Genomic DNA, 128,617 nt, shown 5'->3' with positions numbered 1-128,617 from the left:
TAATGCTTAGAACTGATAGTACACGTATAGGAGTGGATTACATATTTACAGCTCAGGATTTGCAGTAGCAGCTTCAGTGAGTTATCTATATAGCTAGTTGCGTACCTGTATAGCTTTGCAGGTTTTCTGAACAAATTAATCAGTGAGCAAGTAGTTAGCAAGTAAGATACTTATTTAACATTTTGAATAGTAATTTTCCAGCATTAATATTAATATTTATGATGTTAGCAGATAACTAATCAAAGATTCACTGCCTTGAGTCTATTGTATGTCCTTTTAAAATTACATATACAGGTACATGTACCTACTGTAACAGTCACAATCGAAGCATTAAACTATCTGAATTTTGTTGACAAGGCCAAAAAGCATATGCAATGAGATACTTATTAGTTTCTCATCCACCCATGGTGAAAACATTAATGTGGGCAGGTGGTTATTTGTCTAACTTTTAATTAACTAGATAGTTGAATTAGATACGTATCTCCAAATTATGCAATGCCTCATTCTGCTCTAGTTACTAAGTTTCAAAAGGCTGTTAAGAGCTACATTCAGTCACTGGTACAAAAAATACTAGGGAAACAGTAATGTTGGTGTGGTGGGCATAATAAACTAATATTTAAGTTTATGTGGCCTTATTAAGAAAAATTGTACCCAAGAAATGGCAAAAATATGGGCTAGAATAAATGCTCCATCTTTTGACCACCCAGCCCCAAATCTAGAATTTAAACTTTAGTCTTACCTCCTATAGTGCTTTATATGGTTCAAATGGCAAAATGAGGGGTGGTTCTGGTGTGTGTGTCAATATGATTGCCTATCAAAGTGAATTGGTGGCTGGACTCAGTAAAAAATAACCCATGCATTAGTGAGGTCAGTGCTCTGTAATTCTGAATGTATAATGGAGCAATGCATGTAGATGTTGCATGGTGCTCTTTGTATGAAACCCTGCATACATGGCAGCTTATTGTGTAGAACTCATCCAAAGATGAAAATGTGAAAACTGAAATATGGAAGAGGTTCAGAATCATTTAACTGTATTACCCAGTAAGTTACTTGTCTTCCCTTGGAGTACATCTGATTGCTTTATTAGAGTAAGTCTGCTACACTATACTTTTTCTATAATTTGTTCAGTCAAACTTTGATATTCATTTCTGTAATTAATTAGTTTCAAGATAAGTTTCCTGAGCCTTAAAAATCCAGTTTTTGCAAACATAGATTATAACATAATATGGCCTCAAGGTTTACAATTGCATCTGGTATCACATGAAAATTTCAACTCAAAATTTATTTCATTAATTTACAATGGTGGCCCTTCTTTCTCTTTGGTAGGTCTATATCTACCTACAAATTGTTGCTTTTCCTGGTGTTGTATGTAGGTTTGAATTTTACAGTATATACAATGCATGGAGTCTCACTTATCCGATAATTTATTGTTTGAGAGTGTGCATCATGTGGATGTGTGCTACATAAGCAATGTGAAATATTCCAATGGAACATTCAGTCAAACTATTATATATAGTATATATATATATATATTTGTATATATTGAATATACATTAGGGCTGAAACAAAATACTACAAATACTTGAGTACTCGTTAAGGATTTTGATACTTGGGTAGTAAAATTGGTACTTGAGTACTTGTTAAGATCACATGACCTCATGCATTTGCTGTCAGAAAGTACACAATAAAGGCTAAAGAGTTTGATTGGCATAATTTCTTGTAAGGAACACTAACATTGTGGTTACTTGAAAAAGCTGTAAACTGCTTGAAGTCAGTATAAAACATGTCTTATGGGTATGACTACAAGTAGCTAGCATTCGTGAGTACTCAATCATTAACTCTAGAGAGTATATACTTGAAAACTATGATTGTGTCAGCCCTAATAACTTTGGTGTTCAGCTTACCAAAAAGTCAGATAGCTATCAGTAATCACTGCTGTTACACGATGTTGTGTCAGAAATGGATATGTGGCACTTTAAGTTAGGATATATATATAAATTTGTAAATTTGTGTTTGATAGCTCAATTGTATAGCATTATCAGTATTACTTTTTATGACACGCACAGTGAAAACCACTGTACATGTACTGTATGTTCAGAGTGGCAGAGCACAGTGACAGAGGTGTACTGGTTAAGTTCTCAGGTTACTCTTCAATAAGGCAAGTGTCTGGTTGGCTAGCTTGTGGAAGTAACTAACTAGATGTGTTTACCCAATGCCACTTTAGGTTACTGTGAATTGTATTAAATACCTAACTGGCTATTGTACAAGAGTTGTAAAGGATTTTATATTCTGTAGCTACTATGGAACAGTTACTTTATATTGTGGGATCACTAAAGCATCTCATCAACCGTATATCTATTGCAATTCACACATAACTATATATACAATCACTTGTGCTGCTAAAAAGGGTATCCTAAATATTACATTATTATATTATACATTCATAACTAAATACAAATTGACAGACACTTGATTTTTGTTGTAAGTAGTAGATTAATAAATACATAGATATAGATGTGGTTGAACAATGAACCCTATACCACAAGTGACAGTTGTCACAATATCTGTATGGCTTTGATGACATTGTGTATATATATATAAGGTTTGTGCTACGCACGTATATATGTCATGTATATAGAGTTCAAAGAAGGAGAGAAGCCACAGGTAAGCTGCAGTCCCATGTGAGTACAGTTCTATTGAAACATCCAACTGGTCTGTTTACATGCTTTGCAAATTAAACTAATCATAGTCAGTAGCTAATTGTAAAGAATTCAGAAAATGTTTGAAAAACAATTCAGTTTTTATCATAAAATAACCCTAGTATATGTGGCGGTATTTGTGTGCCTGTGTCTGTGCGTGTGTCTGTGCGTGCATGTGCGCGTGCGTGCGTGTGTGCGTGCGTGCGTGCGTGCGTGTGCGTGCGTACGTGCGTGTGCGTGAGTGTGTGTGTGCGTGCGTGCGTGTGTGTGCGTGCGTGCATGTGTGTGCGTGTGTGCGTGCGTGCATGTGTGCGCATGGGAGCATGTGTGTGTGACAATGTGTGTGTGTGTGTGTGTATGTGTGTGTGTGTGTGTGCAGTGTACGGTGTGCAGCAGGACCTTCCGTAGGGAACAGGATAAGGCAAGGCATAAATGTATTGAAGAAAGACTGAAGCCAGTGCACCAACAACAGGGTGCACTGCAATGTGCTGTTTGTGAAAGATGGTTTAGGAGTAAGGGTGGTCTTGCTGTACATAATTGTAATCCCATCAAGCACAATATATTTGAACATGCACTAATTCCAGCAGTGGAGAATAGAATACAATGTTCTATATGTGAAAGATCTTTTAGCCGGTCTAGTGATCTGAAGCGACACAAATGTCTGGCAGAGAGATCACTGCCAATTGAACTTCAACATGGAGCTATTCAGTGCTCATTATGTCACCGTTGGTTTCGTAGCAGAGGAGGACTAACTGTACACAAGTGTCGACCAGCTGAGTAGATATCTTAAGCTTCTTCATGCAACCGTATGAAGACCACGTGACCTTTATGGTAGTGGAGAGGAGGAGGAGGAGGAGGAGGAGGAGGTGGGCATGCATGCATGTGTGTGTGTGTGTGTGCATGCGTGCGTGCGTGTGTGTGTGCGTGGGTGTGTGTGTGTGTGCGTGCGTGTGTGTGTGTGTGTCTATATGTTTGTGGATGTGTGCGTGCGTGTGTGTGCGTGCGTACGTGCATGTGTGTGCATGGGAGCATGTGTGTGTGTGCGTGTGCATGTACAAGTGTGTGTGTGTGTGCGTGTGTGCATGTGTGTGTGTGTGTGTGCGTGCATGTGTGTGTGTGTGTGTGCGTGCGTGCATGTGTGTGTGTGCGTGTGTGTGTGTCTATGTTTGTGGATGTGTGCGTACGTGCGTGTGTGTGCGTGCATGCGTGCGTGCATGTGTGTGCATGGGAGCATGTGTGTGTGTGCGTGCGTGCTTGTGTGTGTGTGTGTGCGCGTGCGTCTGTCTGTCTCTGTGTGTGCATGTGCATGTCTGTCTGTGTGTGTGTGTTCATGGGTGTATGTGTGTGTGCATGGGTGCATGTGTGTGTGTTTGTGTGTACGTGTGCGTGTGCGTGTATGTGTGTGTGTATGTGTGTGTGTGTGTGTGTGTGTGTGTGTGTGTGTGTGTGTGTGTGTGTGTGTGTGTGTGTGTGTGTGTGTGTGTGTGTGTGTGTGAGTATGCTTATGTGTTACTCTATCAAGATCAAGACATACAAGATCAGAGGAAGTTGGTCACACAATATCAAGTATCTGGTCAGGATCAAGACACACAAGATCAGAGGAGGTTGAGCTTAATATTAATGTGCAAACTGTACCTAGTTTCAGCTATCCCACACAATGCATGGTTTTTTTAGATGAAGTAAAAGTGACAAGTAATTTACACAAATGCAATGCATGTATTGGTAGCTATGTATCAACACTGAACTTGAATCTGGAATATTTTTGTGGACAGCTAGACAATTAACTTAAAAGATAATATTGATGTGTTATTATTGGTTTAGGTTTGTGGTGCATATGTATGTATTGCTGCACTTCCTGACCAGTGAAATAGCTACACTTACAACAATTTTGTTACCCTTGCCTCTCAGGACTGTTGACAAGGTTCTCCTATGTACACCTGTCTACTTTCAATATGTCCAGTATAGCTTATTCACTATCTCAGGCATTGTTTACTATGAAAAGTATTGAAAAAATTAGGTGGGCTTGTCTCTGTGTATGTATATCAGGCGTCTGTAAAGCAAAATTTTTAAGTTCCTTTTTAGTCATGTGCAAGTACACACTAATGCTGCTGTTGGTATATTCATTGCCCTCCATTGTAATGGGAGATTATGTCACCTTACATAAGCCTGAAATGAATAAACCCACATACTGTACAATCTGTTTATAACCAATTCTTTAGTAAGCTTATAACTCCCACCATTTTGTGTGTGTAGTAGAAATGTGTAGCATCATGAATATCAGACTTAATTAAATACTTGGAAATTTCTTTATGTCAAGAGTACAGTGTTCAGAATTTCAGAATTTCAGAATTACTGCCTTATAATGTGGAGGTAATGTATTAGTGCTACAGGATTAGAGATTAGATTTTACTATGGTACATACATTTGTACATAACTAGCTATGTGTAAAGAATGTGACAAATTCAAATTGTGACCGAAACTGCGAAAAGGGGTCTTATAGCCTTTCCAATTGCATGTACTTGGAAATTCATAACTGATCTGTGAGTATGGCACCAGCCTGAAATTTGGTCACTTTACACTCCTAACATAGCACTATTTCTAGATATTATTTTAAGACAATAGCTTAAACACATGATGAGTTATGACTCATCAAATGTGGAAATTTGGCTATATAACCCCTTTTTGCATCATAGTCCGTACATTCACACAAGAAGCTTTCCTAGCCCCAGTCACTTAAGAATGGAAAATGTTAAGTGCTGATACTTGATAGTTATTCTTTAATACTTATATAAGATGAGATCTTCCATGTGTGACAAGCACTATCCTGAAAACTAATGAATGTCCAGTGTACTATAGCTACTTTCACACATATGGACAAATGTACATATGGTGAATTGTTTTTGACAATAGAAACACTCATATAGTATTTAATTCCTGTATTTGGTATTTCACGTATGGTTTATGTACCAAGTGTTGTTGAGACAACTGGAGCATGTCTTTGGCTAACTACACACCAATGAAACTTGATATGAACCTAATGTTTATAATAAGTGAAGATGAATAAAGTAGTTTAGCTTCTTGTTGTTTTCAAAGTGGTGCATAGTATTTAGAGAATTTGTTATTGAATTTCTGTTTTTTAACGGACTTGTTTTGCTTTCCAAATAACATGAATGACTGAAATTTTCTGCACATGCAGGGGTGACCATGTATGTACGTACATACGTATATGTACAAAATGTATGAGAAAAAAATGAAATGATGGTTGAGATTGTAGAAGGCTACAGGATATACTAAAGGTAATGTTAACATTAATTATATGGTCAAAGTTTATCATCAGTCACCATTTCCTGAAGGAAGGCCATCAACATCCTTTAAAGGAATCCATACATTTTACCACAATGTAGACACTAATTTCTTGTAGAAATGGATCACTAAAGCTATGTCACATAGTTACCATGGGGATTGAGATGGGCTTGGTATTGGGGTGACCCCTGATTGTAAGATAGACACACAACTGCAGGTTCAATGTGGATCACTTCATCAAGAGAATAGCAATTGCTGTCCATTTCAATAACTATACTGCACTTTAGTATTTTACAACCTAGAAGCCATAACAAAAAAGCTCTAATATGGCACATATCAGAATATACAAGCAAAAACTGAGATAGATCCTTCACTGAAAAACCGTATGGCTAACAGCAACTCATTTACATGCGTAGCTTTTGGGAACATACATGTAATAGAAGTAAGAACATAATGCATTAGTTACTACGGGGACTCTTTGTCAGATGCACACTTTATTTAACAGTATCATATTGTACTGTAGTAATAAAACCATCTGCCTTGTAAGATTTTAAAGTATCATTACATTTTATTGCACACCACTGTGTATAAGAAATCATAATTGTGGTAATCATCCATTTAAATAATGTAGATGGAATTAATGCATGCACATGTTCACAAAATAATGCACAATATCATCATGATTTAATTGTGATAATTGAGTACGGCATACATACGCGATGCTACCAAGAGTTCGGGAATAGTGTAATGTAGTCCATGCTATACATACAATATAATGAACTCTTGATCAGATGCTGTAACAAATAAGTTCATAGAAAGAGGTCTGAGCAGGTGGAATTAGTATAGACTTATGTGGAACCAGATCAAGTGGCTATCAAACTTCAATTAGCTACTATAATATAAGATAGGATTACTAATTACCCCCACAACTCAAAATTAGGGACTAGATTTTTTCATAAAATCTACAGCATTGAATTAAGATATGTATGTATGTACTTTCTAAAGTCATACACTTTCTTGGGACAAGGTACACTGTGCTGTCTATATACATACATCAAGTGCAGCAGTCACCTATGGACACCAGGATAGCTACTATACAATCATTTCTTGGAAGAGTTTCAGGTTTACTGTGTGATAGTTTATTTTATAATTGGTCAGCTGTAGATTATGTTCATTTAGTCTGTTGACTTTTGTAGTAATTAAACAGTACATGATTTTCTCGAGTGGCATTGTATTTAAGTGGAACTAACTAAACTGTCAATTTATTAAAAGCAAACACTTGTCAAATTATGGCAATTACTATGTCATGACAGTATAGCAGGCAGTGGTCGAATACATCCAATGATTCTCATGCATACATGACATTGTTACTAGCAAAACTGATTTGATGTGAGACACATCTTGTGTGCAACTCTCATGATTTATATCCCTGTAACTTGAATATCTAACTAGCTATTAGGTTGAAATTTGTATTGCATGTAGACACTAAAATAAATACATAACTAAATTCACAATAATTCTTGTACAAATACAGTATTAAGAAATGTTTCTCAGTTAACAATCGTCACTTGAGTCATCTGAGTCACTTGGCTGTAGTAGCATTATCACTCTTGAAGAACAGAGATACTTACAGTAGTTCAGACTATACTTCTCTTCTATTGTATTGAACCAATCAGATGCAGTTTGTACCAATTCTAATTGTAAATACGAATTAAATGGTACACAATAAAAATTGACAATTATGATGTACCTTTACTTGTGTTGCCAATGTATCTGAAACGTACACCAGCGTATATTTCTGCAAATGTTTGACTTGTGTATGATTCATACTGTACCTCCACTGTATCATTTGACCACACGTACACATCCACATTGGCAATATGTATTGACTCAATGGCAATCTGGTCAATGCGTTCATCGATTGTCTCATATACTTTATAGGCATGGGTGACTACCGAGCAAGGTTTAGTAGTTAATGTTGCTGGTTGCAAAATTGGTGGTGTGTATGTATCATTGCTACCATTGGTATCATCTGTTGTTTCAGTAAATGCTATAGTAAAAAAAAGAAACAAAGGAATGATGCATAGGATTTTAACTATAACTTACTTCTTTTGCATTTTGGACAACAGATGGTAGTTTCTTCTACTGGATCATCAGCTGTACATTCTCTTACTGGAGGACATGACAGTTTCTCACAAACTATACTACCATTCTATGGAAATTAAATGAAATCTGAATATAGTTGAATACAAACTTTGTACCTTGCAGGTACAGTTGGAACACTTTAGAACACCAAACTTGGGAAAGTAAGGATTCCATACATCACCATCTTGGTAGGTGATTCCATTTTGTTCACAAGTTGCTACAAAACGATACAGATATTTAAGTATGTTGATCAGAGACCCAGCTAAATGTTGATTTTGAAATCAGTACCTGATTTAGGGATGACATTGTTGTCTGTAAAGAAACACAAAGAGACTTTACTCTGTACATTAATCATCAATTCCATGCAATACATTATGTGTAATTATACAGTACACAGTGAGCAGCTTGTAGGTTTACCATCTGCACATCTTGGACAGCATTCTTCTTCCTCTACTAAAATCTGATCAAGGTTGCATTTTAGTTGAGGACAGGCTTGGAATATTCCACTGCAAACTACTTCTCCAAGCTAAAATTATACTGTAAAGATTAAAAATTAATTTGGCAGTCTCTTACACAACAATGGCAAACTTCACATGGATCAGAACTATTGGAAGGAACCATGGACAATTCTTCATATGCTTCACCATCAACCAAACATCCAAGAGTAGTCTCTGTTGATAGACACCAATTGGTGAACATGCATGACCGAGGCTTGTCAAGTAATGTAATGGGGTAAGTGGTAGGTATTTCCTTGTCATAAATTGTTAACACAACTGTGAATATTACCCAACGCTCAAGTATACCGTGTCCCTTCAAGAAAATAAAATTTTATAACTTTGCATCATAAAGCAAGAGACTAGCCTTGTAATTTATTTACCTGTTGTATCACAGGTCCAGCAGCAGTCCCCTTCTTTAAGGATAGTCTTTGAACATCTCAACTTAGGGCATGGGACATTTCTGCACTTTGCCTGGATTTCTGCTGTATCATTTTCAAATGGAGTCAGGATATCTTCAACTGGTTGCAGGATAGGAAATGCAGCAGTAAGTGACAGTTGAATGAAGAAAATAGTACACAGTGAGGTCCACATTGTTACAGTTGATCAGTTCTGCTGCTATGAGGCTATTTTCAAGTTGTCCTCTTTTTATACTGATAAAGTGATGTCACTTGTTTCTGTAATGCAATGAATAGTAAATGTATCCCACATCATAACAATAGTTGTATTCAGTCAGATATTCATTACTGCTAGGTTCCCACACACATGCATTCTAGTAGTAGCTGAGAGTTTCAATCGTAGTCATTTTCATCATGTTGTCAAACTTGTCATGCACACCTAAGATGTTATTGTGTTTTGCTACATGTCTCCATGTAGTCGGGGTAGTGTATGTGTTGCATAAATCACTACGCATTTGTGAAAAAAATTGTTTACATAGCTGGTCACTGTGCTACCCAGAAATCTTAGCATAAAACGAAACTGTTCAAGTGATGACAGCTACTATATACTTTGTGTAAAAGCCTTTTGTGCAAACAGAAGCATTGTCTTATATTTTTCACCACTGTACAGAAGGCATGAAAATTATTCTTATCCTTACAAAACAAATGTGACTGATTTAGTGAAAAGGAGACACTCTTCCACACACATACGTACCCTTTATTGTATATTGAGAAATGGTATTGAAGTTTGTGTACAAGTTATAATTAGTTGGAAGGTGTTTTTTTTAGGTTTGCATATTGAAACAAAGTTATGGTCTTAGAAATGAATGGATATAAGGTTGAGCCCTTTTTGCAAATTTAGTAATAAGTGATACATAATTAAGTTTCTCATAATATTCATGCTAGCTTTTAACATTGAATCCATCATGAATCCACCAATCCATCAATGCAGAAAAGAATCAGCCCAACACATACCAACTCAAAAAAGCATACAGCACATTCATTGACAGCTAATTATTAAAATTATGCAGTGAGCTCCAGTAATTGTAGAAAGTCAACTACACTGCTATATAGAAGCTAGGCACATCTATGACACCCAAATTTTAGTCCATTTTATTAAAAACCTTGTCTATGTATAGGTGTACGGGATTAGACTGCTCAGACATTAATACATCAGCTATATCCACAGTCATCAAACTACTATTGGTTGCATTGAGGCTACATACACACACACACTTGTGTATACTTTAGAAGGCAGTGAAAAGAATAGTGAAGTTGAAAACCTCAGCCAGCTGTGTTGTGGTTGATATTACATCAATATAACATCCTCTTTGAGTGTTTATTTAATATTTTGTGTGAGCAGTTCAAAGGAAGTAATTATAGTGTAGTATAGCAATAGTATCATTTATGTGTGTGCATGGATATAATACCATGATTGACATGAAGATATTGATTCAGAGGTGAATTGCAAAGCCACTTAGACAGCAACAGTTTCTCATAATGTCAGCATTGCCATTTTCTTGCCTCACAGCAGATAGAGAGTACAACCACAAAATCTGAGGAAGTACCTATGGCAGTTTCTCAAGGCTGCACATGGCTAGCAGTCTATATACCTATTGCAAATCTTCAAAGCAGTATTGTAATATAGTTCAGGAATAAAATTACTAGCTAAAGCTTGGCATGATGTCACGATTTAATATACAATCAAATTACAGCCTATTTACTAACCTTCAAACTACACAGTATAGCTTTACAATGGATTCAGTGTTCTTCAGCCACTAGAGATAACCTTTGCAACTAAAGAATTTTGGGAATCTGAACATATCACAGGTACAGGGTATTTATACTGTGAAATACAACCCTGAGGGTTGGTATTGTTTGTTTTTACCATGTTTTTGTTACAATGGTATGCAAATAATTCATCTATAGATATTGTGATAGTTTTTCTATTGTAAACCAACAGTTCTCGTCACATGATGTACAGTAGTGTTGTGTTTGGAAGTTACAATAATAATCACTTCCTTTTTCATGTCAAGGACACCCACACATCTGGCTACTAACAAAATAAACACATGACCTTTTTCTATTTGAGTGGTTGAGGCAATGTTTATGAAGTAGCAGGATAAACGATACTGTCTTCAATCATCACAAGATTGCTAAACATGACAATTTAGCTAAGCTTTATTTGGGAACATTTCTCATGAATAGCTACCCACACTTTACGTTTCTGATGATCTTTGTATTAGGTGTTTACATATGTAAGGTAGCTCTTATAGCAAAATCTGTAACACCCCTTAAAAATACAACATGTCCATTTACTACTCACGATACACTTGCAGGTTCCAACACAATGATTTCCCAATTTGCATGCACAACAAGATTCTTTTCATAACATTGATATTATAATTATTACATTCATTCCTAATGTGCTATATATGAATGTACAATAATCAGTCATGCAGTATGTCATTGATCATCATGCCACTCAAATGGCTCAGGAGGTTCTGGCTCCGGTTCCTCATCTTCTTTTCCAGGAATATTTGCTGAGTGAACAAAATCAACAAAGAGTAAAGACCTGTAATCAGCATGAAGACACCTTACAAATAGGACCCGACCTGCCAAAAGACAAAACTATGTTCCTAATGACAAGGTTCCCATGTTATTAGAAACAAGGTCACTATGATAAAATGGTATGTACCTTCACTGCACAAACACGCACGACAGTTCAATCTACATGTACATGCATATACTAACCCTGTAATGGCTCTATTAGTTCTTCAGGTTCATCCTTCTGAGAGTCTACTAGCATGAATATTCCACCAGTTGTTATCTGTAAAAGGCAAAAACAAACACACCAATACACTGGAATAACAAATGAAGGTGCTGTACTGTCTAAATGACACAATAAAACCTGTTGTCATATGATACCAATTAAGAGGAGTATATACACACATCAAGGTGACACATACATATGGTGCATCATCAAGTTAAACAAACACGACTCTGCCTACTTCCTAGAAGTTTAACAGTAATTATCTAGATAAGGAAATATGTTCAAAAATGGAAGTCCATTCATTTGCACAATTGAATGTACAGAAGTAATGATATACTCTAACAGAGCAATCATTTAATTCTGGGGATATTTGGGGTACCACAAAACAACCTCTGGTGTGACAAATTTTAATGTAACTAAATCCACTTTCAATATAAGCTCAGTCTTCATGCAGTTTGGTGTATAGCTACAATGACAAATAATTATAATGCTTTGCAGTAGACCCACCAAAATAACCTACAATATGCAGGACAGTAAGATAATGTAGAGTTGAGTTTAACCTATGTTATGAACTTGTGATCAACAATACACAGCATTTACTGCTGTAGTTGTGAACTAACAACTGCTGCTAATTGTATGGAATTTCATGGTCACCCAGTAACCAAGTGCTAGTTTTGATCAGCAGTACAAATCATAAATCAAATTAATAAACCATATTTTAGGCTTCACCCTTGTTACGTATGTCCAAACAAACTTCATTTTGGTCAGACATGTAGACTATAGCGATTTGTGGGTTTTGGTGATTTAGAAATTTTAGTGTACGAAGATATTCATCACAATGATATTTCAAAATAGTTCAAGCACATCAATTTTGTTTATTTTGACACCTTGGAGAACCACAACAGTTGTGTGGTTACTTGAAGTGCTAGAAGAATGTAAGCAAACACTTGAAAAATAGACTATTTCTTGATTCAAGTGTGCATGTGTTTAAAATTAAGTTGCAAGAACCACACAAATCTTTGTATACAGATGGTGAATTATTGTGTCCAATTGTTTTAATGTAATGTCCGATTGATATATTAGTCTCTGCTACTATTCCTCCCACATATCCCATCATCAAATCGATAATACAAACAATAACTTACTGGCTTTGGTGGTCTATATCTGGCATCAGGTGGAAGTGATACAACCTTCAACTACACAATTTAGCGTAATGTGATCATTGAAAAAAGTTAACACATATACTTGTGCTGGTAGCGCTCTAGCTGGATTCTCCAACATTTCAAACAATGGCTCTTCTTTCTTTTCCTTTTCTTTGTCAGCATCTTCAGTTGTAGACATATCTGCAGCAGGTTTATCTCCTACACTCTTAGCGTCAGTTTTCTCCGCAGATTCATCCGTCTTTTTCTCACTATCAACCTACATAAACAGTGGCAGGCAGGATTAAGAGTGGAGCACAAATTCTAGAGTGAAATTAAACAAATAATGCATACCTCCATAGCTTTAACAGATGCTTCTCCAGATTCTTCTTCTTTCTTTTTAGATTTTGCTTGTTCCTTAACCGTTACCAATAGTATTGCTGTAGATACTTGTTAATATAATTAAATATTGCATATAATTAAGATGTCATATAGACTAGTGCTGAAACGAATAGCAATTTTTATTATTCGAATAGTTGTGAACAAATCAACCAAATATTCGATTATTCTTTAAGCTTATGCTATATTGAATAAGTGCTGAAATCTTTTGTTAAGGAGCAAGGTAAACCCTAAGGGCTACCTCTGTCTTTTCTAAAATAGAATTTTTACAGCATAGATACATCACTTCATTCACAATCTTAAGTTTCAAGCTGGTTTTTCTATCTGAATACAGTGTACAAAGCGCCAACAATTTTTCGAATAGTGTCATACCGACCGAATAGTCAAATAACTGAATAATCATTTCAGCACTAATATAGACACTATCTAGTTACCTCTCCCTTTTCTTTCTCTTTTGCTTCCTTCAGTGGAGATGGGTAGCATACTGTGATGGCTTAATTGGCATGTGAATAAAATTGCATTTTTGGCATCTGAAAGAAAAATTAAAAGATTCTACACTCTTTATTTCATTGATGGCATAAATGGTTCATCAGTGATCTTTACTGACTTCCTATCCACACAATTCACATACACAACAATACAGTGGAACTGCTGCAAAGTAGAGAGTCTTTTATTCAAACACCAAATGAGTGTTTAATTAGAATATTTTGTCAACTTATGACAATTTTGTTCCTCTTGCCTCTTGACAAGTTCTCCAGTCTTGTCTACTTTCAGCATGTCCAGTATAGCTTACACAGTCTCAAGAATTGTTTACTCTGAAAAGTATTGAGACAATTAGGCGGGCCGGCTTGTCTCTGTGTATGTATATCAGGTGTCCACAAAGTAAGTTCCTAGTACTGAGTACACAACTAATGCTGTTCTTAGTGTATTCATTGTCCCTCCTTGTTATGGAAGATTACATCACCTTACATAAGCCTGAAATAAATAAACCCACATTCAATTTGTTTATGACCAATCCTTAAGTGGGCTTATAACTCCCACCATTTTGTGTGCATAGTAGCATCGTGAATATCTGGCTAAATTAAATACTTGGAAATTTCTTTATGCCAAGAGTACAGTGTTTATTAAGCACTCTTATATACAGATCAAAATTAATGCCTTATAATGTGGAGGTAATGTATTAGTCCTACAGGATTAGATTTCATTGTAGTATATACATTTGTACTTAACTATGTGTAATTAACATATGGAAACTTGACAAATTCAATCAAAGAGTACTGTTTAACACATTTGATGATCAGTGCAAGAACTACACATACAGCTATGTGAATTACATACAAATCATTGTATGGAACTCAACTATGAAGTCTGGAACAGTCAAGGATAAATTTGCTGTTGTATATATGTAATTAGAAAAGGAGAAACCATTACTACAGGTGTTGCCTAGAGTACATGCACATAAGAGTGGTTTCTTAGAGTCACTGAAATATGGAAAATTTTATTTTTATTAGTGCTGATACTTGATAGTTATTCTTAAATACTTATATAGCTGCATGTTTGTAGTGACAATTTCATACTAAATCCACTTGATTATTTTGGTAGTAATTCTTTGGTATCAACTACCTGATATTCGATCTAATGGGGGAATTGCAAATTTACACCACCACTTCTATTGATCACTGTATTTAATGCTGTTTCATGATTGTATATGCAAAACTTTCAATGGAAGTAAGTTGTCTTTCTGACAATAATAAAAGTCTTAATATTGTTGATGCTCAACAAATAAATTTAGCTGTATTTATTTATGGTACAAAGTTTAGAGCAGTATTTATTTATGGTACAAAGTTGCAAGGGCTTACTGAAATTTTATCTGCATTACTGAATGTCCAATGTAGCTACTGCTGGTCAAGACTTACACATATATGGACAGATGTACAGTGAATTGTTTTTGACAATAGAAAGACTCGCAAAGTATTTAATTCCTGTATTTGGTATTTCACGTATGGTTTATGTACCAAGTGTTGTTGAGACAACTGGAGCATGTCTTTGGCTAATTACACACCAATGAAACTTGATATGAACCTAATGTTCATAATAAGTGAAGATGAATAAAGTAGTTTAACTTGCTGTAGTTTTCAAAGTGGTGCATAGTATTTAGAGAATTTGTTAGTGAATTTCTGTTTGTTAACGGGCTTGTTTTCACTTTCCAAATAACATGAATAGCTGAAATTTTCTGCACATGCAGGGGTGACCATGTACGTACGTACATACGTATATGCACAAAATGTATGAGAAAAAAGAAATGATGGCTGAGATTGTAGAAGGCTACAGGATATACTAAAGGTAGTGTTAACATTAATTATATGGTCAAAGTTTATCATCAGTCACCATTTCCTGAAGGAAGACCATCAACATCCTTTGAAGGAATCCATACAATTTGCCACACTGTAGACACTAATTTCTTGTAGAAATGGATCACTAAAGCCATGTCACATAGTTACCATGGGGATTGAGATGGGCTTAGTATGGGGTGACCCCTGATTGTAAGATAGACACACAACTGCAGGTTTAATGTGGATCTTCACCAAAAGAATATATCAATGGCTGTCCATTTCAATAGCTATACTGTACTCTAGTATTTTACAACCAAGAAGCCATAACAAAAAAACTCTAATATAGCACATATCAGAATGTACAGGTAAAAACTGAGATAGATCCTTCATTGAAATACCGTATGGTTAACAACAACTCAGTATATATTTACATGTGTAGCTATTAGAAGCCAAACAATATAATAAAGTAAGAACACGATGCATGCAGTTACTACATTAGATTGGGGACCCTTTGTCAGATGTACACATTAATTAACAGTATCATATACCATCTGCCTTGTAAGATTTTAAAGTATCATTACATTTTATTGCACAACATTACAAAACTGTGTATAAGAAATCATCATTGTGGTAATCATAATTTAGATGAATAAATTTAAAATTAATGCATGCACATGTTCACAAAATAATGCACAATATCGTCATGATTTAATTGTGATAATTGAGTGCGACATACATACACCGTGCTACCAAGAGTTCGGGAATAGTGTAATGTAGTCCATGCTATACATACAATATAATGAACTCTTGATCAGATGCTGTAACAAATAAATTCATAGAAAGAGATCTGAGCAGGTGGAGTTAGTATAGACTTATGTGGAACCAGATCAGGTGGTTATCAAACCGCAATTAGGTGCTATATTACGAATTACCCCCACAACATACAATAGAAAGTTAGGGACTAGATTTTTTTTATAAAATCTACAGCATTGAATTAAGATATGTATGTATGTACTTTCTAAAGTCATACACTTTCTTGGGACAGGGTACACTGTGCTGTCTATATACATACATCAAGCACAGCAGTTACATATGGACACCAGGATACTATACAATCATTTCTTGGAAGAGTTTTCAGGTTTACTGTGTAATAGTTTATTCAGCTGTAGATTACATATGTTCATTAGTCTGTTGACTCTTGTAGTAATTAAACAGTACGTGATTTTCTCAAGTGGAATTGTATTTAAGTGGAACTAACCAAACTGTCGATGCATTAAAAGCAAAACACTTGTCAAATTACGGCTATTACTATGTCATGACAGTACAGCAGGCAGTGGTCGAATACATCCAATAATTCTCATGCATACATGACATTGTTACTAGCAAAACTGATTTGATGTGAGACACATCTTGTGTGCAACTCTCACGATTTACATCCTTGTAACTTGTATATCTAACTAGCTATTAGGTTTCAGTGTAGTTACAGAAATTTGTATTGCATGTAAATACTAATAAAAATACATAACTAAATAGACAAAGGTTTTTGTGCAAATACAGTACTAAGAAATGTTTCTCAGTTAACAATCATCACTTGAGTCATCTGAGTCACTTGGCTGTAGTAGCATTATCACTCTTAAAGAACAGAGATACTTACAGTAGTTCAGACTGTACTTCTCTTCTATTGTATTGAACCAATCAGATACAGTTTGTACCAATTCTAATTGTATATATGAATTAAATGGCATACAATAAAATTGACAATGATGTACCTTTGCTTGTGTCGCCAATGTATCTGAAACGTACACCAATGTACATTTCTGCAAATGTTTGACTTGTGTATGACTCATACTGTACCTCCACCGTATCATTTGACCACACGTACACATCCACATTGGCAATATGTATTGACTCAATGGCAATCTGGTCAATGTGTTCATCAATCGTCTCATATACTTTATAGGCATGGGTGACTACCAAACAAGGTTTAGTAGTTAACGTTGCTGGTTGCAAAACTGGTGGTGTGTATGTATCATTGCTAACATTGGTACCATCTGTTGTTTCAGTAAATGCTATAGTAAAAAAAAAGAAACAAAGAAATGATGCATAGGATTTTCACTATAGTTTACTTCTTTTGCATTTTGGACAACAGATGGTAGTTTCTTCTACTGGATCATCAGCTGTACATTCTCTTACTGGAGGACATGACAGCTTCTCACAAGCTATGCTACCATTCTATGCCGGGAAATTAAATGAAGTCTGAATACAAACTTTGTACCTTGCAGGTGCAGTTGGAACACTTCAGAACACCAAACTTAGGAAAGTAAGGATTCCACACATCACCATCTTGGTAGGTGATTCCATTTTGTTCACAAGTTGCTACAAAACGATACAAATATTTAAGCATGTTGATCAGAGACCCAGCTAAATGTTGATTTTGAAATCAGTACCTGATTTAGGGATGACATTGTTGTCTGTAAAGAAACACAAAGAGACTTTACTCTGTACATTAATAGTCAATTCCATGCAACGCATTATGTGTAATTATACAGTACACAGTGAGCAGCTTGTAGGCTTACCATCTGCACATCTTGGACAGCATTCCTCTTTCTCTACTAAAATCTGATCAAGGTTGCACTTTAGTTGAGGACAGGTTTGAAATATTCCACTGCAAACCAATTCTCCAAGCTAAAATTATACTGTAAAGGATAAACATTAATTTGGCAGTCTCTTACACAACAATGGCAGACTTCACATGGATCAGAACTATTGGAAGGAACCATCGACAATTCTTCATATGTTTCACCATCAACCAAACACCCAAGAGTAGTCTCTGTTGAAAGACAACAATAATTAGTGAACCTGCATGACAGAGGTTTGTCAAGTAATGTAATGGGGTAAGTGGTAGGTATTTCCTTGCCATAAATTGTTAAAACTGTTAATATTACTCAATGCTAGAGTGTACCGTGTCCCTTCAAGAAAATAAAATTTTATAACTTTGCATCATAAAGCAAGAGACTAGTCTTTTAATTTATTTACCTGTTGTATCACAGGTCCAGCAGCAGTCCCCTTCTTTAAGTATAGTCTTTGAACATCTCAACTTAGGGCATGGGACATTTCTGCACTTTGCCTGGATTTCTGCTGTATCATTTTCAAATGGAGTCAGGATATCTTCAACTGGTTGCAGGATAGGAAATGCATCAGTAAGCAACAGTTGAATGAAGAGAATAGCGCACAGTGAGGTCCACATTGTTACAGTTGATCAGTTCTGTTGCTATGAGGCTATTTTCAAGTTGTCCTACTTTTATACTGATAAAGTGACGTCACTTGTTTCTGTAATGCAATGAATAGTAAATGTATCCCACATCATAAAATTCAGTCAGATATTCATTACTGCTAGCTTCCCACGCACATGTACCCCACATTCTAGTAGTAGCTGAGAGTTTCATTCGTAAGTATTTTCATCATGTTGTCTTGCATACCTAAGATGTTGTTGCGTTTTGCTACATGCCTCCATCTAGTCGGGGTACAGTGCATGTATGTGTTGCATAAATCACTATGTTTAATAGCTGGTTACCGTGCTACCCAGAAATCTTAGCATAAAACGAAACTGTTCAAGTGATGACAGCTACTATATACTTGTGTAATAACCTTTTGTGCAAACAGAAGCATCGTCTTATATCTTGCACCAAGGTATGAAAATAATTGTTATCCCTACAAAGTAAATGTGACTGATTTGGTGAAAAGGAGACACTCTTCCACACACAGTCATACGTATACCCTTTTTTGTATATTGAGTAATGGTACTGTAACAAAAAGTTTGAGCATAATTATGAGTATAATAGGCAAAATTTTGAGCACTGCAGCATAGCATAATAGGCAAAATTAAAAGCATAATAGGCTGGTGCCTATTAATATTATAAACCTTATCTATGTATAGGTGTACGGGATTAGACTGCTCAGCTACACAGCCATTAAAATACTATTGGTTGCATTGAGGCTACATACACATACACTTGCATATACTTTAGAAGGCAGTGAAAAGAATAGTGAAGTTGAAAACCTCAGCCAGCTCTGTTGTGGTTGACATTACATCAATATGACACCCTCTTTGAGTATTTATTTAATATTTTGTGTGAGCAGCTCAAAGAAAGCAATTATAGTGTAGCCTTTTCTGTAGCAATAGTATTATTTATATGTATGCATGGATATATACCATGATTGTCATGAAGTATTGATTCATAAGTGAATTGCAAATTAAAGCCACTTAAACAGCAGAAGTTTCTCATAATGCCAGCATTGCCATTTTCTTGCCTCACAGCAGATAGAGAGTACAACCGCAAAATCTGAGGAGTCCCTATATGGTAGTTTTCCCAAAGCTGCATATGGCTAGCAGTCTATATACCTATTGCAAATCTTCAAAGCAGTATTATAATATAGTTCAGGAATAAAATTGCTAGCTTAAGTTTGGTATGATGTCACAATTTAACATACAATCAAATTATAGCCTATTTACTAACCTTCAAACTATACAGTATAGCTTTAGTGGATTCAGTGTTCTTCAGCCACTAGAGATAAAGAATTTCTGGAATCTGAACTTATCACAGGTACAGGATTTATACTGTGAAATACAACCCTGAGGGTACAGGCAGTCTGTATACAGTGGCTTTGTTATACCTAATTATATATGGTATTGTTTGTTTTTACCATGTTTTTGTTACAATGGAATGCAAACAATTCATCTATAGATACTGTGATAGTTTTTCTTTTGTAAACCAACAGTTCCCGTCACATGATATGCAGTATAGCGTTGTGTTTGGAAGTTACAATAATAATTTATTTAATCACTTCCTTGCTCATTTCAAGGACACCCACACATCTGGTTACTAACAAAATAAACACATGACCAGTTTCTATTTGAGTGGTTGAGGCAATGTTTATGAAGTAGCAGGATAAATGATACTGTCATCATCACAAGACTGCTAAACATGACAATTAAGCCAAGCTTTATTTGAGAACATTTCTTATGAATAGCTACCCACACTTTACGTTTCTGATGATCTTTGTATTAGGTGTTTACATATGTAGCTCTTATAACAAAATCTGCAGCACCCCTTAAAAATACAACATGTCCATTTACTACTCACAATACACTTGCAGGTTCCAACACAATGACTTCCCAATTTGCATGCACAAGATTCTTTTCATAACATTGATATTATAATTATTACATTCATTCCTAATGTATTATATATGAATGTACAATAATCAGTCATGCAGTATGTCATTGATCATCGTGCCACTCAAATGGCTCAGGAGGTTCTGGCTCCGGCTCCTCATCTTCTTTTCCAGGAATATTTGCTGAGTGAGGGAACAAAATCAACAAAGAGTAAAGACCTGTAATCAACATGAAGAAACCTTACAAATAGGGCCCGACCTGCCAAAAGACAAAACTACGTTCCTAATGACAAGGTTGCCATGTTATTAGAAACAAGGTCACTATAATAAAATTGTACGTAACTACCTTCACTGCACAAACACGCACGACAGTTCAATCTACATGTACGATGCATATAAACCCTGTAATGGCTCTATTAGTTCTTCAGGTTGATCCTTCTGAGAGTCTACTAGCATGAATATTCCACCAGTTGTTATCTGTAAAAGGCAAAAACAAACACATCAATACATATAGGGTTGGCAATGAAAAAATCGACCCCCTTTGTATTAACTTGCTACGTAGGGGATGGAGCCTACCAATGGTCCGATATAGCCTTGTTGTAGATTTTGACGGATTTCGGCTCATAGCTACTCATAAAAATGGGCAGGAACATCTAGAATGTTGTCCAGTACTTTTTGGGGTTATTGGGTGACATGCTATACAAAATACACTTCACTTAAAACTTGTGATTCGCTGTAGTCTTCAATTTTCGCTAAAACGGCGCTTGAAGGGTCTGTAATGAAAAATCGACCCACTGAAACTCACGTAACGAAGTCCAAGATTGTTTTACTAACTCCCAGACACCTTTTTTGGCCTTACTAAGTGGAGCTTTACAATATTTACTTGCCAACGCAAGCTGATGCTCTCGCTCACGATATATGGTTTACAAGCTCGCAGCCTCTGTATCCCAGAGACTACGCATCCGTTTTGGATAGTATGATGACCACCACGTAATGTACCATTCATGGAAACATTGAAGCGCGTTAAACAGCATCGCTGGTGCCCCTTTTTATTAAAAAACTTGAAAAATCGCGAAATTTTAAAATGCGCGCTACAGAGGCGTAGCCAAGGGGGGGGGGGCATTTGCCCCCCATCACCGTAGTGGGTTGTTTTTTTAAACCTCCGTCACAAGCTTACCAATATTAAACTGACACGCAAATGACTATAAATTATGTGCGCTACTACGCGGTACCACCAGGGGTTGCTAGTGAACGCGCACGCAAAACATTTAACTCGCTCGTGAATCCACCGAACGAAAATATTAGAGAGACACATCTATATTTAGCCTAGATTACTCACGTGATAGAGCATTTCGAATCTAAAGAGTGACCTGCTCAAAGGACCTTGCCGCGGCAGAAGTCACCACTCAGAAGTGATAAAGGAGACCAGATGACGCTAAGAACCTACTGCCTATGAGGTCATAAAGTGTTAAATGTAGTCTACCAAGTTTATTTTTTCGAGTCGATCACAGCAGATCTTTGTACGGCAGTGCTGCCAGTGTAGTCGGCCTATTCCAAGAGGGCAGTTCTTCAGAACCCCCTGGCTACGGGCCTGGATCAGTCACAAGCTTACCAGTTCTGCTAGCAAGAAAGACCGGTGGGATTTCATGCAATACGTGGCATTTGAATTTCGCCGAGTGAAGTGAGTGAACATGTCATCCTTTCAGCAGTGTGCTAGGACTGCAACACAAGCTGTGGTTAACGTAAAGTAACTTGTATTAGCACTAAAATATTAACAATATAGCTCTACCCAACTGAGGGTGAATTTGTTGGAGTACAGTTGTGGCACGTGCGATGATGCTCGACGTATGAATCATTGATAAAAGATAAGCAATCAATACTGAAGCAGTTACGTAGCTAGTTGTGTGAGCTGTAATAATACAACACCGTATGTTGGCTAGCCCACCATTGGGTCATTAGCCCTTTTTGCAATCATGAATTATTTTAATGGGGGCATGCCTGCCCCTCCATTACCTGGCGCGCTACAAACACAGCAAGGGGAATCACCGTATTATTACCCTACGGTTTCGATGTAGACTTGGGTAGGATTGATCACCCAGAGTTGGAGGAGAAACTATAGAGGTTGGTTTTTTCGTTGCCACCTACAATAGGTACTGTACTGTCTAAATGACACAATAAAACCTGTTGTCATATGATACCAATTAAGAGGAGTATATACTCACATCAAGGTGACACATACATATGGTGCATCATCAAGTTAAACAAACACAACTCTGCCTACTTCCTAGAAGTTTAACAGCAATTATCCAGATAAGGAAATAGCTATGTTCAAAAATGGGAGTCCATTCATTTGCACAATTGAATGTACAGAGGTAACGATATACTCTAACAGAGCAATCATTTTATTCTGTGGATATTTGGGGTACCACAAAACAACCTCTGGTGTGACAAATTTTAATGTAACTAAATCCACTTTCAATATAAGCTCAGTCTTCATGCAGTTTGGTGTATAACTACAATGACAAATAATTATAATGCTTTGCAGTAGACCCACCAAATTACCTACAATATGCTGGACAGTAAGATAAATAGAGTTGAGTTTAACCTGTTATGAAATTATGATCAACAATACACAGCATGTACTGCTGTAGTTGTGAACTAACAACTGCTGATAATTGTATGGAATTTCATGGTCACCCAGTAACCAAGTGCTAGTTTTGATCAGCAGTACAAATCATAAATCAAATTAATAAACCATATTTTAGGCTTCATCCTTGTTACGTATGTCCAAACAAACTTCATTTTGGTCAGACATGTAGACTATGGAGATTTGTGGGTTTTTGGTGATTTAGAAATTTTAGTGCACAAAGATATTCATCACAATGATGTTTCAAGCACATCAATTTTGTTTATTTTGGCACCTTGGAGAACCACAACAGTTGTGTGGTTACTTGAAATGCTAGAAGAATGTAAGCAAACACTTGAAAAATAGTCTATTTCTTGATTTAAGTGTGCATGTGTTTAAAATTAAGTTGCAAGAACCACACAAATCTTTGTATACAGATGGTGAATTATTGTGTCCGATTGTTTTAATGTAATGTCCAATTGATATATTAGTTTATATCCCTCTTTACTGACTTCCTATCCACACAATTCACACACAAAACAATCCAGTGGAACTCCTGCAAAGTAGAGAGTCTTTTATTCAAACACCAAATGAGTGTTTAATTAGAATATTTTGTCAACTTATAACAATTTTGTTCCTCTTGCCTCTTGACAAGGTTCTCCAGTCCTGTCTACTTTCAGCATGTCCAGTATAGCTAACACAATCTCAAGTATTGTTTACTGTGAAAAGTATTGAGACAATTAGGCGGGCTTGTCTCTGTGTATATATATCAGGCGTCCACAAAGTAAGTTCCTCTTTAGTCATGTACTGAGTACACAACTAATGCTGTTCTTAGTGTATTCATTATCCCTCCTTGTTATGGAAGATTACATCACCTTACATAAGCCTGAAATGAATAAACCCACATACAATCTGTTTATGACCAATCCTTAAGTGGGCTCATAACTCCCACCATTTTGTGTGCATAGTAGCATCGTGAATATCTGGCTAAATTAAATACTTGGAAATTTCTTTATGCCAAGAGTACAGTGTTTATTAAGCACTCTGATAAACAGATCAAAATTAATGCCTTATAATGTGGAGGTAATGTATTAGTCCTACAGAATTAGATTTCATTGTAGTATATACATTTGTACTTAACTATGTGTAATTAACATATGGAAACTTGACAAATTCAATCAAAGAGTACTGTTTAACACATTTGATGATCAGTGCAAGAACTACGCATACAGCTATGTGAATTACATACAAATCATTGTATGGAACTCAACTATGAAGTCTGGAACAGTCAAGGATAAATTTCCTGTTGTATGTACGTAATTAGAAAAGGAGAAACCATTACTACTGGTGTTGCCTATAGTACAGCATATGTGCACATAAGAGTGGTTTCTTAGAGTCACTGAAATATGAAAAATTTTATCTCCTTGAGTGCTGATACTTGATAGTTATTCTTAATATATAGCTGCATGTTTGTAATTTCATACTAAATCCACTTGATCATTTTGGTGGTAATTCTTTGGTATCAACTAGCTATATACTTGATGTTTGGTCTAATGGGGGCATTGAAAATTTACACCACCACTTCCATGCATTGATCACTATATTTGATACTGTTTCATGATTGTACATGCAGAACTTTCAATGAAAGCAAGCTGTCTTTCTGGCAATAATAAATGCTCAAATAACTAAATTTAGCAGTATTTATTTATAGTACAAAGTTTAGAGTTTTGGCACCCTACACAGTGAATATTGCCTGGAATGCATCCAGTTGCAAGGGCATACTGAAATTTATCTGCTTTACTGAATGTCCAGTGTAGCTACTGCTGGACAAGACTTACACATATAGCTACAGTATATGGACAGATGTATACAGTGAATTGTTTTGACAATAGAAAGACTCGTAAAGTATTTAATCCCTGTATTAGGTATTTCACATATAGTTTATGTACCAAGTGTTGTTGAGACAACTGGAGCATGTGTTTGGCTATAACTACATCAATGAAACTTGATACATATGTACCTAATGTTTATAATAAGTGAAGATGAATAAAGTAGTTTAGCTTCTTGTTGTTTTCAAAGTCAGCGGTATGTAGTATTTAGAGAATTTGTTATTGAATTTCTACTTGTTAACGCACTTGTTTTACTTTCCAAATAACATGAATGGCGGACATTTTCTGCACATTCAGGAGTAACCATGTACATACATGTATGCACAAAATGTATGAGAAAAAAGAAAGGATGGCTGAGACTGTGGAAGGCTACAGAATATACTAAAGGTAGTGTGTTAACATTAATAATATGGTCAAAGTTTATCATCAGTCGCCATTTCCTGAAGGAAGGCTATCAAATATGTTGCATCCTTTAAAGGAATCCATACACTTTGCCACACTGTACACTAATTTCTTGTAGAAATGGATCACTAAAGCCATGTCACATAGTTACCATGGGAATTGAGATGGGCTTATTGTTATTGGTATTGAGGTGACCCCTGATTGTAAGATAGACACACAACTGCAGGTTCAATATGGATCTTCATCAAGAGAATAGCAATTGCTGTCCATTTCAATAGCTATACTGCACTTTAGTATTTTACAACCTAGAAGCCATAACAAAAAAGCTCTAATATGGCCTATAAGTTTACGTACACATCAGAATGTTCAACATGTACAAGCAAAAACTGAGATAGAGCCTTCACTGAAATACCGCATGGCTAACAACAACTCAGTATATATTTACATGATTGTGTAGCTATTAGAAGCCAAACAATATAATAAAGTAAGAACATAATGCATGTAGTTACTACATTAGATTGGGGACCCTTTGTCTGATGTATACATTAATTAACAGTATCATATACCATTGCCTTGTAAGATTTTAAAGTATCATTACATCTTATTGCACAACATTAGAAAACTGTGTATAAGAAATCATCATTGTGGTAATCATAATTTAGATGAATAAATTTAAAATTAATACAAGCACATGTTCACAAAATAATGCACAATATAGTCATGATGTAATTGTGATAATTGAGTGCAACATACATACACCATGCTACCAAAAGTTCAGGAATAGTGTAATGTAGTCCATGCTAGCTACCTACGTACAATTATTATGAACTCTTGATCAGATGCTGTAACAAATAAGTTCAGAGAAAGAGATCTGAGCAGGTGGAATCATGTGGAACCAGATCAGGTGGTTATCAAACCTCAATTAGCTGCTATATTAAGAAAGGATTACTAATTACCTCCACAACATACAATACAAAGTTACGGACTAGATTGTTTCATAAAAGCTACAGCATTGAAATAAGATATATATGTATTTTAAAGTCATACTTTCTTGGGACAGGGTACACTGTGCTGTCTATATCTATACATCAAGCATGCACCAGGATACTATACAATCATTTCTTGGAAGAGTTTTCAGGTTTACTGTAATAGTTTATTTTATATAATTGGTCAGCTTTTAGATTACTGTATGTTCATTTAGTCTGTTAACTTAATAAACAGTACGTGATTTTCTCAATTGGCATTGTATTTAAGTGGAACTAACCAAACGCAGTATAGCAGGCAGTGGTCATATTTAAGTATGATTCTCATGCATAGCTACATGACATTGTTACTAACAAAAATGATTTGATGTGAGACATATCTTGTGTGCAACTCTCCCGATTTACATTCCTGTAACTTGTATATCTGACTATGTAGCTATTATGTTTCAGTGTAGTTAATGAAATTTGTATTGCATGTAAACACTAATATAAATGCATAAGGTTAATTCTTGTGTACAAATACAGTACTAAGGAATGTTTTTCAGTTAACAATCGTCACTTGAGTCATCTGAGTCACTTGGATGTAGTAGCATTATCACTCTTGAAGAACAAAGATACTTACAGTAGTTCAGACTGTACTTCTCTTCTATTGTGTTGAACCAATCACTAACAGTTTTTACCAATTCTAATTGTAAATACAAATTAAATGGTATTCAATAAAGTTACAATGATGTACCTTTGCTTGTGTCACCAATGTATCTGAAACGTACACCGACGTACGTTTCTGCAAATGTTTTACTTGTGTATGACTCATATTGTACCTCCACCGTATCGTTTGACCACACATACACATCCACGTTGGCAATATGTATTGACTCAATGGCAATCTGGTCAACATGTTCATCAATTGTCTCATATACTTTATAGGCATGGGTGACTACTGAGCAGGGTTTAGTAGTTAATGTTGCTGGCTGCAAAACTGGTGGTGTGTATGTATCATTGCTAACATTGGTATCATTTGTTGTTTCAGTAAATGCTACAGCAAAAAAAAAACAAAGAAATGATGCATAGGATTTTAACAATAGCTTACCTCTGGTGCATTTTGGGCAACAGATGGTAGTTTCTTCTACTGGATCATCAGCTGTGCATTTTCTTACTGGAGGACATGACAGCTTTTCACAAACTATGCTACCATTCTACATCCAGAAATTAAATGAAGTCTGAATATAGTTGATTGAATACAAACTTTGTACCTTGCAGGTGCAGTTTTGGCATTTTAGAACACCAAACTTGGGAAAATAAGGATTCCATACATCACCATCTTGGTAGGTGATCCCATTCTCTTCACAAGTTGCTACAAAACGATACAAATATTTAAGCATGCTGATCATAGACCAAGTAAATGTTGATTGGGAAATCAGTACCTGATTTAGGGATGACATTGTTGTCTGTAAAGAAACACAAAGAGACTTTACTCTGTACGTTATATATATATATATATATATAATTAATGGCCAATTCCATGCAACACATTATGTGTAATTATACAGTACACAGTGAGCAGCTTGTAGGCTTACCATCTGCACATCTTGGACAGCATTCCTCTTCCTTTACTAAAATCTGATCAAGGTTGCATTTTAGTTGAGGACAGGCTTGAAATATTCCACTGCAAGCTATTTCTCCAAGCTAAAATTATACTGTAAAGATTAAACATTAATTTGGCAGTCTCTTACACAACAATGGCAAACTTCACATGGATCAGAACTATTGGAAAGAACCATCGACAATTCTTCATATGCTTCACCATCAACCAAACATCCAAGAGTAGTCTCTGTTGATAGACACCAATAATATTATTAGTGAACATGCATGACAGAGGTAATGTAATGTGGTAAGTGGTAGGTATTTCTTTGTCATAAATTGTTACAACTGTGAATGTTAGTCAATAGAGTACGTGTACCGTGTCCCTTCAAGATAATAAAATTTTATAACTTTGCATCATAAAACAAGAGGCAAGCAAGCCTTTTAATTTATTTACCTGTTGTATCGCATGTCCAGCAGCAGTCCCCTTCTTTAAGAATAGTCTTTGAACATCTCAACTTTGAGCATGGGACATTTCTGCACTTTTCCTGGATTTCTGCTGTATCATTTTCAAATGGTGTCAGGATGTCTTCAACTGGTTGCAGGATAGGAAATGCAGCAGTAAGCGACAGTTGAATGAAGAGAATAGCACACAGTGAGGTCCACATTGTTACAGTTGATCAGTTCTGTTGCTATGAGGCTATTTTCAAGCTGTCCTATTTTTATACTGATAGAATGATGTCACTTGTTTCTGTAATGCAATGAATAGTAAATGTATCCCACATCATAACAATAGTTGTATATTCATTACTGCTAGCTTCCCACACACGTGTACCCTTGTACATCTTGAGAGTTTCAATCGTAAGTACGTATTTTCATCATGTTGTCTGTCATGCATACCTAAGATGATGTTGTGTTTTGCTGCATGCCTCTGTGTAGTTGGGGTAGTGTATGTGTTGCATAAATCACTACACATTTGTGCAAAAATTGTTTACATAGCTGGTCACCGTGCTACCCAGAAATCTTAGCGTAAAACAAAACCATTCAAGTGATGACAGCTACTATATACTTTGTGTAACAGCCTTTTGTGCAAACAGAAGCATTGTCTTATATCTTGCACCACTGTATAGAAGGCATGAAAATAATTATTATCCTTACAAAGCAAATGTGACTGATTTAGTGAAAGGGAGACACTCTTCCACACACAGTCATACACACCCTTTATTGTATATTGAGAAATGGTATTGAAATTTGTCTACAAGCTATAACATAATTATTATTAACTAGTGAGGTGTTTTTTAGGTTTGCATATTGAAACAAAGTCATGGTCTTAGAAATGAATGGATACAAGGTTGAGCCCTTTTTTTGCAAATTTAGTAATAAATTAAGTTTCTCATAATATTCATGCTAGCTTTTAAGATTGAATCCATCATGAACCCACCAATCGATCAATGAAGTAAAGAATCAGCCCAACATATACCAACTCAATGCATACATGACCACTGTAGCACATTCAGTGGCAACTTATTATTGAAATTATGTAGTGAGCTCCAGTAATTGTAGAAAGTCAACTACACTACTATATAGAAGTTAGGTACATCCAAAACACCCAAATTTTAGCCCATTTTATTAATAAACCTTATCAATGTATAGGTGTACGGGATTAGACTGCTCAGACATTAACATCAGCTACACAGTCATTGGTTGCATTGAGGCTACCTACACATACACTTGCGTATACTTTAGAAGGCAGTGAAAAGAATAGTGAAGTTGAAAACCACAGCCAGCTCTGTTGTGGTTGATATTGCATCATTATAACATCCTCTTTGACTGTTTATTTAATATTTTATGTGAGCAGCTCAAAGGAAGCAATTATAGTGTAGCATTTTCTGTAGCAATAGTATCATTATATATGTGCATGGATAATTACCATGATTGACATGAAGATATCAATTCAGAAGTGAATTGCAAAGCAACAATGTTGTTGTGTACCACTGTGTACTTGACTTATTGTGATCACATAACTGCACAAGTGTGCATGCCTATTGTTGACCACAGCATGGTGTACACTGTCTATAGTTGGATATGTCAGAGTTATACAGTACGAAGTACATTCAATAGTGAGGAAACAATACTCTGGTGTTTGCTAACTCTGATAATGTTAACTGACTACTTATAACAGCTACTGTACATGACTGACTTTGATATACATGTTTAGTACTGTGTAATATCAAGCACGACCAGCACCTCTTATTATCATGTTAGCTATGGATTTATAAAAAGTAAACAAACTAGTGTAAAAGTAATTTAAAAAATTAAAACATGGGAATAGAGATCACTGAAAAAAGTAAAGAAACAAGAGTCAAACAAGCCAGCATGTTAAACACACAGAGATCTCTATTTGGACTCAAATAAACATTTACATAGAAGCATTCTCAGTACTTATCTGCCCCTAATTTATGAAGAAACTACTGTTTTTTCCTTAGTTTCTACCGTATCTATTGAGTTCAAATAGAGATCTCTGTGTGTTTAACATGCTGGCTTGTTTGACTCTTGTTTTTCAGCGATCTCTATTTCCATGTTTAAATTTTTTAAATTACTCTTACACTAGTTGTAATATAGTTCAGGTATTATCCAACAACATAATAAAATTGCTAGCTAAAACTTTTAGATGTTACATATAACAAATTTAATATGCAATCAAATTATAGCCTATTTACTAACCTCCAAACTACACAGTATAGCTTTAGTGGATTCAGTGTTCTTCAGCCACTACAGATAACCTTTGCAGCTAAACAATTTCTGGAATCCAAACATATCACAGGTACAGGGTATTTATACTGTGAATATAACCCTGAGGGTACAAGCAGTCTATACACAGTGGTTTTGTTATACCTAATTATATACTGGTATGGTACTGTTTGCTTTTACCATGTTTTTGTTACAATGGTATGCAAACAATTCATGTATAGATATTGTGATAGTTTTTCTATTGTAAACCAACAGTTCCTGTCACATGATGTGCAGTAGTGTTGTGTTGGAAGTTACAATAATAATTTATTTAATCACTTCCTTGCTCATATTAAGAACACCCACACACATCTGGCTACTAACAAAATAAACACATGACCTTTTTCTATTTGAGTGGTTGAGGCAATGTTTATGAAGTAGTAAGATAAACGATACTGTCATCATTACAAGACTGCTAAACATAACAATTTAGCCAAGCTTTATTTGAGAACATATCTTATGAATAGCTACCCACACTTTATGTTTCTGATGACCCTTGTATTAGGTGATTTACATTCGTAAGGTAGTTTTTATTTGCAAGTCTGCAACAATCCTTAAAAATACAACCAGTTTAGCATGTCCATTCACTACTCACGATACAATTGCAGGTTCCAACACAATAATTTTCATGCACAACAAGATTCTTTCAAACTGCCGGTTTCTTCCATAAAATTGATATTATAATTATTACATTCATTCCTAATGTACTATATATGAATGTACAATAATCAGTCATGCAGTATGTCATTGATCGTCGTGCCACTCAAATGGCTCAGGAGGTTCTGGCTCCGGCTCCTCATCTTCTTTTCCAGGAATATTTGCTGAGTGAGGGAACAAAAGAAACAAAGAGTAAAGACCTGTAATCAGCATGAAGAAACCTTACAAATAGGACACGACCTGCAAAACTATGTTGCTAATGACAAGGTTCCCATAGAAACAAGGTCACTATAAAGAATGGTATGTATCTTCACTGCACAAATACACTGACAGTTCAATCTACATGTACGTATCCTAACCCTGTAATAGCTCTATTAGTTCTTCAGGTTGACCCTTCTGAGAGTCTACTAGCATGAATATTCCACCAGTTGTTATCTGTAAAAGACAAAAACAAACAAACACATCAATACACACAAGAAGCTGCTGTACTGTCTAAATGACACAATAAAACCTGTTGTTATATTATACCAATTAAGAGTAGTATATACACACATCAAGGTGACACATACAGATGGTGGGGCGCATCATCAAGTTAAACAAACACAACTCTGCCTACTTCCTAGACGTTTAACAGCAGTTATCCAGATAAGGAAACATGTTCAAAAATGAAAGTCCATTCATTAGCACAATTGAATGTACAGAGGTAATGATATACTCTAACAAAGCAATCATTATATTCTGGGATATTTTGGGTACCACAAAACAACCTCTGGTGTGACAAATTTTGATGTAACTAAATCCACTTTCAATATAAGCTCAGTCTTCATGCAGTTTGGTGTATAACTACAATGACAAATAATTATAATGCTTTGCAGTAGACCCACTAAAATTACCTACAATATGCAGGACAGTAAGATAATGTATAGAGTTGAGTTTAACCTGTTATGAACTTGTGATCAACAATACACAACATGTACAGTAGTTGTGAACTAACAACTGCTCCTAATTGTATGGAATTTCATGGTCACCCAGTAACCAAGTACTAGTTTTGATCAGCAGTACAAATTATAAATCAAATTAATAAACCATATTTTAGGCTTCATCCTTGTTATGTCCAAACAAACTTCATTATGGTCAGGCATGTAGACTATAGAAATTTGTGGGTTTTTGTGATTTAGAAATTTTAGCACATGAAGATATTCACAATGATGTTTTAAAATAGTTCCAAGCACATCAATTTTACTTATTTTGAGGAGAACCACAACAGTTGTGTGGCTACTTGAAGTGCTAGAAGAGTGTACACAAACACTTGAAAAATAGACTATTTCTTGATTCAAGTGTGCATGTGCTTAAAATTAAGTTGCAAGAACCAAAAAAATCTTTGTATACAGATGGTGAATCATTGTGTCTGATTGTTTTAATGTAATGTCCGATTGATATATTAGTCTCTGCTACTATTCCTCCCACACATCCCATCAACAAATTGGTAATACAAACAATAACTTACCGGCTTTAGTGGTCTATATATATGATTTAGTGTAATGTGTGATCATTGAAAAAAGTTAACACGTACTTGTGCTGGTAGTGCTCTAGCTGGATTCTCCAACATCTCAAACAATGGCTCTTCTTTCTTTTCCTTTTCTTTGTCAGCATCTTCAGTTATAGACTTAACTGCAGCAGGTTTATCTTCTGCAGTCTTAGTGTCAGTTTTCTCTGCAGATTCATCCGTCTTTTTCTCACTATCAACCTACGTAAACAGTGGCAGGCAGGATTAAGAGTGGAGCACAAATTCTGGGAGTGAAATTAAACAAATAATGCATACCTCCATAGCTTCAACAGATGCTGCTCCAGATTCTTCTTCTTTCTTGATTTTGCTTGTGGCTTAGCCATTACCGATAGTATTGCTGTAGATACCTGTTATATTGCATACAATTAAGCAGCTATATGTATAGACATTATCAAGTTACCTTTCCCTTCTCTTTCTCTTTTGCTTCCTTCAGTGAAGATGGGTAGCATAGTGTGATGGCTTGGCATTTGATTTAAATTGCATTTTTGGCATCTGAAAGAAAAATTAAAAGATTCTACACTCTTTATTGCATTGATGGCATAAATGGTTCATCAGTGATCTTTACTGACTTCCTATCCACACAATTCACACACACAACAATACAGTGGAACTCCTGCAAAGTAGAGAGTCATTTATTCAAACACCAAATGAGTGTTTAATTAGACTATTTTGTCAACTTATGACAATTTTGGTTCCCTTGCCTCTTGACAAGTTCTCCAGTCCTGTCTACTTTCAGTATGTCCAGTATAGCTTACACAATCTCAAGTATTGTTTACTGTGAAAAGCATTGAGACAATTAGGCAGGCTTGTCTCTGTGTATGGATATCAGGCGTCCACAAAGTAAGTTCCTCTTTAGTCATGTACTAAGTACACAACTAATGCTGTTCTTGGTGTATTCATTGTCCCTCCTTTGTTATGGAAGATTACATCACCTTACATAAGACTGAAATGAATAAACCCACATACAATCTGTTTATGACCAATCCTTAAGTGGGCTTATAACTCCTACCATTTTGTGTCTGTAGTAGCATCGTGAATATCTGCTTAATTAAATACTTGGAAATTTCTTTAGTCCTACAGAATTAGATTTCATTGTAGTATATACATTTGTACCTAACTATGTGTAATTAACATATGGAAACCTGACAAATTCAATCAAAGAGTACTGTTTAACACATTTGATGATGAGTACAAGAACTACATAATATAGCTGTGTGAATTACATACAAATCATCATATGGAACTCAACTATGAAGTCTGGTACAGTCAAAGATAAATTTGCTGTTGTATATATGTAATTAGAAATGGAGAAACCATTACTACTGGACAGGTGTTGCTTATAGTACAGCGTACGAGCACATAAGAGTGGTTTCTTAGAGTCACTGAAATATGAAATATTTTATCTCCTTGAGTGCTGATACTTGATGGTTATTCTTAAATACTTGTATAGTTGTGTGTTTGTAGTGACAATTTCATACTAAATCCACTTGATTATTTTGGTGGTAATTCTATCAACTACCTGATGCTCAATCTAATGGGTGCATTGAAAGTTTATGCCACCACTTCCATTGATCACTATAATTTATTTGATACTGTTTCATGATTGTACATGCAGAACGTTCAATGGAAGCAAGCTGTCTTTCTGGCAATAATAAATGTTGTTGATGCTCAAAATTAACTTTAGCTAGCAGTATTTATTTACAGTACAAAGTTTAGAGTTTTGGAACCCTACACAGTGAATATTGCCTGGGATGCATTCAGTTGCAAGGGCATACTGAAATTTATCTGCATTACTGAATGTCCAGTGTAGCTACTGCTGGACAAGACTTACACACATATGGACAGATGTACAGTGAATTGTTTTGACAATAGGATGACTCATAAAGTATTTAATTCCTGTATTTGGTATTTCACGTATGGTTTATGTACCAAGTGTTGTTGAGAAAACTGAAGCATAACTTTGGCTAACAATACATCAATGAAACTTGATATGAACCTAATGTTTATAATAAGTAAAGATGAATAATGTAGTTCAGTTTGTTGTTGTTTTCAAAGTCAGTGGTGCATAGTATTTAGAGAATTGTTATTGAATTTCTGTTTGTTAACGTACAAGTTTTGCTTTCAAATAACATGAATGGCTGAAATTTTCTACACATGCAGGGGTAACCGTGTATGTATTGTCGTATATGTACAAAATGTATGAGAAAAAAGAAATGATGGCTGAGATTGTAGAAGGCTACAGGATATACTAAAGGTAGTGTGTTAACAATAATGATATGGTCAAAGTTTATCATCAGTCGCCATTTCCTGCATGAAAGAAGGCCATCAAATACGTATGTTGCATCCTTTAAAGGAATCCATACATTTTGCCACACTATACACTAATTTTTGATCACTAAAGCCATGTCACATAGTTACCATGGGGATTGAGATGGGCTTCTTCTTGTTGGTATCGGGGTGACCCCTGATTGTACGTAAGATAGACACACAACTACAGGTTCAATGTAGATCTCTTCATCAAGAGAATAGTAATGGCTATCCATTTCAATAGCTATACTGTACTTTAGTATTTTACAACCAAGAAGCCATAATAAAAAAGCTCTAATATGGCTTATAAGTACTTATACGTACACATCAGAATGTCCAACATGTACAAGCAAAAACTGAGATAGAGCCTTCACTGAAATACTGTATGGCTAACAACAACTCAGTATATATTTACATGTGTAGCTATTAGAAGCCAAACAATATAATACAGTAAGGTCAAAATGTTACTACATTAGATTGGGGACTCTTTGTTAGATTGTACACTTTAATTAACAGTATCATATACCATTGCCTTGTAAGATTTTAAAGTATCATTACATTTTATTGCATAACATTACAAAACTGTGTATAAGAAATCATCATTGTGGTGGTAATCATCCATTGAAATAATGTAGATTAATAAATTTTAAATTAATGCTTGCACATGTTCACAAAATAATGCACAATATCATCATGATTTAATTGTGATAATTGAGTGCGACATACATACGCGATGCTACCAAGAGTTCGGGAATAGTGTAATGTAGTCCATGCTATACATACAATATAATGAACTCTTGATCAGATGCTGTAACAAATAAGTTCATAGAAAGAGGTCTGAGCAGGTGGAATTAGTATAGACTTATGTGGAACCAGATCAGGTGGTTATCAAACCTCAATTAGCTGCTATATTAAGATAGGATTACTAATTACCCCCACAACATACAATGCAAAGTTAGGGACTAGATTTCTACAGCATTGAATTAAGATATGTATGTATTTACTTTCTAAAATCATACACTTTCTTGGGACAGGGTACACTGTGCTGTCTATATACATACATCAAGCACAGCAGTTACATACGGACGCCAGGATAGCTACTATACAATCATTTCTTGGAAGAGTTTTCAGGTTTACTGTGTGATAGTTTATTCAGCTGCAAAGCCACTTAGACAGCAGCAGTTTCTCATAATGCCAGCATTGCCATTTTCTTGCCTCTCAGCAGATAGAGCACAACCACAAAATCTGAGGAATTCCCTATGGCAGTTTCCCAAGGCTGCACATGGCCAGCAGTCTATATACTTATTGCAAATCTTCAAAGCAGTATTGTAATATAGTTCAGGAATAAAATAGCTATATAGCTAAAGCTTGGCATGATGTCACAATTAATATACAATCAAATTATAGCCTATTTACTAACCTTCAAACTACACAGTATAGCTTTAGTGGATTCAGTGTTCTTCAGCCACTACAGATAACCTTTGCAACTAGAGAATTTCTGGAATCCAAACATCACAGGTACAGGGTATTTATACTGTGAAATACAACCCTGAGGGTACAGGCGGTCTATATACAGTGGCTTTGTTATACCTAATTATATATGGTATTGTTTGCTTTTACCATGTTTTTGTTACAATGGTATGCAAACAATTCATCTATAGATACTGTGATAGTTTTTCTATTGTAAACCAACAGTTCCCGTCACATGATGTGCAGTAGTGTTGTGTTTGGAAGTTACAATAATAATTTGTTTAATCACTTCCTTGCTCATGTCAAGGACACCCACACATCTGGCTACTAACAAAATAAACACGTCATCTTTTTCTATTTGAGTGGTTGAGGCAATGTTTATGAAGTAACAGCACAAACAATACTTCCATCATATCAAAAATAGCCATTGGGATTGCGAATCTAATGAAAATATGGCAAATTTACTGATATTTACAAAATTCCGCATTTCAAATGACATGGCAGTATGCTCAAAACCCACTAAACTGAGGACTAGGAAATACAATTTGTGTTTATAAAGACTTATACTGGACTTATATAATCAAGAACCCAACTGTTACGAACAAAGTCACTCACGCACATGTTTTCCAAAGTGAACTCCCGTATATTTCATCTAAACAGTAAAAAGGCGGTTACTAGACCGGCCACTCTTGGTCCAATTCCTTTGAAATATCAAAGAATAATTCATATATACGGTATTTCTGACTGTTTATTTTAATTAAACTAATTAGTTTAGGGTGAATTCCCATGGTCTTGGCAACTGGTGAGTCCCACAATACATTTCCCGTACATTACGCATTGGGCGAAACGATGAACAAGTGGCAGAATTTGTGAAAAGGCGGTGATATGCAGCTAGAGCCATGAGAACAAGGTGGAGTGTTCCTTAGAGGTATGTGAGTAATAAACAGACCGTTTTTTGTGGGTACCACGTAATGTTGCTGGCATTTCGAAAGTACACGAAAATCACTGTTTTTATGCCATTTTGTGCATTTATTTGAGAACATTTTGTATTAATAGCTTATTTCTGATGACCCTTATATTAGGTGAATTACATACGAAAGGTAGCAAAAATCTGCAACAGCGCTTAAAAACAAGTTGATGTTGTGCTACCTCTAAAAATCCGGTGCCATGCAGCTATTTGGAATTAACCATAGATAGTATATGCTACTATGAATTAACCAACTAAATAAATGTATACTATTTTGCAATAGGGTAGTTTTGGTTGCACAATAATATTATTAGCTAATTCTCGTATTTTGTAATTCATGAAATTTTCGTAATTCGTTCAATTACGTTGCTATGCACTGCTAAGGAAGCGCTTGTTAAACAAACCGCTTTAACCAACATAATTATTACGCACTGAAGTACCTTCTAAACTGTTTTATAGTTTGACTATCGTATTTTTTCCCACAAATTCTCTCGACAAAGCCTCATAGCCAGTGCTCGAATTGAGGGTATACGGGGGTATACGAAGTATACCTTGATAACAATTTTTGTAAATTCGATTAGTAGCTATACCTTGATAGCCTGGCTAAGTATAAGGTAGCTACAGTGTAGCTATATAGTATCCCTCAGCAAAGAACATCCATGAAACATTAGTTACTACATAGTAATACGTATTCTTACGTGATTCTCGAACCAGTTAATCCCCCAAGGAAGCTAATCCCACAATCCTCAAAAATTCCTTTCGTGAAGTGTGCATTAATTAGAATTAAACAAGTGATAGTTAATTTTGTAACTACATTAGCCAGATTTATATGTAGAACGATATTATCTACCCCCTCTACTGTAGACTGCATGTATCTACCAAGGAAGTAATTGGTGATGAATCAGCTGATGAAAGGCAGCAAATTAAAGCAGTGAAGAAGAAGAGTCATATAATGATGGTAGTGTATATACACTGTACAGAGCAAGCTGTACCAACTAACAGTAACACATTTACCTAGTTGGAACCGGAAATGTGGCTGGATAAAAAAAAAATGTTCCCACCTTGGCTTATTTGTCTAAATCATAAATTGGGTTGTAAAGAGTTACTATCTTTAGGTATAGATGCTGCAAAGAGTATTCATTTTCTCGTGAATGGCAGTCAAAATTACCACCAATATCATTCTCAAAAAGTAAACTTGATGTTTCAAAATTTCCTTATAGGCTTTATTATAGTATTCATGCTTCTTGCATTGGATTTTCATAAACATTTATTCAAAATCGCTACCAAATTCAATCTCAAAAGTTGATTTTTCAAAATTTTATTGCAGAAATCTTATACTATGCTAACTAATTCTAGATCTGTTATGTAACTCAGTATGATATAGCGCATTCATACTTCTTCCAGTGTTGAACTCAGCAAATTTTAGTCAAGATTGCCACCAAATAAAATATTGTAGCTAACCTCAGAACGTTAATTTTCAAAATTTCTATGGGGAGCAGCCTAGGTCTTTACACTATAGCTCAGCGGCGGAGGAAGTAGTTGATATGAGGGGGGGCTCCGCTGAGCTGACCCAGACTTATTTCTATAGTTTGGTAAGGTGAGACCAAAAAAAAAAAAAAAAAAAAAGGTCACAACCAACTGACAAGAGCTTTCCACCTCACCAGCTACCATTTCTAGCTGATAAACTACATAAAAATCCTTACATAGCTCGCTACACACTGACTACTTTATTAGAGTGACTGCTCTATTAGAGTATCTCGATCTTTATCACGGTTTTCAGCCCCAATCCAAGAAAGATAATTTCGGTGTGATATCATTCTGAGGGGGGGCTAAGCCCCCCCTCAGCAGACCGAGGGGGGGCTTTAGCCCCCTAGCCCCCCCCTTTCCGCCGCCTATGCTATAGCTAACTTGGCTTTTTAGCTCAATAGCTATACTATTAGCATTCATATATATAATATACAATTCGAGCACTGCTGTTTCGTTCGCGTACGTAAGGGATACGCCCCCTTTCAACTCGAAGCGATAGACTATTCCTGGTAGTGTACAAGGCCTGCATTATTGTTTTTCATTGTTAAACGCCTGAAAGCCTCAAAGGGAAGGTAGTTTACAAAGCCGGAGAAAGGTCACCACACCCGTATTTCAGTCCGCCGAAAAGAAACCACAAAGTTTACCTGTGCAGAAGTTTAATAGACTTCATTTCGCTTTTACTTCTTACCAAGAGTTTATGAGGAGGGTATCCTTCTCTCGTATACCCCTGTAGAAGGGCGTATCGTGAAGTTATGACGTAACGACAAGATGTTGTGGGTTTGTGACGTACGAGCAGCCGTAAAAGTGCAAGAATCGTTAGCACCATTTCGGACTCGCGACGCTCGGGATAGCCGTATTCGCGAATGGCCTAGCAAGAAACGCCTACGAAGCGGTCTTAACCTATGAAGGAACGATTGTAGTTCGGTGAGAAACGCTTAGAGCTGGAATTAATTTGGTTGCTAGCGACGTTGTTAGACACGCGTTCAATTGATACGATGTTCAACTAATCTAATGACATCATTAATTATACAAAGAAAAACGGGCGAACTCATAAGTGTTACATTTTTTTTTTCTTTTATTCCGGCCCTAATGGCACTCCCATCCTCCCCGATCTCTAGCTAGAAGTTAAACCTAATTTAATTTATAAATTACAAAAAGCAGAAGAAGTGTTACATCATAACTTCACGATACGCCGCCACGGCGCTTATCGATTATAAGCGCCTGCTTAGAAAAAGCGGTCTGGCCACGCGAGACTAATATCAGAGTAGGATACTCTCCTTAGTATATACATTATGAACTCTTGTTCTTACGTAAAAGCAAGAGTTCATAATATATATACTAAGGAGAGTATCCTACTCTCATATACCCCTGTAGAAAGGCGTATCGTGAAGTTATGACGTAACGACAAGATGTTGTGGTTTGTGACGTACAGAAAGCCGTAAAAGTGCAAGAATCGTTAGCACCGTTTCACACTTGCGACGCTCAGGATAGCTGTATTCGCGAATGGCCTAGTAAGAAACGCCTACGAAGCGGTCTTAACCCATGAAGGAACGATTGTAGTTGGGTGAGAAACGCTTAGAACTGGAGTTAATTTGGTTGCTAGCGACGTTGGTAGGCACGCGTTCAATCGATACCATGTTCAACTAATGACATCATTAATTATACAAAGAAAAACGGGCGAACTCAGAAGTGTTACATCATAACTTCACGATACGCCTTTCTACAGGGGTATATGAGAGTAGGATACTCTCCTTAGTATATATATTATGAACTCTTGGTAAAAGTTTTTACCATTATTTAGCGATTTTGCTCACGTGGGTGCGTACGGACAAACATATAGGTACACACCTTCAGTGCTGGTCACTGTAAAGCATTAATACAATACAATACACTTTTTACGAAAACAATTTCAGTACGCGCCCACAGTAGGCCTTCGGCCGGCTGTGGGCGCTCGCCTGGTTTAATAAAACCAGTTTAGTATGTCCATTCACTACTCACAATACAATTGCAGGTTCCAACACAACAATTTGCATGCACAAGATTGTTTCAAACTGTCTTTCATAACATTGATATTATAATTATTACATTCATTCCTAATGTACTATATATGAATGTACAATAATCAGTCATGCAGTATGTCATTGATCGTCGTGCCACTCAAATGGCTCAGGAGGTTCTGGCTCCGGCTCCTCATCTTCTTTTCCAGGAATATTTGCTGAGTGAGGGAACAAAAGCAACAAAGAGTAAAGACCTGTAATCAGCATGTAGAAACCTTATAAGTAGGGCCTGACCCACCAAAAGACGAAACTGTTCCTAATGACAAGGTTGCCATGTTATTAGAAACAAGGTCACTAAAACAAAATGGTGCGTATCTTCACTCCACAAATACACTGACAGTTCTATCTACACGTAACACATATACTAACCCTGTAATGGCTCTATTAGTTCTTCAGGTTGATCCTTCTGAGAGTCTACTAGCATGAATATTCCACCAGTTGTTATCTGTAAAAGGTAAAAACAAACAAACACATCAATACACTGGAATAACAAATGAAACTGCTGTACTGTCTAAATGACACAATAAAACCTGTTGTTATATGACACCAATTAAGAGGAGTATATACACACATCAAGGTGACACATACGTATGGTATGGTGCAGTGCTTGAAATAATGGTCGGACATCTGACATTTTCTGACCAAACTTGGTGTTTGTCCGAACATGTTCTATTTTGGTCAGGCATCATGTCCAACCAAAATTGGTATAAAATTTACTTAGACAAATGCATATTCATGGTACAAGTATTCAATGTCTGAACAAGTTTTACAAATGTCTGATCAAAAATAGTTTAGTTTAGGTACTACGTCCTAGTTTTGTCTGCTTATTTCAAGCACTGATGGTGCATCCTCAAGTTAAACAAACACGACTCTGCCTACTTCATAGAAGTTTAACAGCAGTTATCCAGATAAGGAAATACATTCAAAAATGGAAGTCCATTCATTTGCACAATTGAATGTAACAATATACTCTAATAGAGCAATCATTTTATTCTGGGGATATTTGGGGGTACTGCAAAACAACCTCTGGTGTGACAAATTTTGATGTAACTAAATCCACTTTCAATATAAGCTCAGTGTTAGGTAGTCTTCATGTAGCATGGCATACAACTACAAGGACAAATTATAACGTTTTGCAGTAGACCCACCACAATGGCCTACCACCATATGCAGGATAGTAAGATAATGTACGACAAGAGTTGGGTTTAGCATGTTATGAACTTGTGATCAACAATACACAACATGTACTGCTGTAGTTGTGAACTAACAACTGCTGGTAATTGTATGGAATTTCATAGTCACCCAGTAACCAAGTGGTAGTTTTGATTAGCAGTACAAATTATAAATCAAATTAATAAACCATATTTTAGGTTATGTCCAAACAAAGGTCAGGCATGTAGACTATAGTGGAATCTCAGTTATCCAAACCCCAGGGTGGTCCATAAGTCTGAAAAGTCTGTATTTCTGAAACTGTGCATAAATAACCTTAAAATAGCATAAATAAACTATCTGTATTATCAACTATCCTAATAGAACAGTCACTACTCTAATAGAGCAGTCAGCTCCATATAGTTTGGTTAACCGAGAATCTGGATAACTGAGGTTCCACTGTAGAGATTTGTGGTTTTTGTGATTTAGAAATTCTAAGATATTAATCACAATGATGCATCAATTTTGTATATTTTGACACCTTGGAGAACCACAACAGTTGTGTGGTTACTTGAAGTGCTAGAAGAGTGTACGCAAACACTTGAAAAATAGACTATTTCTTGATTCAAGTGTGCATGTGCTTAAAATTAAGTTGCAAGAACCACACAAATCTTTGTATACAGATGGTGAATCATTGTGTCTGATTGTTTTAATGTAATGTCCGATTGATATATTAGTCTCTGCTACTATTCCTCCCACACATCCCATCATCAAATTGGTAATACAAACAATAACTTACCGGCTTTAGTGGTCTATATCTGGCATCAGGTGGAAGTGATACAACCTTCAACTATATGATTTAGTGTAATGTGTGATCATTGAAAAAAGTTAACACGTACTTGTGCTGGTAGCGCTCTAGCTGGATTCTTCAACATTTCAAACAATGGCTCTTCTTTCTTTTCCTTTTCTTTGTCAGCATCTTCAGTTGTAGATTTATCTGCAGCAGGTTTATCTCCTGCACTCTTAGCGTCAGTTTTCTCCGCAGATTCATCCGTCTTTTTCTCACTATCAACCTACATAAACAGTGGCAGGCAGGATAAAGAGTGGAGCACAAATTCTGGGAGTGAAATTAAACAAATAATGCATACCTCCATAGCTTCAACAGATGCTGCTCCAGATTCGTCTTCTTTCTTTTTAGATTTTGCTTGTGCCTTAGCTGTTACGGATAGTATTGCTGTAGATACCTGTTATATTGCATACAATTAAGCAGCTATATGGACTAGTGCTGAAACGAATAGCAATTTTTACTTTTCAAATAGTTGTGAACAAATTGACCGAATATTCAAGTATTCTTTAGCTTATACTTCTATTGAATAAGTACTGAAACCTTTAGTTTGGGAGCAAGGTACGTAAACCCTAAGAGCTATTTTTGTCTTTACCAAAATAGAATTTTATAGCATAGATACATCACTTCATTCACAATCTTAAGTTTCAAGGCTGGCTTTTCCATCTGAATACAGCGTACAAAGTGTAATGATTATTCGAATAGTGTGTTAACAAATCAATTAGTGTCATACCAACTGAATAGTCAAATAACCAAATAATTGTTTCAGCACTAATATAGACATTATCAAGTTACCTTTCCCTTTTCTTTCTCTTTTGCTTCCTTCAGTGGAGATGGGTAGCCATACTGTGATGGCTTGGCATTTGATTTAAATTGCATTTTTGGCATCTGAAAGAAAAATTAAAAGATTCTACACTCTGTATTCCATTGATGGCATAAACGGTTCATCAGTGATCTTTACTGAGTTCCTATCCACACAAATTCACACACACACACAACAATACAGTGGAACTCCTGCAAAGTAGAGAGTCATTTATTCAAACACCAAATGAGTGTTTAATTAGACTATTTTGTCAACAGGTGTAAGTCAAATTAGAGTAATTGAGCAGAGCTCTGATACATAAATAAATGGTTGTTACGTTTCAACTTTACAAAAATCCTCCCCTTGACTCTCTACTGTATTCTGAACACCTTTAGGACCACAATAAAGTGTCCTTATTATATGGTACCGCCCAAATGCAACATCACAAGCAACAATCGCACGCAATAAAAAGCTTACTCGAAAAAGGGGCGTGACAGCCATTTCTTTTGCAAATCTTCATCCCTCAACTGGAAGAATGCACATTCATGAACAAAATAGCTGCTACACCTCTTTTTCAAGAAAGCTTTTTAATAGCACGCAATTAGTGCTTGCGATGTTGTGTTTGGACAGTACTGTAGGTAGATATTCTAGCATAGATTACAATGTATTGCATTCAAGATGTAGTGTATTGTACCTTCAAGTCTGAATTTAGTCCGATAATTGCAGTGGGTACAAATGACAGACACAGGAAGTGACATAACGGGAACCAGAACCAAAACTGGCTAAACACTAGTAACCCAATAACAGATGACATCCGAGTGTGACCAGCACTAGATTTCAGACTAACGGTGACATTTCGACCACCTAAGAGATATTTACTGAAACAATACACACAACTTAATTACTGAAATTAATTACCTGCGTCGATAATGCCCTGGGCCAGTATGGCACCAAATTTGGCTATGCTTTGTTCATGTTTGTCCACAATAACCTTCGCATATTGTTGTCGGTAAAAGGAGACCTAAGAATGAAGATCCAATGGAAAATATAGTAAACAAAAACATGAAACGACCAATTAAATTCTTTAATTTTTGGAGCTAAGTATCATATTTTGTTTTAATGGTAAATACACATACAAGCATCTATTATACAAATAGATGATGGTACCTTAGAATGAGAGGCTTCAGAATGTTGGAGTAGTATCAGTGCTGAAGCAACAAGTACTCCTTGTCTCACAAAGTTAACAGGATCATCCAACATTGGTTCAATAATTGCTAATGCATCCTGTAAAAGTGAGTAAACATTTTCAGTACCATAATTTCACTTGCACCACAGATGGTAAAACCCCACTTAGTAGCTACATGTACCTATTTAAAGAATGCCTCATTACAGTGGCCAAGTCAAGTAGATAAGGTGTACTTTATGACTTAAAAAATAGGACCACATCAGCATAGACGCAATATTTTTTTGTCCTATGGTGGAATTACTAAATAGGGTTTCACGGTAGTTGGGGTTGATACACAGATGATACACATAGAATGGCCTCATGAAAGGGTGCAGATTACAATTTATACAATTTTATTACCCTATTGCCAGTTCCAGCACAAGCTATTCCAAGTGCAAGGGCAGCACCACACCTTACATGAGGATTGTAGCTCTCTGATAATAGTGACACTACAACAGGACACTGCTCTGGAGTACTGTAAGTTAAATAGTAAACATCATCATAACTTACTAGAGCAAACCTTCTAAATTAAAACTATCTTATCACATACTATGAATAACTGCATAGCAACAGTTATGATACATTGATAATCTAAAGACTACTGCTGTCAGAGACAGTGTGTGTACACTTATTTCTTACTGAAACAGTAGGAATCCAATACTGATTACTGCAGCACGTCTCACATCATTATCAACATCAGACACGGCAGTATGGAGTAGTTTACGAATGGCCTTGTTGTTACCACTGCCACAGTAAGCCATCCCTAAGGTGAAAGTGCCAGCACGTCTCAGCAATGGATCCTTATCTAGCATCAGGTCATCAACTAATGCATCAGCTTGTTCCAAACGTCCATACATTATCTGTAGAAAGAAGAACTCTTCTAAACCACATGCAACAGTATACTGCTTATACTATTATTATCCAAACATGACTCATGTGAACCCTTAAACCGACATAATCCAGAAAACTGGATTTAAATTTATTAGCATCTGTCCTATGGCTTTGCATTTTATGTCACTCTACTCATGATGCAACAAGGATTAAAATGATACCTAGGGTTTTATCCTAATGCTGGTAACTTTTTGGTAAGAAAACAAGCAAACCGTTTACATACCTTTATTAAATGATCCACAATTTGATGGTAGTTGCTCCTATCACCTTGCAACAAGTGCCGTTTGATTCACCATTAAATTTTTCATCAGGCCATATATGACTCACATGAGTAAATCCACCATCAAAATTAAACATGTGGCTAGAATTTTGAAACACGGTGATGTGACTCGCTGCAATTCATCACTTCATAACAAGTAAGCCACTGTAGCTACAGTGTTCATTTAACCTTCTTCAAGCAGCTCAGTGAACAGACTTTTAATCAATGTGCAGTTGTTTGGCTATAAGAATCAAGATACCCCACCTAGTGTCACCATGCGTGCCCATATTGTGTAAACATGCGTTTCCCCAAAGTTCTTTGAGGGTTTAATGGTTAACAAATGGTGAACAAAGTGCTCTAATAGAACAGTCAGCAACTGGAATCATATAGTGGCCATAGCAGATGTACATGCGCCAAAATGAATAGTTACTTTACTAAGCCTCCTAAATTACAACTACATTAAACCATTTCAAATTACACACCACACACACCAAGTAGCTTTGTTAAAACATAACCATATACCATACCATTGCTATTCCTAGAGCTAATCCACGTTGTATCTTTTCATGCTGAGTTTCACGAGAATACTAAAACAGAAATAGGACATAAATTATTATGATAATTCATAAAACGCAAATACTCACAGTTAGCAGATCACTAATGGCATTGGCTGATCTTGTCCCAACCATTACTAGGCCCATTGCAATACCTGCAGCTTCACCTGTGTATTTACAGTAAGAAATAGTGAATTAACAAATTACATAGTTTAGTCAATTACCAATTACAGCATCATCTTGAAACAGGTTTTCTTTTAACAGACTGTAAATTTCTAGGAAGCACAAATACAAGTTAATACACAAAATGGGTACTTGGAACATTTAATAGACAGCCAATTAATTACACATACATATTTACCACACACACACACGCTCACATGCACAACACACACACACACACGCACGCACGCACGCACACACACACACACTCACCTTCACTAGCAGTTCCCATTGCTGCTAAACCCAATCCAAGGCAACCACCATGCCTCACTACCTGCAGAGGATTGAGAAATAAACTTGATAATACATTTACAAACATTCACCAACAATACAATAACCAAAATAGTAGGAATCATTTGTAATGATTATTTTTGCAACAAAATTCAGTAACATGAGAGGATCAAGGTCCAACTCCTCTGAACCATCAAGCCTAGCTACATCATGCACTATCAAAACACACAGCCCACATTCATGAGTGCTTGAAAATGTTCAATATGTATTGGGCAACCACACATAGAGTAATTTTAAAGTGCAAGCATGGATGCCTATAAACTAGCTAGTTACTATGTACACTGTTGTCTATGCTAGCTATGTAGTGTGATGTAGTTTATTTTAGTCTTGTGATCCATTTCTCCGATCAGTAAACCAACTTCTCAGGGAACATTTTAACACTGTTATAGATGACACTCTTCTTGCTGGCTACATAATTATGGCATGATCTTGGCTGCTTGTGACCAGAAAAATCTTGCTTCAAAACTGTGCTGCTGGACAGGATTCACACTAATATTTGGTAGCTATTTAGTAGCTACTTCCTTCCACAAAGGTGCTCACGTTAGATACATCTAGTCAGCACACTATCTTCCATGTCCATTATAACAACTTCAACTTTGGGGAATAGTCAAATTCTACTATCACATGCCATTTTCCAAAGTTCTAAAAAAAACTGTGAAGTGTGATATCACGTGTCTACCAACATTATGCCTTTTACGGAAAAGGTGTTCCTTGTGGTTAACATACCAACGTCTTCTATTGTATGGCTTACCATAATATGACCATTTATCAACTATAAGATTCATTGCGGGTTGGACTTTTCAAGCAACTGAAATACTGGAGATTTGGGTGAGTATGCAAGTGTGAGCTGGAGATCTGCCTAAAACACGTGTCACATGACTAATGTACGTGACTTGGCAGATCTGCTATAACTATACGACAAACATGTACCCCCATACTAATTACATGTACTCTATATAGTCAGTGTACTTGACTATGTTCTGCCCATTATACAATGCTAAACATGGAGAACAACATGTCAAGCTACCCTAGAATCTATCTGCTTGCCTTGACTACTGAAGGTAATACCCGTATGGTACAAAAAATGAATTCCGTTGTATTCTTATGTGATTGACAACATGAAGCTATAAACACATTACAGTGGAACCTCAATTATCCAAACACCGATTAATATTTGAACACCGAATCAACTGCTCAGTTAGAGTACTTTGTCAACAAGTGTATGCTTTATTAGAGTAGTTGAGCAAAGCTCTGTATATAAATGTATGGAAGTTCAATTTTACGTACTATTTGATTATACGAACACCCTTTCCCCCCAATTAGTTCGGATAATCGAGGTTCCACTGTACTGCAAATTGACACTTTGTATCATTTGCAAAACGAAATGAGAGACAAAGTTCATGATACATGCATTGTATGTACTGTAGTATGCCAAAAGGCACCGGTCATGCTGAAGTGACTTATAAGTGAAAAAAAAACAAAAAAAAAAACAATCAAGCCCGTAGTCTGAGTTGCACTTGTCTGAAAGCCTTAGGCAGCTAGTAAGATTAAACAGTTAGTAAGACACTAGAAAATACTGGACAAAGTGCTGTGAAGCTATTGTGAGGCTGGTTTCTGTTCAATACTTTTTGTGGCAAAGTGCAAACCTTCATGATCCCTACTATACACTACTACCACAGTGTGATACACGTATAACAACCTTACCTCATTGCTTTGGTTTCTCAATTCCTTGGCAATGTAGTCAGTAATACCCAGACCATGGTTGGCATGAATTAAACCTGATGACAATAGCAATACAAATAAAACTACATACACACAGGGAACTCAAGTTCATAAAACTTGTGATGCAAAATCTCTCAACACACTGGAATAAGAACATTGATTGGAGCAAAATATGGCTTCAATAAAGAAGTTGAACATACAACACGTTCAAGAAATATTTGTGATATGGCAGCTGTAACAAGTTGGCTATATTATTAACAAAGAGGTGGTTGCCAAGTTACAGAATACGGGCAGCTTGAAACCAAGACATCATAATTTTATTACTCTTGTTGGGACCAGTCAATAGTGTTCTGACAGTTTATATGCAAAGGGACACTATGACAACTAAACTACACAAGTGTCTGAAGTACTACGTACACTAAGTAAGTGATATTCTTACCTAGTGCATAGAGGCCTCCACCTTCAGAGTAGACACTGGTTCCTGTTGAGTCTTTTGGCAAGTAGGCACTCATCAAGTTTAAAGCTTCTTTTTCATGGCCCTACAGTTTGTACAGAACCAAACACATAGAGTAAAACAGTTGCATTGTCACAGTTAAGACCCTTTCATTTAAAAATTATGTCTCATAATAAACATCTACTGATAAACATTGAATACTAATCTATGCCGCACAATAAGCTGAACAATTATAATACTAAATGAAATATCTCCTAAAAAGCCAACTTTTTATTGACACCGACAATTACATCATTAGAAATTTCTTATAAGTACTGCATCCCAGCAGTATTAAACCTTTATAAACCCACAAAATAGAAAAGAAAAAAAAAACTGTATCGACTCAATAAACTGATACAGAATCAAAAACAAATCTCTAAAGTGCATCACATCAAAGAAAGCTTGTCACATACCTGATGGATGACTCCCAGGCTTGCAGTGGCGGTGAACTTGGCCCAGTTTGTGGCCCTCTTCAGCCAGTCTAAATTATCTCTAAGGAAACTATCACTGGTGGTACCGCAGTGCATGAAACCATTAGATATTACAACAGCATTGTGACAGATTGAGGTGCGTCCAGCATCCTATAGTAAACATGAACACAATAATAAACAACAACCACAGTGGGGATTTGATTATCAAAATCAGAATTATTATCCAACTAGAGGAGAAGACAAATAAGAGAGCCAAAATGCTGTAAAATATAGAGAGTGAGAATCTTGGCACAAAAACTGTTGAATTTCAGAAACAATCCCAGACCAGTGGTGACCTGATCCTCTTGGTATATAGTACGCACTAAAAGGAGCCACAACAGCTGGGATCTGGAAATTTCTCTTCATTCAACCTGAACTGTAACACACTGAGTTCTTGTCAAAGGTTTTATTTGGGAAGGTTGTTAAACTCTAACATGGACGCTGTTAGATTATTGACTATGATCCTGGGAGTTAGTGTACCACATTAGTGACTTCTTCGTAATATGCAAGATCAAATACTGTTTCTTTACAGGCCAGTTCAAGTAAAATAAGCATCTAGGGAAGCAAAATTTGAGAGGTAGATTTAGAGCTGGATTCAAATACTCCAATAAAATGTACAGTAAATGCACAACATAACATCTCTCCATTTAGGACACTTCCCCAGCTGCCTATAATAAAGGAGTTTTAATGGGTTGAATATCATACAGTACAATAGTACTGTATAGTAGGGACCACAAAGATATAAGCGTGGCCCATGAAAAGTATCACCCAAAAACCAACCTCAGACAACTATGAGGCAGTATTGACCCAAACAAGCCTTCAGATCAACCCGAAACGTTTTCAACATATTGCTATGGAATTTAAAATCAAAATTATTCAACGGAATTTTCTAGTGACTGACTGACTGACTTGAGTAACTGACTGATGCCTTCGAACAAGCGTACCTCGATAACGGCTAAGGCTAGACTTGATTTTTTCACTGTTTGACATCGCTTCGGCCTGTGGTGTCTTTTGGCATACCACAGTACATACAATGCATTCTGCATGGACTTACTAGTGTCCTTCTTTGTGTTGCATTCATCTTTGCAGACAGCAAAAAGTGTTGATTTGGCGGTAGCACATGATGGCTTCCCATCGTAATGGAAATTGTCCGCATTTAGCTACTTTGATTGTAGAGGTGCTTTTCGAACAGTTCTTGATTTGTACTACTGTGTAATGGGTTGAACACAACTGACAACGAAGCGTAATGGATACTTCATCTTTCAGACGATAATTGATGCGTGTGGTGCCATTTCTTTCTTTTGATGCGGTATGCATGGATTGCAGGGGTGCTTTTTGAACAGTTCTTGATTCGTAAGGCAGTGTAACAGGTTTAACATAGTTGACAATGAAGCGTAATGGATATTTCATTTTCAGACAATAATTGATATAGCTAGGGCGCGTGGCACTATTTCCTTCTTTTGGTGTGGTATGCGTAGGTTCACGAGTCAATAATTATTTACAAAAAAAAGTTAACAAACAAGTACACAAAAAAAATTTATGGAATTTTTGACTAGAGTGGGGACCATAGCACATCAATAAAAGTACTGAAACAAGTTGGAGTAGTGCACGACATTAAATCACAGTAAAACAATAAGAAGTGTGATATCCTTACGGTGCACAGTAGGGATATAACACTTCTTATTGTTTTACTGTGATTTAATATCGTACACTACTCTAGCTTGTTCAGTTTATCGATGTGCTATGGTCCCTACTCTAGTTGAAAATTTCAATGTGTATTTGTTTTAGTTATTGCGACAGAGTAATCAATTCTGGTATCTTAATGAGTGTTCTGGTAAGGAATTATACTTGCAATTTTACCTTACTGTTCCTAAGTATCTGAAGATCGGTGTGATTATTCCTAATGATAAACTCTTGATGGGAAGCAATTGTTTTTTCTCCTCCAAGTATTACTAATACTCGCCGTACACTACACACCCACACAGGCTCATCTTCTTCGACAATAACAGCAGCAGCAGAGGATTTCTCTTGGCTACTACTGGCCTCTGTTGTTACTGGTTTGACAGCATCATCCTCTGCTGGAGTAGCTACCTCCATCCTGATGAGTGGAAGAACTTCAACAAATGCCACAGAGTACAAAGTATATTTACTACAAATACCTATAGCATACAGAAAATCCAGTTCCCAAATAAACAAATTCATAAAGTACAAATACAACAGAATCTGTGATATTCAAATCTCCACTACCTACTAAAGTTTTTTTTTTCTGTGCCTAAAAAAATAGTACATGGAATTGATGCAGTATTGTAACAAAAAAAAACACAACAATCATTCATTTTGAGATTTGGTTAAATGGAATTCCAGTGATTGATGTCCCACAGTACACAATCATTCAATTAGGAATATATTGTTCAAGGACACAATATTTACATTTTGCTGAGGTAGCTATGTGGTGTGTCTGGGCGCATAATCTCATTGGTGCCTTTAGAATTAACGTTGAAAGTGATTTTAACAGTTGAATGTACGTGCGCACACGTATGCGCGTGTGTCTGTGTATACATGCTCATGTGTGCTGTGGGTTGTATAAGGTATAGTGTGTGTTTAACTTTCTATCAACACATACTTACTTTTCAGCATCTTCAGTTTCTTCTTTGGATTCTTCCTCTTTTGCTTCATCACCTTTAGGTGTTGTAGTTTCATCACCATCTGTGGCTGGTGTTGGTACGCTCTTCTTCTGAGGCAGTAATGTGTTAAGAGTCTCAATCACCCTAGTAATGAAGTGTTGAGTGGCACTCTCATACAAGTCAAATGCTATCTGACATGCCATCAATGTGTCCTCCTATAAGATGAAGTGAAATACATGTGTGACACATGAATGTATGCAGGTACATTATATGCACACATTTGACTTCCAGTCTGGTGCTCATCTCTGTACCAACCCTACACAAGGTACGCACCTACATTCACCTACCCAAGGGATGCAATTTTGACTTTTATTTACAAGACTTATTTAAGCCAGACAAGAGGGTCCTAAGGAGGATACAGGAATCTAAGTCTGATACCTGTGAGTACCATCACTGAGAAGATGATGATGTATGATAGCTTGAAAGATGAGAGCCCCCTTGACACTTCCTGCTCCCCAACACACTGCACACTTACTTGTTCACACAAGCACACACACCATACCACATGTACTACAAGAAACAGAAAAGCCTTTAGCAAAACATTACATTTTGCTACACACTCAACAGGTACTACTACAGTGTCACTTTAGAAGATATGCAGGCAGATATTCTTAGAGGTAGGATGATAACAAGGGCCACGCACAAGCACACATGTACACTCACACACGCATGCATACACACACACACACCACATACACATTAACTCACCAAATTTCCTTTGGAGAGTTTTTCTAGAATTTCAGCCACTGACTGTGGATCATCAAGGAATATACAACACTACAACAAGTCATACAGTAACAGTGTCACAGTATAGTGAACCAAACCTGAGCAATATTGATGTAATCTGGTACTTCCAAGTTTTGATACAGTCGAACCAAAATTCTTAATACCTAGAACAAGTTAAGCAGTGATTTGACACAAACATTGTGCATACACAGACACTACACACACACAAATGCGTGCACGCACACTACAAACACAATTTATTATTTATTAAGGCTTTACAGCACAAGTGCTGAAGGTCTGTAGGACACCTGGTCCTACAGCCTGTTTAAAATTGTTACAGAAAGTGTGTTTGAAAAGGTGGAGAAAGGAGAAAAAATCCATGACTGGACACAATACACACACTTTTATGGTTACATAAGTAAGAACACATCTCACTCACATCATTTCTAAACTGATGACTATTAACAAAAGTTAAACAAACTTTCAGACAGTAGGAAAGCATCTCTGCCATACTACCCTACAGTGACACAACAATCTCAACTTAACACCAGTATGTGCAGTATCTATGACTTACTGATTCACAGATAGCCTTCTGTAGAATATCATTTCTTCTAGTCTCCAGGGCTATACCGATGGCTTGTTTGTACTGCTGGTCATCAAAGCATCGCTGGAACATACGGTTTACAATGGCCTCTAGTTTTGGGTCAATAAATTCTTTCTCCTCTAGTTTTCCCTCGTATTTCTTTACTCTCAGACTGGTATAATGGTCGATGCATTTTGCTGCATGAAACAAAGCACACACATGGTCACCAATGATTTTACCCTAAAACCTATTCTAAATGGTTGAGATTTCATACTGTAAATAATGTCAAGCTACATCAGTCAATACATGGCATACTATAGAACACTTTACATAGCAATGCTGTAAACATAGTTAAATTGCTTAAGTACAAATCTGTAAGAGAATTATATGTACAAATTGGCAAGCCTGCGACTTCACTAGGTTGTACATATCTCTTTGAGCACACAGGTTAGCACATGCAGCTCTACCAAGTTGGTGTTTACTGCACCTTGAGATGGCTATGCCTATAGTTTTGTCACGCAGTTTTACTAAATCCTGAAATGCCAAGTCAGTGGCGATTCTAGACCTGACCTACAGGGGGGGCCCAGTAGGGAACAGCATAACTATTGTTGTTTGGCTATAGTATAAAGTAGAGTTTTCAGGGGGGGTCTGGGGGTGCAACCCCCAGAAGCTGCAGGATTTTTGCAATTTAAAGGCTTGAAAACAGCCTAAAATTTGTTCTAAAAACATGAAAAATGCTAAAAATAACAATGCCAATCTATACAGCAACTTTTCCCCAAGATTTTTTAAACGTTATTTTTTAACAGGGGGGGGCCATGGCCCCCCCTTAGAATCGCCTATGTGCCAAGTTGTATACCAAAAATCAACATCTCATGATTGGACAAATGGGGAAGCTCAGGACACAACATGTTGAACCACTAAGGTGTCAAATCACTAAAAATCAAGCCTAAAGGTGGAAAGAATTGCAGTGAGAGCCCGGGTGGCTGCTTTTCCATGGCACACAAAGGATGACACAATACACAACTCAGCTATGTCTCATGCAACCCATAGTGTCTGTTCTGTTACCTTAAAATTACTTACAGTGTAAGTCTACATACAGGTGTATATATCATCAAAATCAAATCCCTTGTAGCTGTGGTATATAACCATTACTTATAATAAAATTCCAGAATAAATCAATAACCAGCCATCATACTGACAAATAGTCGTTAGACACACCCTCAGTAGGTAGTGTGGTATTTTGTATGATACTTGATATACTCAGGGGATTATCATTTTAATAAATTTCTTGGAAAACAATGTTAAACAATTCCACAAACCACTACAATCCCTAAAAAGCTTTATCATAATGTAAACTATGTCATTACTTACATCAGTAATCCATAGCGTATATTTATAATTTGATGGTTGATGGCACCAAGCATATATTTGAAGTGTCAGTGTATTTTCATTGTTCAATAGTTTGCAGGTCTATAAAATCACAAGAATAATACAGTAGCCTCTCCCAACCGTGGAATATCATTTCAAACACGCGTGTGTGTGCGCGTGCACACACATGCATGCACATACAGCTAGAGCCTACACAGATGCACTATGCAGAGACAACATTTGGGTCTGGAATCAACACTATTGTACAACATAGAATGAAGTTTATAATATGATGTTTTATACAAATAATTTTGAATCTTAAGTCAGTGTCTGAATCTGCACATGAAACCATGTCCACCTTTCCCTAAAAATTACATATGTAAGTTACTAAGGTACACAATGATGGCAATCATGATAGTTCTAAGAAGGACCATAGCTTGAGAAGGTATGTGATCTGTAATTCTAAGCAGGTTACTAAGTACACTTTGGCTTTGTCAGAGGTGCACACTATTTAGGAGGTGCTATCAATAATGGACTATGTAGGATACAGGGACAGCAATCATGCTGTTTAATGACAAGATAAAACCACAAACTCCTAACAAACACCACTACTACATTTGGAAATACCACAAACCACAAATCCTGTGACTATCCCTATTCTAGGAAGGTACCGAATTCACAGAAACATGTACCTTCAAAGGCCACAAAACGACAAACACACACCCTCAAGGGAAGGTATAAAAGCCGGAACGGAATGGAACCGGAACGGAACGCACCCCCTCCTTTAATTATTTTTTTATTGTCATAATTACATTTTGTGTTCGTTTTCTACATGTAGCTACATGATTTCACCTCAGCTGAATCCTATCGTTGAACAGTGATGACAGCTACCTTATCGACAAGTATGATTCATCGTATCCTCCTTTTCCCCGATTGTGGCCATAGACAACATATACCATACGTACCTTTAATATGGCTAGTCCATGGCGGTAGCAATACAACATCATTTCATAGCTATGAATGTACGAGACTCGATACATCAATGTATTTCACTATTGCACTGTTCAAGCTAAATTAAATTAGATAAACTGCACAGCACTGCATACAAGTGTGTGATTTATACAATTAATAACATTGGAGGTACAGTACTGAACTTGGGTTCGCTTGCACGAGGCTGGCGGCTACTTCTACAATCTCCACTTAAGTTGTAGCTATTCAGCAGACTTTGTTGCTTTAAGTTTGTATCTTCACTTAAGTACGTCAAAGTCTATCACTGCTGTTCTCTATCTGTCGTCACCAAAACGCAACTGAGCAGGGCAGAACGTGCTACGGTCACGTGCTATTAACAGTGCACTATTTGGAGATGATAAATTATCGCTGATGCAGTTGGTGTAGAAGTCAACGATAGGATCTGAGGTGAAATCATGTAGCTACATGTAGAAAATGAACACAAAATGTAATTATGACAATAAAAAAATAATTAAAGGAGGGGGTGCGTTCCGTTCCGGTTCCATTCCGTTCCGGCTTTTATACCTTCCCCACCCTCAACAAATAAATATTTCATTTGCAAGTATAAAACATATGTACTGCAGTAGTTACATTAATCATTTACTGACAAATAACGAATTTGATGTAGTAAATATCAAGAGCTCTTCAAGACGCTCAAAAAGATTTTAATTTGGACTGTTTCCTGGTTGACCTGGTTGGTGAAGTGCTGTCTGCTATATCTCATTATAAAACCGATCAGTTGCTGCTGTAAGCTTTGCTGGTGAATTGCTTTTACTATCTCATCATAAAGCCATTAACTTGGTGTTATAAACCTGGCTGGACCACCTCATTATAAAGCCACTAACTTGGTGTTACAACAAGCTTAAGGCATTGGTAGGTAGCTGGATTATAAAGTCATTAATTTGGTACTACATAAAGCTAAAGGCATTGGTAAAGTGGTGTCTCAAATTCCTCATTATGAAACCAATTGGCTGGTGTTACAATATGGCAAAGGCTTGGATGGTTGACTGCTACCAAGATTTAATGATTTGGAAGGAGGAGAGTTAAATATTTCAAATCATTTCATTAACATATTTTTGGCCTATCACACTCTTTTATATACTCACCTGCATGATATGTATGGTGATTCCAAAAAGGCGCATAGTTTTGTTGGTATGTATGGTAATTCCAAGGCGTGTAGTTTTGTTGGTATGTATGGTAATTCCAAGAAGGCACATAGTTTTGTTGGTATGTATGGTAATTCCAAGAAGGTGCGTAGTTTTGTTGGTATGTATGGTAATTCCAAGAAGGCGCATAGTTTTGTTGGTGTGCATGGTAATTCCAAGAAGGCGCGTAGTTTTGTTGGTATGTATGGTAGTTCCAAGAAGGCGCGTAGTTTTGTTGGTATGCATGATAATTCCAAGAAAGCATAAAATACATATTAGAAATCAATTTCGCTTCCAAAAATAAACCACCAAGTCCAGTAACCACACTCAACCTTAGTAAATAAACAACGATTGATATAAATAGTATTCTTTACAAAGATCACATCATTTTAGTAGCTGTAGTAGGCAACATACAAAGTTCGCTGCTAAGTGGAAAGGTATGGGTTGTTGTTACTCAAAATGTTCAAAAGATGACAACAGCATTAGCTACAGTGATGCTGAGGTAACTAGAAGCTGGAATGTTGCACAACAAGGACACAATACAAAGGTCTTAGAAACACAAGAACTACCAAGCCATCAAGAAGATACCACCACAGAGCTAAAGCAGGTTACTGAGATACACAATGACTTCCATGAAGGTATAATGGAGTTAAACACTCAGCATAAACACTTCATACGCGAGTCAAGGAAATACCAAATTTCAGTATACCGATATGCAAACTTTGGAGGGCACCACACTATAGTTATAAGTGAAGGGACAAACCCACATATCACTTTTGAACTAACTGTAATGGCTGGAAAAAGTCAAGCAACATCTGGACAAACAAAAGCTTTAGCAAAGGTAACTGAATTCAATGGTGATACAAACAGTCTTGAATACAAAGGAGAAGTAGAAATGTTCACTATATGAACTGGCAGGAAGGGCAGCAAGGGTCTTGGACAGTGATCGTCAGTACAACTGGCTCAGTAACAACTGTCAGAATTTCTGCAACAAGTTTTTAGAAGCAAATGGTTTGCCAACATATTGGACTGATGTACAGAGTGTAGGCCTGACAGCAGCAGGAATAGCTTTTTTGGTTTCATTGTTTAGAGGTTCCTCCTCGTGACACTGTGACACATAATTTTTGTAATAAAACCATGCATCATAACGTATACAGCATACACTATTCATGTACGTAACAGCTACTGATTTGCAGCAATAACTGATACTACAGCAGTCTATATAAAGCTGTAAACATGTGTTGGTAGTTGTACTCGAAAGTATGATCAGTTAGTAAACTATCCAAGTCATTGCATGCTGCATAAGTTTGTACTCTTGTTACATGTAGTAATAAAATTGGCACTGGGGGGCATCACCTGTACGAACGTGATTTAGAAATACAAGCTTAAGTGCACCAAAGATGTTTATACACACATTGAGCTGTTACAACATTGATATTACTGCTTTAGTAATCGGCTATAGTGCTGGACATCATAACTTTCCAAATACATAAGGTGCTATATAATTTGGTTGACTGCTACGCATGTTTATATACAAAGCATTGTAATGTTTGTCCTATGACTACACAATCAACGTCATTTTACTCAACGTCATTTTACTCATGATGTAATATGCACTACGGTTGGATGAATTCACAGTGAAAAATTTTAAACCTGTAGCTTTTAAAGTTCCAAAGCTACACTAGATTGAAGGTTTAAAATCACGCATCTCTCAATCTATTCATGTGTGAATGTCTACAGCTTTCCCAAATGTGGTCACATATTGTACTGCATGGGTACTTGCATGGTATTCCAAACTGCAATTACAAAACATTTCAAAACATTTCTTGGAAACATACGCTATAGAATTCCCCAAACCACTACAACACCTCAGGAATCTTGTTTCATTGATCTCCATGACAGCAGAATAACCAACAAACAAAGAGATATAAAAGTGATGGGCTTGTTTATCGCATTTAGTTGACAAGATGGGTTGTTGCTGTTCTAAACCTACTAACGATTTTTATGATGAGATTATGAAGTTGAACACCAGACACAGAAGGTTTATGAAAAGAAGAAAGAAGTACCAAATTTCAGTCTACAAAAACCAGTTAATTTTAGGACACCACGCAATTGTTATTAGTGATGGAGAAAATGAAGACATCACATTTGAATTAACAGTTGCAGGTGATAAAACCAGTGCATTATCTGGCCAGGAACGAGCCATAGCTAAAGTTGCCATATTTGATAGTAATAATAAGAATGATCTTGCATACAAAGGAGAGAAACAGTGTAGCTTATACCAACTGGCAGATATTGCAGCAAGCATTTTAGATAGTGATCGACAATATGATGTGATCAGTAATAACTGCCAACATTTCTGTAACAAGTTCTTAGAAAGAAATGGATTATCTACTTATGCAACTGATGGAGAAATCTTAACAACAGTACTTCCATATGTACAAAAAGTTTCTTCATATTTCAGTGGATCTACTTCACAACCATAACAAGTTGACAAACACCTTAGTACTTTACGTGTAATTCAACACATAAGTAATATGCTTACTATCAGTGTTAAATTGCAATACATATTTTGTGGTAAGACAGCAATCTCAAGACTAGAGCTCAAACGAACAGCCGAATGTTCCTTTGCATTGTATTCGAATAATAAACTCAACCAGTTATTATTCACACGTCATCATTATACAGTGGCATGTGGTTAGTGGAAGGTGATGTAGAAATAGCATTAGGTAGTTACTAATTGAAGATGCACAAAATGCCATGGTCCAAGACTTTTGTAAGGATTTATGGCTTACCCCGGGTATTTCTACTTTGTTATAAACACTTTCTATCACAATATCGCTGTGATAATCCATTTCGAAAGAGCACTACACTAGGTTTTTCTTCTCAATAATTTATTCATGAAAGCCACAAACCTGTTTATGATTATTTATAGGTAGTGGCTGCCTTAATTACTGGATTACATAAAACCTTACATATCCAAATAGTTATATAACAGCTAAGCAAATATTCGAACACAGAAAACTACTATTCATTTAGCCCTACCAAGATGCAGCAAATAATTAAGAGAAGTCACTAATGTAATTTATACGATGATAATGGGACAATGCCTCACATATCAAGTTCTTCGGTACCACACTCAAAGGTGACACAAGGCTGTTACTGTGGACACTTTAAAAATGAGGACATTTGCAAAAACATTTAGGAATTATACAAGCCCATAGGAATCATTACAGTAAAAAGTGCTTAAACAAGGGAGACCATCACATAATTACTAAAAACAACAGCAATGGTTAAATTTCACTTGTACACGATGATTATATTGAAATGATCTTGTATGTCATCCTTGCTTGTTATTTCTATTCTATCATTAGTTTCTATACACCACATCAAAGAAAATAACAGTTCCACAGACTATATAATTTCCTATATATAGAGAACAAAGAAACACTAGTGTTGGCTGTTGGAAAAGTGGTGTGAAAATTATAGATGATTCGATTTGTGTATGATAGACAACACACAGTCACTTGCAAATAGAGGTGTGAATCACTAAGTCAAACCAACTATCACCTATCACTTTAAAAAGATACTGTATAGTAGGATTTTTTTGAGGGGGGATTTTAGTGGATTGTCACCATCCAGGGGGAAAAATTTACTTCTTCAAGATCTTTTATGTGCTTCTAATATCCAAATAATGTTATTTTGATCAAGCTGCAAATTTCAAGGGGGAAATGGATAGTTACCAATCTGTAAAAATCACAAAAATTTTCTCCCCCTTGTCATGATAAGATACAGAACAACTCCGATTATGACTTATGTATCCCTATCATAAAGTACGATAGTATTGTATAGTAGAGATGACGATGACCCATGATAAAATATCACCTAAAACCTACCTCAATTTCCCCTCACGACGACATGACAGTTAAAATCTAGCCCAAAAATTCCCAGTCAAGTGGAGCGGAAAAGTGGCTACAGCTACAGCCCTACTTCTTTTATAGAAACACTTCGAATTCACTTAAGAAGAAATCTTTGACATATTGATACCATACAATATGTGCGTTATTGTCTTAACTTTATCCTTCCATATACTATGGCGGCCATAGCACAGTACGGCTTTGATCTCCAGGCATGCATAATGTTATTGCAACAACATATTGGAATACACGTGTCTCGGCTCCAGACGGGTAGTTCAGTGAGCTGTTCTCCGTTGTAGATGAGATATCTCCTGCCACCAGGAATGGACTGCTTGTAGAATGGTATGCACAAATTGTATGTACGAAAGTAGACTACTGTTGTAAGTGAATTAGTCTGGCAGCTACACCAGACCTTGGTGCTTGGTGTGTATATATCAGTATTAGGTCTGTGCAGCTGAAATGTAAGTGGACAGCCCTTGTGCATAATAGGATTAGTAGATTCATGATCCCTGCAAATCATGACCTCATTCATGAATATTAAAATTGTATCACATATGTGAGGGTAGCTAGCTATTTAATAGTGGACAAAATAAAGTTCACAAACAAGTATAAGAAGAAATTAGGAATTTTAAACAAGAGTAGGGACAATGTAGTACTGCTACATTAAAAAGTACTGAAACAAGCTGGATCGGAGTAGTACATAATGTCCAAATACTATAAAACAATAAGAAGTGAATATTCCTACTGTGCTACGGAGATTCTATAATCAAAACACACAGTACACACAGTCACTTCTTACATTACGTACATACCCTTATATGGACAAATAAGGATAGTAAACATTTGTAACATTGTATCAGACACTGTTAACCACACAAACAAATAAGGAAATTTCGGCACATCATTCTCGCTAGTGTGGAGCTTGCCCCACTCAATCGTTGAACTACAGTATCAAGTTGTAACAAATTTTAAGATGACACATGCATGTTCTTTGGATGAAATTCCACCTGGTTTTATTTTAGAGTTTGTAGGGAAACATAGAAAATTCTAAGACTGGTGAGTGCTTCAGAAATCAGCTCATTCTGTGCATGATTACTGGATACTCATAAATGGAATATACAGCACCATGATCATTACACTCATAATCACACCTCTTGCTATTACATTGATAAAACCAGCCAAACATCTGAATTTCACTACGGTGACCAAAGTGACCTGATTATCAATAATTATTGGTCAATTGTGTACTTTGGGACTGCTAACAAGCATGCAAGTGTCTTTTTCTTCATAAAACCCTGTCACAAGTATTATAGGTAATTCATATTAATATGTGATGCAATCTACACGAGACTATACACAATAGATGAATTGTACAAACGTATGAAGTTATGAACACACCATATTGAAAAAGCATATAGAACCTTTATTGTAAAGATACACGGGAGGGAGGTACATAAACACTTAATTTTAATTTTATTTGTATCTATAGTACACTGTACAAAGCAGAAATGCTTTCATGTACACTTCAACTTTGCAGGTCATGATGTCATTCATCCGTGATACTTGAAACTAAAATCTTACTAATACAAAAACATTTCTTAGAAACAAACATTTCTTAGAAACATACATCAAAATGAACAAGTGACATAAAAGTAATATGTTTTGTCTATAGAACTCAGTTGACAAGATGGGCAGTTGCTGCTCTAAACCTACGAACGAATTTTATGATGGGATTTGGGAGTTGAATACCAGACACAGAAGGGATATGAATAGAAGAAAAAAATATCTAATTTCAGTCTACAAAGACCAGTTAATTGCAGGACACCACGCCATTGTTATTAGTGATGGAGAAAACAAAGATATCACATTTGAAATAACAGTCACTGGTGGTAAAACCAGTGCATTATCTGGCCAGGAACGAGCCGTAGCTAAAGTTGCCATATTTGAAAGTAACAAAAGGAAGGACTTGAAATATACAGAAGAAACACAGTGCACATTATACCAACTGGCAGAAACCGCAGCAAGAATATTGGATGATCATTGCCAATTCAATGTGGTTAGTAACAACTGCCAAAAATTCTGTAATAAGTTCTTAGAAAGGAATGGACTGCCTACTTATACGACTGATGATGAAATCTTAACAGCAGCAGCTAATAAGGTAGCACGAACAGTTGCATCTGCAGTAACATCGTGTTTTCAAGCACCTGAATTCACAGCAACTTCGAATTTAAGTGGATCTAATTCACAACAGTAACAAGTTGACAAACATTTAATACTTATGTTACGCGTACAACTATTGTAATTATGAACATTAAATTATAGTAAGTTGTGGTGTAACCGCAATCTCACTTTGTTTTCCATTTATAGCCCACCAACTGTACTACATGAAACTTCAAAGCTTAAAAGTAATTAAAATGTAGGAACCAACATACTGAGCTCAGTAATCAGCAGCTTAGCCCACAGAAAATTAACAGGCTTGTTGTACACTAAAAGGGAAACTGGAACACTAGCAATAACATGCAACTGGACTGTGACCTGGACTAGTATTGTTAGCACATGAACTGGGATTCAATCCACTAACATTCTTTAAAGAATCGCTTTGCTCAAATAACAAAAAAATAAAGCACTGCTTGCTTGGTAATAAAACACTCCGCTTTGTCTTATGCTTCATTAGCATCTCGGCCGCATGCCTCAAGCTCTATTATCCGTATAGCACCTTTAATGGTCAATATAATGATCCTGAGACAACATATAGCAAGTTCTTTTGTACCACACTCAACAGTGACACAAGGTTTACAGTGGAACCTGTTAATGTGGACACTTCAAAACACTTGCATAAATGCAAGAAAAATTACTAAGTATTAGTTTGCGGCCTCGGTGATTAAGTTTGTGGGTAGTCTCACCCACATTGTCCTCAGGTCTCTAAATAGTGTAGAAACCAATATCGACCCATTCTAAGTGATTAGAAAATTTTCCTAGGTTAAGAAAGAGTGAGAGAAAGTGGTAAATTCTGTATGCTAGCATTGGGATTTATCCTTAAGTCGATTTGATCGTGTCAGTGCCACTGTACCGACGTGACATTCTCAACCGTTGTGTGACTATAGTGAGTAGTTACTATAGTGAGTACTTACTATAGTGAGTAGTTACTATGCTGGGCTAAATGACGCTTGTCTTATCCAGAAAGTAAGCTATTAAGAAGCAAACTGTGAGTGCTAGCATCGAGATTTATCCTTCGAGGTTGTGTCAGTGCCACACTGTGCCAGACATTGATGTATTGAATGCCTACACTATCTGAGCACTAATGGTGCCTGTCTTCTCCAGAAAGTTAGCTAACAGAAAGGACATTTTGTTTCTGGCTTTGCCGACTTTCATTTGATGAATGCAGTAAACAACCACCAGTGAGACCACAGGTTTCTAATTATTCAGAAACCCCACCATAGGTTTCTATTGGATTTAGTAACCTCAGACATCAAAGGAAATACTTTGTAAAATTTTCTAATTTAAGCTAGTAGAGAGGGATCACTACGGTAAAAGGTGGGAGATTAGATTATTGCAAATTTAATTCCTATTTCAGCTAGTAAAAAACCAGCATGGCTAAGGTAGGAATTAAATTCGTACTTCACATGATCTCTCTTTTGCTTCACCAGAATGATCCCTACTACAAAAACAGAGATGGGAAATACAATACCAAAAGTATTAATACCACCGATACAATACAGCTTGAAGGAAGTATCGATACTTGATACTAAAAAGGTCAATACTGATACAGGTAGCTCACACAATCAAATAGTAAGATGTCACTGTAAACTGGAAATGACTGCTGTTTGGAACATCTCTCTATGACACTTTTAATGTTTGATCAACTATCTAAAGCACTGTTTATGCAAAAAAAACTTGCGTTGTATACCAAGACACCTTGATTCAGCAGCTTTTGAGCTACATTGGAATCGTATCATATCAAGAAAAGCATTAAATACCAAATTGAATCAAAAATCCTAGTATTGCCTATCCCTACAACAAAAATCTCTGTGTTCCTTCCTATGCAGTACTATATGATAGAGCACGTGTAATGTGTGATCAGAGGATATTTGGCCTTGACTACCAAATAACCCAGTTATCAGCATCTATCGATAAGCCGGGGAAAACTCTCATCATCTCACACATTATCAGAGTGTATGAACACTCTAAAATATCTTCCCTGACTATCTCTTTTATAACCACCTGTTTAACTAATGATTGTGGGTTTGAGTATTTAGTTGTGTATTACATGTTAGTGAACATGAAGTAACATACAGATGATGGTCTCCACATATTCTGATGTCTCATTAACATCAAATCTCTCCCCACTGTGAAGTGCAAACTGTAGTGAGTCCTGAAATGATCCTAAGTGATAGTATACCTATTGGGAGAATGATCTAACTAACAACATGGAATGCTATGAATGTTAAATGTACTGATAGCTGTGTTTATGGACATGAAACATATCACAATAACAATACGTAGAGAACCTTGCATCTAAACACGCACGCACGCACACACGCACGCACGCACGCACGCACACATACACTACACATGCGTGCACGCACTATACTACACACATACATACCACACCTTAGAGGCTAACAGAGCTGATAATTCTCTTTCAGGGAAGTCTTCTTGTTCGTAAAGTATCTCACTGTAAGGACAAGGCAGCTCATTTTTCACACATGGTAAATTGAGTACTTAACAACTAAAATTATACACAATTGTGCTCTGATGTTGTACACAGCCATAGCAATGCAACGTTGTCTGCATGTCCCCCTTCCAGACATGGGGCCAAGTACATGAGTACTTATACTTAAGTACACTTAAGTACAGATTTGAAAGTACTTGTACTTTACTTAAATACTTTCTTAAATTCCCCAATGTACTTGTACTTATACTCAAGTACTTTGCTAAGTATTTGTATGTACTTGAGTACTTAAAGTACTTGTAGCCATGTAAGTACTGCAAACATTTTACATAGTTTGTACACAGTGGGTGTACAATGAGAATATCAAAATTGTATGAAGGTGCAGTTTACAACTTCTTGCGATTCTTCTACTGCCTTCCCCGACCTTACTGTGTATCATGTTGCCACGATTAACGATGTCGCAATGCTGTTGTTCAAGTCAGTGCGTTTTAAGAGTTTAAGGGAGAGAATAGTTGACAAAAACCAACCCCCCTAGGCACACTTACATACTACAATACACTGAATACAGCAAATATTTTACTACAGCAAAATGTACTTGTACTTTACTTAAGTACTTCCAGCATGTACTTGTACTTTACTTAAGTACTATCTTGATTGCTGCTGGAGTACTTGTACTTGTACTTGGAAAATTCAAAAGTACTTGTACTTTACTTAAGTACTTTTAAATGTACTTGGCCCCATGTCTGCCCCCTTCTAAGGCCTTGTCTTCTTGCAACTGATTTAAACTCCAGGTACAGTTATTATCCCTGATTGCATAATTCTTGCACAACAATGTGGGACCATTTACTATTTACAAAACTCAACAACCTGCAGCCTCTCAACACCAAACACCACCACAAAACACTGTATACTAAGTTCTCTAATATACACTGTAGCTAGCAAATTTGTAGTTACCAACGGTAACCAACTACTCCTGCTGTGCATACATCGAAACTCAGCCATCAGTTAGCACCATCCTTGTATGCATCAAAGTTAAATTTGGGAAGAGGCAGTGGACAATAACGTACCATCAAAGGAATTATAACAAAGTGTTGAAATGGTGATACATAACAGAGAAAACTACCACAGCAAGGGGTTTTGACTAACATGAATTTTTCACATTAACTCATGCTTTCAGATAAGTAGCCAATATCATGCTACCGCTGATACAAGCAATGGAATTGAAGAGATTAAAACAAGCTTTCTTTTAAAATGCAAGTAAATGCCACAAAAAGGATGGCATTCTATCTGCATTGTATATCTCGCCAGTAGAGAATTTTCTTCCAGATCAGCATGGAAGCTATGTTCTTCCTAATCTCCAACTTAGTGGTACAGGAAAGTACAATCCAGCATTTTTATGGGGAACATCAAGAGCAGTTATTTTGTACTGTCATAGCTGGCAGTCTCGTAGTAAAGAAGACTGAGGGGCAACACATTATGAGCTTTGGGTCTGACATCACCATCATGTACATGCAAAGAATGGGTCAAGTGGCACCTCCCATGATGTAAGCACTTTTTTCTAGTACGCATCAAAAGACATTGCCCCAAGCTCACAGAGAAATCTCCAACTGCAATGCTGCAATAGAATTTTATTATCAACACTGTATATGAATGATACTTTTGCTGATATGAACAAGAAGCTATAGAATACACATTGTTGCCTGCTGAACTACAAGAGACATAAACTTAAATCACTGATGATGTCTAATGTGTCCTTTAAGATAAGCCATCAATACCACAAATGGATTACTGTTGAGACCACTAGATCAGCGACAAGTGCAAGATGCAGAATTTGGAAGGTGACAGTTACTTTGAACTGTTCAGCATTCAAGTCAAAGATAAAGCCATACCCTTAGAGTGAATTAAGAAATTGTTTAAGTGAATTGTCTAACATATACAAAGCCAGCTGCAATCAGAAATGTACTTGATGAACTTATTAAGATATATACGTAAATTGCAAATACTATATACTGTAAGTACTTTGCATAAGTTGAAATAGACAGCACATGATCAAGTGAAGATGTCATGATGCGTATATGAATACAAGCAACTGAGAACACACTGTATATGATACAAAGAAGTATCATCCCTCCTGACTTCTCTGCTCCATCACCTTCAGGCTCATCAAAGGGTAAACGAGTACACACAAAGAAATGGATTTGTAAACACATATGGCATCCATTTAAGGCATTCTGGTATGCAAGTGTTGCTGATAGAAATCTGTTGACATCATGCGATAATCACTCCTCAGTGATTACTCTACTGTACTCTCAGCAAGACAATCTACAAGGATAATTCTACTGACTTAGAGTAAATGAAGCTTCGGTTAATTACTTCAGATTAGTGAGGATACATTGTGTGCATGTGTGACCCATTTCTATACACGAAGTCTACAGAGGCAGTAATACTGGAGACTCCATCCAACAACACCTTAGGGTCTCTAGCTGTAATCAGCAGTAATCTTTCTACTGACCATGACCAAGTACATCTACATAGTTTATGAGATCATGTGAATGTTTAATGTTTTCACAGGTATCTACCAGGCCTAGAGTGTCTAGAACGCTGGAAGAGGAAATGGCAGATGTGAGTATAATGTAATATCTTAATGTATCTACGTATATGCTGATGTACATTTACAGGAACTTGGTTGACACATTACAATTCAATAGCAGCAACAACATTACCACCAGCAGCAGTGGTAGCATTGTTGATAATGTAGTGTGTGCCGATGAGGCACATATGACACGCACACATCTTTGTGACATTAAGGAATATGATCACAGAGAAGCGATAGATGCTAGTGGAAAGGTACATGAGTGGCTTGTTAGTTCAATAACTGATTATATACATATTTAGAATTTTGAGGCAACAGACATGGACGATGCTACCTGTGCAAAGTGTACAATGGACAAGCCAAAGGAACCTGACATGAAGGTTAGGTCATTTAGGTTAATCCAGAGCTACAAACTTGCACTACAAAAACAGGAGTTGGTTTCTGAGAAACCTGAAGAGAAACTGCCCTCCAAGGTATGTGCATATTGTACCTTAAATACTGGGAGGAATACGTTGCACGTGACTTGCATAAATGCAGCTGGCAGCCTAATTTTCTCCTTGTAGATCGATTTGTTGGATGCTTTGAGTAGAAGAGAAGTTAAGTGATTCTTCAAACAAGTTATCTATCCTTTCAAGGTGATTTATAGTTGTCGCGGTAGTGATCTACTAAAGGCTTTCTGTTCTTCTATCATTGAGAAAGCACAAGAACAGTGAGACTATAATATAGTCTGGTAATAATCATTAACGGTACATGACAAAGGTCCAATCATCCACTACACAGTGGAGAGTCACCAAGACTAAAGCCAAGAAGACAGCTAGTCGCCTGTCCCTACCGTCACTGTTCAAGCGCAAGCAAATTCACCAACTGGAGCAGACATCTGCTCCACTCTTGCTGACAGATGACAGCAGCAGTAGTGACGAGGTACCGTGTATCAGTTTACCCTTACTAATCTAAACTTGTAAACGCTTTATCATCAGAACAGTACAAGTGACTGCTCAATTAGAGCATTTTAGCTGTGTGCTCTATTAGAGTAATTTAATTTAATACAGCACTGGCAGCAGCAGTGTGAACATTGATGATGTAGTGTGTAGCAATGAGGTACACAACCCAACGCATGCACACACCTACATAGTAAGCATATTGCCATTTGTAACACCCACAAGCAGTTGTCTGCTTTTTCAAGGTGATTTAGCATGTGGCGGCAACAATCCAAAAAAGGCTCTTGTTCTTCTACCATTGAGAAAGAACAAGAATAGTTGAGACTATAATATAGTCTGGTGTGGTCTCCTGAGTACTAATAATACTTGTTGTAGAGTTTGATCCGCAAGTAGTTGCCAATCACAATTGCACATCCTTGAACATGACATCCTCAAAGATTACAAAGCCATGTTCTATTCCTAACTGTCATTGTTTAAACACAGGTGTACTCGTAAAGAAAGATACAAACATACTCTAACATCACCAAATAGACATACATATGACAGCATTACTCGGGCATATAGAAACTAGATTGTGACATTAAATGCCATACCATATGTTGGTGCATAAACAGCATATCAGCACATGTGAAGAACTGATGAATCTAAATATAATATACCGGTATATATACACAGAATTTAAGATGTTAGATGAGTACGTATATCAAAAAATACTCTTGCAACTCCCAAGTAACTATACAGAATACTATTTCAACACAGTGACCCTACAACCTTACACCATACAAAATGCAATAGAAGATGCAAGTTATATCAAAGAAAGTATCATCCCTCCTGATTTCTCTGCTCCATCACCTTAAGACCCATTCAATGGGTATACAAGTACATGAAAGAACAACTTTACGGCACATATATATGTAGTAAGAGATTGGCATTAGTAATATATAAACACTGTATCTTGTATGTGCATAAAGTTGAGTAAGTCCGAGTGGACACACCCTTGCTAGATATCAAGGTAAAATAGGTATATATTTATGCAGTGCAGAATTGATTTTCTCCTAAGCATTACAAGAAGTGATTAACAAAGACATTTGTAGACCAACTGGGACAACGTTGATGAACCTGTAGTGGTAGAGACCATACCTACTGTGGCAGGTAATGTCTAATAAATAATGCAGTTACAGATTTTTCTGTACACAAGACGTTGGTGTATAAACACACACAACCATCCTGTAGGCTTAGCATGTCAGCACATGTGAAGAACTGATGAATCTAAATGCAATATACCGGTATATATACACAGAATTTAAGACATACCCTAGATGGGTACATATATCCAGAAATACTCTTGCAACTCCCAAGTAACTATACAGAATACTATTTCAACACAGTGACCCTACAACCTTACACCATACAAAATGCAATAGAAGATGCAAGTTGTATCAAAGAAAGTATCATCCCTCCTGATTTCTCTGCTCCATCACCTTAAGACCCATTCAATGGGTATATGAAAGAACAACTTTATGGCACATATATATGTGTAAGAGATTGACATTAATAATATATAAACACTGTATCTTGTATGTGCATATGTGAGACACGGGAGTTGGAGTACTGAATATTTGTCTCTGCTGAAACGCCCTTTCCCTTGGTTCTACAGGCGTACAAGTATTGTTGTTCATTGTAACATATAGAGAAACTATTTACCATGCCAAAAATCAGGGGAGTCAAGCCGTCTAGTGGAAATTCGACTTCACCAGCGTTCTCATTGGATAAAGAGGAGAGCGACACGTATATCACCAGTAACAAGTTAATAACTGGTGATGCTTTTGAGTGCGTTTGGTGCAGAAAGTGGCAGCACAGAGTTTGCATTAATTTAAGTGTTGGGAAATATGGCGCTCTTTCTGATTTACCAAACAATATTGTATTTTTCTGTTCTCATTGTTTTTACAAATTGCCCAACGCCCTAATGGCTTATGACAACACTAAGGAAGTTTGTGATGTAATGGAAACTAAGCTGAACTCTGTGCAAATGGATCTATTAAACAGATTTGAGGACTTGACAGAGAAAGTAAATAATTTAGTTAGTTACAGTGAACAAGGGCCTGATACCGCTATGGTAGTAGAAAACACTGAGCCATCTGAACAACTGATCCATAGCAAGGAGGTAACTGTTGAATCAATAGCATCAATGACTGCAGCGATCATATCTGAAGAAAAGGAACAGGAGAAACAGAAACTGAATTTGATTGTGCACAACCTTCCAGAATCCACATCAGCGGAAGCCAGTATTCGGAAGAACGAAGATACTCAGAATGTCACATCCTTGATTAATAAATACATTGGAGTTAATGCTCACATCAGTAATGTAACACGGATTGGTAAACAGACTGGAAGGCCCAGACTCACGAAAGTTACTTTTTCAACGAGAGGAAAAGTTTAAAATTCTCTACAACAGGTTGAACTTGCGTAAGAAGGAGCACCCGACTCATGTCACTAAAGTATTTATAACAACTGACTTAACCCCACAAGAGCAAATACGGAACAAACAACTACATGCCAGGCTAAGTGAGCTCAACAAGCAGGATAAATTGTATCGGATTAAGAATGGTAAAATAGTTCTAAGAGAAGCTTCCTAATTTAGACCAACTCCATCATATCAAGCCATATTCAAGATCAAAATAGCTACAGAACAGATTTTAGCGATGCAGTGTCTCAAGCAAGTACTGTGATGAACTTGATCAGAAACTCTTGAATAATTTTGTAAGATAAAAGATATATGCGTCATACTCCTTAATGGAGGTTTTGCATATTAAACTTAATAATAATAATAAAGTTGAATTAGTCCGAGTGGACACACCCTTGCTAGATATCAAGGTAAAATAGGTATACATTTATGCAGTGTAGAATTGATTTTCTCCTAAGCATTACAAGAAGTGATTAACAAAGGCATTTGTAGACCAGCTGGGACAACGTTGATGAACCTGTAGTGGTAGAGACCATACCTACTGTGGCAGGTAATGTCTAATAAATAATGCAGTTACAGATTTTTCTGTGCACAAGACTTCTTAGTTGAAGATCTCAACTCAGCAAGGACCTTGTCTCATTCAGTGAGGAGGAACCAGAACTACTATAACTATGGTGGCAGCAGACCGCTTGGAACAGGTGGACAAAGTTTTTATTTTATTTATTTATTTTTAAAGTCTCCATGAGAGGCAAGCAAATAGACTAATCATGCTAACAGCCAGAAGTCCATTATAGCAAGGGTAGTGACAGACCACCTGGAACAGGTGGACACACATTACAGGAATACCAAGGCTTTTTCAAAGTCTCCATGAAAAGCAAGCAAATAGGCATTTGCTCAACAGTTAAGTTGTATCATCCCTCCTGACTTCTCTGCTCCATCATCTTCAGACTCATTGATGGATAACAAAGTGCAATAGAGGATGAAAGTTGTATCAAAGAAAGTATCATTTCTCTGTTCCATCACCTTCAGACCCATCAATGGGTAACAAGTACACACAAGAACAACTTTATGGCACATATACATGTAGTAACAGATTGGCATTAGTAATATACAAACACTGTATCTTGTATGTGCATTAAGTAGAGTAAGTCCAAGTGGACACAACCTTGCTGGATATCAAGGTAAAATAAGTATATCTTTATGCAGTGCAGAATTGTTACATTTTTCTCTAAGCGTTACAAGTAGTGATTAACAAAGACATCTGTAGACCAGTAGGGACAATGTTGATGAACCTGCAGTGGTATAGATCACACTTACTATGTTGATTCATGGTAGGAGACAATGAGGTTAGTTTTGTCTCCCTTCCCGATAACCATGACAACATCCACCCTGTTATTGGCAGGATTCAACATTGAGTATACAGTAGAGCTTGGTCAAGGAGGATAGGTACTGTACACTTAATTATCATCGTATAATTTTGATAATAACACTACATAACATATTTTATAGAGTGCAGAATAGTTATATGTACAGTCCATGACACCTAACACATAGGCAGGGTTCAACCACTCCACAAGGCCAGTATGAGAACTCTTTCATAAAACAATTTTGTTGAATGTTTTAAGAAGGAAATTCGTAGAAGCTGAATGATACCCCCAGCAAGTTATCCGCTCTTTCGAGGTAGTTCAGAACGTAGAGGCAACAATCCACCTGAAGACTTTCTGCTGCTCTTCTTCCATCAAGAAAGGACAAGAACAGTGAGACTTGATAGTCTGATAATAATCATTGACATTACATCACAGAGGTCCAACCATCTGCTATGTGGTGGAATAGAGATTACCCCTACTGTGGGGGACAATGCTGCTTCATGGTAAGAGACAATGAGGCTAGTTTTGTCTCCCTCCAAATAACCATGACAACATCCACCCTGTATTGGCAGGATTCAGCATGAATATACAGTAGAGCTTGGTAAAGGAGGATAGATATTGTACACTTAATTTTCATGGTATAATCTTACCACACAACATATTTCAGAGTGCAGAATAGTTACTGTACATGTAGTCAATGACACCTTACATACAGGCAGGGTTCAACCACTCCGCAAGGCTATTAACTATGGTGGTAGCAGACCACTTGGAGCAGGTAGACACAATTTATTTATACAAATCCCTACGAGAGGCAAGCAAATAGGCTAATCATAGCTAACAGCCATTGTAGCAAGGGTAGTGACAGTCCACCTAGAAAACACATTGCAGGAATAGAAAGGCTTTGGTTAAATGAAATGCAAGCAAATAGGCATTTGCTCAAATTACCCAAACAGTTAAATTGTATCATCTCTCTTGACTTCTCTGCTCCATCACCTTCAGACCTATCAACGGTACACATAAAAACAACTTTACATGTATTGAGGTAGACCACTTGCAACAGGTGGACACATTGCAGAAGGAACACAAACATTGCTCATGTCAAGACAAGCAGTTAGGTACTGAACTGATGATTTCCATTTATTCTTGTCCAACTATGGGAAGCAGAATACTACAGTAAATACATCTTTATGTAGTGCAGAATTGTTATACATTCCCTGTAGTGATATCAGTAGTGATTACATCGCAAAGATATCTACAGACCAGCAGGGACAATGTTGATGAACCTTCAACCACAATATACCCAATCACTCCACAGCAGCAAAAGAGATTTGATGAAATTAAATAACTTCTTAGGTATGATTGATTAGCATGGGGATCATTTTGAAAGGAGTATGTAGCTAGATTATTGCATGTGACTATCGTGAATGCAGCTGACAACCCAATTTCTCTTTTATAGGATGATTTGTTAAATATTTTAAGAAGAAAGGAAATTCAGAGAAACCGAACGATACTCCCAGCAAGTTATCCTCTCCTTCGAGGTAGTTCAGAATGTAGAGGCAACAATCCGCCTGAAGACTGTCTGCTGCTCTTTTAACATCAAGAAAGGACAAGAACAGTGAGACTTAATAGTCTGGTAATAATTATTGATGTTACATCACAGAGGTCCAATCATCCATTACGCAGCAGAATAGAGACCACACCTACTGTGGCGGACAATGTTGAATAACACAAGAGACAATGAGGTTAGTTTCGTCTCCCTCCCCGATAACCATGACAACATCTACCCTGTATTGGCAGGATTCAACATGATAATAACATATTTTATAGAGTACAGAATAGTTACATGTGCAGTCCATGACAACCTACATATAGGCAGGGTTCAACCAGTATGAGTTTTGCCTAGCAAGGATAGACCACTTGGATCAGGTGGACACAGTAATCATTTTTCAAGTCCCCTGCAAGGCAAGCAAATAGGCTAACCATGGCTACCAGCCAAACGTCCATTGTAGCAAGGGTAGTGACACCACCTGGAACAGGTGAACACATTGCAGGCTTTTTAATAGTCTCCATGAGACGCAAGCAAATAGGCATTCGCTCAAATTACCCCAAACAGTTAAGTTGTCTCAAGGCAGTATCATCTCTCCTGACTTCTCTGCTCCATCACCTTCAGACTCATCGATGGGTAAACGAGTACATGTACACAAGAACTGCATTCGTAAATATATTGTTATGAATAGCCATCAAATTTATAAGAAATTCTGGTATACAAATGTTGCTAATAAAAATCTGTTGACATCATGCGATGATCACTCCTCTGTGATTACACTACTGTACAGCCCACAAGACAATTTACGAGAATAATTCCATTGACTTAGATTAGGACTGCCTCACATATATACCCCAGACAGATACCAACAATCTAGCCACCTCGACATCTTTTACTACTGTTGTTGAGCTGAGGGAATTGGCCCAGTCATATGCCAAATCATAGTGGGTAATTCTGTCAGTGGTATTGGGTTGGGCGATATTTGAATTTGTGACATGCGATTATTACATGAGTCATTTAATGCGATTATTGCAATATTACATGTGAAAATTGAAACACCACCACATAGTTTGAAAAGTCCATATGACTGCTTGTTTTCACTGAGAATTAGTTTACAAACACAACTTCCTTGCTAACAAGTTAACCAATTGACAGTTGACAATAATATACATGAACTGTATCAAATATGCATGAGGCCTAGAAGAGACATGAAATGGATGATCAATGTGATAATTATTGCAAAATGCGATAAATATTGCCTATGCAATAATATTGCGAAGACAAAATACATGCGATAATGGTATTACGAGCACTTGCTTAGGCGACATTGACGAATTATTGAAATATTTCCCAATCCTACAGTGGTATCTCCTTTAGAAATCAATGGGAAAATCCAAGCATTATTATCCTTCAAGCAATCCAGTACCGAAGTAGATCAGTGGTATGTGTCCACCTAAAAGTCATCATCCACAGGACATCACCTTTGTCCTAATTATCAGAATTGCCGCAAAGGTATAAGTGATATCTATTTTCATATCCATAATCATTGCTCTTGCTTTGAACAAAGTCATAACAGCTTGTTTATCTGCACAACGTTCAACATTTAATAACTTAATTAGCTGTCAAAAACAATGACAAGCTATATGGCAGGTACAGACCACAAAAAGTTACAACTTGTATTGCATTGTAATGTTACTATGTGTACCATGGGAGTGTCATTTCCCAGATAACCTGATTTCAAGGGACAAACATTTTCATAACTTCACACAAATGTGAATTATTCTACTCTGGCCCTTGCTATAACACTACTAGTTGATTGGTGCCAATATGGATATGGACAATGAAAAGTGGTGGAAAAATCAGAAAAATCACAAAACAGTGCTGGTCACTGTAAAGCGCTAATAACAATAACAAATGGTTCAAATGATAAAATACAACACGCTTTACAACAAAGAAACACAATAAAACAAAATTGGTAGTTCTTCAAAGCATTTGTCTGATATGTACACAAAAATGACTCACTAGAAACTTAGCATAGAAACCAACCTGCCTCATAGCAACGAAATTGGTAAAAGAATTTATCTAATGACAGTTACAAACAATGTACAAGACTTTGAACTCAACAAGACAAAGACAATGTTTTAAACCAAGAAAGAGCAGCTGCCTTTAGAAACATACATATTCATGGTAAGGACGGGATATTATCTATAGCACCACCTTGCACAAATTAAGTTATCTTCCCCCTACCACTACACACATTCATGTACACAATACGTTACATTTTGTTGATAACTTCAGAGATTTCTGCCCAAAAGTTGTTCACCAGTCCATTGAGTTTCTGTAGAGCGAACACCTTAGCTTCATCTGCCGGCTCGTCCAATAAAGAAATTATTCCAGCTAAATAGAACATGACATTACACTCACAAGGCGTTTTACAAGCAACACTTTTACACACACGACACATGTACCGACCCGCGTAATATTGGCACTCTTGGCATTGATACAAGTTGGATATTTACTCACCGGCTGATGTTAGGATAGGCCCACTCTCAAATGAACTACCTAGGGGCATCCTAAATAAACAAAACACTAAAGTTTAATTCTAAACCAAAACCATTTGATTCTAATTAAAACACACTTTAGTGCTACGCGTAAACACGTGCGACTTCGGTGTGTGTTAATTAGAATAGCTATTACTGGCGAAGCATTGCAAGGGCAAGGTACTTTCTAACTAGGCTAAAATGTAGATGGTGTGTTTGGCAGATTCCTTAGCTAGTAACAGTCAGGTTGGCTCCTGCCAAAACTTAAATGTGTCAAATCTGTGTGTATGCGCTTGGCCACCAGCTATGATTCAGGTGATGATTTGAGAGGGTTAACGTCCATCCCCACCCCCAGGGGTTCCCATATATCAACAAGGGATTTAACATCTATACCTTGCAATTGCCCTGGGAATTTAGGCACAATTTATATCGTAGTTACTGGGGTATTGGCATTAAGTGATTTGTCAATTCAAGGGGGTGATACACAGGCAATCACTGTAGGTAGATCTGCAACTGTAGTCAAAGTCCTGACCCACTGAAATTTTGTTTTGACCTGTGACTACAAGCCTTTTTCAATCTTTGACCAGTGACCTAGTGGCGATATTTCAGCAAGTCTTACTTTTTGATTGTGGGTTGGAAATTTTCATCCTTGACTGTTGACTTGACACGAATTTGGTGGACTTTGACCATGGTCGCAGATCTACTTACAGTGAGTGCCTGTGTGTCACCTCCTTGTAATTGCCCCATCCCCTGGGGAGGGGTGCATGACATTGATAGGTCTAATAGATGTAAGAAGAAAAGTTAGATTTAGACCTAAAGGAAAACAGCAAATATCTCACAGTATGAGGCTCAACCAGTTTGCTCTGATGTGGTGTTTTGCTACATATCATACACATTGTACTGTATAGTAGGGACCACAAAGGAGTAAGCGTGGCACATAAAATAACATTAAAAAAAAAACAGCCTCAATTTCCCCTGACGACGATGAGGCAGTATTGGTAAAACTATAAGCCCAAACAAGCTTTCAGATCTACCTGGAATACTTTCAACAAGCTGCTACAGAATTTGAAAAAATTTAATTAACAAAATTTTCTACTGTCTGACTGAGTAACTGACTGATGCCTTCAGACAAGCATAACTCGATAATACGGGTTTGATTTTTTCACTGTTCGACGTCGCTTCGGCCCAAGGTTCCTTTTGGCATACCGCATTACATACAATGTATTCTTCATGGACTTACCAGTGTCCTCCTTTGTGTCCCATTCATCTTTGCTGACAGTGAAAAGTGTCAATTTGGTGGTAACACGTGATAGCTTCCCTTCGCAATGGACATTGTCCGTATTTTTCATAGTGGCTATTTTGTTAGCAGAGGTACTTTTCGAACGGTTCTTGATTCGTACTGCTGTGTAACAGGTTGAACATAGCCAACAACGAAGCGTAGTGGATACTTCACTTTTCATCCGGATGATAATCGATATAACTGGGGCGTGCGGCACCGTTTCTTTCGGTATGCGGAGATTGCAGAGGTGCTTTTTGAACAGCTCCTGATTCAAAATGCTGTGTATCGTGTTGAACATAGCTGACAATAAAGTGTAATGGATATTTCACTTTTCAGACGATAATTAACATAGCTGGGGTGCGTGGCACCATTTCAGATGCGATATATGTGGGTTCACCAGTCATAATAATTATTTACAAAAAAAAGTCAACAAACTAGTACACAAAATGTTTTGAAATTTTCATCGAGAGTAGGGACCATAGCACATCACTAAAGTACTGAAACAAGTTGGAGTAGTGTATGATATTAAATCACAGTAAAACAATAAGAAATGTTATATCCCTACTGTGCTCAAGATACCATAACAGAAATGCACAGTAGGGATATAACACTTCTACTGTTATATCCCTACTGTGCATTTTTGGTGTACTTGTATTAAATGATTGTGGTTCTGATGAGGAGTATAAAAAGGTTGCAAATGTATAGTGGGTGTGTGGCGAGTCAAGAGTAATTCAATTACAAATTGTCAAGCAAACTATACAGGAAAATGTGACCCATGGATTGTCTATATTGTTAAACGTAATATTATTTTTGACAAGATTCTTAGATGGAAGTAGTACAATGATTCTTCATGTTCTAGAGAATCCAACAAATCTGATAAAAGATGTATTATTGACCTTAGCTTCTACAAACAACCTTGTTCTGCCATAACTGATCAATTTACTGTCCATTTATACTGTTAGGCAGACATATTGGTTTGGTACCATAAGAAATAAACTTTGGCAGGCTGAGAAAGTTTTGGCTAATAGACTTGGATTTGCCAAAAATTTATCATGCAACTTTTTAACCAACTAAAGAATGCAGTGTGACACAAGAAAAATATTATCCACCAAATTCTATCTCAAGTTTAAATTCGTAAAAATTTTATCTTGCCAAAATTTGTGTTGTAGCTCAGGTAACTCAAAGGTAGTATATGTCCTCCAAAAAATTCTAAAGAGCCAAACAAATGTAGTTTTCGTTGTAACTACAGACTATTATACTAGCCTACTTTGAATCTTTTGAACATTGCAACTACTTAATTAATTAGGATATTTAGCTGTAGTTCTATTAGAGTATCTTGATCCTATACATGCTGGTATATAGAACACCAAAATTCCTTGCATGGTTGAGCCTGAGCCCACATGTCAGGTCAACTTTACTTTAAAACAGACAAAATAGTTCCATTATAGTTCAAATCATGGTGCTAATAATATCAAAGCCATATTTAGAACACATGTGCCTGTGTTGGTGGTTGCTGTATTTCATGTTCATCTCCTGTGTAGTCCAGTGATCAATCCGCACAACCCACATTCACCATGCACCATGCACAACAGACACTATAGTACACTTATTACTATAATTCTGGATTACAGATGGATGTGGTGGGGCTAATGGTTTTAGGCAGATTCAAGCAATATAGCATTGTCCAGTATCCGGATAGGCTCAACGAAATCTTTTTAGATATCCTACAGACAGTATGTGACATCAATCACTTGCTATAGAAACATTTTGTGAACATGCTCATGCAGTGTTTTACTAGTACTGTATAACATATCAAAAATTTATGTTTATACAAAAACCAACATGAAATTATTAGAACACATCCGGATAGCATGAAATTATTGTCTGGATAGTATCCGGATAATAAAGCAAGGCTAGCTGAACATCAATTAACCACATAATTAATATTGCTGATTTATTATCTGTGCTTGTATATACTCTTCGTAAGAGGTTTTGCACAGTAAACAATAATAATAATAATATGGATACATCATACTGTATAGCTAGTAGGAAAGTTTGAAGCGAATTTTGCAAGTGAGTTGTGTTTTGTCCACCAAATCATTTGTCCAACTTTTTCTTGCCAAAATTCTTTTGCGGCAAATTTGCCAAAGTTTCCACCCACCAAACTGCTATGCTCTAGCTTATACTTATGAATTCTGCAGCCATAAAGCCATCTGTAACTGCATGCTGATTGTTTTCCCAGCAGTACATATGTCAATAAGTTGGGAAGAAAGACTGCCAGACAAAACGGTGACTCCTACATGATTTATATTATAATAGCGCCTATAAGTGCATGCATGCCACCATCAGTATAATTCATAACTAGCTATTGCTTCTTTAAAGGCCACCGGCAGTGCAAGCCCTATAACTGCCATACTTATATATAGCTAGCTGTATTTCATTCCCTATACAGAAGTACTATATAGCTATAGTTGTTCAATTATATAGAACCAGGGACAGCTATTTTTGCACATGATGCACTCTAATTACAATCATAGTTAATCTTGATAAAGCATTTGCTTCTACAGCACTGAAAGCTTTCATTTTAATGCAGAAACAGTCAAATACTCTAATAGAACATTCACACACAACATTGTTGAGAATCCTCCATAGTTGCTGAGTATGAAACAAACTAGCATCTGCAGCCATACATACATGGACACACTTAGCTTGCCAAGGATATTTTAATACACATGGTCTTGTGTGTTACGTTGTGTGTGCCATTTTATTATATTTTATTATACTGGACAGCCGGCAATTACTGATGTGCATGTCCAGGGGGACCAGCCCCAAGAAAAATCAAATACATACGTACATGATTAGCTAACTACTTACATACATGCAATTACATTAACTACAAATAAATCAACTGATCCCAATTCAAGTAAATGGTGGGGTAAGTGATTCCATTCATCAATTGTTCATAATTAAATTTATATGAATTAGTGTTTATAAACCGTGTTCCATAATAATAGCTATCTATAGCTAACTGAACTGCACTTATCTCCACACTCAATATAGAAAGCAGTATGTTTTAGATAATTGTGCATAATTACTCTACATCAAAATTTTCAGTCCTATTAAGCTATAGCTTCTGGGGCAGGGGTGGTGGAGCAGGCCAAAGAGTGAGGGGGTCAGCTGCAGACCAGCTTTAAGCTGAAAAGAGAAGGTAACTACCTGCTAACAATAGTTGCCCTGCACCAACTATATCTCCTTATTTGTAACACACATACGCAGCTAAGTATAGCTTGCTACACTGCTTCTCTGAATACTGTGACTGCTCTATTAGAGTATCTAGATCTTGACTGTTCTATTACACTATCTCGACCTTTTCTTGCAAACATTGTCTCAAAAAAGTCTCAGTATACATCTGCTCATAACACACACGGAACACCACCAATTATAGAGTATATATAGTGCAGCTGTCAAGCAGTAACTACCACTTGTTTTATTATCCTATAGGTTCTTCCTTGCGGGTATTATAAGCCATGCAGACAGATTTGTTGAACTATTATTTTGGAATATTAAAGTACAAAAGTAAAGGAGCGTACCTATCAGTCATTTCTCCGGGAGCTAAGAACGCGTCACGGGAGCTAGGAACGCTTTGACGTAATGTTAATGCTCAATGACGTAATCATTATAGCGTCGGTTAGTTATCGGTGTGGTGTGTTCGATATTTTGTGCAGTTTTAAAGCGCCAAATATGGTTAAGTTCAACTTCTTGGGTATGTTTGAATATAATCTATAGCTATAAGTAACGTGGGAATCATTTTGAAAGGAGTACGTAGCTAGATTATTGCACATGACTATCGTGAATGCAGCCATAGATATTATATACTACGCCGGTAGTATATACTATCTATGATGCAGCTGACAACCTAATTTCTCTGTTGTAGGACGATTTAAACGTTTCAAGAAGAAAGGAAATTCCTCGGGATATTCCGAGCTGAATGATACCCCAAGCAAGTTGTCCACCCTTTTGAGGCGGTTCAGCGCGTGGCGGCAACGATCCTCCCGAAGGCTTGCAGCTCTTTTTCCATCGAAGAACGGTGAGACTTAATAATCAGTCTGGTGACATTGACGTTACATCACAGAGGTCCAATCATCCACTACGCAGAGGAGAGCCACGGCTAGGAAGCCAGCTAGTCGTCTGTCACTGTTCAACAAGCGAAGTCGCCAACTGGAGCAGACATATGCATCTGTTCCACTCTTGTTGACTGATGACAACAGCAGTAGTGACGAGGTACCGTGTATCAGTTTATCCTCACTAATCTAAACTTGTAAACATTTTATCATCAGAACAGTACAAGTGACTGCTCAATTAGAGTATTTTAGCTGTGTGTTCTATTAGAGTAATTTAGTACAGCACTGTATGGGATTAACACTTTAGTACATATAGATTAGTGAGGATGCAATGTGTACATGTTCGATCCATTTCTATACACACAGTCTACAGAGGCAATAATACTGGAGACTCTATCCAGAGTCACCTTGGAGTCTCCAGTGATCAGAGCAGTCAGTTCTACTGACCAGGTACAACCATAGTTTTGTGAGGTCATGTGATTGCATAATATTTTCACAGGTATCTACCAGGCCTAGTGTGCCTGAAGAGGAAATAACAGATGTGAGTATATTATGTAATGCTTATGTACATTTCCAGGAGATTGTGATGAGTGGCGACAAATTGCATTTCAGCAGCAGCAGTAGTGTTGATGTAGTGCATGCTGATGAGGTACACCAGACACAAACTTACATGGTATGTGAATAATCATTTGTGACATATAGGCATGTCAATGTGTTGACCTGGAAGCAGCCAGTGGAGAAATGGTCAAGGTACATGAATGGCTTGTAAGTTTCAATGATGATTATATACATACTTAGAACTTTGAGATGGATGAAGGAATGGACAAGCCAAAGGAGTCTTACATGAAGGTTAGGTCATTATGTTAATCCAGAGCTACAAACTTGTACCACTAAATAGGAATTGGGTTCCGAGAAACCTGAGGAGAAACCACCCCCAAGGTACATGCATACTGTACCTTGATACTATTTAGAATATCAATTATATTTTATAGTGGCTTCACCAGTGATGACAAACAAGTGTACAGTGATTCAGCTGGTCATGATTTAATCATTGTCGTTACTTCATTCTTCGTGACAATTATTGCTACTGCAATTATCATGACTGTTGTGTTCTGAACATGTATTAATTTTAATGATATTATTTTGATCACCAAAAAATTTGTATACATTGTGTATAGACATTTTGTGGGATGAAACACTTGCCCGTCCATACAACATTGTTGAAGATATCATTAAGATGTTAACAAGCCCACTCCAGAGCTTCCCTAGATCTCTCTTCATACACTCTCAGTATTTGAACTTGTACATGGCTGGCTTTGATAGCAAATATGTAAAGCGCAAAGTTGTTTAGTGGAAAGAAATGAACATATTGATTTACCCTCATAATCAGTCTTTGGGTAAACAAAGGTTTTAAGCCATCTTTCATTGGAATTGTTGAGCATTGATTGCACTAGTTATTATATCTGACAATTCATACATATCATACAACAATGTTGGATCAATTTAGTTGTTTCAATTATCCAGCACAAGCACATACAGTGGAGCCTCAGTTATCCAAACCTGTTGGGACCAGGGGTGGTCCATAAGTCTGAAACTGTGTATATATAAGTAATGTTAAAATAGCATAAAGAAATGTTTGTTTAAAAATATCAATATTTCAACTACCCTAATAGAACAGTCACTACTCTAATACAGCAGTCTAGTTCAGATAACTGAGAATCTGTGATAGTAGGGTCTGGATAACTGAGGTTCCACTGTAATAATGTATATAGTTAGATTAAGGTACAACAAATCATTACATTAAGTGTACATACTTTTGTTTTATAATATTTAAACAATACAATGCTGTCATGTAGGAAGAAACAGTTAATATTAATAGATGACAATAATCTAATAACAAGAGCAGTAATAATAATCGAGGTGCTTGCAAGTAGAATTGGAATAGTTGTTTGTGGTGATGTACAAACATCTGGTGATGGAACCTGACTATGACAGTAGTTATTACACACCATCAGTTTTGTCAAGATAAGTGATCTGCAACACAAAATGTATCACAATTACTTCTCACACTTAGACACAGTATGATAATATGTACATAGCAGTGCTTTACTGAAATGGCTGCTAATATTAATAGAATTCTGTCTCAGACTCAATCTCAGAGTTTAATTTTCATGCCCCTCATATCTCAATAGATTGGCATGCTTCGCATACTAGTGTGCTTCACACACTAAGAACATGTCGTCCCCAGGATAAGCCTAGCTACACCCCAAGGACTCTCCCCTTACAGGTGTCTGTTCCGACCCCAGTAACTCTATTCCTTCGATGATTACTTTGCCAAGCAGTACATGAATGCATCAAAAAGTTGAGAAGAAAGACTACACTACACTGCCTTAAATATACAGTAGGACCTTAACTATCCAAACCTCAATTATCTGAACAGTAGTGGTGACTGTTCTATTAAAGTATTTGGTCAACTCTATTAGAGCAACGTATGTTCTATTAGAGTAGTTGAACACAGCTCTATGTATTATTGTCTTTAGGAAGAGTCACGTACATCAACCAAGAAAATAATGTATATTTCAATTAATTTATCAAACGGTACAGTAATACTGTTTAAGTAGGGATCCCCCTCAAAGTGTCGCAAGCTGCCCTAAGTTGCCACGTTTAAAAACCATCCTAGAGACATCTTGTGCGACAAAAATCACCTTTATGGAATACCATCTAACATAGGCCTAATCTAACATCAAATACAACAGCATAAAAATAAGAAAACACTTCAGGTGGCTGGATTTACAGCCTTTAAATCACCTGAACTCGAATTTTTGTCTGCCAGCATGTTTGCCTGCCTGCCTAACCGGTTGCAAAGTTGGAGGCCAAATAAAGCAGCACACATCCACCATTTTATGCCACAAGAACAAACTACCAATGGCATATTTGTCTTTTCAAGATGTAAATTTTCTGTATCAACATTTTCCTTGAGCAGCATATTTTAGCATCATACAGTATGATAGTTACTGTATAGTAGGGACCACAAAGGATTAGGCTCGCCCCACGAAATAACATCACCTAAAAACCAGCCTCAATTTTTCCCAGACGACGATGAGGCAGTATTCATTAGTTTTATCTAAGCCCAAACAAGCTTTCAGATCAACCCAAAATGCTTTCAACAAGTTACTACAGAATTTTTAAAATGATTTATTTAACGGAATTTTCTACTGACTGACTGACTGATGCATTCAGGCAAGCGTAACTCGATAACGGCTAAGGTTACAGGCTTGATTTTTTTACTGTTCGACGTCTCTTCGTCCCAAGAGGTGCCTTTTGGCATACCGCAGTACATACAATGCATTCTTCATGGACTTACCAGTGTCCTCCTTTGTGTCCCATTCATCTTTGCTGACAGCGAAAGGTGTCAGTTTGGCAGTAGCACATGATGGCTTCCCTTCGAAACAGAAACCATCCATATTTTTCATAGTGGCTATTTTGATTGCAGAGGTGCTTTTCGAACAGTTCTTGGTTCATACTGCTGTGTAATGGGTTGAACATAGCTGACAGCGAAGCGTAATGGATACTTCCCTTTTCAGACAATAATTAATATGATTGGGACATGCGGCATGGTTTCTTTCTTTTGGTATGCGTGAATTGCATAGGTGCTTTACGAACAGTTCTTGATTCGAAATGCTATACAATGGGTCAGGGCCAGAGCTCACGGTCTGGCCAATCACTTTTCAGCTACTTGGTTTTAGTAAAAAGATCGAGATACTCTAATAGAGCAGTCATCAGTCTAATCCATTTCATCTGTGTTAACTGTCTTAAAATTACCCAGTGAGTCACCTGCATGGCACACTGCATTGAGCTAATTGATCATGCATGTCATGCATTAGCATGCAGTAACACTCTAAAACTAAACTTTCATGTTGACATATTTTTGTATACATCATGAAAATAAAATTAGCTACTAGCTATAATAGTCAGATATAAAACTCAATTAATTGGTAATATAGCACAAAATTACCATTAATGTTAACAAAAAGAAGAGACTTTGCATGTAAAATAGCCTCCAGATGCCATTTCAGAGCATCATATTTTCAAAAGTTTCCCTGGGGGAGCATGCCTCCTGACCCCTCTAGTTTAGCATGCTGTGTGTGGTTATAGCATATGCAGTTAAGTAACACACCAAAGCAGACAATCTCTGATTTACAAATCATATTAGATCAATAACAACTGAGTGGTATGCATGACTATGACCTTCATTGCAGTCTATGCCTGGCCAGACCACTCAAAATCTCTGGGCCCTGGCCCTGCAATGGGTTGAACATAGCTGACAATGAAACATAATGGATAGTTCACATTTCAGATGATAAGGGACTGGCGCGCTGCACCATTTCAGATGTGGTATGCATGGGTTCACCAGTCAAAATAAAATTATTTACAAAAAAACGTTAACAAACAAGTACATGAAAAAATTTGGAATTTTCAACTAGAGTAGGGACCATAGCACATCAATAAAAAAGCACAGCACATCAATAAAGTTGAAGTAGCACATCAATAAAGTTGGAGTAGTCCATGATATTAAATCACAGTAAAACAATAAGAAGTGTTATATCCCTACTGTGTATTTCCGTTATGGTATCTTGAGCACAGTAGGGAAACAACACTTCTTATCGTTTTACAGTGATTTAATATCATGGACTACTCCAACTTGTTTCAGTACTTTTTATCGATGTGCTATGGTCCCTACTCCAGTTGAAAATTCCAAATTTTTTCATGTACTTGTTATTTAAAGCACTCACACTTGGCAGATACCTATAACTTTATGAGACAACATCCATTCTTGGTTGATTAATGATGATCGACCACAGAACCACACAGCTTATACTGTAGATTTTCTGTCCATCTGAATATTGTGCACTGCGTACTTGAATCGCTTACTGCATAAATTATGCAGCACTGCAAAAATTGTATGTATAGTATAATGCAGTACGCAATACTCAGTACGCAATGTTCAAACAGACAGAAAATCCACAGTAATAATCTATTTACTTGATCACAAAGACAATATACCCTTATTATTGGCATAATGCTAGTGCAATGAAAATATGAAAAGCAGCTAGTGACACACCTCCTAGACCGACCCTGGTAGAGTGAAGGGGCTGACTCAAGATACTCTAATCCAACAGTCACCCTAATAGAACAGTCACACTTGTATGGCTGTATATATGCTATAACAAAACACCAAACAAACTATATTCAAAATTATTAGTTTAACCCTTAATCCAGAAAACTGGAATAAATGCACATGCCTTGCACACAAATCGCTACAAGTTTCAAAGCATCCACCATATGGCTACATAATTTTTTATCATTCTACTTGCGATGTTACCAGAGTTAAAATGATACCTGTGGTTTTACCCTAACACTAAAATGTGAAGCCAAAATCAGCAATGAAAATAACTTTTCGGTAAGGAAACATGCAAACCCTTTACATACCTTTATGGTCCATAACTTGATGATGGTTGCTCCTGATTCGCTGTTAAATTTTCTATCAGGCCATATTATGACTCGTGTGTAAACCCACAATCAAAATTAAACACGTGGCAAGAATTTTGAAACACAAAGATGTGACTTGTTGTTGTTCATCACTTCATAACAAGTAAGCCAATGTAGTGCTCAGTTAACCTTCTCCAAGTAGCCCAGTGAACAGATTTTTAATTAATTGATGTGTAGTCATAAGGTGTAAGAATTAAGTTACCTCACCTAGTGTTGTCATGAGTACCCATATTGTGTAAACAAACATTCCCCAAAAGTTCTTTGTGGGTTTAAGGGTTAAAAAATGAAGCAGGGATCCAAATGATACAAAGTATTGAAAAAGGAGATGAATGATGGTATTACAGTATACAGTAGCTCATGGCTACATGCATTGGTATGTTGTAACAATCATTTCGTTCAATGCCAAAATAGAGATTTTCCCACTGAGCTAAGCTGTATTACCATCGTTCATCTCTTCTATCATTACCTTTTATGACTTGGATCCCATACTTCATTTTTAAAATTAAATATATAGGTTGAACAAGATTCTGAGAATAGGATAAAAAAAGTGCATGATTGGCCATTTTGGAAGATCAATGTCTACAATGTACAGTTTGTACAGTTAAATGAATGGCAATGTTGAAAAGATCACCAATCAGCACTAGTACATATACCATGTATATTACCAGTTGCGCACCATCATGGATGAAACAGAAGAAAGTATTATTATGTAATAACTACAATTCTGTTGGTAAAAAAAATGGTTATAAGGTTAAGTGGTTATTGACACATATGGTATCTTACTCCCTCAGTGTCCATCTGCCCCTCTCTACCCACAACACAATTGGAACATCACTAATTAGAGTGTGTAGCTGTCAAGCAGTAACTAGCATGTCATGTTTTATTCTCACACGGTTAGGTTCTTCCTTGCAGGTATAAGACTTGAGTTTTGTAGTCTCAGGACACGGCATGGTGGTCATGCATTTCTTTACACATAGGCATTGGGTGTGACAGTGGAAATAAAACATGATGTGGTAGTTACTTCTTGACATATCTAAATAGTGGTGTTCAAACTGTGTTATGGGCAGAATTTTTTTAAAAATTTATTAAGTACCCTTAAATGTGCAAGGTGTCAAGTCTACTACCCACGTCAATAGAAGAACCTATAGTATGTTCACGTTAAGCTGAATCCTCAAAAACATTTAATAACTCATGGATGCAATTACACACAATCTTGAAATTTGGCTCATTTGTAGTACAGCTTGACCCACTAAAAATATTTTGAAATCTTTTTGTTCAAATGTTTGACATAATATTTACGGCCAATTAAATGTTTCACAGTACATTTCCTATGGGAAAGCCATACAAGTACAGTGTCCATTACAGTCCTTTCCCGAACTTTTAATGGAGCCAAACCGTACATGTCTGTTGTCGACACCTTTGTTGTTACCAATAATCATCTGGTTGCCGGTGGTTGGCTGAAATGTTAACTCTGTTGAGAAACATCCACTTTAATTTTTAGCTGTTTTTTAGGATTCAGCTCAACGTGAACATATTATAATGTAAGCCATACAAGTACACCTATCTGTTTAAACATATCTTAAGACATATCAATACAGCACCGGGAGCACTGCTGCGGGTGAGGCATATGAGAGTTGATAAGTTACAGGTTAGTGGAGAGCTATATTCTTGTTGATTCGTGGTTTTGTTTGTTTCATTTCATTTGTCTGTGTCATTTATTAGTAAAGATAATACTTGTTGTGACAACAGATGCAAGTAGTTGACAATCACAATTGACTTTCTCCATGTATATTACCAGTTGAGAAACTGGAAGTAGGCTGCATAGCATCATACCTAAGACAGTCAGATAGACTTTTCCAGGAGTTAAGAACATGTCAAGGGAGCTAGGAATACAATGCTCGATGACGTATTTATCATATAGTGTCATTTAGTTATGATAGGAGTTGTGTGTGTGGCATTTTGTCAGTTTAAAGTGCCAAATATGGTGAAATTGAACTTCTAGGGTATGTTTCAATATTACTGTATAGCTATAATTTACATGAGGGTCATTTTGATAGGCGTTTGTAGCTATACTGATGCATGTTATTTGTGCTAATGCAACTGGCAACCACCTAATTCCGAACAAAGAAAACTGTGGAGAAATCAAATGATTCTTCTGGCAGGCTGTCTGGCCTTTCAAGGCGATTCAGCAATAGGCAGGAGCAATCAGCCTAAGCTCTCCTCCCCAATCGAGAGAACAAGAACAGTGAGACTGTAACTTGATAGCTGCTTAATGATTATTATCAATACATCACAGAGGTCCAATCCTCCACCAAACAGCAAAGAGCCAAAAAGAAACAGAGTCGCTTTTCCTTAATGTTTATTTTATTCTTTCCTTAATGTCTTTATTCAGGAAAGGCAGGCGCAAGCGTAGGGAACAGAGATCTGCTCCACTGTTGACACTGGTACTAAATGATAGTAGCAGGTACCATGTATCAATGTATCCTCACTAATCCAATGTTTTATCATCAGAACAGTACAAATGAATAGAGTATTTTAGCTGTGTGTTCTATTAGAGTATTTAATACAGCTCTGTATGACATTAATACAAGGATACAATGTGTGCATGTGTAACTCATTTCTATATTCTATACAGTCTATGGAGGGGGTACCACTTGAGACTCCATCAAGTGACACATTGCAGTATACAGTGGTTAGAGCAATCAGTAATCTCTCTATTGAGGCTTTGTTGCTATAGTCGTGAGATAGTATGATTACTATTTTTACAGGCCTAGTGCATCTGATATATGTGAAGATGAAGCCATGGATGTGAGGAATTATGCAATACCTTAATGCATATACCATTTATCATTTCAAACAGCTTGATTTGCAGTTTCCATTATCAAGTATGGGTGAAGGCACAGATGGAGTATGCAATTTAAAACATTGATGTACAATTGTATGAACATTTATACAGGAGATGACCACCATGATACCTATGGTAGCAGAATGAGCAGTCAGATCGGAGCTAAGGACACATCACGGGAGCTAGGAACATGATGCTTAATGGCATAATCATTATAGTATCAGTTAGTTCTGGCTTTCTGTTCTTCTACCATCAAACAAGAACAGTTGAGACTGTAATAGTCTGGTGTGGTCTCCTCAGGAAGGTCACACAGTGTTGATAATACTCGTTGTGACAAACAGAGTTTGATCTGCCAGTAGTTGACAATCACAATTGCACATATACGTATTACACATGTATGAAATACACAGCTTCATCCTCAAACATGACATCCTCAAAGACTAATAAGCCATGTCCTATTCCTTACTGTCATTGTTTAAACACAGGTGCACTTGTAAACACTTCAAAAGAAAGGTACAAAAACACTCTAAAAATCACCAATAGACAACCTAGGCATATAGAATCTACATTAAGCGCTATACCATATGTCAGTACATTAACACACACAACCATCCTGTAGGCTTAGCATGTGAAGAACAAGTGTTGTAATATATTGGTATATACATGGATTTAAGATGTTAGATGAGTACATATATCCAGAAATACTCTTGCAATTTCTAAGTAACTATACAGAATACTATTTCAACACAGTGACCCTACAACCTTACACTATACAAAGTGCAATAGAAGATGTAAGTTGTATCAAAGGAAGTATCATCCCTCCTGATTTCTCTGCTCCATCACCTAAAGACGCATTCGATGGGTAAACAAGTAAATGTAAGAACAACTGTATGGCACATATACATGTAGTAAGAGATTGGCATTAGTAATATACAAACACTGTATCTTGTATGTGCATAAAGTTGAGTTAGTCCGAGTGGACACACCCTTGCTGGATATCAAGGTAAAATAAGTATATCTTTGTGCAGTGCAGAATTGTTACATTTTCCCCTAAGCATTACAAGTAGTGATTAACAAAAACATCTGTAGACCAGTAGGGACAATGTTGATGAACCTGTAGTGGTAGAGAGTCTAGAGACCACACCTACTGTAGACAATGTTGATTCATGGTAAGGGACAATGAGGTTAGTTTTGTTTTCCTCCCAATAACCATGACAACATCCACCCTGTATTGGCAGGATTCAACATGAGTACATAGGATTTTCATGGCATAGTTTTGATATAAAATATTATCACATAACATATTTTACAGAGTGCAGAATAGTTGCGTGTGCAGTCCATGACACCTCAGGGTCCACAAGGCCAGTATGAATATACAGCAGAGCTTTGCTCAACATGTTAGGCAGATGGCGGTCTTTGCCAGACACAACTCTAACAAATAACGCAGTGACAGATTTTTCTGTGTACAAGACTTCTTAGTTGAAGATCTCAACTCAACAAGGACCTTGTCTCATTCGGTGAGGAGGAACCAGAACCGCAAGCAACTGTTAACTATGGTGGTGGCAGACCACTCGGAACAGGTGGACACTGTTATTTTTTTTAAGTCTCCATGAGAGGCAAGCAAGTATGGCTAACAGCCACATGTTCACTGTAGCAAGGGTAGTGACAGACCACCTGGAACAGGTGGACACAGATTACAGGAATACCAAGGCTTTTTCAAAGTCTCCATGAGAAGCAAGCAAGTAGGCATTTGTTCAACAGTTAAGTTGTATCATCCCTCTTGACTTCTCTGCTCCGTCACCTTCAGACCCATCGATGGGTAAACAAGAACAACTTTACATGTATTGTGGTAGACCACTTGGAACAGGTGGATACACTGCAGAAGGAACACAAACGTTTTTGTTTATGTCCCCATGAGAGATGAGCAGTTAGGCACTGAACTATGGTGATTTCCATTGATTCTTGTACAGCTGTAGGAAGTAAAATACTACAGTAAGTACATCTTCATGTAGTACAGAATTGTTACATATTCCCTGTAGTGATATCAGTAGTGATTACATCACAAAGACATCTACAGACCAGCAGGGACAATGTTGATGAACCTTCAACAACAATATACCCAATCACCCTTAGGTCCATTTAGGAACTAACATCACAGCAGCAAAAGAGAAAGAGATTTGGTGAAGTTCAACTTCTTGGGTATGTTTGAATATAATCTATAGCTATAATTAACGTGGGAATCGTTTTGAAAGGAGTACATAGCTACATGTGACGATCGTGAATGCACCTGACAACCCAATTTCTCTTTTACAGATTGAACGTTTTAAGAACAAGGAGAAGCCAAATGATACACCCACAGCAAGTTGTCCGCCCTTTCAAGGTGGTTCAGCACGTGGCGGCAATGATCCACCCAAAAGGGTTTCTGCTGCTCTTCTACCATCAATAAAGGACAAGAACAGTGAGACTTAATAGTCTGGTAATAATCATTTGACGTTACATCACAGAGGTCCAATCATCTGCTACGCAGCGGAATAGGGATAACATCTACTGTGGGGGGCAATGTTGATTCATGGTAAGAGACAATGAAGTTAGTTCTTTTCATGACAACATCCACCGGATTCAACATGAGTATACAGTAGAGCTCGGTCAAGGAGGATAGTTACTGTACACTTAATTTTCACGGTATACAGTAGTTTTGATGTATTATTTAAAATACTTTATAGAGTGAAGAATAGCTACATGTGCAGGCCATGACACCTTACATATAGCAGGGTTTAACCACTCCACAAGGCCAGTATGAGTGTACAGTAGAGTTTGGCCTAACAAGGAATACTGGTTAGGCAGATGGAGTGTAACCTGTTTTTGCCTGATACAACATTAATAAGCAATGCAGTTATCATTTTTCTGTGTACAAGACTTCATATTTGAAAATCTTAACTCACTCAACAAGGACCTTGTTTTGTTCAGTGAGGAGGAACCAAAACTGCAAGCAACTGTTATCTATGGTGGTGGCAGACCACTTGGATCAGGTGGACAGTTATTTTCAAGCCCCAGCGAGGCAAGCAATAGGTTAATCATGGCTACCAGTCAAATGTCGATTGTTGAGTATTGGCTACCAGCCAAACGTCCATTGTAGCAAGGGTAGTGACAGAGCACCTGGAACAGGTGGACACACACTACAGGAATACCAAGACCTTTGAAAAGTCTCCATGAGATGCAAGCAAATAGAGATTCGCTAAAATTACCCCAAACAGTTAAGCTGTCTCAAGGCAGTATCATCTCTTCTGACTTCTCTGCTCCGTCACCTTCAGACTCATCGACAGGTAAAAAAGAACTGCATTTGTAAATATATTGTTATGAATTGCCATCAAATATATAAGAAATTCTGGTATACAAATGTTGCTAATAGAAATCTGTTGGCGTCATGCAATAATCACTCCTCTGTGATTACTCTGCTGTACAGCCCACAAGACAATCTACGAGGATAATTCCACTGACTTAGAGTAAATGAATCTTTGGTTAATTACTTTAATAGAAATGGAAAGTCACCACTAGAGCACTACAGTCCAGTCTAGCATATAAAAAGGGTCCGGATTGTACACTGAGTTGTGCAATAGTTTTTGAAGTAGGTAGATAGAGAGCATCGTCATTAGGCTTCAACGGAGCGGGTGAAAGGACTGCTTCACATATATAGCACACAGACAGATACCAACAATCTAGTCATCTCTTACTACTGTTGCTGAGCTGAGGGAATTAGTCAAATCATAGTGGGTATAATTCTGTCAGTGGTATCTCCTATTGCTATCAATGGACAAAATCCACGCACTATTATCCTTCGAGCAATCCAGTACTGAAGTAGATCAGTGCTAGTGGTATGTGTCTGTCTATCTAAAAGTCATCATCCACAAGATATCACCTTTGTCAGAATTGCCGTAAGGGTATATTTGTTGTTCTTGCTTTAAACGAAGTCATAACAGCTAGTTTGTCTGGATAATGTTCAACGTAACACACAGACAACACCAATGGTACCATAAAGTCTGTTTAACTTAATTAGCTGTCAAAACATAATGGCAAGCTTTATGACAGGTAGACCACAAAAGTTGCAGCTTGCACTGTATTACGTGCACCATGGGAGTGTCATTTCCCAGATAACCTGATTTCAAGGGACAAAAGTATTTACAAATGTGAATTAGTCTACTATGACCCTTACTGCACTGCCACTCAATTGGTGCCAATATGGATGTGGGCAATGAAAAGCGGTGGAAAAATCGGAAATGTCACAAAATGGTTCAAATGATAAATTACAACAAAGAAACATGATAAAACAAATTGGTAGTTCGTCAAAGAAAATATGTACACAAAAATAACTCACTAGAAACTAAGCAAAGAAATCAACCTGCCTTGTAACTACTTTTGCTAATAAAACTGGTGAAAAATAATTTATCTAATGACTGTTACAAACGATGTACAAGACTTTGAACTCAACAAGACAATGTTTTAACCCTTAAACCCGCATAATCCAGAAAACTGGATTTGATAAAACACGAACAAAAAATGCACATATTTTTGCCATTATACATGCATGGTTTTAAACAGGCATATCTTGCAAAACGTTTATCCAATCTCGTAGAAAGAGATTTTTACTTGGGAAGGCCTACCCTTTGCAGCAGTATATAAACTATCAACAAACAACAAGGAACTCGCGCTCTATGAAACATTGAATCAGCTTGTTTCATTTCACATCTGTATTGTTAGTGTTCTTGCTGGCCATTTTGTCAATCACATGATAGCTGTATATCAACAAAATCACCATCACGGGACGACCAAGATGACATCAAGAAAATGTTTCTACGATGCAGTATGGCCGAGTTATGGCCTTTGGTGTATCAATATGAGAAGGAAGATGAAGAGATAGTTCTTTTGTACTTTAAAGGCATAGAGTGAAGTTCTGGGATGAAAGGATGCAACGAAGGATAGACCCATGTAAAATGAAATTTAACTGTGAGTAACATGGTGTTTGTAGGTTTTAGACAGCTTTAAAAGTTCTTGTTCTATATTAGTTTGTTAAAAGGCTTGTGTATAATCCAGCTTTCTAGATTATGCATTTTCAGTGCTTGCGCTTTGTAAAATGACTGCGGGGTTTAAGGGTTAAAGCAAGAAAGAGCAGCTGCCTTCTATAGAAACATGCATATCCATGGGAAGGAGGGAATATTACCTATAGCACCACCTTGGACAAATTAAGTTATCTTTCCACTACCACTACACCATAGATGTAATAACGCTTACCGGGATTGGAAACAGAAGTTTCGCACGTGATAATTTTATATTGAAACTATACAGTGGGCAGTAAATCCCTATGAAGTTATCCGTGTTTCGCCTTTTCTACTTCCGAGTGTGGCAGATTGTTTCGTACAATGCGTACAGTGGAACTTTCACGAAAGTATTGCATTACTAGAGTATAGATATAGCCAGTATTTTAAGAGTTGAAGCTGGAGTTGTATCGGGCCGTATCACCCGTAACTAGGTGTACAGCTGCATTGGAACACCCCTAGACGACTAGCAAAGCTTAAGTTAGGCCATATTCAGGCTATTACAAGCTATAGCAGTGTTTTATGTGTTAGTGTAGTTGTATTGTAGTTGTATTTGTCAGACTGCTGCTTTTCGGTGGGTTTTAAGACAAAACTCATTTTGTGTTTGTTTCCTTTTGGTACATGCGTCGCCCAGACAAAGCAACAAGCCATTTTGAAATTCAGTATGATGACTTCCTTCTGCTATGCACTCCAAATATTGATACAACACGGCACTGTATTTTCAACTTACAGCAAAGATTCTGGACCCTACCAAATGCCATGCATAGTACAATGAAGTGAAATATTACGTCAGGCGAAACACGGATATCTGTTTGGCAACTTCCGTTTCCAATCCCGGTAAACGTTATATCTATGACTATGTACACACTACGTTACATCATAGATACTAGAACATAATGGATTGGAAATGCAATACATTTTACGGTTACAGGCTCGATACGGTCACGTGATGACATTTACGGGGCACAGCAGCATTTTCAATAGGCACAATACATTTTTGTCGAATTCGCCCAGAGTTTTCTCGAAAACAGGTGGCTTTTTCAATTTGTTCATACTTTTTTTTAGCACTCTCGAAGGTATGAACTTTTCTTTAGTATAGCATGTATCGCTAGACTCGTTTTCACAAAGTCAGGAAAACCCCCACAGCCACTACCGTCATGTAGCCATTCTTTCGCTTCGCTTACGGAAAGTAACTGCTGTACAGTGCTAAAAATAATTATTTTGTATTTATTACTATGTGGCGAAACTGTTCAGCACTTCTAAAACTTCGTATGTAATACGCCCTATGCACTAAAACCCCCACACTAGTTTTTGAACACAAATTTCGCGTTACTTCCTTCACACCTTCGGTTGTACGAAACGACTAACCTTCAGTCACAAACCAATAAATAGCTGAATCCTTTAGCAATGATTTAACGCTTTATAAAACCTGTAATAGTAGTCTCAGTGTTAAAAACAACTGCAGTTTGTACACTTGGTAACGTTGCCATAAGGCCACTCCAAGTCATACCTTAGTTTCTGGTCACTGCCTAACCCAAAAAAGGATGCGGGCGGGCGGATGATCAGGACTTCAGGACTATGGACGTACATATACACCAGTATGTATACTGTGATGACACACTGTATAGTATTATTTATTTATTTATTTATTTATTTTTATTATTTATTAATGCTTTACAGCACAAGTGCTGAAGGTCTGTAGGACACCTGGTCCTACAGCCTTTATTATTTGCTCATTCTTGCTGGTTTAGTTTATTAACCAATATTCTTACGGCATAAGTAATTATGCTTCTGCAAAAATGCACTAAGAAAATTGTTGATGGCTATAGCTACGCAGGGGTGGATCCAACTTCAGCCTAGCTGTAAGTTGAAGAAGAAGAAAAAAAAAAAGGTCATCACCTATACTGAAAATAGCTACCCCTCACCATAGATGCCCTCATCAACTATATTTCCTTATTTATAACTAGATACATAGCTTCCTACGCTGCTCATCAAAAGACTACTGTGACTGCTCTATTAGAGTATCTCGATTTGACTGCTCTATTAGAGTATCTCGAGTAAGAGAGGCTCTTTCAAAAGGGGGGTTCCATGGAACCCTTTGGACCCCCCTGGATCCGTCCCTGCTACGCTGCTACAACTGAGCACAACAATGTATAGTTCAACACAACAATGTATAATTCAACTAAGCACAGCAGTCTCCTCATTTATAGTTACTTTTGCTTTCCAAGTGAAACGTCTCATTAGCTATGTCAGCAAAGTAAGCTGATCCACATTGAAATAATTATAGCTATGCGCATCAGAAACTCTTCATTCAAATCTGAAGTCTTAGCCCACTATACATGTTTCTAGCTATTTATAATCAAGTACAAAACTAGTCAGAAACGTTTTAGTAGTGCGGTAGAGTTAAGGGTATTATAGTGTGAGTGCTGCATTAGCTAGACTCCTTGACTGTTTTATTAGAGTATCTCGCGTGATCGATCTTTTGCAATATTTAAAAAACCAGCATGGTTTCTACTGGCACTTAAGCGCCTGTAATATTAATAATAGTCCTCATAAACTGGGGTTCCACGTTTTCCATGCGGGCGGGTGACCAGAAACTAAGGTTTGACTTGGTGTGGCCTAAATCACGTGACCGTATCGAGCCCGTAATCGTAAAATGTTATTGCGTTTCCAATCCATTATGTATTCTAGTATCTATGGTTACATTTTTGATAACTTCAGATATTTCTGCCCAGTAGTTGTCCACCAGTCCATTTTGAGTTTCTATAGAGCGAACACCATCGCTTCATCTGCCGGCTAGTCCAATAAAGAAATTATCCCACCTAAATAGGACAATTATAACATGTCATTACACTCACAAGGCGTTTTACAAGTAACACTTTTACACATGTGCCGGCCCGCGTAATATTGGCACGCCTGGCATTGATACAAGTTGGATATTTTACTCACCGGCTGATGTTAGGACAGGCCCACTCTCAAATGAAGTACCTAGGGGCATCCGAAATCTCGTCCTAAATAAATAAACACTAAAGTGTACTACTAAACTAATTCTAATTAAAACACACTTCAGCGCTACGCGTCAACACGTGCGATTTCGGTGTGTGTTAATTAGAATAGTTTTTACTGGTGTGGACAAAGCTAACACGACAGACATTCTAAGATGTAGATGATGGTGTGTTTGGCAGGAAAGATCAACTGCCCGTCAGTACCTAACGACTTGAGTACGTTTTATTTTCGCGATGTAAAAAATTTGCGAGTAGTGGTCTCGCGCGTTTTATCGATATAATCAATGATTTATGGCTTTATTTTTACATCTCCGTTTCTCATCAGTTTCTCAAGACGACTTCAGTTTCTATGGGCCACTATGATTCAGGTGATGATTTGAGTGGGTTAACATCAAGCCCTACCCCCAAAGGTCCTCATTTATCAAAAGAGGATTTGACATCTATACCTTGCCCCGGGATCAATGCATAATTTATTATGGGTTAGGCAGCAGGGATATAGCTAGTCTCATACCCAGACTGCCTTTTTTCTTTTGTGTGTGTGGAAGGGGAATTTTTCCCTCTCATGCACAAAAGGGTATGAAATAGGGAATTTTCCCTTCCCACACATGAAAGAAAAAAAAAGGCAGTGTGGGTGGAGGGACATAGTGGAGATTGCTGGGATGAATTTCTTATTTGCTGGGATGTTGAAATTAAGTGATTTGTCTATTCCCTTTTGTTTCCCATCCTCTGGGGAGGGATGACACTGATAGGTTCATTAGATGTAGAAGAAAAACTAGATTTAGACCTAAAGGAAAACATAGAAAGATAGCGAATATCTCACAATGAGTCAGTGTCTCGTCCAGCTCTGCAAATCTCTGCTCTGATCATAAACAATGTGTTTTTGCCACACTATTAAATGATTGTGGTTCTGATGAGTGTAACAAGGTTGCAACTGTATAGTTGATGTGAGGCGAGTCAGAGTACTGAATTGTAGAATTATTTCACAGATTGTCAAACAAACTATGCAGGAAAAGGTGACCCATGGATTGTCGGTACTTTTTTAAAAGATCCTTAGATGGAAGTTGTACAATGATTCTTCATGCTCTAGAGAACCAACAAATCTGATAAAAAGATGTTTTGTACAAAAACAACCTTGTTCTCCCAAAGCTGATTGATTGTAAGGATAATTTACTGTCCATTTATACTGTTAGGTAGTGACATTATTGGTTTGGTACCATATGGTATAAAATTTGGCAGGAGAAAATTTTAGCTAATTAACTTGGATTCGCCAAAAATTTATTGACAACTAATGACAAATGTATATGGATGCGTTGGGTCAATGTTTTGGCAAACCCAAAAATAAATGTAAATCATGTGATCTCATACAAAGAGTGCTAATATGGCTCTGGACTCTTTATTATTGTGCAAACAGTAATAGGCATAATAGCAAAGGGAAAGGAAATAGAGTTGCATAACTTTAATTTGGAAGGACTTCAGCTTTTGCACCTGTCAAGATCAAGATACTCTTCATACAAAACAATCAGTTGCAGCTGAAATGATTTACATTTTTATTTATTTTTTGACCTGCCGGGTGGAGGGCAAACAATCTGTGAAACATGATTAATTTGGTATGGCTTAAATAGAGAGAATACAGTGTGACAAGAAAAATATTTTTCACCTAAAGTTGAATCACAAAATTTAATCTTGCCAAAATTTGTGTTGTACAAGTAACTACCTACTGCCAAAGGTAGTACAGGGTCTGATGTCCTCAAAAAAATTCTAAAGAAAAATTAAGAGCCCACAAGAAATGATGTAGTTTTCTTTCTAACTACAGACTACTATACTACTTGCCTGCTTTGAATCTTTTGAACATTGCAGCTACTTAAGTAGGGTATTTAACTGTTCTATTATAGAGTATCTCAATCCTACATGCTGCATGGTGTATACTGTATAGGACACCAAAATCCCTTGGTTGAGCCTGAGCCCACGTGTCAGGTCAACTTAATTTGGAACAGACAAAATGGTTCCATTAGTAAAAATGTCAGTAACAATGATGCTAATCAAAACCATATTTGGAATACTTGAAAGTTCATGTGCCTGTGTTGGTGGTTGTATTTCATGTTCATATCCTCTGTACTTTTGAAATAGACCAGTGATCAATCTACACAACCCATATATACTACTTTCCACAACAGACACTAGTGGGTACACTTATTACTATAATACTTGTAGTGGCCATGGGTTACAGATGATATGGGACTAATGGTTGTGTAAGGAGATTCAAGCAATAGCATTGTCCAGTATAGTCTGGATATACTCAACAAAATCTTTCCAGATATCCTACAGATAGTGACATCATCACTTGCTATAGAAACATTTTGTGAACATGCTTGTTTTACCAGTACTGTACAACATATCAAAAATTTGTACAAAAATCAACATGAAATTATTAGAACACATCCTGATGGCATCAAATTACTGTCTGGATAGTAAATTATTATCTGGCCAGATATCCGGATAATATTGATACTGTATAGTAGGGGTGAATTTTGCAAGTGAGTGGTGTTTTGTCAAACTAAAATCTACCAAATTATTTATCCAACACAAACCTTTTCTTGCCAAATCCTTTTGCAGCAAATTTGCCAAAGTTTCTTGCTATAATATACATTTGTTTCAGCCCTAGCTTATACCAAGAGTTCATAATATAAATTCTTATGAATTCTGCAGCCAAAAAGCCATCTGTAATCTTGTTATGCAAGCAGTGCATGCACGTGTCAATAGGTTGGGAAGAAAACACTTCCTTAAAGTTCAAATTACAATTCAGTATTGATGTATAGGAAATGTAATTTGGTGCAATGTTTAATAATTGGTTCATAACATTTGCAAAAATTGTCACCAAGTGTTATCGAAGTGGAATAGACTCCTGCACACAAATATACGTATACTTTTAGTTTAATAATTATAATGTCATAGAATGCTGACATTGGAACAAAATGTTGACTGCATGCTGTATTATAGCACCTATAAGTGCATGCCACCACCATAATTCAGACCTTTTAACTCTATTGCTTCTTTAAACTTTAAAGGCCACATGCACCCTTTCTTCACAGCTTGGTTGTTTTCAGTGCAAGCCCTAAAACTGCATAATTATAGCTACCTGTTTTTCATTCCTTATACAGACATAACAGAAGATGTACTATATATTATATATTTGGTAGTTTTTCAATTAGAACAGCTATTTTTCTACTCTAGTTCTAATAGAACATTTGTTTCTACAGCACTTGTCTGTTAAAGTTTCATTTTTAATGCAGAAACTATAGCTATAGAAGTTGTTAGTTCCGTACACTGTGAAATGGTATCAGGGGCGGATCCAGGGGGGGGGGGGGGGGGGGCTTTGGGGGCTGAAGCCCCCCTCTTCATATTTAGGCTTTACTTGATCAATATGCTGAGTATTATAATGAAATTTTGTCTTAGCATAATTATATGATCACTAATAATACAAATACTCATAAAACCACCTTATAAACATCTTTCCAAGGTATTATCAGTGGATTTATGCTAAAGTTTATACAACAAGGACCCGGATCAACATTGGAGGTGTACAAGATCGAGATACTCTAATAGAGCAGTCAGCTAACTACTCTAATAGAACATTCACTGGAAACATGTAGTTGGTTCTGTTATGGAATTTTTCCAAATCTGCCTGCACCTATGCATACAATGAAGTGCATTGGTCTGTTTAAAGGGCTTCATTCATCTACTTGTGTAGTTAATATGTATGGCAATACTTAATTCAGGTACACAATTTCCATTGAAAATGCTCTCAGATTCAATCTTGTATTGTTCAAATTTCAAAAATTTCCACTTTCAACATTCTTATTCTAACATGCACCTATTCAGTGTTGTGCAATTGTGAGAGGGGTGCATCATGTACTTGGTTGTCTGTACCTACTCAAACTTTTCCATTAGCAAAATGCTTCAGAGAGCCATACTGTACCTATAATCTAAAGGCAGTATATAAAATATCTACAGGCAGAAAATATTATGAAATATTTTAGCATCTATTTTTCAAAATTTTCCTGGGGGGCATGCCCCCAGACTCCCCTAGTTTTCGCACACCTCTACCCAAGAGATTAGTACTTTGAGTTAGCCCCCCCCCTTTTATAAATCCTAGATCCACCCCTGGGTATAGTAATGTCGCAGAGTGTTAGGTGTGAGGTCCCTGATTCAAATCAGTCTTGGATTTTTTTTCTTCATTTTTGCTTTGTCTTTTTTGTGCACTTTTCTGGCAATTAGAGTGTTACCATAATAGAGTATATGTTCTGGGAATTACCCTTATAAGCAATGTTGTTACCAATATAGCTGATCACTGTAAGATTGCAGCTCAGTGAACATGCTCAGTAATAATTACTCTTTAGACAAAGTTGTGTACGTCAATCAAGAGAATAAATAACTGAGTTACGTATCTCAATTAGATAGTGTAGTTTGAACTATAGATTCTGGAACTATATAAAAATCATAGTTGGCCATTTTGGTAAGATTAATGTCTACAATGTACAATGTAACACTTTCGCACCTCAGGATTCTTAGTGCTACAATTGTGATGTAGCACACTGCTTGGCAGTGTGACATACACTTGGTGGTGTGACATCTGGATGTTGCACTGCCAAGTGTGCTGGAATCTCGTTACTGCATTCCACAAACTACACAGTTTTAATGCTTCTTACTATTGAATACTATAGTAAAAAGTATATAAACCTTTATGAACAAGATTCACTTTACATTGTGGGTTTCAATGGTCTCCTGTGGCTTAAAATCAGATCTCCTTGGCTTACAATTGAGGCTCTCAATTGAGAGCAATTGTCTCTTGATGGGGATGTGAGGCACCATTTTTTTCCCTTTTGATGCAATATTTTACAAAAAAATTAACAGACAAGTACACAAAAAATTTGGAATTTTCAACTTGAGTATATAGGGACTCAATAAAAACTACTGAAACAGTGCATAATATTAGATCACAGTAAAACAATAAGAAGTGTTTATATCCCTACTGTGCATTTCCATTATGGTATTTTGAGCACAGTAGGGATATAACACTTCTTATTGTAGAGATGCGCCAATTTTGCCAGCAAAATTTTTGGAAAAATACGTTAGTAAAAGCAAGAGCAAAATGCTGGAAAAATGAGCACCAAGGAATGGCAACTTAGCACATTTAATTTTGTATGAAAAAGATTGAGATACTCTAATAGAGTAGTCACTATGTACAAAATATTCTAATAGAGCAGTCACACATCCTTGTAAGCTTGCATTTAATTTTTATTGATGCTCAGCAATTTTGAGCAAAATAGGTAAGAAAGAAGAAGAAAAATAGGTGGGAAAAAAACAAAATAGGCTCATCCTAATTTTACTGTGGTTTAATATCTTGCTACTCCAGCTTGTTTCAGTAACTATAGTCTCCACTGTTGATGAACTTTCACCTTGGGAAAATGAATCATGATTGGTCTCTACAGATTGCAATTGTGGTTCAGCACTATGGCCATCACTGTTGTTGTTGTAGCTGTCTCAGCCGTCTTAGGTATCGATTGAAGTTTTATGAATCTTTGTGCCATAATTGTTTTGTCGAGGAGGTTATCCTGTAGTTATAAGGATTCAGAAACCACTTTTTATGTCCTCCTCACTTGTGATCAGCTTTGTAATCTGCTTGACCAGCTGGACTAATGTTTTTTTTCTTCCCTTGAAATTTTGATGGAAATAATTAGAGAACGATTGGGTACTCATCAATATCCTTCTCCATAGTATACATTATCTTATTGTGTAACCTTGTGACGTGAGACTTGAAAGCCTTCCTGGAAGCTCGAAGGCGAGCCAGCTCTGCCATCTTGAATAGTCCACTCACAATACACAGTCAAACAAAGCAACAAAGAAACTGTTCAAATGAGATTGCTACTTGCCTTGGGATACCATAAATAATTCCATGTACGGTACACAACTTCTGGGTTACGGGTTTAATAGAGTAGTTGGTCGCAGCACCAAAATAATGTTGGTGTACATATTTTAGGTTTCAAATTATTAATAAAGTATGCTTCACCACTCCATTGAAATCCAGTTACAATATGACAGATGTTTATCATTCGTACTTCCCTCTCAAGACATGGACTGCCATCAATAATAATATAAATCGCGTATCACGTTTGCTCACTTTTTTACTTGAGGTGTTACGGTACAGGGACTTTCCAAGAGATTTCCCCTAAATAGGTGACGTGATAATTGTCAGTCAGGTGGAACTTAGTTCCATTAATGCACCATGGAGCTTGTGTTGTGGCTTTCATTAATCAATATGCACATACCATGGTGCAACAAAACTTGTAACAGATTGCTGGAATGTGGTTCAAGGCTTGCCAGTGACTGTGTATATGAGTTGCGGTTGTTCCATACAGCTTGCATAATATTCAAATTTCATTGATGTCGCAAGATTAAATGAGACCTGTAAAAGAACAAGCAAACACTGAACTTAACCTTAAATTAAACACACATGCAACTGACCTGGAACATATATTGGTCGCAACACCAAAGACACTTGCTTGGATATCTGATAACACAATCTAGCAGGCACTGAATTAAAAAGAGAATGTACAAAAAATCAATATAGATCCTCATGGCTTAATTATGGAGTGATATGTGTAATAAATGGGTACTATACAGAATGTACAACACAAGTATAATTTTCTTTTCTGAAAGAATCTTTTTAACACCTAGCAAGGACACTACCAGCTCACTTACAAGAGCATTTCAAGAGATGTGATATTACATCAAGTACAACCAATATGTGGTGTATGTGTGTGAACATGTGTGTATAGTGTTTGAACATTTTGTGTGTGTCTTGTGCTTGTATATGATGTAACATTTGTTTGTATGTAGTGAAATAAAAATAATAGTATATATGATGTTTGTGATCTCTTTCATAATCCTCAGCAAAGTATTTTGCTCTATGAGTGGCAAACCAAGTTGATAAGTTGTTCTCAGGACGCTACAGCCACTATGGCAGTGGCTGTAGTAGGTTTTATTCATTGATAAGTACAGAATGATTGATATACTCTAATAGAACAGTCAGGCAATAAAATACTCTAATAGAACAATCAACCAACAATATAGCTGAATATTTACATCTCTGTCTTGAAACACTCCCAGGTCCCAGATGCAATCTTAGAGTTGCTATTTCAAGATAGCATGGTTTGCAAATAAGTGCTTTACACACATATTCCCTGACTGTGGCCTGACCAGAAAATTGCAGTAATTTCAACCGGCCCTTGTCCTAATAAAATCAACAGCTACTATAGGATTGTATGTTATATGCTCGCCACTTATCAGCAGATTTATGTTTGGCCGCATACAAGGCAGAATTCTAGAACATTGAGTCTGTAAATTATATAACTGACAAAAATAAGGGTGATATCCCCCCAAAAACACCTTTGCTGTAAAAAAGGCACGTCCAAGAAACTACAAGTATCTGTAACCCTATGTAAAGCAGCTCAACTGTAGAAAAACACTCCATGAAATTAACTGGCAACTGAAAGAGCTGATATCTGGAATGGTCAAGAATTAATGTTTATACTACAGCTTACTATGATTACCAAAGTTTTAGCAAGTCCATGCAAAAATACCTTGGCTGTAGAACAACTAAGCAAATACAACCAAAACAGTTGATATCTGAAGCGGCCAAGAATAAAAATTAAGTTGATACAACTAACTACAATTGTTAACTTGCAACACTGAATCTTAATCATTCAACTGTGTTCCTATACATTCATCCTTGCTACATCCTAAATTAATTCTTTGTAACTCTAATTAAATTGGCTGGTAATTTGGCCGCCTTTTTTCTTTACTCTGACTATTGAAAGGCGGCCAAATTACCAGCCAATTACAGTTATAAAGAATTAATTTAGGATGTAGCAAGGGTGAATGTATAGAACACAGTCGAATGATTAAGATTCAATGTTGCAAGTTAATTGTAGTTAGTTGTATCAACTAATAACTTTTATTCTTGGCCGCTTCAGATATCAGCTGTTTTGGTTGCCAGTTACTTTATTTGCTTGTTTTACACCCAAGGTATATGGACTCGGTAAAACTTTGGTAATCATAGTCAGCTGTAGTAACATATTGTATTGCTGCCTAAATATTTTGAGAAATGTGAGTGAATCCAGCTACATATACATTCGTGTATGTTTTTTTAAAAGACTGAATGATTCTTGGCCACTCCAGATATCAGCTCTTTCAGTTACCAGTTAAAACAGCTGAGCTGTTTTACATGGGGCTACAGATACTTGTAGATTCTTGGACGCGCCTTTTTTTACAGCAAAGGTGTTTGGGTGGGATTAAGTATACACAGTGTTGGGCAAGTTACTTTGCAAAAGTAACTAGTTACATATTACATATTACTTGCAACAGAACTATTTAGTTACAGTTACATATTACCCATAAAATAAAGTAACTGTAAGCTGTTACGTGTGAAACTACCACCTTATCACGTGACATGATTGCGTTGTTGGACAATGTGCAAATCTTGGTTATAAGTAAGAAGCTAGTGAATAAGCTTCATTCAGTAGGCCTCGTTACTTCATTGTGGTTAGGCGTTACTCAGAGGATTACTAACGAGATTAGTAACTTCGTTACTTTTAGTAATAATATTTCGTCATATTAGACTCGTTACAGTAATTATATTACTTAGGTAACGCGTTACGTTTGTAAGTAAAGTATCTTGCGTTATATTACCTGTTTTCATAGCGTATTTCGTTATATTACTTTGTTACCACAAAAGTAATAATATTACGTAACGCGTTACTCCCAACACTGAGTATACATGTACCTATAGCTATGTGAGTCCTCGGGCAACATGCATCCATATATCTGGGTCTGTTGTGGGCATGGCAAGTAGAAACAAAATGGAACTAATTGTAAAACTAAAAATTTGGCATAGCTGCATATATTAAAAAGCAGTCTGGGTTGATTGTCTATTCTTTAGAGTAAAAGATTCTCTGAGAAGCAGATCTAGAGATCAAGGCTCTGGCCACAGGGGCGGATTCAGGGTTTGGCAAGAGTGGTGCACCAGGGTAGAAGGCAGATAGAGCAGGGGCACAGCCCCCCAGAAGCTAAAGCTATTTCATATGTTTTCAGGGATAAAAATTTTGATTTAGAGTGGTTTTATACATAAATATCTAAATCATACTGCTTTCTAAGTGGACTACATTGATCAAGAGTTATATAGGGATAAGTGACAGTCATGATTTGTTGAACTATAGCTAATAGCTATGGACCTAAAGAATGGCGTATAGCTATATATACACAAGACCAATTAAGTGCATTTCATTTGCAAAATATCCTTAGCTGGCTAAGTGTGCCCATGCATGGGATAGTGCTGTAGATGCTAGTTTTTTTCATATTATACTCAGCATTCAGCAACTATGAAGGTAGAATTATGTGTGGTGACTGTTCTATTAGAGTATTTGACTGACTGCTCTATTAGAGTATCTCGATCTTGTATAATGGTATTGGTTCCACCATTGGGCCATTTCATTCAAGTCACAAATAGGACCAGGAATAAAAGAATTATTGGGCAAGACAAGTGGAATGAATGAAAAAACAGCCGAAACAAAGAATTACTTATAATTGATCTTTATTTCTTAGATGGGGGGAGGCATGTGTAGTAGACCTCGTACACTGAGTAGCCACGTGATGCCAAATTTACTGATAGTAAACGGTTTGTGTGAATCCCTGGGAAACTACACGTGTCTATTGTGCAGCGAAGTAGATAACGAGGACGAAGTTGTGTCACTACTTATTTTGTGAAAACGATCGAAAGAGAACGTAAGTAGTTTACTGGTGATGAACATTTTAGAGTTTATCTTCATTTGACCACCGAGTATAACCATACAATTCGGAACAAGTATGTTGTAAGCATGTTTGCATGCCTGAATTGTGTATGATAAAAAAATGTTTTTAAAGCCTGACAACTCAGTTGTTCTTGAAATGGCTCCGTAGTGCTAGGCAGCTGTCTCATTTATATTAAGATGGCTCAGGTGAACATGAACTGACTATGTGTCAGAGTGCTGAGTTTTTGCGATTAGATAAACTACCACCATATCGATTTACACACTGCGACATTTATTACCGTAGTTCGAGAAATCAGTGCACTTCATCAACCACCAATCAATGCTCAGAATGATGTTGAAGTATTTTCAAAATTGATTGTGGTACCATTCAAGTGCAGTTACTATTGAATGTATAGCATTTATCCAAGCATCCACTGCAACAGAGATTTTATTATATTTCTGACTCTGGCCTAGCTTGAAGGTCCCTGTATATTGGGATATGTTGAATAAGTGTAGTCTTGGCTGGCCAGTCCAAATGAAAAAGAAAACAAAACATGGTCTAGTCACACAAGACTAAGACTAAATGAGTTGTGTGATGATGTAACAGGATAATCATGTTCATCTGATGTATGCTGCTTATGATAGTACACGGTTCCAGTGGAACCTAAATAGTCAATTTGTATGGAACATCATAATGGTTATAATTATATGATACTATGGGCAAGACCTAACTGTACCTAATGTTATGAACTCTTGCTATGAGGCACTGGCTATTTACAATCTAATACTTTGGGTGGATGTCTTCCAAGAAAAAAATATTAAATTTTGTTTTTGATGATACAGTACAATGTCGTCTTGCGAGAGTGCGAGCAATTAAAAAACTCACTAATTGAAAGATATGACATCTGTTTCACTCGTGAGTATTCATCCTGTGTTGTTTAGGATGAGTACTTATGAGCAAAACAGGAGTAACACCCTTTAATTGGTGAGTTTTTAATCGCACATACTCTTGCAAGATGATGTTGCGTTTGAGCGATATGTACCTTATATGAGGCCATTTCAAAACAAGTAAGGTGTATTTCTGAATGTATTGAAAAGGTGAAAGCTATATATAGCCAGGCTGGCCACTATGGTTAACTTCAGTGTACCACCAGCTATAATACCTGGGATTAAGCCTTGCTAAGTAATTTCAGTACAAGGCTCAATTATCATACTGTATATTATGGATCATGAAGAACTGGGCTTTCGATAGCCGAAAATATCACCCTAAAATTTCCCTTCATGACAGCTTGGCAGCATTTGGTTAGGTACAGCCAAGCCCAAAAATGTCTTCAGACCATTTCAAAAAGTTTCTACAGAATTTTAAAATTCTATTGATTTAATAGAGGTTATTAACACCTATGCTGAAAAGGGCATGGTCACTAGTAATACACCATAACCACCTTTGTTGGAGCCTATTTTCTTATCCTGTACTACTTTTCAAGGAGGTGTGAGAAAAGGTGAAAATGGTGCCACTGCCAATCAATCCAGACCCTTTTTATCTTTTACCAATACAAACCAACATTGGTCCCCTGTAGGACTACTGCTATTGCTTGAGTGTACTAGTTATAGTTGGTTCTGTTCACCTGACCCTTCAAAAACAGTATTCAGAGAGGTGAACATGTGTTCACTTCCAATGGTTTTGTACTGCAACAAGCATGTTTTCATGTTGTAAACGTGTTTGCATTCCTGAATCATCTATAGTACAGTAAATGTATCTGATATTTCAAATACCTTGCCTGTATCAAACTGCTGTTTTAGAAGCAATACCAAATGTCTGGGCAGCTGGCCCATGTAACAAGACTCTTTTGTTCATACATGTGTGTGTGGAAATGATCAGCCTACAAAAGTATGCGTGTTCCTTTGTATATACACAGCAGTGAATGGTGACACAACCCACACAGTCAGTGGAATTTGTTAAAATCAACCCCACAAAGACTCCTGTCTGATTAACATGAACACAAACAAATGCTATATATGGATACCATCTTATCCAGAGTATCTAAGGTTGTGTGGTCTAGTAATAGATGATTGCGCAGAAGTTAAACTGCTTCTTTTCCGTGTAATGTATAGACTTCTACTATTTGTATGTTTCCTTATTGCAATTAGTTTAGCTGCATGGTGAAGAATGTTCAAGAATATTATCCTACTGAACCAGCAAATCACTGAAGACTTAGTTAGGAAATATAATGGACAGTACTCGCTTTAAAAAACACTTAAATGCAGGTTTCACTTGTTAACATGATGACACATGACCGGGATGCAGTTGAAAATTCCAAGCAGTATTCCGTCGTCTGTTATTGGTTTTTCAGACATGCTCACAGATTTATCCTTGAAGTTATCAGCCATGCTTTTTAATACAACAGTGCTGCTCTAGCTGGCCAAGTTGAATGCATGCCATCTTGTCTGGGATGATCTTTGTGACCAGTCTATGTTACACAGGAAAGAAGCCGTTTAACTGTTGCACAATCAATACACATGATAGTGTGTCGTGCAGCCCAAGTACAGCTAGTACGGATGTACGACAGACAAGTGTGTATTTTACAAGAACCAAGAAAATGCTGTTTACATGCATTCGTAGCTCAATAGTGCCTGAACAGAAGTTAACCAGTTTTGTTGCGGAAACTGCCTCACCTCCTATTCCAAATTTGAGTTGAATCTGCCCAGCCATCACTGAGGTATGTGCCTTCAAAGTTCGTCTTATTTTCTTCGTATTTTTTTTATTATGTACATTTTATTTTCGCACACTTTAGAACAATTGCAATAACTTGTGCGTGCTCAGGTCAATTGACTTCAAATTTGGGGAGCAGTAAGAATATAATGCAGCTCATTTATAGTCCAATTTTCATACAGATCAAACTAAGAACAACGGAATTATGTGCAATTTTGAAAATTGCAAATGCGATTTGTTGTCGTGCCTACAGTGGACGGGATAACTTGAAAATCGGTGTGTACAGGAAGTTACTATCATAGTGTAAACCTTTTGTGGTTTGAAAGTATTGTGATTATTAGCGAGGGAGATATAACCTAACCTCCTGGCATTCATGTCCAGTGTTGCCGCGTTATGTCAGACTTGTTCCTGGGATGTACATGTCATTTAACAGTCTAAAATAATCCTGCATTCATCCGGGGACTCTGTATGTAATATTGTTAGTCTGTGTGTACTCTGACCAGACTTGGGTTCAATTACATTAGTATTTGTATTTAATTGCAATTAAATACAAATTTTGAGTAATTATATTTGTAATTGTATTTGTAGTTTGGGAACTGGATGTATTTGTATTTGTAATTAAATACTTTCTTAATGTATTTGAATACTTACAATTACTTCAAATACTTTTGCTGCAATAAGATGGTAAAATCAAATGAACCTTTGGTCATAAAGAGTGTGAGATCAGCTATGCATAGCTTGTCAACACCTTTGGTCCACACTACTTTCAAGTGTATGTTTCACTGGATTCATAAGCAGTTACCTTTCCTTTGAAGTCGACTGTTGAAAGACTTTTTAGTATTGCAGGGAAAATAGACTAACTGATAAAAGATTTGAAGAACTTATGTTATTAGATGCAATCACTAGTGACATTATAATATACATAAACCTCCTGTACATGCATAGAGGCTATTGTAGAGCTGGCATGTACCTAACAATTTAATCTCAATAGTAACAGTGTTAACAAAAAATTAATAAGGACAACTAGCATGTGTACAGCGTAGATACTAAATTAGAGAAATTAAAGTATTTAAATTGTATTTAAATACTATGGAAAGTATTTGTATTTGTATTTAAATACTGTCCTGACCAAAGTATTTCAATTGTATTTGTATTTGGAAAATTTATAGTATTTGTATTTAAATACTATGCAATGTATTTGGACCCACGTCTGACTCTGACACACATAGTAACATCCCAGGACTAATCATGGGGAGGCTAAGGAAAGTGTCCTGGGATACTCTGACATACACAGAACTATCCCAGGATGATCAGTCAGTGCAAAGTGGAATAGTATCCTTGGAATCCTGGGATACTCTGATATACATAGTATTATCCCAGGATGGTCAGTTAGGGGGGTGGAGGTCTTGGACGATCGCGGGATTCTTTTAGACATTCCACTAATATACAATCATGACATCCCAGGATAGTTTTAGAAGCACTCTGAATTTCTGCGGCAACACTGGACTACCCTGTAGCCTAAAGCAAAACCAAACATGTGAAAAAAGTACGGTTGAGATACTCTAAATAGAACAAGTAAAAAATGTACGCTAAAAATCATTCCTGCTGGAAATGTTGGAAAATATTCTCCAGGTTTCAAACCAGAGACCTCCGCACCTATATATCCAAGCCGTTTACCACTCTGCCACTGCTGTCAGTTGCTCACCTCACTTAATTTCTACCTTATACGTAAATGAAAGTTCTGGTTTAGTACACTAGAATGATAACTCGTAGATCTATCAGTAGAGCATTCTCAGAAAAAAAAATGTGCTCTATTAAATGCAGCTGGTGTGGGTGGGCAGCATACTTGTTTTACGGAACCAGAAAATGCCATTTTCATGTATTAGTAGCTTCACAGTGTTTGAATGGTATAATTAACCATTTCTGCTGTGGAAGCTTCTTCAGGGTAGGGCATCTCCCATTCCTAATTTGAGTCGAATTTTCCCAGCTTCAAAATTCGTCTTCATAAATACATAGTTCAGTTCTTCGTTCTTCGCCACGTAGTCTTCGACGATTCCTGTATAGTAAAGGGAAAAAAAGGTTAAAAGAAAGTACATATCAAGGCCAACTATAGGCTGGCTTTTGAACTTGCAATTATAAAAATCTGCACAAAAACAGCCAAGCTGTGTGGCCTTAAAAGCCTGGGTTAAAAAGTTGTGAAATCAAAAGTCGCAGCCAACAAATGGCTTCAATGATGTAAATTTTAATAATGGATGTGTGCAGTATTAAAATTTATTAGCATTAACATTATTGCAGCCATTTGTTGGTCGCCACCTTTGATTTCACAACTTTTTAAACCCAGGCTTTTTAAGGCTGCACCTTTTTTCACAGCTTGGCTGTTTTTGTGTGAATCATCTATTACAGGACTATACAGTGTCCTATACATATTGTTTATTAACTCTTTAGCCAGCTATGCCCACTTTAGTTTGATTGTGTCTTAGTACTGTTCTCACTCTCTACTGGACTGCCTTTAGCAGGTCCTAGTTGGATAGTACTTAATCCTCTGAAACACAAGTACCACTGAATTGTCGAAAACAGTTTCCTTTTTGTAGTGGTCAATCCTTTAAAGCTAAGATAAATGAAACCACAACTATTTTGTAGATGATGGTGATGCATAATAACGTTGTGATAGTGCTGAGCAGATCAGTTGCTTATAACATGCTATAGCTCCTTCATCCTTTGTGCTATAGTAGATTGCAAGACAGTTGTCAGTCAGTCAGTTGTGAATCCTTTTGCTGGTGATATCATTGAAAAATGGTCAATCAGATACTTTGTAAGGATTTGGCCACCTATCATTGGCGTGAGTCACATTCAGATATTTTGTACGATTAACAACTTACATGCAAAACACTGTATGAGGAACCTCTTTCTCGAGGGACTATAGGAACATGCAAGCAAGTGTTCATGGCAGTGTGGCTAGTTCCATAGGAACATTTCCACAGAGTATAAATATGGCTTTACTTTGTTTGCAATGAATAGGTTATCCTTTGCCCATGTGGCAACTTGTAGTGTGTTTAATAACAATAAGTTTCAGTTCAAAGGATTATTGCTAATGTCTTAAGAAGTCTTGCAGATAGCTAGAGGTTGAATGCAAGAAAGATTCAGCTGTGTGGCACCTTGTGTACTTATCTAGACTGCAAGTTTTGTAACCAATAATTATTTTACAGCTTGATACATTTGATACATTGTCATAAAGTATCAGGCCAAGGTGACATTAAGCCTGAAGCCAGTAGTTAATTTCAGTGCTGATGACTTAGTGTCCATCAATTCACTGACTTTCAATGCAGGTCCCAGGTGGGGTAGTTAAGAAAACATTCATGACTGCTCTATTAGAGTATTTTTAATGCGGTTAGCTGCTCTATTAGTGGAAGCATTAAGCAATGCTGCATTATGCTATAAAATCAAAGTTGTATGTTGACATGACGACCTTTATAAGTGGTTTACTCTGTTGGCATGACAACAAGTCAGCTTTTTAGTGCAAATAATCGTCCATAGCTCTATAACTATGAATCAGATTTGCACCAAACTTGGTACATGGTTTTGCTGCAGTAAGTTGTAAAAGCGTACAAAAGTTCAAGAAAATCGAGTTGCGGATTTGCATTTTATAATCTTTATTGTAAAGTGTGCGAAAAAGAATAATCTAAGACTCCCGAGCCCCCAAACAAAGAATAAATTAAGAGGCTCATATTTCACGATTGCGATAGGCAATCTTGCTCAAATTTGGTATGTGGGGTGCTGAAGGTGGAGGATGTTTGCAATATAAAAATGATTCCAATTCAAGAAGGGAGCTACGTATGTGTGAAAATTCTGTTTTGTTTCTTCCTGTAAATATACTCATGATATGGTACGGCGGCTTTCTTGGCCGCATGACACATTACCATGTGTCTTGGTTAACTTTTTGTGGCCTTATCACTTTTCTTATGTTGCACTTGTTAGCCACAAGCAGTTTTACTTGTCACATGTATACATGCAAGATTTTAGGCCAGAAATGTCTACTATTGGTATTACTCTTCATGTGATATACGGTATAGAGTTTCTCCCTATGGTGGAGGTACTAAACCAATACTTTCAAGGTGTCATGAATGTAATGCAAGGCTGGTTTCTGGCCAATATAAAAATCATTACAGGTTTTTGCAATTGAATTCGGCGTCTTTGCAATTGAATTTGTCCCATTTGCAATTGAGTTCGTCACTTTTGCAATTGAATTCGTCCCGTTTGCAATTGAATTAGTCGGTTTTGCAACTGAATTCGTCCCGTTTGCAAATTTTGCAATAAAGTTCGTCGCTTTTGCAGTTGCAGTTAAATTCGTCTGTAACAAGAATGGCGGCTGGAGAAAACACGAAAACATGGTGTAGCAGCTGCTATAAGAACTTGTTCAAGTACAACAGTAGTAAACAACTCTTTATAAGGCAATGATTCTTCTACAGCCTATCCAGCAACATTCCAAACTCTACTACACCATTCGCGATGGGTGTGGTCACTCGCGAGCAAGCTAATTAACTTGTCAGACAGCTATCAGCTTCGCGTACTACCAGTTCCAATTACCTTCTAGAGTCTCAAGTGTAACTCTCCATGGCATACATAATTCATCTCTTAATGAACGCGGTTGGTTTCTTGGAGCCGTTTGTTTATGACGAATTGTAATGCAAACGCGACGAATTCTATTGCAAAACCGATGAATTCAACTGCAAAACCGACGAATTCAACTGCAAAATCGATGAATTCAATTGCAAACAGGATGAATTCTATTGCAAAACCAACGAATTCTATTGCAAAACCAACGAATTCAATTGCAAACGGGACGAATTCAATTGCAAAAACCTGTAATATCCGTACTGTTGCAGTGTGAACTGCTGTCACTGCTCTGTTAGGGGTTGTTGTGGATGGGATTTAGTACTTTTGGTAAAATTGAGTCATATGTGACTGTCTTAGCAAAAACCTGAGTTATTTGCACAATTTCAGAATTAAAAGAAAAAAATCTTAGCATTATCTGCAGTGTCCAAGGATTGGATCACCAACGTTTCAGCCTTTTGTGGTGAGTATTTTTGAAATTGTAGCGCTAGACAGTAGGAAGAGCAAGACAATCGATTTGTACAGTGACTATACTGAAAATAAACTATAGGCGCTTACATTCACAGCCATAACTTCCGTTTGCATTAGTCTACAATGTTGCAAATTGGCTTACACTGTTCACCATGGATTAGCAAATCAACCAAGGTATAGTGTTAGCCCTGTAGTTACTTACACATATGGGTATGAAGGCAGTTAAGTTGAAGAAATGACGACGACTTTATTTACATTTACTGCAGCGTAAACAAATGCACGTGACACGCATACCGCTAGGGCTACAGAAACAAAACAAAGATTTTAAACTCTGAGCAGGCGAATAAGATGGTGTATAGATTTACTCAATTTGAGTCTTCCTTTTTTGAGTAATGGCCTGATAAACTTGCGTATTGTTTCTTTGTGGCATGCATAATTTTATAATTTTTAAAATTTCATTTTTCTCACTGCATGCTTGTGCGAACAAGTCGGGTTTTTGCTGAGACGTTCACATATGTAAGTTGTTTTTTTGTGTTCTCATTTTTTAGTTCTAGTTCCCACTCCAGTAGTCAACAAATCTGACCAGATCTGTAAGAATCCCATATATTAGCACAAGCCTAATTTTACAGTAGTATGCAATAAAGTTATAAACGCAATAGGTAAAATATTTACGAAATTGAAAAAAATCCATATATTTTTTGAGCGCTTGTTTCACGGTAAAAGAAGGTGGTAACAGTAAATGCCTTGGTATCATCGTGTTACCCAATGCCAGAGGATCGGAGTTCGAAAAGCTTTGTTTCATGTCAGTGCTCCCAAGGAGACGGAAGATATAAGCGTTAGTCTGCCCCACATTAGAGGAGTGGTTTACTATCATTTTTTCTCACATTTTCGCCTTCACCCTGGTTGTAGGAAGGGCCTGGAAGGCAAAACTTACCCAGGAATGGATTTACCTGTTCATAGATAATCCGATGGTGTAAGTTGTGTCTTGGTAGAGGACTGCATTCTTAAGTTATGACCATTTAATTAAGCACCTGTAGTTTTTTTTTCGTATTGTCACTGTACAAATCGATTTTCCTGTTGTTGCCACTTTGTAGTGCTATATCTTAGAAAGTTCAAGGCTTCTAAAGCTGAAACTTTGGTTGACCATTCCTTTGGCTATCTACTGTAGATAAAGAAAAGTAATAAAATGAAATTCAAAAAATGTGTTGATTCTTGCAGATCTGGTCACAAATTTATTTTTATTATATCACCTGCATTAGCCATATAGGCGTTAGGCGGCAATATATCTGTGATTTGTGCATTTTGATAGTTGAGAACTGCATGTAGATGAATTGTAGTTGGTCTTGATGCCTTCTATTATATATAGGAGTGGATCAGGTGTATGGGCTACTATATTGATGGATCAAGATCAAGAGAGAAAGTCTGTGTTGCTGATGCTTCCTACTGAGTTGTTGGTTTATATCTTCTCATTTGTATCTTCACTGCGGGACAGGGTGAAACTGAGGTATGTTTCAAATTGGTTGAGGTGCATCGTTGAAGGAACACCATCATTGTGGAAGGAGTTTGTGTGGCCTTATTATGACAGTCGTGAGGAATACAGAGTGAAGGAGGCGTTGAAGGCATGTGGACAACACGTTAAAATATTATCCTTTCCTTACTGTAGAGTACCATCAATACTAGTAGAGATGCTACAGTATTGTAGTAATGTACAGCGCCTTAGTCTACCATTAACCAGGTTTGATAATGAGCTAGTAACAAAGGCATTAAGTCATGCAGGATGTCTACAAGCATTGGATCTACAGACAGTAGAATTTAATACATTTAATCAGGATGACTTTAGGCAATTACTGAACAATGTTTCACACTTGAGAGAGCTCATAGTAGACATTGACTGTAATGGTTGTCTTTTAAACTATTTGAGAATTTGGATGGAAGCAAAATGTAGACCACCAAATTTGAATGCTTTCAGTACTACTCGTAATTTTATGACAATGCATTTCAGTTCCTTTATCCCTCCTGCTACTAATGCTAATGTCAGATTGTATGACAGGTTTAAAATGGCACCCTTGAGATTTACTTCTCAACTTCCATTTTTTCAAATGCACTTTGAAGAATCTGGTCAGTTGACTACTCTGTGTGTGAAACTCAGTGACTATGGTATATTGGGACTGGAAGAAGATGTAGCAGTAATGAATGACTGTTGGTATGGTGGAAGGATGTTACATGCAGTACGGTATCGAAATGAGCACATTGTAAGACGACTTACCTGGCCACACACTACCACATTCTGCAACCCTAGTTGTACCACTCATTGTACATTTTCACAATGTTACTCGCTTCATTCTGGGCACTTGGAACAACTAGCTATTGCTTGTCCTAATCTTCAGAGACTTAGCTTGCTGGATTGTGATTGTTGTTTAGAAAGCCTACAAGGTTTGAAGGCTATTGCTGGTCACTGTCGCTACCTACAAGGACTAAATATACTTGGTATACATGTTTCAAAAGTGGAGGATCATGTAGTGTTGTGGGAAGTATTGAGTAAGATGAGGTTGACTCACTTAGCAGTGGAGTTTTGTCTCTTAAGATCAGAAGCTGCAAACAAGGAAAAATTGGTTTGCTTGTACCAGAATTGTTGGACTATAAGAGCAATTCAGTGTCATTCTTGTCCTACTTCTTGTGGAGATTTCACTGTCAAAGATGTAATGATGGTGTCTTACTTTCCATCACTGAATCGTTGTTTTTCAAGGATTAATAGTTCATGTAAACAAAACACTGTTGTACAGGATATGATCAGGAACTGTAAGACACTCAAATGTGCAAGTTTCATTGCTTCACACTGGTTGTTACTGATCTTGGCTCATAATCACAATCTCCAACAGTTATATCTTGACTCACCAGACACTGTTGCCCTGGATGACTTCATGACTTCAGTTTCAGCTTATGGTGGCCTGGTACATGTTGTTATGGTGGTAGGATCTGTGTCAACTGAAGGTATAACATCTCTTATGATGAACTCTCCCAAATTGATGACATTAGAGGTAATTACTGATCATATACGTCATATTAATATGGGTTTGGACAATTTCAATGCCAGTCTGAAAGAAGTGTACAGCAGCAGAACAAGTGGACACTACATGGTAAGATATAGGGGGTACGATCATAAAAGTCTGCAACTAAAAGTGTTATCTGAACGGGGAACTGATCTCTTGCCACTTTGGGATTGACTGTAGAGTTTCACTAAACTTATTACGATACCTTTCATTTATTAGTATTTCTGAGTTAAGAAGATTGCCTCAGCTGAATCACATGTAGTCTACATGGAACAGTAAATCATACCACATAATTAACAGTGTGCATGCATGTATCCTTGCCAAAGAAAACTGCTTGTTTTGTATCCTGTATCTTTTTGTCTGTCCTTTAAAATGTTTACATGCGATGAGTTTTAAATGAGCTTACAGTGTAATTCTCAATCGAACGTTCTTAATGCTTTTAGCCATATGGACATATGGGTGATTTATAACCTAGTGAAGTTATGTTTTTATAATAGTTGAAAGTATTTAATCTACAGCAACATTAAAACCTGAAGGTTAAGGCAAGGTACAGAGGGCAAACACTTGTCCGAACCTGATAATGCACTGCACATGCTACTAGTGAGTTTGTTGTTGTGGTGTAAATATTGATTGTATGGTGTGTTGTTTAGCCTCTAGCCTTCTGACTGTTCAGGTGTGAACTATTGGCATTGGTGTTTCTGTAAGGGCTTTCTTAGATTTGCCACTAAATTTGATGGGTATAGCTATTCAAATGACTTGAGAGCTGTACAATAGATTTTAAGTGAATGTGTGATGCACATGATTCAGTCCTGTGAATAAATTAGCAGATGTTATAGAAAAAGGAAATTCTCCAACAGGAAATTTTCAACTCTGCACTTCTCTCTTCCTTTTTCTTTGAAACAAGCTCTAGCTGTGGATTATGATACCAAAACCATAAGATCTTTACATAAAATATAATAACGTGATTCAAAATGTAAAAAAAGTCACTTATCTAAATAATGGACACCTTTTGGGCTTTTACTGAAAAATTAAGTTTAATAGTTTATTTGACAACTTAGTATATAACACTTTATAATTACCAGTGTTGGGAGTAACACGTTACATATATAACGCATTACGTAATATTATTGCTTTTGTGGTAACTAAGTAATATAATGAAATATGCTATAAAAACAGGTAATAGGTTACTTTACTTACAAATGTAACACGTTACCTAAGTAATATAGTTACTGTAACGAATCTAATATTGCATAATATTATTACAAGTAGCGAAGTTGCTAATTTCGTTAATAATCTACTGAGTAATGCCTAGCCACAACAAAGTAATGAAGCCTACTGAATGAAGCTTATTCACTAGCTTCTTACTTATAACCAAGATTTGCACATTGTCCAACAATGCAATTATGTCATGTGATAAGATGGTAGTTTCACATGTGACAGCTTAAGGCTGTGGACACAAAGTAATATAATGTGTAATATTATAGTTACTTTTTTATGTAACTGTAACTAAATAGTTCAGTTGCAAGTAATATGTAACTAGATACTTTTACTACTTGTAAAAGTAACTTGCCCAACACTGATAATTACTCAATAAATTATGCAGTGCAGCTGCTATAATGTGACACTGATAAATAACACTGGAACATAGTTTAAATAGTTAACATATGGGATAATCGCCTACATTGATAAAATTGTAGGTATATATAAAATAGTATGCATGGTTGGTGCACTGTAAATACAGTAGTGGTCACAACACACTAACGCAGGTGTAATATTGTTGTCCAAACTGGCACATCCTTACAAGAGTAGTATGCACAGCATATTAGTCACACTAATAATAGTGTGACCATACATGCACAGCTGAAAAAAAGCACTTGTGCATTCACGAGTGGAAGTCAGCCACTCCTCATAGTATTATTGTGAAATATTACATAATCTGCAGTTTCACAATTGGTGTAACATTCCTATAATGTCAACAATCTACTAGTGTTGTTTTAGTACAGCAAATTCATTTTAGTTTAGTTCTAGTTCTTGTACCCATAGTCCCCTACAGTTTTAGTTAGTTTTAGTTCTGGTATCCCATATTTTTGTAATTTTAGTTAGTATTTAGTTTCATTATAGTTAGTGTTAGTTTTAGATATCTTCACCTATACTAACCTTGGTAGCACCCCCTAGACTTCCAGAAACTTTAGATTTGGTGTTTTGATAGATTTTTCAATTTTATTTCCCATTTTATATCAATGAGGAAAACTGTACCGAGAATCCAATTCTTCAATTAATACACGGAATTTGCTGTTATCTACTAAATTCAGTGGTACATTGTTAGCACCTATAAAGATTGCAAGATGAAATGTATAATAGCCTTATGTTTATTGTTATTAGGGTTGTACAATTTAGATCCTAAACTACGTATTGGCAAGGAGGACTGTTTCAGTTATTAGGGTTGTACAATTTAGATCCTAAACTACGTATTGGCAAGGAGGACTGTTTCAAATGGCTAGAAGAACCTCTCCCTTTGTCTTTTCAATTTCAGCTGCTTCAAAATGTTTATAAGTATCAGTATGGCATGTCTTCAAATGCTTCTTCAAGTTTATAGAATATTGTCCTTTAAATTCTTTATATACCACAAATCAAACCATCAGTACTTTTCACAGTACACACACTTTTGTCCTTGATCTTATCATGCCTGAAGTGGTTCCACACTCCACTTGACTTAGGCCTTCCACCTGGTTCAGCACAACTTCCACTTGCCATTGTGTACAAATGAACAAAAGCTCTATATAGAATGCTTAAATAACCTAAATCAGCAGAATTAATGCTGAATAACAATGTTTTATAGTAGCATTTGCAGGCATCACCATCTTCAAAGAAAAGTGTTAAGTGGTTTATATAGTGCACAATACCTTTTTTATGTAGGATTGCTTGAGAAACCTTTCAGTTAGTTCTAGTTCTTGAGCTAAAAGTTTTAATGGTTTTGGTTTAGTTCTAGTTTTTGAATCAAAAATTGAAAGAATTTTAGTTTAGTGTTAGTTTTAGAACTAAAATAAATCACAATTTTAGTTTAGTTCTAGTGTACTAGAACTAGAATTAAATTGCTGTACTAAAACTAGATTTAGTTCTAGTTCCTTAGAACTAAAACAACACTACAATCTACAGACAGTACACAACACTATTAGTCAGTCAGCAACTTACTGCTTTCAAATCTCTACTTAAACATTGTTTCTAAATGTATATAAAACCTATATCACCAAGCCTGGAGTTTGATTGTGGGTTTAATTTCACTCAACTGAGGCTACCTTAAGATATGTACAGGCCCCCACTGATCATCAGTATACAAATTTTTCATCTATCTACTGTTGACTGGATTAATCTACTGGAAATTCTGAGTTAATGTTAATCAAGAGTAAATTTACTCTTGGTTAATGCAAATTGGTTACTTTATTGATACAAACATACCAGCTTTGTTCACCAACTTGAACTGTCACTACAATAAAATGTGTATTTGTGCATATCACACACACACATCACATACTTTGGTGGAGTATGTGATGTGTAGGAGATGATGGTTCACATTTGCTAACCAATGGACAAATGTGAACAATCATCTCCTACGCATCACGTACACCACAGGAGTGCATGCTATGTACAACATGTTTAGAGCATACCACATATGCACAAATACACATTTTATTGTAGTGTGTCTGTGTAATGGCTTAGCACAAAATGAGTTTATTTATAGCACATAAATTCAATAAAATTGATGCTTTCTATACATCCTACTACCTCTAAATGATAAAGGATGCCAAAGAACACCTAATTTTTAACACTAGAATCATCTATAATAGCAGAAAATAGTTTTTCATTCACAAATCTTAGTGTCATGTACACCAATATACAGTCACACTGCTTGTCTTGTGTGCTTCACACACTATATCCTGAAAGTGTGCCTGCACCCCAAGGGTGTGCTGCTGGTTAAGTGTGCTATGGCCACCTTAGTTTTAACAGTGTGTATATGTATCCGTACATACGTTACACACCTACTACTACTACTACTACTACACACTGCGCATGTGTGCATGTATACACATGCACTCACGCACACGCACACACTTGAGATCATCTCCTCCCTATAACCCTCCATGGAAAGTACATGCACACATTGGTATACTGTTTTGAGCACTGAAGCTTTTGTTGTACTGTATCTCTTTCTTTAGTGTATATCTTAATTATAAATTGAATGCTTCTAGCCATATGAACTGTATGGGTGTTTTACAATATTATTTATAGCAACAGTAAAACTTAAAAGGTAAAAGCAAGGCACAGGGAGCAAACATTTGAAAAGGCACTGCACATGCCACTAGTGGTTTGTTTATTGTGGCGGATTGTGTGGTGTGTTGTTTAGCCTCTAGCCTTCTTATCAGACATGTCATTGATGCTTCTGTAAGGGCTTTCTTAGATTTAACACTAAACTTGACATTATTAACTCTAAGCTTTGTAATATTTGTCACTTAACATTCAAATGAAGTGGTGACGTGAAGGTAAAAAGAATGTAGCTAACATTGAAGATGTACAATAGTCATGACTGTCTGAATTTTTAAAACATGTGTGATGCACATGATTTGGACCTGTGAATAAATTAGCAGACATGTTTATAGGAAATTAAACACTTGTTTCCTTAATTTATAGATGGAAAACAAGGAAACGAGAATTGTCTAACAGGAAAAATTTCAATTCTGCACTTCTGTTTCCTTTCTTTGAAGAGTTAATGAAGCTTGACAAAACTGACAATAGCCTACATAAAGCCATTGATTCTAATAAGAATAACAAGAATTGTTGTATTAGCCACTAGTAGTGGGATTTTAAAAAACCTATAAAGAGCTCACTTCAAATACCAACTTATGGTTAGCCTCTATCATCAGAGCTCCTTGGCAATGTCAGAAAATGTACCTCTTATATGTATTGGTATAATTTTAAATTACTGCTGCTGTAATAACACTGGTTGAATACCAATGGCCTACAATGACTCGGACATTGAAGTTGTGGTATAATATCATTTAAGATAGTATAACTAGTGATTGTTGCACATCCTACTGTTTCTATACACACATACACACACTTCTGCTGCTACTACTACTACACACTGCACCTGCATGCACGCACACACGCACACAAACAAACCTTCTGCCTATACATGTCTGGAGATCAGTTTCTTGAGATCATCATCTCCCAATGGACAGTACATGCGAATGCATGGTATACTATTTCAAGCAAACTTCCATCCTTGTTTTATTTTGTACAGTATCTCCTTTTTTCTATCTTTACATTTAGTACTGTGTAGAAACTCTGTACTGACTGTGACCCACAGATATACAGTAATCGCTAAATTTGTAATCTACAATACAATGTATCTTTAAAACCATTCAAAGATAGCTGGTTGACAATGTTTTTAAAATGTGTACATGCATAAAAGGTTAATTCTCAAACATTTTGTCCTTAACATGTTTCAGCTAATAATTCAATCTATGGAATGTTAGACTGTGGGATAACAGTTATAAAAATTATGACAACCTTCACTGGAAATAAGCCGATGTTGCTTGTTTAAGAGAAATGGTTCCAGATACCAGCTATTGTGACTCCTTTCAGTGACACATACCACATATCTATTGACTGTAATTGCATTTATGCATAATCTTGATGTGAAGGTTTAATAACTGACAGTGTGTGAAGACTTTCAGTCTTCTTGCAAATCCCTAGTAAGATAGGTCTGTATGACTATAAGGAACCCTGCTTTAATAGAGTGTTGGCTGCTCTGTTAGAATCTTAACTGCATGGTTGAGTGCAACACACTTTGAAGGTGCAATGTTGGTAGCCACATGTAGGTTGAACTACCAAGTATACGTAGCTAAGACTAAGTACAGTTTCAGGCTTAATTCTCACCTTCACATTACACCAGACATCACTACTCACAATATTAGTCGTTATATTTCAATAATCCTGAAGTTAATTAAGGAAAGTGATACTGACAACATGAAACAATAACAATGAACATTATCATTATGGATGGGTAGTGTAAACAGCATGATTATGACTGTCACATTCCAATCTACTATAAAAAGGAAATGGCGTGTGGAAACACACATGGTATAAAAACTTGGCCAAGTTCACACAAAAACAGTTCACAATATTTAGCCTGATATGATCTTTATGACAGGATGATAGCTCTGGCAATACTAGCATTCTGTACTGTAAAGTTGGCAACAGCTGCTGAGCAATGCAGTACCTACCAGTTTAGTTATCCTTTCTATCCTGGTGACTCTTGTAAGAAGATCTATGACTGGAATCCACAAACTCACAACAGGTCAGGATATTATTGGTTTATTAATCCTCCTTGTAAAGCATACTGTGATATGGAGCAACGAGTAGTGTGTGGTAATATTGGTGGATGGACTAGAATCGCTAACGTCAACATTACCAGAGGAGATGAATGCCCAACTGGATGGAGCAAGAACTCACAAGCTGGTGTCAGCTTTTGTAGATCACCAAGTGACAATGCTGGATGTTATCCTGTACTATTCTCTTCTAGAGGAATCAGTTACCAGAAAGTTTGCGGAATGGCTAGAGGTTACCAGAAGTCTACAACTGATGGGCTCCCCAATGATGCGCTATTTATAACACATGGTAATCCTCGTCACCACATATGGACATATGAAATTCCAGTCCATGATAATGATTGTCATGGTTGTAACGTAGTTACAGATGCTTTTACTAGCTTGAATTTTTACTGTGAAGGTAACAATAGTGGACAAGGTGGTCCAGGTGGTTATTACCTGGTCAATCCTTTGTGGGATGGTTTAGACTGTCCTACTGGTAACTTTTGTTGTGATAATCCTGTGCTACCATGGTTCTATAGAGAATTGGATGGTGCTACCATGGACAATGTTGAAGTGAGGATTTGTACTGATAGTGATTTTGACAATGAAGGAATTTTAGTAGACCAGTTAGAATTGTACATACAGTGAAGAAGTAACTGCGCGCTGCATGCACTGAAGTAATTGAATTACATGCACCACTCCCCCATAGTTGTATCATGTTTACACACTCCGTAGTTATGTTCTAACTGTATTACACATTGTATGCGTGCAGTTTTCAGTCAGTCATATACTGATGAGAATATGTGACAGTAGTTAACCGCGGCCAGTTATTAACTGGTTATTACTTTATATCGACAAGTCCTAGGTAGTTTGGTAAATGTGGTTATTGCAGGGCTAGCTGCCAGACTTTCATCTGGGTAGGTTATTTGCATTCTGAAGCTGGGGCATGCCTGCCACAGGAAAATTTTTGAAAATAGATACCAAGAAGGCTGAATTTGGTGCGGTCATTAAAGTTGGACTTCATTCATACTGTAAAATTGTGGACCTTTTACTGAAATTGTGAGATAGCAATTCTTCAGAACCCCAATCTAGTACATTCGCTAGGCACTAGAAATAATTATATAGTCCCATGGCCATGGGTTAGCTGACTCAATTCATTAAATTTCTCACTGACACGTCACAACAAGCCAATTTCAACTGTTTAAATTTCCCATGCTCTCACATCATGATCATATGGATACATCCCATTCTACCACAGTGGATTTTTCTTGCACAGTGAATTAGTTACCTTCACAGTCGGCTATGGATGAGCAAGGGTTTTAGAAGTAGGTAGATACATCATAAATTGGATGGTTGTCTAAAGCATGAAGACTATCATAATGCCAACTGCAGCTCAGGTGGATATCTTTGAAGTATGCATACAAGGGCGGGAGCTGATACATTCAAAACTTGGCAACAAATTGGACTGATTATCAC

At 36.8% G+C, this 128,617-nt stretch overlaps 7 protein-coding genes and 3 long non-coding RNA genes across 19 annotated transcripts in view; 3 read left to right on the top strand and 7 right to left on the bottom strand.

The window, feature by feature from the left end:
• The window catches only part of LOC136239895 (zinc finger protein 32-like), a 7,367-nt gene extending 3,887 nt beyond the window's left edge, over window positions 1–3,480 (top strand). The window contains exon 4 of the mRNA XM_066030640.1: window positions 3,079–3,480. Coding sequence (XP_065886712.1) covers window positions 3,079–3,480 — 402 coding nt within the window. The remainder of the gene's footprint in view (window positions 1–3,078) is intronic.
• Window positions 3,481–7,467: 3,987 nt separating this feature from the next.
• LOC136241869 (chordin-like) lies at window positions 7,468–9,248 on the bottom strand. Its single transcript, XM_066033253.1, has 8 exons — window positions 9,025–9,248; window positions 8,721–8,818; window positions 8,565–8,673; window positions 8,436–8,459; window positions 8,264–8,364; window positions 8,109–8,214; window positions 7,753–8,052; window positions 7,468–7,696 (listed from the first exon to the last, which is right to left on the bottom strand). Exons 1-8 carry the CDS (start codon window positions 9,233–9,235, stop codon window positions 7,557–7,559), a joined length of 1,089 nt encoding a protein of 362 aa, XP_065889325.1. The 5' UTR covers window positions 9,236–9,248; the 3' UTR covers window positions 7,468–7,556.
• Window positions 9,249–11,498: 2,250 nt separating this feature from the next.
• LOC136241865 (26S proteasome non-ATPase regulatory subunit 1-like) lies at window positions 11,499–38,875 on the bottom strand. 8 transcript variants are annotated; one of them, XM_066033251.1, is made up of 9 exons: window positions 38,835–38,875; window positions 37,789–37,870; window positions 34,402–34,466; window positions 33,793–34,335; window positions 33,648–33,739; window positions 13,097–13,270; window positions 12,997–13,047; window positions 11,833–11,908; window positions 11,499–11,621 (listed from the first exon to the last, which is right to left on the bottom strand). In XM_066033251.1, the coding sequence occupies exons 5-9, from the start codon at window positions 33,651–33,653 to the stop codon at window positions 11,545–11,547; spliced, it is 384 nt and encodes a 127-aa protein (XP_065889323.1). In that variant the 5' UTR covers window positions 33,654–33,739; window positions 33,793–34,335; window positions 34,402–34,466; window positions 37,789–37,870; window positions 38,835–38,875; the 3' UTR covers window positions 11,499–11,544. The 8 variants fall into 8 exon arrangements, with proteins under 8 accessions (XP_065889323.1, XP_065889320.1, XP_065889319.1 ...); XM_066033248.1 differs by lacking the exon at window positions 38,835–38,875 and adding an exon at window positions 37,120–37,197 and having other exon boundaries at window positions 37,785–37,828; XM_066033247.1 differs by having other exon boundaries at window positions 33,793–34,466.
• On the bottom strand, window positions 17,192–18,981 carry LOC136241864 (von Willebrand factor C and EGF domain-containing protein-like). The gene is made up of 8 exons (XM_066033243.1): window positions 18,759–18,981; window positions 18,455–18,552; window positions 18,299–18,407; window positions 18,170–18,193; window positions 17,998–18,098; window positions 17,849–17,954; window positions 17,492–17,791; window positions 17,192–17,439 (listed from the first exon to the last, which is right to left on the bottom strand). The coding sequence occupies exons 1-8, from the start codon at window positions 18,967–18,969 to the stop codon at window positions 17,300–17,302; spliced, it is 1,089 nt and encodes a 362-aa protein (XP_065889315.1). The 5' UTR covers window positions 18,970–18,981; the 3' UTR covers window positions 17,192–17,299.
• On the bottom strand, window positions 20,933–22,301 carry LOC136241867 (uncharacterized). Of its 2 annotated transcripts, none has more exons than XR_010694435.1 (3): window positions 22,237–22,301; window positions 21,299–21,374; window positions 20,933–21,080 (listed from the first exon to the last, which is right to left on the bottom strand). It is a non-coding gene; the product is annotated as an uncharacterized lncRNA (long non-coding RNA). The 2 variants fall into 2 exon arrangements; XR_010694434.1 differs by lacking the exon at window positions 22,237–22,301 and adding an exon at window positions 21,703–21,927.
• LOC136241868 (uncharacterized) lies at window positions 22,230–22,914 on the top strand. Its single transcript, XR_010694436.1, has 2 exons — window positions 22,230–22,578; window positions 22,681–22,914. It is a non-coding gene; the product is annotated as an uncharacterized lncRNA (long non-coding RNA).
• On the bottom strand, window positions 27,240–29,056 carry LOC136241040 (von Willebrand factor C and EGF domain-containing protein-like). The gene is made up of 8 exons (XM_066032221.1): window positions 28,836–29,056; window positions 28,531–28,628; window positions 28,375–28,483; window positions 28,222–28,245; window positions 28,051–28,151; window positions 27,888–27,993; window positions 27,534–27,833; window positions 27,240–27,482 (listed from the first exon to the last, which is right to left on the bottom strand). Exons 1-8 carry the CDS (start codon window positions 29,044–29,046, stop codon window positions 27,343–27,345), a joined length of 1,089 nt encoding a protein of 362 aa, XP_065888293.1. The 5' UTR covers window positions 29,047–29,056; the 3' UTR covers window positions 27,240–27,342.
• A 2,829-nt stretch (window positions 38,876–41,704) lies between the features above and the next one.
• On the bottom strand, window positions 41,705–78,321 carry LOC136241863 (26S proteasome non-ATPase regulatory subunit 1-like). The gene is made up of 28 exons (XM_066033242.1): window positions 78,177–78,321; window positions 77,933–78,050; window positions 66,685–66,748; window positions 66,367–66,472; window positions 54,627–54,832; window positions 54,492–54,569; window positions 54,151–54,216; window positions 54,035–54,103; window positions 53,270–53,481; window positions 52,503–52,740; window positions 50,586–50,753; window positions 50,119–50,218; window positions 49,662–49,735; window positions 47,880–47,940; window positions 47,669–47,719; window positions 47,535–47,611; window positions 47,418–47,477; window positions 46,380–46,600; window positions 46,101–46,215; window positions 45,683–45,799; window positions 45,434–45,536; window positions 45,210–45,379; window positions 44,509–44,601; window positions 44,018–44,113; window positions 43,769–43,942; window positions 43,669–43,719; window positions 42,090–42,165; window positions 41,705–41,878 (listed from the first exon to the last, which is right to left on the bottom strand). Exons 1-28 carry the CDS (start codon window positions 78,223–78,225, stop codon window positions 41,802–41,804), a joined length of 3,090 nt encoding a protein of 1,029 aa, XP_065889314.1. The 5' UTR covers window positions 78,226–78,321; the 3' UTR covers window positions 41,705–41,801.
• Window positions 78,322–93,884: 15,563 nt separating this feature from the next.
• Window positions 93,885–100,161, bottom strand: LOC136239787 (uncharacterized). Its single transcript, XR_010693600.1, has 3 exons — window positions 100,028–100,161; window positions 99,783–99,900; window positions 93,885–93,958 (listed from the first exon to the last, which is right to left on the bottom strand). It is a non-coding gene; the product is annotated as an uncharacterized lncRNA (long non-coding RNA).
• A 9,655-nt stretch (window positions 100,162–109,816) lies between these two features.
• On the top strand, window positions 109,817–121,221 carry LOC136240855 (uncharacterized). 2 transcript variants are annotated; one of them, XM_066031916.1, is made up of 2 exons: window positions 109,817–109,923; window positions 119,087–121,221. In XM_066031916.1, exon 2 carries the CDS (start codon window positions 119,118–119,120, stop codon window positions 120,942–120,944), a length of 1,827 nt encoding a protein of 608 aa, XP_065887988.1. In that variant the 5' UTR covers window positions 109,817–109,923; window positions 119,087–119,117; the 3' UTR covers window positions 120,945–121,221. The 2 variants fall into 2 exon arrangements, with proteins under 2 accessions (XP_065887988.1, XP_065887989.1); XM_066031917.1 differs by having other exon boundaries at window positions 109,844–110,002.
• Window positions 121,222–128,617: the final 7,396 nt, after the last annotated feature.

Source organism: Dysidea avara, chromosome 12 (genome assembly GCF_963678975.1).
Source record: "Dysidea avara chromosome 12, odDysAvar1.4, whole genome shotgun sequence".
Lineage (NCBI taxonomy): Eukaryota > Metazoa > Porifera > Demospongiae > Dictyoceratida > Dysideidae > Dysidea > Dysidea avara.
This window is presented reverse-complemented; position numbering and strand designations above follow the sequence as displayed.

Excerpts from the sequence above, each read along its gene's own strand:
- LOC136241040 (XM_066032221.1), bottom strand. The coding sequence starts at position 29,046 with ATGTGGACCTCACTGTGTGCTATTCTCTTCATTCAACTGTCGCTTACT. Across the intron at positions 27,994-28,050 it reads GCCAAAACTGCACCTGCAAG|AATGGTAGCATAGTTTGTGA; the intron begins GTACAAAGTTTG and ends TTCTGGATGTAG. Across the intron at positions 27,834-27,887 it reads TTGCCCAAAATGCACCAGAG|CATTTACTGAAACAACAAAT; the intron begins GTAAGCTATTGT and ends TTTTTGCTGTAG.
- LOC136241865 (XM_066033247.1), bottom strand. Across the intron at positions 13,048-13,096 it reads CTAGAGCGCTACCAGCACAA|TTGAAGGTTGTATCACTTCC; the intron begins GTATATGTGTTA and ends TAAATTGTGTAG. Across the intron at positions 11,909-12,996 it reads GATATAGACCACCAAAGCCA|ATAACAACTGGTGGAATATT; the intron begins GTAAGTTATTGT and ends TGCCTTTTACAG.
- LOC136241863 (XM_066033242.1), bottom strand. The coding sequence starts at position 78,225 with ATGCCCCTAGGTAGTTCATTTGAGAGTGGGCCTATCCTAACATCAGCC. Across the intron at positions 54,833-66,366 it reads ATATGTGGAGACCATCATCT|CAAAATGCATCGACCATTAT; the intron begins GTATGTTACTTC and ends TGTTTCATGCAG. Across the intron at positions 52,741-53,269 it reads GAAACTGAAGATGCTGAAAA|GATGGAGGTAGCTACTCCAG; the intron begins GTAAGTATGTGT and ends TCCACTCATCAG.
- LOC136241864 (XM_066033243.1), bottom strand. The coding sequence starts at position 18,969 with ATGTGGACCTCACTGTGCGCTATTCTCTTCATTCAACTGTTGCTTACT. Across the intron at positions 18,553-18,758 it reads CTGGACCTGTGATACAACAG|AGACTACTCTTGGGTGTTTG; the intron begins GTAAATAAATTA and ends GTCTTTCAACAG. Across the intron at positions 17,955-17,997 it reads GTTCCAACTGCACCTGCAAG|AATGGTAGCATAGCTTGTGA; the intron begins GTACAAAGTTTG and ends TTCCCGGCATAG.
- LOC136241869 (XM_066033253.1), bottom strand. The coding sequence starts at position 9,235 with ATGTGGACCTCACTGTGTACTATTTTCTTCATTCAACTGTCACTTACT. Across the intron at positions 8,819-9,024 it reads CTGGACCTGTGATACAACAG|AGACTACTCTTGGATGTTTG; the intron begins GTAAATAAATTA and ends GTCTATCAACAG. Across the intron at positions 8,460-8,564 it reads CTGTCCAAGATGTGCAGATG|ACAACAATGTCATCCCTAAA; the intron begins GTAAACCTACAA and ends GTTTCTTTACAG.
- LOC136240855 (XM_066031916.1), top strand. The coding sequence starts at position 119,118 with ATGGATCAAGATCAAGAGAGAAAGTCTGTGTTGCTGATGCTTCCTACT.